At 50.6% G+C, this 138790-nt stretch overlaps 8 protein-coding genes and 2 non-coding genes across 17 annotated transcripts in view; 6 read left to right on the top strand and 4 right to left on the bottom strand.

Annotated features, from left to right (window-relative positions):
- The window catches only part of Rdh8 (retinol dehydrogenase 8), a 5460-nt gene extending 3513 nt beyond the window's left edge, over positions 1–1947 (top strand). Inside the window, exons 3-6 of the mRNA XM_026399837.2 lie at positions 226–405; positions 1204–1297; positions 1470–1653; positions 1735–1947. Coding sequence (XP_026255622.2) covers positions 226–405; positions 1204–1297; positions 1470–1653; positions 1735–1947 — 671 coding nt within the window. The remainder of the gene's footprint in view (positions 1–225; positions 406–1203; positions 1298–1469; positions 1654–1734) is intronic.
- A 41147-nt stretch (positions 1948–43094) lies between these two features.
- On the top strand, positions 43095–47282 carry Shfl (shiftless antiviral inhibitor of ribosomal frameshifting). 2 transcript variants are annotated; one of them, XM_026399699.2, is made up of 8 exons: positions 43095–43379; positions 43818–43941; positions 44097–44146; positions 45464–45502; positions 45716–45865; positions 46313–46416; positions 46648–46694; positions 47042–47282. In XM_026399699.2, the coding sequence occupies exons 1-8, from the start codon at positions 43359–43361 to the stop codon at positions 47278–47280; spliced, it is 774 nt and encodes a 257-aa protein (XP_026255484.1). In that variant the 5' UTR covers positions 43095–43358; the 3' UTR covers positions 47281–47282. The 2 variants fall into 2 exon arrangements, with proteins under 2 accessions (XP_026255484.1, XP_026255483.1); XM_026399698.2 differs by having other exon boundaries at positions 46540–46694.
- Positions 47283–47539: 257 nt separating this feature from the next.
- Positions 47540–55273, bottom strand: Angptl6 (angiopoietin like 6). The gene is made up of 8 exons (XM_026399696.2): positions 55194–55273; positions 54372–54476; positions 53191–53274; positions 50296–50878; positions 49452–49629; positions 48756–48943; positions 48404–48674; positions 47540–47743 (listed from the first exon to the last, which is right to left on the bottom strand). The coding sequence occupies exons 4-8, from the start codon at positions 50869–50871 to the stop codon at positions 47553–47555; spliced, it is 1404 nt and encodes a 467-aa protein (XP_026255481.2). The 5' UTR covers positions 50872–50878; positions 53191–53274; positions 54372–54476; positions 55194–55273; the 3' UTR covers positions 47540–47552.
- A 114-nt stretch (positions 55274–55387) lies between these two features.
- On the top strand, positions 55388–59197 carry Ppan (peter pan homolog). Its single transcript, XM_026399697.2, has 12 exons — positions 55388–55449; positions 55538–55708; positions 56082–56183; positions 56376–56426; positions 56533–56703; positions 57525–57601; positions 57802–57909; positions 58006–58129; positions 58217–58295; positions 58403–58532; positions 58602–58759; positions 58839–59197. Exons 1-12 carry the CDS (start codon positions 55432–55434, stop codon positions 59054–59056), a joined length of 1407 nt encoding a protein of 468 aa, XP_026255482.1. The 5' UTR covers positions 55388–55431; the 3' UTR covers positions 59057–59197.
- On the top strand, positions 56228–56313 carry LOC113190533 (small nucleolar RNA SNORD105). Its single transcript, XR_003301784.1, has one exon. It is a non-coding gene; the product is annotated as a small nucleolar RNA SNORD105 (small nucleolar RNA).
- On the top strand, positions 57645–57724 carry LOC113190535 (small nucleolar RNA U105B). The gene has a single exon (XR_003301786.1). It is a non-coding gene; the product is annotated as a small nucleolar RNA U105B (small nucleolar RNA).
- Positions 59198–59546: 349 nt separating the features above from the next.
- P2ry11 (purinergic receptor P2Y11) lies at positions 59547–62092 on the top strand. Its single transcript, XM_026399838.2, has 2 exons — positions 59547–59565; positions 60993–62092. The coding sequence occupies exons 1-2, from the start codon at positions 59547–59549 to the stop codon at positions 62090–62092; spliced, it is 1119 nt and encodes a 372-aa protein (XP_026255623.2).
- A 295-nt stretch (positions 62093–62387) lies between these two features.
- Positions 62388–66755, bottom strand: Eif3g (eukaryotic translation initiation factor 3 subunit G). The gene is made up of 11 exons (XM_026399705.1): positions 66674–66755; positions 66487–66533; positions 66028–66111; positions 65780–65868; positions 65582–65641; positions 64446–64550; positions 64162–64351; positions 63321–63428; positions 63062–63198; positions 62873–62979; positions 62388–62504 (listed from the first exon to the last, which is right to left on the bottom strand). Exons 1-11 carry the CDS (start codon positions 66691–66693, stop codon positions 62489–62491), a joined length of 963 nt encoding a protein of 320 aa, XP_026255490.1. The 5' UTR covers positions 66694–66755; the 3' UTR covers positions 62388–62488.
- An 8980-nt stretch (positions 66756–75735) lies between these two features.
- On the bottom strand, positions 75736–122372 carry Dnmt1 (DNA methyltransferase 1). 7 transcript variants are annotated; one of them, XM_077795780.1, is made up of 40 exons: positions 122157–122372; positions 113301–113337; positions 112429–112536; positions 112018–112234; positions 111354–111429; positions 109753–109825; positions 108145–108200; positions 107728–107806; positions 106919–106953; positions 105895–105982; positions 103108–103142; positions 102525–102603; positions 99775–99809; positions 99420–99465; positions 99248–99328; positions 99061–99170; positions 96063–96181; positions 95692–95784; positions 94509–94660; positions 94096–94283; positions 93813–94011; positions 90689–90786; positions 90352–90499; positions 89347–89462; positions 88970–89174; positions 88758–88897; positions 86397–86570; positions 83961–84182; positions 83134–83326; positions 82268–82352; positions 81893–82021; positions 81463–81745; positions 81087–81228; positions 80007–80173; positions 79413–79590; positions 78742–78937; positions 78147–78313; positions 77834–77950; positions 76575–76665; positions 75736–76067 (listed from the first exon to the last, which is right to left on the bottom strand). In XM_077795780.1, exons 1-40 carry the CDS (start codon positions 122369–122371, stop codon positions 76033–76035), a joined length of 5007 nt encoding a protein of 1668 aa, XP_077651906.1. In that variant the 5' UTR covers position 122372; the 3' UTR covers positions 75736–76032. The 7 variants fall into 7 exon arrangements, with proteins under 7 accessions (XP_077651906.1, XP_077651907.1, XP_077651909.1 ...); XM_077795781.1 differs by having other exon boundaries at positions 78147–78310; XM_077795783.1 differs by having other exon boundaries at positions 93813–93996.
- Positions 122373–138579: 16207 nt separating this feature from the next.
- S1pr2 (sphingosine-1-phosphate receptor 2) overlaps positions 138580–138790 on the bottom strand; it is a 6376-nt gene continuing 6165 nt past the window's right edge. Inside the window, exon 2 of the mRNA XM_026399745.2 lies at positions 138580–138790. This exon is cut by the window's right edge and continues 1360 nt beyond it. The gene's annotated coding sequence lies outside the window, so the exon portion shown is untranslated.

The following is a 138790-nucleotide window of genomic DNA, read 5'->3' as shown; positions in this document are numbered from 1 at the left end:
AACAATTTGGGGTCAGAGCTGAATTTCTCATGCATTACAGGCATGCTGTTCCCTGTGGCCCTTGCTCCCACCCTAGGCTAAGGTCCCCATAACAAATGCTGGACTGTGCTTAAACATCTTCTTGGAGTTGGAGTCGGGGGTAAAAGGGTGATCTGAAGAGTGACCTCAGTGACACTAGAAGAGTGGGAGGAACTCTAATGTAACACTCAACACTTCTCTCTCTAGTGAACAATGCTGGCGTGGGCCTGGTGGGGCCCTTGGAGGGGCTCAGCATAGACACCATGAAGAACATCTTTGACACCAATTTTTTGGGAGCCATCCGTCTGGTCAAAGCTGTTCTTCCGGGAATGAAGAAGCGGCGACAGGGTCATATCGTGGTGGTCAGCAGCGTCATGGGTCTGCAGGGTGAGCCCTGGAACCCAACCCTTAAGTAGTCCTCCAGTGTCTGACCCTTCCCAGGCTGAAAGGATGGCAAATAGGTTTAGCTCATTCCAAATGAGCCTGGAGAGCTGTGTTGGGAAGGATTCTGCAGCTCAGAAAGAAACGGTTCTGGGATAGATTAACATGACTGCGGTGGTGTACAGGCCTCCAAAGCCATCCGCATTCCAGAATCCACTCCACTTCTGGACATCTCCAAAGCACTCTCCCCACCATTCCCAAAACTCCAAAAGATCATCAGAACTCCTTCTCCTGAGACTCCCCAGTGCCAAACACAGCCCACCAGGTCCTAAAGATATCCCCAGGCTCAGCAGAAAATAGAGCATCCATTGATTGGTGGTGTCTGCGATGGGCCTACTCTGGAGGTCACCTACCTGCCATTCATACTGCTGGGCCTGTCCCCTCCCCAGCTTCCTCTAAGGAGTCCAGTCTACTTGACACCCGGCCAAAGAGAAGCACTGTCCAGGTCCCTAATGAATGGCGCCTGCTCCCATGGGTGCTAGGGACCCCATGCCTACATGCTCCAAGAAGGAAATAGGGACAAGGAGGAACCAGGAAGAGATGGCACCTGGCACCCCAGGAACACCTTGATCTGGCCCCACATGTCCCCATCACACAATGCCATATACCCAAAAGGTCAGCCCCCAGTTGTCCCCGGTTCTGATCCCCAGGGCCTCTTTGTTCTGTCTCCCAACCACCCCATTACTCAGGGACCCACAAAGTCCATCGCCCAGATCCTCAGAGAGCCCCCTCCAATCCCCTCAGGTGTCATATTCAACGAGGTCTATTCAGCCTCCAAGTTCGCCGTGGAGGGGTTCTTCGAGAGTCTGGCCATCCAGCTGCTCCAGTTCAACATCTTGTGAGCCGCCGGGGAGGGGGGGTGGGCAGAGGAGAGGGAAGGGCAGTGTGTGTGTGTGGGGGGGGTACGCCAGGCAGGGAGGGGAGCGAAGGAGGCAGGGGAGGGGGCTGGGGGAGCAGGACTGATGAGTGGGTGGGGGAACCGGGCCCACTAGCCCTGCTCCTGTCCCCAGCATCTCCCTGGTGGAGCCGGGCCCTGTGGTCACTGACTTCGAGGGGAAGCTCATGGCTCAGGTCGCCACGGCCGAGTTTCCAGGCACCGACCCCGAAACCCTGAGCTACTTCAGGGACTTCTACCTCCCCGCCTCCAGGGAGCTCTTCCGCTCAGTGGGACAGAACCCAAAGGACGTGGCCCAGGTGAGTGGCCAGGACAGCCGGTCAGGGACGCAGGGGCGTGGGGAGCCCCCTGGGCCCGGATCTCAGGGATCCATCTCGCAGGCCATTGCCAAGGTCATCGGCTCCACTCGGCCCCCGCTGCGCAAGCAAACCAACCTCCGCTACCTGACGCTGGCGGCGCTCAAGGCCGTGGACCCCTCGGGCAGCCTGTACGTGAGAACCGCCCACAGCCTCCTCTTCCGCTGGCCGCGCCTGCTCCACCTTAGCCTCCGCTGCCTGGCCTGCGGCTGCCTCCCGGCCCGGGTGGAGCCCTGATGAGCAGAGACTTGCCTGCGCTCCCCGCTCCCGCCCTGGACACGGCGGCACCGCCACACCCCAGACCCAGGGCCGCGCACACTCGGTTCATTCGTTCATCTCCTCCATAAATTCGTTCTGCAAACTGCTTCCATCGCTCTCGGTCTGGGCATTGCTGAAATTCCAGAAAAGGCCTCCGGTCTCCAGACCCAGAGCCCTCCCTAGTCTGGGCTGGGGCAGAGGAGAGATCCTGGGACCCCCGGGGTCTGCCCACACGGGGAGGGGGAGTCGCCTTCCTGGAGGAAGGACAAGATAGACTGTGCTTCATTCAGTCTTATGACTTCATGATCCTGGACCTGGGAATACAGGGATGACCAGAACCTCCCCCTCCACACACACTCACACACACACACACACACACACACACACCCAGAGCTGAGTGAACCAAGGAGTCTCCACTTTCCTGCCCACATTCCCCATTAGCAAAATGTGTTTGTGTGCACACAGCCATGTACTTATATTTTTTCCATTAAATGTATAAAACCACAAGCTGTCATTAATATTTAATAAAACTAAATGTTTTAAATTTTAATAAATTAAAAAGCCAATAGGGTCCCCCTGGGAGCCCCCAAGATGGTGTTCCCAAGTTTCTCTCTCCAAGAGACTTTGGAGGCAAATGGACTTTGGGTTTCTGGCTCGGTGGCTGCTCCATAAATAGGTGCCCCCTGGACATTTTCTATACCCCAGAGGTGGCAATAGCAATACTGAAGTGACAGCAAAAGTCCCCTTCCTTGGTTCCTGTCTCTTGAAGTGTCTGCTGGGCTTGGTGTCTGAGTGTCGGCCTCCCAGGGAAGCGTTTCATTACTCATTTTGTCCACCCTGTGGCCATGAGATGGAGTCACTCAACCTTGCCCAGTTCCCGGGCCAGAAACCCCGCTTGTGGGCAGCGGAAGGGTGGACCAGAATGAGCTGTCTGATTCCCAAGTCTGTGTCAGGTTCACTGTTGCTGGCCATCAGGGGCCTCTTCTAGGAAAAAGGAAACTGAGTCCCAGGCCTTAGGGAGAGGTCTCTGTGTCTCTGCAAACATCAGGAGTCACTTCTGCTCAGTTTTGTTGTTGGGTTGGTGAAGTCAACTCCTTTCCCCTCCTCCACACGGGACTTCTGAAGCAGTGTTGGAATTCAAGCAGCCCTCAGCCCCCGGGGGGAGTGGTTCCAGAACACCAGCAGACACCAAAATCCAAGAGGCTCAAGTCCCTCATGTAAAGTGGTGTGGTGTTCGCAGAAATCCTCTGAACTTAGTCCCGTATACTGTCACTCCTCAATGACTTACAATACAATACACCATAAAAACTATGGGAATGGTTGTTATAATGCATTGTTTAGGGGATAATGACAGGAAAAAAGTCCAACAATCTCCAATCTGCATTTGATTGATATGGATATAGAGGTCTAATTCTACAGGAAATGAGATGGTGGAGACGGTAGTACAACCTTGTGGACACACGAAGACACGCTGAATTGGGTGCTTTAAAAAGGCAGATTGTGTGGTGAAAATGAACAGTGAATTGTAGTTTAATAGAAATTCAATCAACTTTAAAAAAAAATTATAGGTATCCCTGTGATGGAGGGAGGTCTTCTGATTATCCCAGGAGTTCCCCCCTTGAATTGTATCCACAAGTTTCCCTGTGCTTTGGCTTCCAATTCTGTTGGGTTCTGCCAATGGGAGGCACTTGCTGGCCATCAGAGGGTGGCAGAATGTCTTAGTCCATTTTCCATTGCTATAACAAAACACCTGAAACCGGGTCATTTGTAAAGAAAAGATTAGCTCACAGTTCTGGAGGTCCCAGCATCAACTTCTGTTTGGTTCTGGTGAGGGCCTCAAGGAAAAGGGAATCACATGTGAGCCAAAGAGGTCACATGGTTGGAAGCCAGAGCCAGTAGGAGCTTTTTTTTTTTTTTTTTTTTTTTTTTTTAACAGTACTGGGGATTAAATTCACAGCCACTCTACCACTGAGCTCCATTCCCAGTCCTTTTTGCTTTTTGAGACACGGTCTCATTAAGTTGCTGAGGCAGCTTCTACCCTCTGAGTAGCTGGAATCACAGGCACGAGACACCATGCCCAGCTTCTTTTAAAACAATTCATGCTCACAGTCATTTACTCTAAGAGATGAGCATTAATCCCTTCTAAGGGGAGTACCTGCCATGACCTAACGACCTCCCACTCCCCCCAACCCCCCTCAATGATTCCATCATCTGTCAGTACCGCCACACTGGGGTCAGACCATGGTAGAGGACAAAGACCAGGGTACTTATCTTCAAAGTTCCCTTATTCCTGGTCATGGTGTATGAGCAACATCTCTCTAGCTAAGGCCCTAACTCAATTAAAATAAAAAATAAAATGAGGCGCCAACACCTGTTTCTAAGAACCACCTCCTCTCTTTGCCTCTTAAAGATGGCGGTGGGCCCGGTGCAGGGCGCACCTGGAATCCCAGCTCCATGGGAGGCTGAGGCAGGAGGATCTCAAGTCTTAGGCCAATCTGAGCAACTGAATGAGACCCTGTCTCAAAATAAATGTTAAAAAGGGGCTGGGAAGGTAGCTCAGTGGTGGAGCACTCACCTTGCATATGAGAACCCCGGGGCTCAACCCCCAGCTCTGCGGGGGGTGGGGGTGGGGAAGTGGTGGTGGTGAGACCCCACAGTTGCCAATGACAGCCTTTTCCATCCCCCTGGGCTCACCTGTCCCCTGCCTCCCCCACTCCCCAAAGTACCCACTGGAAGGACCTGATTGATATGTGTACATGGTAAAGCAGAGGAGAACAGTTCACCCCCGTCGTCCACCTGTGTCCACATTAACCCAGGACACTTCCACCAAGCATGCTCCTGATTCACTGCTGGTCTCATTCTGAACGTCTTCACCATCCTGGATTTATTTATTTATTTATCTATTTATTTGTTTATTTGAGAGAGAGAGAGAGAGAGAGAGAGAGAGAGAGAGAGAAATGCCTTTATTTATTTTTTTTTATGTGATGCTGAGAATCGAACCTGGGTCCCGTCTGTGCTAAGCGAGCGCTCTACTGCTGAGCCACAATCCCAGCCCAACCATCCTGAATTTTGTGACCAACATTTCTTTGCTTTTTCAAAAATCCCCTGAAACACATCACTTTCTTTTTACTATTTTATCTTATTTTATTTCAGGGCCTCCTGCCAGCTGAGCAAGCACTCTACCACTGAGCTATGTCCGCAGCTCTTTCTTATTTTATTTTGAGGGCAGCATTACACTAAGTTGCCCAGGCTGGCCTTGAACTTGGAATCCTCCTGTCTCAGCCTCTCACTTAGATGGAATTATAGGCATGCATCACCGTGCTGTGCCTGGCTTAAGGGGGGGAAAAATGTCTCTTTGTCATGAAAGGAAACCATCACAGCATCTTAAGCAGGGGATTAGCCAATACGTAGTTGTGGGGAGGGGCAGGGGAGCCCTGCTGGGGGTGGGGTCATGTAGGCTGAGTCCTCACAGCTGCCCTGCTTCCCTGTCCACTTCTCATCTATTTCCCAAGGCTGGTGGTGCCATGAGCCCCCAGAACCCACGCCATAAATTCCTTTGTTGCTTAAATCACCCTGAGTCAACTTCTGTTGCAAAGGAAGACTCCTTGCAGCTCCGGGTGGTAACTACGTAAACAAACACAGCGAGGAGACAAAAAGCTGTTCCTGAATTCTAGCCTGATGCTGCTGCTGACCAGGGGAGATTGGCAACCGCTCAGAAGATGCTCAAGGCAGGCCAGTTCCGGGTTCTGGACTGCCACATGCACACACCCCTCCCCCGGCCTCCCCAATCTCAGCAGAGATAAGTTGGCTCATCCTTCTGGTTGCTCGGGCCAAAAAAAAAAATCATCTCAAGTTCCTCTCTCACACACCTCGCAGCTCAGGTCCTCTCTCCCTCCCCCTCTCCCTCGCTCTCTGCTGGGGTCTGAACCCAGGCTGAGCTGTACCCCAGCACCCCTGGGCTCCCCCCCAGCCTCCTTCACTTCACAGCATCTCCATGCCCCGCCCCCACCGGGGAAGCCACCCTCCATTCTCACCTGGAGCACAGCTGGGTCTCCAAGTCCAAGGGATCTGCATCTGGGGAACAGAAGATGGGAAAGAAAAGAATAAAAACAACAACTAAAAAGCAATTCGGAATAACGACTCTTTGTTTGGCGCTTACACTCCGTTGGGTATCATAAGTCATCTAGATGATCTAAAGAATCCAGGAAGATGTGCACAAGTTCCATGTCCCTTTATTTAAGGGGCTTGAGCATCTGCAGATTTAAATATCTGTGGGGTCTTGGAACCAATCCCCCATGCATCTGAGGGACAATTTTATCTCCTCATCTCATCTCCTGCTTTCTGCATCTGCCCTCCTTTGATCCATTCCCCACACAGCAGCCCACAGGACCCTTTTTAAAAACATCACTTGAAGACTGAGAATGCAGCTCAGTGGTAGACTGCCTGCTCCCCACATCCAACATCCTGGGTTCAATCCTTAGCACATAAAAAATATCATTTAGCCAGGCGCGGTGGTGCACACCTATAATCCCAGGGGCTCAGGAGGCTGAGGCAGGAGGATCAAGAGTTCAAAGCCAGCCTCAGCAATTTAGTGAGACTCTAAGCAACTCAGCAAGAACCTGTTTCTGAATAAAATTGAAAAAATAGTCACAGAATATTTTAATGAAAAAAGAATAGTATATGCTTTTTTTTAAACTTTCACTAACAGCAGCATATGATACCCATGATTCTGAACTTTAGTCCTCCTCATGAATAATGTACCCAGGAGGGCTTTCTATACCAGCCCCAAAAGGCATCCTCAATCTTTTGTCAATCTGCAACATATTCCATGGTGTAGATAAAAAGTAATTTATGCAACTGGTTCACGACTGGTGTACCTTTGGGCTCTCTCCATGTTTGTTTGTTTGTTTGTTTTTCTTTTTGATTTTGGCTTTTGGAGTTTTTTGCTTCCTGTTTTACAAATGGCTGATGAAGAACTTCATGTGCATCCCTCATTTCACACATGTTTTCCGTCATGGGATTACTTGGCCAAAGACTCTATGCATTCATGATTGTTATAAGCATTAGTGACTCACCTCCACCCTGGAAGGCCAAGTCCATTTGTAAGCTTGCTTGCTCTCCTACAGCCTGTCACCAGTCTTCTGAACTTATACAAATCTACTGCATAAAACTTGGCGTGTCAGTGTGGTCTTGATGTGCACTTCTCCTGTTATGAGTAGGGCTGACTGTCTTTTCATATGTTGGAGAAACTTCTGTGTTTCATTTGTTGCAGACATTCTGCTCACATCTTTGCCAAATTTGTCTTTAATTGGATTTTTGGTACTTTTATTGTTAATTTTTAGAAACTCTTTATATACAGAGGATATTAGGAAGTCTGTGATATAAAGCTCAAACCTTTTTCCAGTTTGCTTTCTTTCTTTTAGCTTTTCTGTGAATTGGCTTTATTATTATTTTTTTGCAATAATTCATCTTTTTTTTTTCTTTTTGGATTTCAAGTCATACTAAGAAAGGAAATATTCCAGACTAATTCTGTCAAAATAAAAATATAATACCAATCCTCTTTTCAAAATTTTCCGGGGGCTTCTTGTCTTATTTAGATTAAAATCCACAAATACGTGATCTGATCAGGGAACATTTGCCTCAGATTACTTCCTCCTCCCAGTCCCTCCAGCAACTCTGCTAAGCTTGCTGTTTCTTAAACAGCCCGTGCACACTCCAACCGCAGGTCCTTTGCACTTGCTGTTCCCATTCTCCACATGGCCCCTTTCTTCTCCTCCTTCAAATGCTCAAAAGCCACCTCCTCAGAGAGGCCCTCCCTGGTCACACAAGAAAGCACCCTGTCAGTCTCTTTAAGCTGCTTTGTTTCCCCTCATCCCACATAGACTATAGTTAGATGCTTCTTATCTCCACCCTCTAGAATGTCAGCTCCACCGGGAGGGGATTGTGGTCTATTTGCCCACAGCCACAGGACCAGTACCTAGTGCAGGAAGTGGCACAGGGCAGGCTCACAACAAAGGTCTGACCAATGAGTGAGTGCTTCAATTAATGTGCCAAAAAGAGACTAAAATTCCACCGGGTTCCTCGGCAAACGCAATCCCAGTAACTCAGGAGTCCAAGGCAGGAGGATCTCCAGTTCAAAGCTGGCCTCAGAACTTAGCAAGGTCCCAAACGACTTGGAGAGACTCTGTCTCCAAATAAAAAATAAAAGGGGCTGGGGATGTGGCTCAGTGCTCAGTGCTTACTTCCAGGTCTTTCCACAGACTGTCCCCTCCCTCTGAGACAGAACCACATTCCATTTTCCTCTTTCCCTCCCCTCACCCTTCACCTGATTCATCTTTTTTTTTTCTTTTTTCTTCCTTTTTTTTTTTTTTTTTTTGATACCAGGGATTGAACTAGGGGGCACTCAACCTCTGAGCCACATCCCCAGCCCTATTTTGTATTTTATTTAGCGACAGGGTCTCACTGAGTTGCTTAGAGCCTCTCTTTTCCTGAGACTGGCTTTGAACTCGGGATCCTCCTGCCTCAGCCTCCCCAGCTGCTGGGATCACAGGGGGGCACCACCGCGCCAGCACAACTGATTAATCTTAACTGGCTTTCTTCCTTGTTGTTGTTGTTGTTGATGATGATTTTATTTTGTTTGTTCGGTCTCTCTAAGTTGCCGAGGCTTGGCCCCAAACTTCTGGGTTCAAGTGGTCCTCCTGCCTCAGCCTCCCCACGTAGCTACGGAGCCTCTCCGGTCTCAACCGAAATGCCTGCCGCTTCCCTGGGGTCTGAGGCCAGCGGGGCCGGCAGAGCCTGGGCCTGGCTGGTCAGGGACGGTCAGCTCTCCCGACCCAGGAGCGCTAACCCCAGGCTGAATTATTCCCCCCCTTAGAAAAAGGCTTCTCTGGAAAATTCTCACCGCCAGCAGAGACCTCTGGGGACGGGGAGGAGCGGCAAGAGATGTCCCTCTCGGGACCAGGAAGTAGGCCAGATTCTGAAATTTGGGGGGAACAAACGGGGCGCCCAGGGAGCCCAAGGGATGGCCGGGGAGCCCGGGCTGGGGCAGGGCGTGACCCACGGGGCACCTCGGGGAGGGCCCTGACCTGGCCACCTGGACAAGGCCCAGCACCCCGCGAGCTCGGTCCCCCGTCTGCGTGGTCTCGGGGGTGCTGGACACAGTCGGTGATCAATCAGCACCAGCCCGGGCTGCGGCGGGCCGCGCTCTGGGGGCCCCCCGGGTCCACCCAGCCTTTCCTGGGAAGCCCTGGGCTCTCGGCCCTGGGGGGGGAAGCCTCCTGCGAGGACACAGCCCTGCTCGGCCGCTCCCCGCCCGCGCCCCCGCGGAGCCACCCGGGTCCCAGGGAGGGGCGGCGGGCGACTCCGGCGCAGCTGCTCGGCCCCGCGCCCGCCCCCTCCCTCGCCGCCCGCATTCCTGCGGGAGGGGCCGCGCGCAGCCCGGGGCCGGCGGACGCTCGCGGGCGCCCTCTCGTGGCCAAGTGCGAGAAGCCAACTGGACGTGCACCTGAAGTGACCCACCTGGGTGCAATCCTCAGCCACTCTCCGGACCCCCCTGGAACTCCCGCCCAAGCCGGGCTCAGGAGCTCAGCTCCATCGCTACACTCGCTATATGACCCGGAGAAGACGCTCAACCTCTCTGTTCCTGGGTTCCTTAGGTGCACCGTTGGGGAGCAGGAACCTTCACCTTTTCAGTGCCGCCGTTTTTCTCATCTGCAAAATGGGCCCCTGATGATCCTCAGCTCATTAGACTGAGGAGAGGATTAGAAGGGATCAGTGGACACGTCTATGGCAAAAATAGCCACTCCTCAAGGTCAGATATTTCCGTCCTGTTCGCTGCTGTGTCCCCGACACCTACAATAAGGCTGCGCACGAATGTGTCCAATACACGTTATTGATCAAATCCTTATCAGCTATGTTGGGGGCCTGAGGTTGGGCTCGGGGACAGACGTGGGAGGTGTCGCTCTGCTCTCACAATAGCCCGGATACGGCCCGGATCCTCTGTTTTCGACGTGTCCCCCTCCTCTCCTGTGCTCACCAGGACCTCCCTTCCTGGCCAGCCCAGAGTCAAAGCAAAACCTCAGCGGAACCAGGTCTGAGCATGCGCAGAGAGGCTCAGGTGCTTCCTACCTGTCCAGAATGGGAGGGGAGGGACGCTGCTCCTCACTTCCTGACCAAGCCTCCAAGCCACAGAGGCTTTGGTACTGGGAGCCCAAACTGGAGATGAAAGTGGCAAGTGCTGAGTCCCTGGCACCCTGACCTTTGGGTCATCCCCTGTCCTGGCCCCTCCAATAAGGGGTGCACCTGATAAGGGACAAAGATGCCCAGGGAGCCTACCCCCAGGCAAGGGAGAGCTGACCAGAGCTGGTGAAGGTTCCCTGAGAGCCAGGCACTGCAAGTGGACACCAGCAACCTAGAGCCTTCAATGGGAGTGAACTGTCCCCTCTGCCAGGTCTTAATTCCTTTCTGTTGTTTCTTTCTTTCTCTGTGGCACTGGGGAGTCTTTGCTTGCTGCTCCCCCTGCCTGACATGGGGCTAGTCACTCACCTCTTGAGCCAGGCTCTCCTGTCTGTCCAGTGGGTGGGTGCTGGTTCCCACAGCCGTGGCTGCGAGACGCCCCTGTGCACAGAGCAGCGCCTGCTCACAGTAGGTGCTTCAAGGAGTCAAAGGCGACATTTTACCTGCCCTCCTGGCTTCTCACACACTGGGTTTCCAGCCCTCTAACAAAGACAGGAAAGTGGGTGCAAGCCTCTCTCTCTCCTGTCCTCTATCTAATGATTCATGGAAAGCTACAAGGTTGAAGGAGCAAATCCACCCTAGGTCTTTGGTGGGCTCGCAGTCAGGGTCCGCTGTGCGCGGGCAGGACTTTCTGTCGCATGGCAGTTGTGCACCCTGCATGCTAAGTAGGACCAGCTCGTAAATGTTTAGTGAGATAAATGGTGTTGGATAAGTGTACATTATCATTGTTCGGGGGAATGGGAGACCCTCCAAAGGCAGGACTCTGGGAGTTGGCAGAGTCAGATCGGACCGGACTGTCTGCAGCCCTGCCTGTCTCTAACAGGCCGACACGGGCAGACAGGGCTGAGTCCTTGAACAGGCTCATTAGAACTGTCAGCAAGAATTATTTGGGGACAGAGAAAGCCTTCTTCCAGGAATGCTTCAAGCATGATGTGTTTTCTTCCCTGGTTTGATTATGTATAATTTGCTTTCTGGAATAGGAGACTGGCGTGACTTAGGAACAATGGACAATGGTCACCATGTGCCCGGCGCAGGCAGCGGCTCCTGCTGTGGGGCAGGGAGACTTGAAGCCCCGCAAGCGGACTTTGATCCGTGGATTTCTCGGAAGGCTCCACGGTGGTGGGTGCCGGGCCAGACGGCAAAATGCCATCTGGTGTGCTCATGCCTGGGGCTGCGAAATGGGAGGGAAACGGCTGCTCTGCCCCATTTGACCAGCTGTCCCAGAGACGGTCACCCATTGCACAAGCACAGAAGTCATTGGGGCCCAGGGGAGGGAGGAGCTCCCAGCCAGGCCCTGAGTCCAGTGCGGGGTGGGGGGGTCTGCGTGACTCCTTGCTGGGGGAGGGGAGGCCCCCAGGATGAGGCCTGTGGCTCATGGCAGCAGCAGCCTCCTGCCACTTGGACCCCAAGGCAGGAGCTGGGACAATCTCAGGACAATTGTCCCTGGCCTGACCTGGCAGCCTGGCCGAGAGGTGAGGAGCAGCCCCACCCCAGGGAACCCCCTCCTCCAAACCCGTTTAGATATTAACTCGGCCCAAACAGGCCAAGGCCAACAGAGCAGGGCCGAGGCAGACCAGAGGACGGACCTCTGCAGCCCGCGGTCCCCCACACCCTCTGGGCCGCCACGGCTGTGCCCTGGTCCCTGGGCTTCCTCCTGATCCCCACCGCCAGCCCCCCCCCCCACCGAGCCACTGTGAGTCCAGGAACTCAGGGGACCCACGTGGCCTCCGGCACTCCTGACGTCAGTGCCACCACCCCTGCCTGTGATCCTGTCTGCCTCGGTCCCTCTGAGACCCTGTGTTTGTCACCCGGCAGGTACATCCTTGTGACGCCCCGTGTGCTACGGGTGGGGACCCCTGAGGACATCCACGTCCAGGCCCCCTCAGCCTCCTCGGAGCCCCTCAAGAGGTCCCTGGAAGTGAACATCACCGTGTGGGACTTCCCCTTGAGGCAGACGTTGGTGGCCACGAGTCAGCGCATTCTGTCACGCAAATGACTCCATGGTCCAGACTCCGGTGACGGTGGCTAACAGCCAGTTTGGGTGGCCCAAAAGGAGCTCTGGGTCAGCAGTATGGCTAGAGAGAAGCAGCCCTCAGGGGGACGGCCCACAGGGGCACTGACGAGCCATGGCAGGGTTTGGATAGACTGATTCTTTCATGCCCCGTCCATTTAGAGATGTAGGCTCCCCTAAGCCTGAGCTCCAGGAAGGACCCCTACGCCCATCTGGTGCTTCCATAGAAGTCGTAAACGGCCCCCTCTGCTGGCAGTTTGGGAATGTGGACTGGATTTCATTCCTGTCTTGACTGGGTGCCCTTGTGCAGTGGGCAACCTGCACAGCTATGCTTGGTGACCTTTCCCAAAAGAGCAAGAGGGCTCCCACTCAATTGCCTCACCCAAGATTGGGCCCAAAGTTTTGCCCTCAGGAGAACCAGAGGAATGTGAGCATCTCTCCCCAGATTCCTGAGAGACTGGTATACCCCCCCCCAAACTGGGACAGCAATATGTCGTCATCCGGGCAAACTGGGCAGCCACCTCAGACCCCTCGTTCATGGAGAAGATGGTGTTGGTGGCTCTGCATGCCGGCTCCATCTTCATCCAGACAGACAAGCCTGTCTACACCCCTGAGCCAATGGGGTGGCCTGGGGCAGGTTCTAACTCTTAGCCCCAAAGTCCCTCAATGTCTGCTGTGTTCCCATCCATAAAATCTCCTCCACCCCCCAAGGCCTCATCTCAATCCACAGTCCTAAGGACAACCCTGCAGCAAGCCTCTCTCTCCTGTCCTCTATACAACGCTCAGAATCCTCCTGTCCCCTCCTAGTTCAGTACCGAGTGTTTGCTATGAACCACAAGATGGATCCTGGGAACAAGAACCTTCACGCTGGGCATCAAGGTGGACTGGAGGGGGTGGATCTCAGACACTGGGGTCCTGTTGTGTGCAAAGGCCCTGGGGCACAAACCACCAGGGCTCTCCCATGGGATGGTGACCAGCCCCACCCCTTGCCCCTGCAGAACCCGGAGGGAGTCGGCATCTGGTGGCCAAGAAGGGGCTCTACACAAACACCTTGCCGCTGCCCAAGTTTGTCAGGTGCCCTGCAGAGAGCCGGGGCTGGTGTGGGGGGCGGCTCTCAAACTCCCTCCCTCCTAACTTGCCACGTCTCAGTTTGGGGACATGGACCATCGAAGCCAGCTACCTAAGTGGAGGCAAACAGAAGTTCCAGGTGCCTTTGAAGTGAAGGAGACGGTGAGGGGACAAGGGGACGTGGACAGGCAGGGCAAGGTGGGACCAGGCTGAGGATCCGAGGAGGCTCAGGGGGACACAGGGACTAAGGCATGTCCCCCGAGTGCCAGCGAGTAAGCTGGCCACTGGTGGGTGGGACCACGTTCCAGCCCTTGAAGTCCCCGGCCATGGAGGAAGGAGACAGCCAGGAAGGGCCTGGGGCCGGGTGCAGTGCTGAGGGCACCCGCTGTCCTGTCCACTCAGTGCTCCCACCCTTCGAGGTCCAGCTCACGCTGAACAGGACATTCTTCTACCTCTTCTACCACACCAGGCTCTCGGTGTGGACATCCAGGCCCAGTGACGTCCTAGCCCCACCCGACAGAGGGCCAGGGATGTCACGGGACATGAAGCTGTGCAGGTGATTCCGGGGTCTCTGCCCCCCAGGTACGTATTCAGGAAGCCGGTGAACGGACGCGCTCTAGCCGTCTTTGGGGTGAAGATCGATTCCCGCGGGATCCCCATCCAGAGCTCTCTGCAGAAGGTGGAGGTGAGTGAGCCCCGCCCCCTCCCAGGGTGCTTCTCCCCCCTCCTCCCTCCCTCCCCAAGAAACCGTCTCCTCCTTCTCCCCCGCCCTAAGAACAGGTCCCTGAGGGCCTGGGCCGCGTCTCCCTCCAGAAGGACAGACGACAGCCGAGTTGGAAGGCCCAGGAGAAGAGTCCATCGGGGCCTCGATCTTTGTCAACGACACCGTGTTCTCTTCAGGTGCCACCCTCACCCGGGGCCCTGTGTCTTTCCCAGCCCAGACACCCTGCCCTCGTGGCCGGGAGGAGTGGAGGCTGAGTGATCCCTTTCTCCACCTTCACCCAGAGGGGCGGCCTCGCCGGCGGCCCTGCGGGGAGGGAGACGGAGCCCCTTAGGCAGACCCCGTGGTCCCCTGCCTCCACAGGGGGCGAGATGGTCCAGACCCCCTAGGACACCAAGTTCACCAGGACGCCACAGCACTTCAAGCCGGGGATGCCCTTCCACTTTAGGATCAGGGTCCGGGCTCCCCCTGCCCAGGGTCTGGGCCTCCCTTCCCCAAAACAGACTCCCCCAGAGATAAAAGCCCTCTGTGCCCAGCTCATCTAAAATTCGAGTTGATCACATTCATCCCAAGGTCCCTCCAAATCTTAATTCAAATCTTTGAAGTGGGCATTAGGAAAGCCAGACCCACTGGGACGTCCCCTCCCCTCCCCTTCCCTCCCCTCCCCTCCCCTTCCCTCCCCTCCCCTCCCCTTCCCTTCCCTCCCCTCCCCTTCCCTCCCCTCCCCCAGCCCTCCCACGCCCAACCAGCACACAGCAACCAGAGGCCACAGACAGTGGCCCATCACCACACCCTAGGGCCACCATTCACAAAGACCCCAATAAGAGTGAATGGTGGCCCAGGTTGCTCAAGGCCCCCCTCCAAGCAGTCCCCTCCCATGGGACTCTCAGTTTGGACCCCTCAGTCCAGGCGGCCCCCAGGCCTACCCTTCACTCATGCCAAACTCCACCCCAGGTCCTGGTCTCAAATCCTGAGGGGTCTCCGGCCTCAGGAGTCCTCATCAGCTGCCAAAATCACAAAGTGTGCTCCTGGGATGACGGGGTTGGCCTCTCTGACCGTCAACACAGAAGCCAAGACGCCGCAGCTGCACATCTTGGTATCCACCAGGAGGGGAAGAGGGCGGGGCTGGGCCGGGGAGCGGGAAGGGCCGGCTCACCCCTGGCTCTGCTGTCCCAGGTGGAAACTGGTGACTCCCTCTGGCCAGAGGCCTCCGCCAAGATGACAGGGTGGCCGTACTTGACTCAGGAGGGGTCGGGAAACTTTCTGCACACTGAAGTCAAGACACCGGGCACCGAGGTTGGTAGTAGCCTCCCTCTGAGCCTCTACACGAAACACCAGGACTCCAGCGCCGAGGACAGAACCTTGCACTTCACCATTCTGGTGAGGGACTGGGCCAGGGTCCGGAGATGAAGAGTGCTTTCCTGGGACAGCCCTGGTTGGCTGGGCTGGAGAGACCACAAAGGCGTAAGGGAGGGGACAATCTGGGGCCGGGGTGGAGGGCTCAGACAAAGAGGCTGAAGCAAAGGGGCTGGAGTGGGAACTTCAGGAAAGGGTTGTCCCTCACTTCTCATGCTTGGTGCCCCTTGTCTCCAAGATCCTGAGTCAGGGTCAGATCGTGAGCGCCAAACGCCAGTTAAGGAGCCCAGGGAGCGACTACACGGCAACCATCGTTAATGTGACTGCAGAGATGCTGCCCTCCTTCCGCATCGTGGCCTTTCACTTACTGCCCAGGGGGGTGCACCAGGACCCCAAGCTCGTGGCCGATTCCATGTGGATTGGCGTGATTGACAGATGCATGGGGACGGTGAGCCAGACTCCTTATAGTTGTACATCACCATCCCAAAGTTCCAGAAGGGGTCTCTATGAGTTCAGGGTTCCCAGCCTGGGGGCAGGCTGGAAGGAGGGGAGTGTGTGTGTGTGTGTGTGAGTGTGTGTGTGTGTGTCCTTAAGACCTCCACACAGAGGACAGCAGTAGATAAGCGCTTGGGTTGGGGTTGGCCTGCGGGGCGCCCAGGTACTCCTCGGGACCAGTCAGGAGCCACACCTGAAGGGGGCGCTCAAAACATCTCTTTTTCTTTTTCAGCTGAAGGTTGGATTGAAGAATAATGAATTCATGCAGACTTTGGAGCCCAGTAGCCAAGTGCACCTAAAGGTGACAGGTGACGCAGAGGCCACAGTGGGGCTGGTGGCCGTGGACAAGGCAGTCTATGTTTTGAACAGCAAACCCAGGCTCACCCAGAAGAAGGTGAGATCACGTGGGCTTCCGGCCGAGGCGTTGCTTGCAGATTCCAGCAGGAGCTCCAGCCTCTTGGGCTTATGAGTGGGCAACTGTCGAGGTGGGGGGCCGGGGGGCGGTTCTGAGGAGGCTGAGCTCCTCTTCGCAACTGGAACGGGTAAGAGGGTAATAAACGGGAGAAGGTGTGGAAATTATTTGAACCTGCAGTTCAGGGCACCCTTGCTCCTTCCCTGAAGGCATCAGCAGGTCCCTGATCCAGGCTCCTCTCCAACCCCCAGGTCTGGGACACGGTGGAGCAGCATGACTCCGGCTGCACAGCGGACAGTGGAAGGGACAGGTTTGCCGTGTTCAAGGGCGCTGGGCTAGACCTGAAGGTCAGCACAGAGATGTACACCCCGGCAAGCTCAGGTACTGGCATGGCATGGGCAAGGGGAGGTCTGGAAGGGGCAGGGCTGCCAACTGTCATTTGGTGCCAGATGGACATGAATCACAGTCCACTGCAGTGCTTGGGAGCAAACCCAGGAGGGCCTCGTGCAGGAGAGACAACTGCACCCCCAGCCTTGCCTACCAGCAGCCAGACCCGGCCATTTACCGTGGGCCGGTAGTATGTTCTCTCTGAGTCTCAATTTCTTGGTCCATAAGGTAGGGACACAGGTGCAACAGCCCGAGTCCAGAAATCCAAACTCTGAAATGACCTGAAATCTGAAAATTCTTGAACACCAACATAATGCTCAAAAATGGTCAGGTTTTGGAGCATTTTGAGTTTAGGTTTTCAGATTATGGCTGTTCAACAGGTAACATATATGCAAATAGTCCAAAATCTTGAGTAATTCTGAAATCTGAAACATTTCTGATCCAAAGCATTTCAGATAAAGGATACTCAAGGAAACTTACAGAAGTCAGTCATTGTGTGTTGTTAAGATGTAGGTTTGAGTGGGCATAGTGGCACACACCTGTGATCCCAGCTACTAGGGAGGCTGAGGCAAGACGATCATGAGTTTGAGGCCAGCCTGGGCAACTTTACAAGTCTTTGTCTCAAAAACAAAAAGTTATAGATTTGGCCACATGTATGAGACACAAATTGACATTAGCTTGAACAAGGCACAAGTGTATTTCTCACTTGGTGAACAATTTAGAGGTCACCTGGACTCCAGAGTCTTCTGGCTTCCTGCTCTGCCCTAGTCCAAGACGGTGCCTTCCCATTCATTACTTCATGTCTGACAGCAGGATGAAAGGAACAGGGGCAGAGAGGACACTTCTTTCAGATCTTGTTGGCCAGAACTCAATCAAAAGACTCCCACCTAATTGTCAGGGGAACTGAGAGATGTAGACTGTATTCTGAGATATATATATATATAAAAAATGGAGGCTTGGTTGCCACAGATGAGTGGGGAGGAATGGATATATGTGACAACTAGGAGTGTCTTCTCTAGTTCTAAACAGATGGATCAATAGCAGTTTATTATGTGCCAGACTCTGTGTTGAGTACCTTTTTCTACGTGGTGCTGGGGATTGAACCCAGGACCTGGTGCATGCTAGTCAAGAGCTCAACCACTGGGCTAGACCCCCAGCCCACTGAGTATTTGTGTGTGTGTGGTGGTGGGGATTGAACCCAGAGCCTTGGGCATGTGAGGCAAGCACTCTACCAACTGAGCTATTGCCCCAGCCCCCACTGAGTATTTTTATAGGTATGCTCTCGTTGTCAGAACTATGAGCACGGCCATTTTACACTGCTGGAGAAATTAATTCCCAGAGAGGTTGAGAGACCTGCTGAAGATACCCAGCTCTTAGGAGGAATGTAGGAGGGATGAATGTGATGTCCATAAGGCCCTGGTGTCCAGAAGACACCTGGTAAATACCATCAAGAACGCTGATCATTCATAAGACCAAAGGGTATAAAAAGGAAATGAGTGGGGTGAGAACTAGAAGGTCCTGTGATCCATTCAGAATGCACTCTTCCGCCTTAATCGGGTCGTGTAATCCAATTTTAGCCATTTTAACTACAGTCCTTCCCTTGACCCGCCCCAATTTAAAAATTAGCCAATCGCGTAGATCGTGGCCCGGAGATCCTCCTATCAGAGCCGGGGGCGGAGCCACGTCGGGGATAAAAGCAGGCGCCCGGGGCTGGATTGCCGGATCTGGATCTGCAGCGCGCCCTTCTGCAGAGGGGAAGTTTGCCTCGCCTAATTGAAAAACAAAAAACGTTGAATCCAGGTCTTGACCTCGATTTGACCTCATTTGACCCTCTGACCCCCAGACTGTCACTGTCCCCAGAGTCCCAGCCGTCGTTCCCTGAAGAGACTGGAGACCAAGAGGAATGCAGGTGGGCGTGACTGCGGGAGGCGGCCCTCTTTGACTCTCCAGCCTGTGCGTGCCCACGAGGCTGGGAATAGAAACCTGCGGCGCTTAGCTGTTCCACGCAGGGAGGGACTTAGCTGGGAATGTGATGCGTACAGACTCACAGAAGGGATGGAGCGGTGGAGTTGGAAGGGGGCTTGCTGGTCTCCGGATCACCCTACTGCAGTCCTGGTACTTGGTGAAGGCTCGGGACACACTGCGGCCGGTGGGTAGAAGATGAAACACGGAATCGTGACCATTGCAAACACACAACTGGCAGGACCCCCCCCCCCAGCCCCTCATTAGCCACCACTGCTGCAGAAAAGAAAAAAAAAAAAAATGGTTTGTGTTTCTCTCCTACATTCCAAATCTTACACAATGGCAACCGTGACTGGATCTGATCCCGCCCAGGATCCTAGCAGCAAGGGAGGCTGGGAAATGTAGTTTAGGAGATGTCTAGCCTCTGATTTGGGAGTACCTTGGGCAATATCTATCAAACCTGCTGTCCCCGAGGCCAGGGCATGAACCCCAAGATCTGAGCCTGGAGAAGCTTGGAGTCTAGTCCCAGCTCTGTAACTTGGGAGCTGTATGACCTTGAGCTAGTGAATTCACCTCTCTGTAGCTCGGCTTTCTCATTGGAACTCACCGCATGGGCTCAGTATGAGGCTTCAGGGAGAAGAGGAGGGTGAGACCTGGGGCTCAGCAGATGCCAGAGTCCTGCCTAAGAGGCAAGAGGTGCAGGGCAGCAAGGCCTGCGGGTCCCAGCTTCCTCAGAGCCGGCCCCACCCTCCTCTCCTGGACTCACCCACAGTGAACAACTTCACCACAGAGCTGGAGAGGCGCTGCTGCCAGGCCGGACTCCGGGAGAGCCAGTGGGGCTGTCCTGCGAGAAGAGGGCCAGGCACGTCCGCCATGGGCCAGCCTCAAGGTGACCCCTGAGCTCCCCGTCAGTACACCTTCTAAAACAGGGCGGGGGGCTGGGGATACAGCTCAGATGGTAGAGATCTGGCCTGCCTGCACAAGGCATGGGTTCAATCCCCAGCACCACCACCAGAAAAAAAAAAAAAAAAAGCAGAGGGAATCCATTATCCAGTGGGTCAGTGAAGGAGGGGCCCTTTGAGAAATTGTCTAAGATATTTTCTCATTTAAACCTCACAATAACTCCACTCAATGGGTAAAATGGTGGGTCTTGGCTTAGAGACAGAAACACAGAGAGGTTAAAAGACTTGCCTGGGTCACACAGCATGTAAGTGGCAGAGGGGGACCCAGGCAGTATGCTGTTCGTCATGGACTCAGGCATCTCAGGGCCAGGGCAGGGAGGAACCACAAACCTCCCTGGCCACCTGGACCATGTCCCCGTACCTGCCCATCTTGCGGCAGGTCCGAGTGGAGTTCCCCTACAAGGAACCGCTGTGCAACTTGTCCAAGCCAGGAGCCCCACACCACCAGGGTGGTGGTGCCCCCCACTGCCTCCAACATGGTGCCTTTTGGACTTCTCCCTCTTGAGATCGGCCAGGTGGATGTGGAGGTCAAGGCCAGGGGCATGGGTTTCCAGGACCACGTCAAGAAGACGCTCTTGGTCCTGGTGATGGGCGTGCCAATGCCTTCTTGTCAACACCGACAAGTGGGGACCCCTGGGCTACGTGACCAAGGGAGGGCCAGGTGGGGCTCAGATGGGAGTCAGTCAGTGGGCTCCAGGGGTCACAAAGCCGGGACAGGGACTGGACTCAAATATCCTCTCTCCTGTGTGACCTTGCTTAACTTTTCTGAGCCTCCATCTTCTCATTTACAAGATTAAGATGATCATCATATCCACTGAGCCATCAGAGGGCTATAAAAACGACCCATGACCAATGTGTGGTCCATGGAGCTAAATTAAATTCCAAAGAAGTTTTTAAAAATTTAAAGTTTTAAAAGAATAAACAAATGATCAGCATTTAAGATATAGACACTTTAATGATATAAACTCAAAGAGCCCTCAGAACAAACTTTAGAGGCGAGGACTATTTTATGTGTGTATGTGATGAGGGGGATTGAACCCAGGGCCTAGTGCATGCAAGGCAAGCACTCTACCAACTGAGCTATATCCCCAGCCTGAGGACTATCATTATCTCTTTTACAGAAGAGAAAACTAAAGCACAGAAAGGTGAAGTAATTTGCTCATAGACACACAGCTAGGAAGTGGATGAGCTTGGATTTGATGTTGGATTCGGATCTTGGATTCAGATGTTGAGTTCCAGAGTCCGTTCTCTTATTAGCTCAGCAGTGCTCCTCTCACTGTCATTGTGATCGTCATTATTACTGCTGTTGTGACAGTCATTTTTAACTGCCTTCCCCATCCTGCAGGCAGGAGGTCAGATAGAACGAATGTTCCACAGCATCCTTCTTGACCCCCAAGGTTTTCGGGGTGGGCAACAGGGCGTGTGGGGTCCTGGGGCCACACTAGGAGGAGAAGGGACTGAAAGGAGGGGTCTGCTCAGGTGGGTGATCTGAGCCCCTGCCCAGCTCTGCACGCCTTGATGCCCCCAGTCCTGGAGCCCACGTGACACGAAGGTTGTGCCCCTGCAGGTCAGACCCAGACAGAACTCTTGCCAAGACGGGACGTCCAAGGTGGGGGGTGCAGGGGAGGGGCCTGGCTGGGGTGACAGGGGCCGCGGTGGCTTAGGCTACCCTTGAGGGGACCCCGCTCACCCCTCCCAGGTGACATCCTTGCCAAGACCATCCTGGGCAGCCTGACTCCCACGGAAGTACAGCAGCTGCTGAGGGTCCCCAGCGGCTGTCCTGAACAGACGCTGAGCAAACTGGCGCCCGCGGTCCTCCTGACGGGCTACCTGGACACCACGGGCCATGGGGCAGGGTCGGGGTGGAGCTCCGGGACCAGGTGATGAAGAACATCGTCACAGGTGAGAGAAGGCCCCTTGGGGGCCTTGGGAGGCTCTAGGGCTCTCTGGCAGGGTGGCTGGAGTACCTAGGATTAGGGGACACCCCTGGGACCCTCCGACAGAACACCCGAGGCCCTGTGGTCACAGCCCCCTGTACCCTGGGCCCTGAAGTCCTCTCCTGCACACGCCTGATGGGTCTCCTCTGCAGGACACATCTAAATGCCCGGTGGCCCACACGCCACCTCCCCACAGCCCTGCGCCATGTCCCCCCACGTTTCACCCAGATGCTCAGCCACCAGAGTAGAGACGGCACCTTCCATGTCGTCAAGGGGAGGCCCGGAAGCACCTGGTAAGATGATCCTGCTGCGCCCGCCACCACCCGCTCCAAAGTCCAGGGCTCGATGGCCCCAAGAGCATCGATGACCCAAGAGCATCGATGGCCCCACATGCTTGGCTCACTGGCCAGCGGCCCTCCACACTGGCAGACCTGAGGGGATAGGGGATGGGAGTCCACCTGGAGCGAGCCTTGGGGTGGCCTCCCCCAGGTGTAGCCGGGCCGTCCCAGAGCCCCCTGCGCTGCCCCAGCTGTCCCTCCCCAGGCTCACAAGCTCCGTGTTCCGGATCTTCAGCCTGGCCCACCCCCGATGCCAGTCAAGGTGCTCAGCCTGTCGTCTCTCTGTGACATCGCCCGCCGGATCATCACCCAGGGGCAGGCGGAGGATGGTCCCTTCCTGGAGAAGGGCCCTGTTATCATGGCGTCCATGCAGGTTCCCGCTGCCCCCTCACCTGGGCAGATGTTGCCGTGATATTGTCCTGACGTCCACCTGAATGACAAGAGAGCTGCAGCCGGGACCGAGGCCAGCAGCTCCTGGCCCGGCTCGCCTGGGCCCCGTCACAGTGTGGGCAGCCTGCACACTCCTGGGACCCATCTCTCCCTCACCCGCCCCACAAACATGACCATCCCTGGCCTTCCTCCCACAGGACCTGACTCCTCCCTGTCACCCAGGGAACACACCCATCCCCCCAGCCTTCCTCCCTACCAGCCTTGAACACAGTGTGGTGGGGCTCTCTCCTCCTCCAACACCTTCTATGGCTCACAGCTGCCCTCCTCTTCATCCCCTCTAAAGTCTCTCTTCCCATGATCCCTGCTCACCATTCACTCTTTTTTTGGGGGGGCGGTTACTGTGGCTCAGGGGCACTCGACCACTGAGCCACACCCCCAGCCCTATTTTGTATTTTATTTAGAGACAGGGCCTCACTGAGTTGCTTAGGGCCTCGCCGTTGCTGAGGCTGGCTTTGAACTTGCCATCCTCCTGCCTCAGCCTCCTGAGCCGCTGGGATGCCAGGGATGCCCCCCTGCACCCGGCCACTTGGCCATCTCTATAAACACACCAGCTGTTGAAATTAGGGCCCCCATGAATCCGGTGTGAGCTCTCCGTGACCACCTGCATCCACAAAGACCCTATTTCCAAATAAGATCACGTTCTGAGGCTCCAGATGAACATGAAACTTAGGGAACACTGTTCTGTTTAGGGGCCAGGGTGGCAGCTGCGGCTGCAGAGGGGTTGAACGCTGTGGGGCATTTCCTGGCTTCGCCCCTCTGGCCCTCAGTGTCCTCCTCAGAAAAAATGGGGCTACCACAAGGATACTCTGACATCACCCTGAGAGCCTCGCCTCCTGGGCTGCTGATGTCCCTCAGGGGGACAGACCCCGCCTGGGCGACCCCCAGGTGGCTCCTCCTCCCTCGCCCCGCCTCACCTCCAGCGGCATCCAGGCCAGAGCTGGGCACCCAGGAGCCCCCGAGGGTCTGGAAGGAAGGCTGGGGAGGGTGTCCCCAAGACGCTGAGGGGATGGCGCTGTCCCTCTGCCTCCACAGGGAGGCTACAAAGGCTCCGAAGCAGACGTGTCCCTCACGGCTCTTGTCCTGGTCGCCCTGAGGGAGGGGAAGGAGTTGTGCAGCCCAAGGGTGCCGGTAGGAAGCGGTCAGGGGGGACAGGTCTCCCCGTCCCCGTCCCTGTCCCGCACACGGGGGGTTCCCGTCCTCCAGCCCCTCTGGACTCCTCTCTCCTGACTCCCAGACCTCTCTCCGCTGACCTCCTCTCTGGCCTCCTCCCCCCAAACCTCTAGAACTTGGACGGCAGCATCAGGAAAGCCTGTGGATTTCTGGAGACAAAACATGTCCACACAACCTTCGCCATGGCCAGAGCCTCCTATGCACTGGCCCTCGCCAAGAGGCCCCTGGCCAACAGCCTCCTGGACAGCTTTGCCAGCCGTGGAGGGCGCCGGGCACCTCGTAGCCCACTGTGTGTTGCCCGCAGTCACTGGGGTGGGGAGGGAGCGTGAGGGCGAGTACAGCCATGTGTGACACATCATTTGGTGTTTGCTGAGCACCTATTTTGCACCCATACTGGGACTCATATCCTAAGAGACCCAGGTGAACAGACCCTGCCCTCCAGGGTTTCCCGTCCCTGGGGGAGGCGAGCAAAAGACAAACACGTCAATACATCATTACCCACTGAGACAAGTAGGGAGATGGGAACGTCTGGGCAGTGGGCGAGAGAGATGGCGGAGGGGAACAGACTGGAGGCTGGCGTGATTGACAGGAGCCACACCTGGGTGGAAGGCCAGGCGCCTCCAAAGCACCTGTGTGGCCAAAGGTGGGATGAGGATCATAAAATGCAGGTTATGGAGAGGGCGGCCTCCACGCCCTGGGCCGCCCCTAGGGTCCATTCCCCACCTGCATACCCCAGTCAAGGAGAGTGGAGTTAGGAAACGCACCCACAGGGGCCGGGGAGCCACAGAGGAGCTGCTCTGAACCTCGGCTTCCCCGCATCTACATAGTCAGAGTCCAGTTCCTGGGGTGACTGAAATGTCCACATGTCCTTAACCAACGGTTGCCCCAAAAGCAGGTCAAACAGCAAGTTAGAAGGGGGTCCAAGATGGCACAAGGTGTGGGCAGGTCGAGGTGGGCGGGCCCAGGGTGGGTGACCAGGAGGGTGTCCTCCTTCCAGACACAACCCACTGGCCGGTGGGCAGCCTGCCCCGGAACTCCCTGTTCACGGTGGAGGCCACGGCCTATGCGCCGATGCAGAAGCTGGAGCTGGGCCTGCACAATGACACGGACGCCATCAACAAGTGGCTGCGGGAGAAACGCGAGCTGGGCGGCGGCTTCGGGTCCACTCAGGTGACGGGCCAGGAGGCGCCCAGACACTAACCCTTGCTGCCCGACCGGAAGGAGCTGTCCGTGGTGCTGACGCCCCGGGCCGGCTCTCGGCGCTGTCTGTGGTGCTGATCTGAGGTCCCCACCCCGCCTCGCAGACCACGGTGGTGACCCTGGGAGCCCTGACCCGCTTCAGCTTAGCTGTCCCCTTCGAGGGCATCCAGAATCTCCAGGTCCACATCAGCACCCCCAGCAGGTCCCTGAACAAGCAGTGGCTCACTGACCAGATCCGCGCTCGCAGTGCGCTCCAGCACCTGCAGCTCCCGGCCGCGGCAGAGGCACCATCTCGGCAGGTGTGGGACCCACGCCTCGGCCACTCTGGCTGCCATATCCACTTCTCGCACTTCTGGAGGGGGGATCCCGAGTCCAGGCACTGGAGATCTGGTGTCTGGCGTGGCCCACCTCTGGTTGGTAAGTGGCAGCCATTTGTGGGGCCCCTCTGATGGGCCCTCTAACCCCTCCCGCTCCAACCTCCTGACACGTCACCCCTCACAGGCCCGTGTCCCCACACCCTGCTGTTGAGGATCAGGTGTCAATAAGTGAACTGGGGGAGACACAAACATTCACGCCACAGGACCCACCCTGGGGTCCCTAACTGGACAGAGCCCAAGTCCCCTCGTTGGTGGGGACAGGGACAGGTCCAATGCTCCAAGGCAAGGTCCAAACCAGCAATGATCCAAGCACCATCAGGGCACCAACATTTGCCAGGAACCAGCTGAGGACAACTCAAAGGACCAGGGAAGGAGGTGAAGGTGGGACTCCATTCAGCAGGTGGGGTGCCAGCTCCTGGTGGCCTCAGTTGTCCCAAATTAAGGGCCACAGAAGTCAGAGGCTAGGGACCCCTCTGTTCCTGCCATCCTGAGCCCCTCCTTCCTCCCCCCAGGAAAGCATGTCCCTCTAGGTGGCCTCTCCAGGCCCAGAGGTGAACTCCACCCTCCCAAAATGGGAGCCAGTGACCCCAAGCTCTGTGCCCAGGAGGACGGGCCGGTTTCCCATCAGCAGGTGCCAGGAACACAGTCACTGTTGAATTTCTGCCTCGGACGAACCACACCCTTCTTAAGCCTCAGTCAAACTTAAGTTGACATGAGTTAAAATCAAACAGGATCAAAGCTTCGGTCCCTCCATGCTAATCCCCAGGTGGCTAGCCACTGCCATCTTTGACAGGGACACAGAGACCATTTCCATCACCATAGAAAGTTCTATCACACAGTGTTCTGGCCGCTGAGCCCAGGAACCAAGGGGCAGGCCCTGAAGGGAGTTCCCCAGTGGCCAGAGGCCTGGAAACTCAGATGCCGGGGCAAGGGGGAGAGGGAACGTGGGTAAGCTCTGGAACCCCCTTTTCTGCCCCGGCAGATCCTGACCACGTACCACCGGTCCCCGGAATCCTGGGAGGACAGTTGCAACATGTACCATCTCAATGTGACACTCCAGAGTGCCCCAGAAGGCGAGCCTGGCCCCAGGGATTCCTGAGTCCCTGGAATGACAGATGTGAGCCACTGTGCCTGGTCCCTTCTTCCTTATTATTTTAACTGTCATTCGTCAGCCATGTCTGTGGCTCAGTTCAGCCACTGGACAAACCTTGGTGAGCACTGATGGCTGATGGACCATTTCTGGCCCTGGGAACAGAGGCGAGAACAAGAAAAACATCCCTTCTTTTGGAAGCCACATTCTCGTAGGGAGCAGGGAGAGAAATGATTGCACACACGCGTGCGTGCACACACACACATATTTTATACCATTTTCTACTTTATAACATAAGTAAATGTATAAGAAAATAAATATGTGGCATAATAGTAAGTGATGAAAAATGTCATACAAAATAAAGTAGGAAAAGATGATGTAGATTGTGGGGAGAAGAGGGAGGCTCTCACAGGAGGCAGTATTTGAACTGAGACATGAAGAAATTGAGGGAGCCAGCCATGAAGGCCCTGAGGAAAACGCCAGTGCAAAGGCCCTGAGGCAGGAATGGGCACACCTGTCTGAGAAGCAGTGAGACAGTGAGGCCCAGAGCAGACGGGGCAGAGCTGCGGTGAAAGGGTGGGTGGGTAATAGGAGAGGTGCCCAGGGACTTGTGGGCCACCGTGAAGACTTTGGCTTTTGCTCTGAGTGAAGTGAGAGCCGTAGACAGTTCTGAGCAGAGAGGGGACATGACCTAGCGCAGGGTTCCAGAGCCTCACTCTCAGTGCTGCACAGGAAGAGTCTCCAAGGGGGAGGGCCGGAGCTGCGAGGCCAGGGAGACCACGGGGACCGACGGGGGTCACAGCTGTGGAAATGATCAGAAAGAGTGGAACTGTACGGTTCCCAGCAGGGGTGCCAAGAGGGGAAGGAGAGCACCCCGCCACTAGGAGCTCCCTGAGAGAGGGAAGGAGGAGCCTCGCCAGGCCTAGGGATTTCAGGGACAATCAGTGGCCAGGCCTTTGGTTTTGGCCCTGTTTCTTCAGCAGCAGCATCGTCACCATCATCACCATCATCACCATCGTCACCATCATCCTCAAAGCTGAGGGCTGCAATGCACTAGGCAGGCCCTATGCTAAGTGCTGTATTTATATTAACTCATTTATTCCTCAAATAACCTCTCAAGGTGGAATATTGTAATCTGACTGAGGGAACTGAAGCTCAGAGAGGTTAAGTAGCCCAAAGTCACACAGCCACAGCAGCAGGATTTGAGTCCAGGACGCTGGCTTCAGAGGTTGTGAGCTCAACCACTGTTTGTGCAATCCAGCCTTCCAAACGCTTCTGCCTTCTCTTTGCAGAAAATAAAAAGGGGGAGGAGACCTTCCAGCTCCGAATGGAAACAAGGTCAGAGCACCAGGATTCGGGGCTGGGCAGGAGGAGGGCCCCACTCTGTAGGATCCAGATTCCTGTGCCCTGAATGGGGTGGGAACCGCTGAGCCTGCTCTCCACACCTCTCCTCATCCCACCCGCTCCTGCCCTCCCCTCTGCCACCATCCTGTGTGTCCATGTGGCCCAGGATGCCACCTCTAGTGCACCAATGTCATCTCCAGATGCCCAGAGCTGACTCCGGCCCCACGGCCCTCCCCAGGTCTTATTTTCTCCAGACACCCACCCCTCCCCCCAGTCCTGCTGTCACCCAGACTCCCTTGGCCAGGTCTTCCCCAGATACAAACATGCTGAGCACCTGCTGTGTGCCAGCCTCTGTCCTAGGATCTAGGGGGCGAGTTCTGGACAGGGCAGACCCTCCCTGCCTCGGTGGTGCTCACAGACTATCAGAGGACTTGGATGGTGAGCAAATGATCACTGGGAATCCGTATAAAATGACAACCCTGAGTAAACGTGGCAAAAGAGGCGGACGAGGGTTCCCAAACACCAGCTGAGACAGAGAAGATGACGAGAGAAGAGCAGGAGTTCCAGGCCGAGGGACCTGCGTGTGCAAAGGCCCTGGGGTCAAGAGAGGGGCTGAGGCTTAGAGCCATCGGATGGAGCTGGAGGGAAGAGGTGGAGCAGGGAAGGACGCAGAGCCCCAGAGGACATCTGGAGGCAATGACACTTCAGATTTCTGCTTCTAACCTTCCACTGCGGGCAGAGTGGAGCTGGGGAAACTCAGGAGGCTCCTGCACTAGTACAGGCAAGAGATGCCACAGTGGGGAGCATGCGGACCAAGGCAGAGGACGGCTGGAAGAGCCGAGGGCTGTGAAATTCGCAGGTTCCAGGGCAACCAGGTGGCCACCATGACCATCATGGAGATCTCAATGCTCACCGGCTTCTACCCCAACGAGGATGACCTCAAACAGGTGACACAGATCCACCCGCCCCACCCTCACTCCCCTCGTGACAGAAGTTGCACCTCCCAGTGCTGAGGCTCAGGCCAGGGCCCCCTCCGTGGTCAGATCACTGCTGCACGCCGTCCTGGACGCCTTGGCCACATCCTTGCCATCCCTGCGCCTCTGGCTGTCCCTTGGGGGGGGGGGGCAATCAGAGAAGGCTGGGAGCTGGCACTGCAGCTCCGAGGACTGGGGCTGGAGGACTCTCTGCTGACCCCCGCTGCCACCCTCTGGCCCAGCTCACCAGCGAGTGGAGATGTACGCGTTCCAGTATGAGACCAAGGCCAGTACCAGTAACAGCTCCGTCGTTCTCTGCTGGAAAAGGTGAGGCCGAAGGCAGCGACCCCACAGGGAGACTCCTGGCTGGGGTCTGCAGAGAGCCACTCCCTCTGGTCCGGTTGCCTGTAGTCAAGGCCAAGTGGTCAGAGGCTATGGGCAATGGTCGGCACCACGAGGTCAGTGCCGCGTGGTCATTCAGCTGGACTCTCCCCACCTGCCCCCACCTCCCGCCACCCGCACAGCTCTCCCACAGGGAAGGCAGGGTGCTGGGCTCCCGGGTCCACAGGATGCTGCAGACCGACCTCCTGCAGGCCGCGCTGGTCACCGGCTACAACTACTGTGAGCGGCGGTGGGCCAAGAGGCCCGCAGGGGATTGAGCCAGGGGCTGGGAGGGCGGCCTGGGCGGCCATGGGGCGTGTCCTTCTCGGGTGGCCCTAGTGGGCGGGGCCTGCGAGAGGTTGGCGGGGCAGGGCCGGCAGGGGGCGGGCCGGGAAGAGGTCAGGAAAGGCCTGGAGGGGACGGGGCGGGGCCTGCGGGCTTGGGGCGGGATCGAGGGGCGGGGTGAGGGGCGGGGCCCGGCGATCGCCCCGCCCCTAAGGGACCCGCCCGAGCCCACCCGGCCCTGCCGCCCGCAGCCCAGAGGTGCAGCGCCTTCTACCACCTGCCCTCCCACCGGCCTCCCTGCGAAGGATCTGCCACCTCGACGCCTGCAGATGTGCCGAAGGTGCGCGCGGGCGGGAGCGCTGGGCCGCGGGGCTCGGGGTCCCCGGCTCTGGGCGGGGTGCCGCACACAAGCAGGTAAAGGCCCAAGAGCCCGGGACAGGCAGAGGCCAGAGGAGACCCGAGGCCCGCCAGGGGTGGCCACAGCCCTGGGGGTGGGGGGAATAAAAGTGGCAAAGACAAACGACAAAAAGAAAGCAAGATGGACAGAGAGGGACGGAGAGAAGGAAGGAGGAGGAGGACCGATGGGGAGGCCCTGGGGCTCCCGAAGCCCAGACCCAGAGCAGCCCGCCCGGCCTTCCAGAGCAGTGCCCGCCCCCGGAGGAAGGACGAGGGAGGCTGAGGCAAGAGGCGGGCGTGGACTTCGGTAAGGTGGGGCCACCGGGTCGGGTGACAGCGGGCTGGAAGCCAGAGGCGACGCCATGCCCTCCGCCCTGCCTTCCCCAGTGTATAAGGCCAAGCTGGAGGCCGTGGAGGCCGCTGGGTCGAGCCCTTACCTCTACTACCACAAGCAGCTGCAGGCCGTCATCAAGAGCGGCGAGGCCGGCCGGGGCCCAGGCCTGGCCAAGCGGGCGGGAGGCCCTGGGCGCCATCCCCAGCCCTGAGGGATGGGGGGCTGGATGTCCCAGGTGTCGGGAAGGGGGAAAGGGCCTGTGGCTCTCTCTGGGTCCCAGCACAGGGGAGGGCCTGGTCTGCACATGCGCTCACATCAGTCTCTTCCAGGCACGGACCCTGCTCTGCCCCTCAGCGTGAAGAAATTTGTCACCCAGGCCACCTGCTATGACTCCTTGGGGTTGCCAGCACAGGAGTCTTACGTCATCATGGGCCAGACATCAGACCTGTGGAGTCTGAGGGCGTGGGAGACTCTTGGTGCCCCAGGGACTCAGGCCGAGATGCCTTGGCCCCACTCCAGCCAGCCCTGGGTTTCCCCATTTCTGCTGGATGTCAGCAGGAGGTCTGGGACCGGAGCGCCACCCTGAACCTAGTGCAGGTGGCGCACTGAGCGACTTCAGGGAAGCTCATTCACAAGAGGACCGGGTGACCATGACCTCTGTTTCCACGGGAGGGCAGAGAAGGGCCAGAGGACGGGCACTGTGTGGCCTTGTTTTCCTAATCCTCAGTCACATGGGAAAAGGCTGGAGATCCGGGGCTGAGACCCTCGAAGGCTGCCAATCATGGCAGAAGGAAAAGGGGGGGAGGTCCCCAAGCCCCAGGACACCAGACTCTCCTCACGGGTCTTGCTGTCCCCCCGACAGATGCAGCTGCGCGCTGGGCAAAAAGACGTTCCTCATGCTTTGGCCAAGCCACAGGGACAGGGGCAAGAAGGACTTGCTGGCACAGCTGGAGGGGTTCTCAGAACACCTGAGCACCCACGGCTGTGATCCTGAGACCCAAAGGCCTCTGCTGCTCTCGGGAAGGTGTCTCTAAGAAACTTTGGGTCACAGGGCTCAGCCCCAAATAAAGAGCACCAAGTTCAGTATGCAGACGGCAGACGTGTGTCCTGTTCCCCCCCGGGGCGTGGCCCTGCCCCCCACCGCTTTCCCACCTTGACCTGACCACAGGACTTTGTATTTATAATCTCCCCCCCCCCCATTTTTAAAAAATATTTTTAAACATTTATTTATTTATTTTAGGTGTAGATGGACACAACACAATGCCTTTATTTTTACGTGGAACTGAGGATCGAACCCGGGTTCTGCCTTGCTAGGCCAGCGCTCTACCGCTGAGCCACCATCCCACCCTCATTTGCCCATTTTTCATTGCGCTATTTGACCTTTGGTGTGAAGGTGTTTTGGGTTCCTTATGCAGTCTAGATGTCAACCCTCTGTGAGAAGAGCAGCTAGCCAAGACCCTCTGCCATCCTGGGACTCTTCACCTTCCCGTCTCCTTTGCTGTGCTGTCCTTATTACTTTTTAATGATATGTGAAAACATTCCAGCAAAAACCAATCCTCAGAAGGTAAACCTAGGGGCTGGGGATGTAGTCAGTTGGTAGAGTGCCTGCCTGGCATGCACAAGGCCCTGGGTTCGATCCCCAGCACCACAAAGGGAATCTTTCCCACCCTGCTCCCCCGCCCAGGAACTAGAACTTGCATCCCTCGCCCCTCATGTTTTGGGGTATCCAGTGACCACAGACAAAGATGAAAGTACCTTTTATTTCCCTGTACACCCAAGGGCTTCCTCTTTGGAGGTCACACTTTTTTATTTTTGTACCAGTATTGAACCCAGGGGTGCTTAGTCACCAAGCCACATCTGCAGCCCTTTTTTTGTATATTTATTTAGAGACAGGGCCTCCCTAAGTTGCTGAAGCTGGCTTTAAACTTGCCATCCGCCTGCCTCAGCCTCCGAGCCACTGGGATTACAGGTGTGTGCCACACCTGCTGACACCTGGCTAGGTCAGTCTTAACATTTAGGTGTTTTTTTTTTTTTAAGAACAAGCCTGATTTATTTGTTCCATAAGAAAAGGGCAGGGAGGGCCGGGGTGTATGCAGCTCAGTGGTGGAGCAGGTGCCTAGCTTGTGTGAGACTCAGCACCACAAAAAAAAGAAAAAGAAAGGCCAGGATGGTCCATGTAGGGGAAGGGATAATGCTGGATAATACATGAGATGTAAACTACCAAGACGCCACCGCCATCGCGGTCCTAGAGCCGAGAGTATTCTGTTGAGCTGGCCACACTGTTCCAGCTCTCCTCCTCCGAGCCTTTCACCCTTGGTCTTCCTTGGGAATGTGGGTTCAACGGTGAACTCTCTACTTCCAGGTGCAAAGACCAGGCCACCAGGCCTGGGATGGTGTGAAGGATGTTTCCCCTCATGCCACACCTTAGAAAAAGCAGTGCAAGGGCTGGGGATGAGGGGCTGGGGATATGGCTCAAGCGGTAGCGCGCTCGCCTGGCATGCGTGCGGCCCGGGTTCGATCCTCAGCACCACATACCAACAAAGATGTTGTGTCCGCCGAAAAACTAAGAAATAAATATTAAAATTCTCTCTCTCTCTCTCTCCCTCTCTCACTCTCTCTTTAAAAAAAATTATCTCTCTCTTTAAATAAGAGAGAGAGACACACACATTAAAAAAAGGGGGGGCTGGGATTAAAAAAAAAGGCTAAGGTAAATGGGACAATGACCCCTAAGCCAGAACATACCAAGGCCAGGACACGCCAGGACACACAGACAGCCCCACAGACAGCCTGGTACTGGGTGGACTGTGATAGATGGTGCTTTAGACGCTGCCCACCTAACTCATCTGAGCAGAGGCTCCAAACAGGTTGCTCAACTTGTGCACAAAAGGCATTCCTGGAAAAGGGCGGCGAGGCTGGTCCCCAGACTCAACCAAAGACCTCTGTGCTGTAAGGACACTCCACTGATTCTGTGCTCTGGGGACATTCTACGCACTGAGGACAGCACAAATTATAAAATCCCAAATTACTCCTCACATCCTACATTTTATCATCAGAACTATATTTCCAGGGCTACTTTTTTAAATAATTAGATTTATCTCATTTTTAATTTGTTTAAATTAGTTAGACATGACGGTAGAATGCATCTATGCACTTTGATAGATCATACATAGACGGGGTATAATTTATTTTCGGAGTGTACATGTTGCAGAATCACATTGGTCACGCAGTCACATATATACATACAGTGATAATGTCTGTTTCATTCTGCTGTCTTTCCTATCCCCACATTCTTTCCCCTCCCCTCCCCTCACTTCCCTCTACCTAATCTAAGGTGACACTATTCTTCCCTAGTGCCCCTCACCTTATTGTGAATTAACATCCACATATTAGAGAAAACATTCGGCCTTTGGTTTTGTGGGATTGACTTATTTTGCTTAGCATGACATTCTCCAACTCCAACCATTTACTAGCAAATGTCATAATTTCTATGCTGTAAAGGACATTCTACTGATTTCTGTGCTCTGGGGCATTCTATGTACTGATGACAGCACAAATTATAAAATCCCAAATTACTCCTCACCTCTTATGTGTCATCATCAGAACTATATTTCCAGGGCTACTTTTTAAAATAATTGGATTTATCTCATTGGGTATTTTTTAAAATTTAAATACTACTCAGCAAAGTAATATTTTGTTGAGTATATACACCACATTTTCTTTATCCATTCATTGTTGAAAGGCACCTAGGTTGGTTCCAAAGTTTTGCTATTGTGAATTGAGCTGCTATAAACATTGATGTGGCTGCATTACTGTAGTATGCTGATTTTAAGTCCTTTGGGTATAAACCGAGGAGTGGGATAACTGGGTCAAATGGTGGTGCCATTCCAAGTTGTTCTGAGGAATCTCCATACTGCTTTCCATATTGGGTGCACCAATTTTCAATCCCACCAGCAATGTATGAGTGTGCCTTTTTCCCCACATCCTCGCCAACATTTAGTGTTACCTGTATTCTTTTTAAAAAATATTTTTTTAGTTATACATGGGCACAATATCTTTATTTTGCTTATTTATTTTTATGTGGTGCTGAGGATCGAACCCAGGGTCTCACATGTGACAGGTGAGTGCTCTACCGCTGAGCCACCAACCCCAGCCCCTGTTACCTGTACTCTTGATGATTGCCATTGTGACAGGAGTGAGATGAAATCTTATAGTAGTTTTGATTTGCACTTCTCTAATTGCTAGAGATGTTGAACACGTTTTCATAAATTTGTTGAGCGATTGTATTTCTTCTTCTGTGAAGTGTCTGTTCAGTTCTTTGACCCATTTATTGACTTTTTTTTTTTGTGTGTGTGTGTGTGTGTGTAACTTTTTGAGTTCTTTATATATCCTAGAGATTAATGCTTTATCGGAAGTGCATGTGGTAAAGATTTTCTCCCAGTCTGCAGGCTCTCTCCTCACATTATTGATTGTATCCTTTGTTGAGAAGAAGCTTTTTAATTTGAATCCATCCCATTTATTGATCCTTGATTTTACTTCTTACACTTTAGGAGTCTTGTTAAGGAAGTCAGATTCTAGGCCACATGGTAAAGATTCAGGCCTATTTTTTCTTCTATTAGGCTCAAGGTCTCTGTTCTAGTGCCTAAGTCTTTGACCCAGTTTGAGTTGATTTTTGTGCAGGGTGAGAGAGAGGGGTTTGATTTTATTTTGCTATATATAGGTTTCCAGTTTTGCCAGCATCATTTGTTAAATACGCTGTCTTTTCTCCAGTGAATGTTTTTTGGCACCTTTGTCTAGTATGACATAACCATATTTATTTGGGTTTGTCTCTGTGTCCTCTATTCTGTACCATTGGGCTACAAGTCTATTTTGGTGCCAATACCATGCCATTTTTGTTACTATAGCTCTGTAGTATAGTTTAAGGTCTGGTATTGTGATGCCTCCTGCTTCACTTTTCTTACTAAGGATTGCTTTAGCTATTCTGGGTCTCTTATTTTTCCAAATAAATTTCAGGCTAGGGATATGGCTCAAGTGGTAGCATGCTTGCCTAGCATGCGTGAGGCACTGGGTTCGATTCTCAGCACCACATAAAAATAAAATAAATATATCATGTCCACCTAAAACCAACTAACTAAATAAATATTTTTTTAAAAAAATTCATGACTGCCTTTTCTATTTCTATGAAGAATGTCATTGGGATTTTAACAGGAATTGTATTAATTCTGTTTAATGCTTTTGGTAAGTAATATAGCCATTTTGACAATATTAATCCTGCCTATCCAGGAACATGGGAGATCTTTCCATCTTCAACTTCTTTCTTTAGTGTTCTGTAGTTTTCACTGTAGAGGTCTTTCATTTCTTTTGTTAGTTTGATTCCCAGGTTTTTTTTTTTTTTTTTTTTTTTTTTAGGCCATTGTGAATAGGTTAGTTTTCCTAATTTCTCTTTCAGTGGATTCATTGCTAATGTATAGGAATACATTTGATTTATGGGCATTGATTTTATATCCTGATACTTTGCTGAATTCATTTAGAAGTTGTCTGGTGGGTTTTTTTTTTTTTTTTGATCTTCTAGATATAGAATCATGTCATTAGCAAATAGTGATAGTTTGAGTTCTTCCTTACCTATTTGTATCCCTTTAATTTCTTTCTTTTAATTGCTCTGGCTAGAGTTTCAAGGATGATGTTGAATAGAAGTGGTGCAAGAGAACATCCTTGTCTTGTTCCAGTTTTTAAAGGGAATGCTTTCAATTTTTATCCATTTAGAATGATGCTGGCCTTGGGTTTAGCATGGATAGCTTTTACAATGCTGACGTATGTTCCTACTATCCCTAGGTTTTCTAGTGTTCTTTTTTAAAATATTGTCTAGTTGTCAATGAATCTTTATTTTATTTATTTATATGTGGTGCTAAGAATCGAACCCAGTGCCTCACACATGCTAGGCAAGCACTCTACCTCTGAGCCACGACCCCAGGCACCCCCTTTTTTTTCTAGTGTTTTGAACAGGAAGGTGTGCTGTGTTTTGTCAAAAGCTTTTTCTGCATCTATTGAGATGATCCTATGATTCTTGTTTTTAAGTCTATTAATATGATGAGTTACATTTATTGATTTCCGTATGTTGAACCAACCCTGCATCCCTGGGATGACTCCACTTGATCGTGGTGCACTATCTTTTTAATGTTTTTGTATGTGATTTGCCAGAATTTTATTGAGAATTTTTGCATCTATGTTCATCAGGGATATTGGTCTGAAGTTTTCTTTCCTTGATGGGTCTTTGCCTGCTTTTGCTATCAGAGTGATATCAGCCTCGTAGAATGAGTTTGGAAGGGTTCCCTCCTTTTCTATTTCACGGGGGTATCTTCCTTTGATTACAGAAATGCTGAATGCTCATTGCAAAAGAAATCCAGCTGTTAGAGAAATAGGCCATAAGGAAATAAGGTGGTGTGGAGCTCTACCTATGGAGACGCACACCAATGTTTCTGCAGAATTTTTCTTATGTCCATACCAGTCTCTGTGTCTCTTCTGTTTTGTTTTTTATGAGTCCTGGGGGTTGAACCCAGGGGTGCTATACCACTGAGCTAAATCCCCAGCCCTTTTTTATTTTTTTGTTTTGAGGCAGGGTCTCTAAGCTGCGGAGGCTGACCTCAAACTTGTGATCCTCCTGTCTCAGCCTCCTGAGTTGCTGGGATGACAGGCGTGGGCAACTGCGCCCAGCTGATTTTTCATTTTTTAACAGAAGGATCATACTCATTGGAGACTAGCCTTTTTTTGCTTCATGTGTAAGTGGCCATCTTCCTACACTGGCCCTAAGAAACCTCATTCTGTTGAAGAGCCAGATGATAGCATCCCACTGCAGGGTACCCTGGTTTATCCACACAGTTCCTTTTACATGGCTGATTCTTGATTTTAGCCATGAGGTGACAATACAGTGGTTTTGGTTTGGCTTCTGGCTTGGGGTTTGGTGCTGGGGGTGCAGCCAGTGCCCTGTGTGTGCCAGGCTGAGCTCTGCTGCCCAGCTCCGCCTGAGTCCCTGCAGATTCTTCTCCATGCAGCTTTGTGCTGGAGACTGAATGGCTCCGTGGGGAGGGACCTCCAGGTCAGAGGGTAGGTGTGTGTTTCCAGGTCCCCCAGGATTGACGCGGAAATGACCATCATGAAGGAAGAAGTCCAGCCCCGCAGGCCCCGGCAGGAGGCAGGTGTGCTGTGCAGCCCACGTGAGGAGGCGCAGGCTGGCCAGGGAACAGAGGAGCAGGAGGAAGGTGGGGGCAAGACCATCCTGAGGTCTCCAGGACGGAATGGGTGAGGCTGCAGGTTCAGGATGGGGCAGCGGGAATCACTTCAGTGGGCTCTGGGGTGTCGGGCTGTTCCTAATGGACTATGCCTGGCTCTGGGGTGAAGAGGGCCGGTGGTCAGATCCCCAGAGTGTGACAGCCCCTTAGAGGAGGGGGTGGGAATGCGGGCCCTGGGTTCTCCTTTCTCACGGATCCTTCACTTCCTCTTTTCTTGATATCTATACAAGTATAATTAAATGATTACTTGTGAGATCATCGTGCTCACGTTTCTCATCCCCATTAAGACTCTGAGCTTTGGCGCACACCTGTAATCCCAGTGGCTCAGGAGACTGAGGCAGGAGGACCGCAAGTTCAAAGCCAGCCTCAGCAGCTTCGTGAGGTTCTAAGCAACTCAGCGAGACCCTGTCCCTAAATAAAATACAAAAAAGGGCCAGGGACCTGGCTCAGAGGTTAAGCGCCCCTGGGTTGGTTGGTTGGTTTTACTGAAAACAAAACATGAGCTTCGGAAGGGCAGACAGTGCCTTGTTCTTGGATGCACCTAGCACCCACTGCCACACGGGCAGCACTAGATGCGCATCTCACAAATTAATAAACGGATGGATCCCATGGGTTTCATCTTTGACTCAATTCCACTAATGTGTCAATGGCTGCCTTTCTTCTCAGTGTCTCAGCACTTCCTCCTTTCCCACACCTTTTATAAAAACCAAGGGTAAGCTGGGGATGTAGCCCAGCTTGTCCAGCATGTGTGAGGCCCGGGGTTCCATTCTCAGCCCTGCCCCCCAAAATAAAAGAAAGAAAGAAAAATAAAGGATAAAGCTGGGGTTGTAGGTCAGTATTAGAGCATTTGCCTAGCATGTATGAGGCACTGGGTTCGATCTTCAGCACCACAAGAAAGCAAATAAGTAAAAAAAGGTTAAATTCTTTAAAAATAAAAAGAAGAAGAGAAAAAGAAAGAGAAGGCAGTCACGCTCACACTAACGCTCACTCTAACGCTCACACTAACGCTCACACCACTGCACAAACCAGCCCAGGTCAAGGGGATCAGGAAACTCAAACCCAACTCTCAGTGGGTAGGCAGCGCCCCCGTGTGGCCGATGGGAATATTTCAGGTTGGGGTTCATCTACAAATGCCCGAATTCAATGCCTGGTTATGTCTCTGTTTGTCCTTCAGAATCGACTTTCCCCTTTCTCCTTCCTGCCCCAACTCATGGGCTATCTCCCCTCCTTGCCTCTTGAGCACAGCCAACAGGAGATGGGAGGGTGGGAGGGAGAGAGATCGGGGTCTCCAGGCCAGCCCCCTGAGGTGGGCTGCTCTTCTGCCCCACTGGGAAGGCACAATGTGGTGGAAGAGCCGCTCCCTGACTTTCAAGGCGTGGCCAGGAAAAGAGGCAACTTTCTGGCTGGGGGTGTGGCTCAGGGGGACAGTGCTTGCCTAACATGTGCAAGGCCCTGGGTTCAAGCCCCCGCACGGGGGCATGGGAGGATGGGAGATTCAGTTTCCAGGAGGCTCTCCCCTTCTTGAACAGAATGCTCTGGGGAGGACAGCTGCCATGTTGGGAGGCCACTCAGGCAGTTCCGTGGGGCGCAACTGAAGAGTGGCCTTACCAGTCAGCACCCACCAGCCAGCTACAGTGTGAGCCATCTTGGAAACAGGTCTGCCAGCCTCAGTCAAACCCTCTTGGAACTGAAGCTCCAGCCAATGTCTAGACTGTAGCCTTGTGAGAGACCCTGAACCCCAACAGCAGAGCCATTCATGGAATCCTGGTCCGGAAATACTGGATGAAATAATAAGTGTCTAGTATTCTAAGCTGCTACACTTGGGGCAATTTGTAACACTGCAATAAAAAAATTAATACAATCGGTAACAAATGTCCCATGCTTCCACCCCAGGACCCTTGCACATGCTGTTCCCTCTGCCTGGAACTCTTTCCCCAGATATCCACTTAGTTCCCTTCCTTAGCTCCTACAGGTCTCTCCTCAGATGTCACTTCCTGTGCCTTCCCTGATCCTTTTTACCCATCTTCTTACCCCAGCTCATTTCTCATCATGTCATTTATATACCCTGTTCTATTAGATCGTTATGGGAGCGGGGATATTGGGGATTGAATGCAGGGGTGATCTGCTGAGCTACATCCCTGGCAATATTTATTTTTTATTCGGAAATAGCATCTCACTAAGTTGCCAAAGGTAGCCTCAAACTTGCAATCCTCCTGCCTCAGCCTCCTAAGTAGCTGGGATTACAGGCATGTGCCACAGTACCTGGCACATATTCATTTCTTTTCTGTCTCCCCCACTTCAGCGCCAGTTCCACAAGGACAGGGGTCTTTGTGTCTGCAGTGCCTGGAACAGTGCCTGACACACAGTAAGCACTCTATATGGGGGCCACCATTATTAGAATCTTGCAGAACTGAAGTGCGTTGGGACTGGAGCAGCTTCCACTAAGTAGACTTAATGCCTACCACAGCGGGGACTCGGCAGAGCTGTGAGCTCCCCAGGCAAACAGACCAGACACTGGCAACTCTAATGGGACAGCCCCTTCAGACTTCCCCATGCTGCCACAGAAATCTCAGTTCCTTGATACAGTCTCTAACCCCTGTCCTGCCTGAACTTCCACCATCCAGCTACAAAGAACCAAGAACTGTTTGCGGTTCAGTAATATCACCTTCTCCGGAGTGGAGACACACAGCCCCCACTTAGGGGGTTCAACTAAAAAACATATGAACATCTGGATTTTTATTTTATTTCTTTATTGTTACTGGGAATTAAAGCCAGGGGTGTTTATCCACTTGGCCACATCCCCACCCCTCTTTATTTTGTATTTTGAGTAAGGGTCTCACTAAATTGCTTAGAGTCTAAGTTGCTGAGGCTGGCCTTGAACTTGCAATCCTCCTGCCTCGGCCTCTCCACTTGCTGGGATTACAGGTGTGCACCATCACACCTGGCAACATTGTATTTTTAATGGCTATTTTCATTTTTTAAAGAATATATCTTGGGATTGGGGTCGTGGCTCAGTGGTAGAGCAATTGCCTCGCACATGTGGGGCCCTTGGTTCGATCCTCAGCCCCACATATAAATAAACAATTTTTTAAAAAAGGTATTGTGCCCATCTACAACTACAAAAAACATTAAAAGAAAAAATATATATATCTTTAATCAGGTGCAGTGACGCATGCCTGTGAGGTGGCACATGCCTGTAATCCCAACACCCAGGAGGCTGGGGCACAAGGTTCACATGTTCTGTGAACCCAGGCTGGCCTGGGCAGCTTAGTGAGACCCTGTCTCAAAGTAAAAAAAGAATTTTTAAAAAAGGGCTGAGGGGGGCTGGGGTTGTGGCTCGCCTAGCATGCACGAGGCACTGGGTTCAATCCTTGGCACCACATAAATGTACAATAAAGATGTTGTATCCACCTAAAACTTAAGAATAAATATTAAAAAATTAAAAATTAAAAAGGGCTAAGGGGATATCTCAGTGGTAGAGCACCCCTGGGTTCATTCTTCAGTTCAGTAAAAAAAATAAAAGTATTGATGTGATAAATATATGATAAATATATTATTATACAATAATAATCTATAAAATTTATTAGTATAATTACATTTTTTTTTGTACTGGGGATTGAACCCAAAAGTACTTAAAGCTAGAGGTACTTAATTACATTCTGGTCCTTTTTATTTTTTTGAGACAGAGTCTCAGGGCTTCTTCACTAAGTTGCTGAGGCTGGCTTTGAACTTGAGATTCTCCTGCCTCAGCCTCCCAAGCCACTGGGATTACAGGAGAGCACCACTGTGTCTGGCTACTTTCTCATTTTTGCAGCGCTGGGGATCAAACCCTGGGCTTCAGACACACCAGGCAAGCACCCTTACACTGAGCTAGATCCCCAACCCACTAGTACAACTCTATTTGTATTTAATTTGTTCATTCAGTTTTAAATGGGTTTTTGTTTTATTTTTATTTATTTTTATTTTTTAATATTTACTTATTTATGTATTTTTCTTTTTTAGTTTTTTAGGTGGACACATTATTTTTGTTTTTATGTGGTGCTGAGGATCAAACCCAGTGCCTCATGCATGCTAGGCGAGAGTTCTACCACTGAGCCACAACTCCAGCCCTTTATTTTCATTTTTGATTGACATAATTATACATATTTGTGGGCTACAATGTAATGTTTTGACACATGGATACATTGTATAAAGATCACAGGTCATATGAGAAAAATTAGCCTATCCATACTTACCATTTCTTTGCAGTAAGACTGTTCTTTTTTTTTTTTTTTGTACTGGGGATTGAACCCAGGGGTGCTTTACTATTGAGCCACATACCAGCCCTTTTTTATTTTGAGACAGGTTCTCCCTGAGTTGCTTAGAGCCTCACTAAGTTGCTGAGGCTGTTCTCAAATTTGCAATCCTCCTGCCTCAGCCTCCTAAACTGCTGGGATTACAGACAAGGGCCACTGTGCCTGGCTCCTTCTAGCTATTTTTCAGTGTACACAGTGGCCCTACTGGCAACAGAACTTCGGTGTTCCTTTCTAAATATAACGTTGCACTCTGACCGGCCTCTCCCCAGAATGTGGAAACCACTGTTCTACTCTCAACTTCTATGAAATCGACTTTTTAAAGTTCCACCCATGAGAGGGATCACCTGGTATTTGTCTTCGGACCAGGCTTATTTCACTGAACGCGCTGACCTCTGGCCTCCTCCCTGTAGTTGCAGATGACAGGATTTTCTTCTTCCCTGGCTCAGTGGTATCGGCTGTGTGCGCGCTAGGTTTCCTTGTCCACCCATCTGTTGCTTCCACACCTTGTGATTGTGCACGGCTCTGCGGTAAATACCAGAGTAAAGCGGTCTCTTCAACTCGCTGCTTTTCTTTCCTTTAGATACAAATACCCAGCAGCGCGATTGATGGATCCTAGGATAGTTTTTTTTTTTTAAATTTTTTCTACCCCATTGTCCATATTGACTGTAGTATCTGAACATAATTCACAAATGAATGTCCATCTTGGGATGAGGCTTCAACCTCTGTACGAAAGGGCCGGAAAACTGAAAAAGCATTTTAGGATTGGTTTTCCCAAGGCATCTTTGCCTCCCAGGGACCGTGGCAATGTCTGGAGTCCAGTTTGATTGCGCGACTGGGGAGGGCTGTCCCTGGCACCTCGTGGGTGGAGGCCAGGGATGCTGCCCCGCACCCTACAGAGCCCAGGACAGCCCACAAGGCGGTCCCCCCTCGACAGCACATGCCAGCTGAGACCCTGCCCCAAACACCATGTCTTGCTTCCTTCTCCCCTCTATTCTTCGCCTAGCTAAAACCTTAAACTTCAGGGCTTCTGTACAAATTGTCCCCTTCTCCATGAAGCCATGGCTGGTGTCCTCAGGCTTGACAAGAGCCCATCTAAGGGCTCCCCAGCCCACTCGTTCGAATGGTCCTGGACCACGGGATTGTCAACCTCCCGACTTACAGTGCGGATTCCCTGGCGCCTTGAGGCAGCGGATTCTGCCCGGCTGTTAGGGGCCAGGAATCTGTATTCTTCTTAACCACCCTCATCGTCTGCCCCTACCGCGGTCCCACCGTGGGTGGCCCAGTGACCAGGGGAGTGTCTACGGTGTGGCAGGCGCCATGAAGTTTCCTGCCGGGGAATCCTGGCACACACTCTGCTCCAGGAGGTAGGCTTTCCTGCCGTGCCCATTTTACAGAGAAGTAAACTGAGCTTCAATGAGATGATGGTGGCCAGGTGAAAGACTCAGAGCAAGGGGCCAGGTGCCTGATTCCCGGGAGAGCGAGAGCGCGAGCGCGGGGCGCAGGGTGACGAACTGGGGAGCGCGCTCGGAGGTGGGGGCCGCGGGGACCAGCCGCGGCCTTCGGATGCGGCCCCGCCCCCACGAGGGACGTGAAGACGCGGACCCCGCGCAGCGTGGGGACATGTGACCGACTGCAGAGGCCGCGCCGCCTCCCCCGCCCGAGGGGTGCGCGCTCCGCCGCAGGGCGCAGACCCCGGGCGCTAGGCTGGGTTCGGGGTGCCAGAGCAGAGGCGGAGCCGAGGCGGAGCCAGCGCGCCCCGTCCCCCAAGAATCGAAAGCGAAAGAGGGGCCAGGGAGGAAGGGCGGAGCCGCCGCGAGGCACCGCCCCCTGCCCTGCGCGGCGGCCGGACCGACGGGCGCGCCCAGGTAGGGGGCGGCCGCGCCGCGCAGTGCGGACCCTCGCGGAGACCTGCGCTGCCGCCGCCACCATGTCTCAGGAAGGGGTGGAGGTAGGAGATGGCTTCGGCTGGGCCGGGGGCCGCGACCGACGCCGAGGGGGCTTCGCAGTTCCGGGGGACTCCATCCGGAGCCAGCCTCCCCTCGGTGACGTTAGGCCCCCTTGGAGCAGAGAGCGACTCCCACGTCCCCCAGAGCGAAGCGCGGCCTCCCCGAGGGAAAGCGGGGGCTGCAGGGTCAGGGGTCAGGGACCAGGGCTTGTCTGGCCGTCCCCCGCCCCGTCCCCTAGGCCGGGCCGCGCGCTCCAGCCCGCACCCTCCCCCAGCGCCCCGCGAGGACTTTGGCTTTTTCCAGGAAATGCCTTAAAGGGATGCGGGGGGAGCGGAGGCCAAAACCCAGGGTCAAGCTCAGGCCGAAGAAAGATACCCAGAGATGGGGGAGGGCCGTCGCTCCTCTCCTTCCCCTACTCGAGGCCCCTGTCCCCATCACAGCTGGAGAAGAGCGTCCGGCGCCTCCGGGAGAAGTTTCATGGGAAGGTGTCCAACAAGAAGGCAGGGGTGCTTATGAGGAAATTCGGCAGCGACCACACCGGAGTGGGACGCTCCATCGTGTACGGTGAGCGGCCGGGCCCTGGAGTTGGGCTGGGACCACGTGGTCTAGGGAGAGGTGTGGAGACCCTCTCCCCGGAGGTCCCAGCCTTGGGGAGACCGCGGGACCTGGAACTGCAACAGACCCCTCAAGGGCCTTTCCTTCACTGACTCTCCCATCAGGGGTAAAGCAGAGAGATGGACAGGAACTGAGTAACGACCTGGATGCCCAGGTAACCTGCCCCCTCGCCCCAAGGACTGGGTAACCGGAAGGAGAGAGAGGGGACCCGACCCGACCGTGGTGACCCACTCTGGAGCAAGAGGGCCTGGCCACAGATGGTCCTCCACTCATCAACCGACCTCACACACTTTTTCCTCTCAATCCGTTTCTGGCCGGGGCTTGAAACAGGCAGTGCAACAAGCCAGGCGGGAGAGGCCTCCAGAGGTCAGGGAAGGCTGCCTGGGGCTGGGGCTGCCAAGACTTCACGATGGGGAGAAGGAAGCCCCGGAAAAGGAAGTGGAGGGAAGAGGGAAGACAAAGATCTTCCAGGAAGAGGGAAGTCAGAAAGGGAACTGGCCCCAGAAGAAGGAGGGTTAGGAGCTGGGGAGGAGGGAGGAGGGAACCCCTGTGTGAAAGGGAGGAGTGAATGGCTTTGATGCACAGGTGCAAGATGGCCATCTGCCTCGTAAGACAGCTTTGGTGGCTGATAATCTGAATGTCCCTGATGGAAAGGCCAATCAGAGTTATTAAAGAGCATAATAAAGTATGTTGTCTCTTTATATACATAGAGCAGAGGGTTACAAAAATAATAGCAATACATTGACTGAGCATTTCCCTTGTGGCAGGACTCCAGGAACTGACTTTTTTGTGGCAACAGTGACCCCATTAGACAGGTCCTAATATGCATCACCCCATTTTACAGACAAGGAAAGTAAGGCCCAGCATGATGACATCATTGTCCAGGTTCATGCAGCAAGCAGGTGCTAGCTGGGATTTGAACCCTGGCCACCTGGAATCAGAGCCTGGCTCTGAGGTGCCCCTCAATAACAACCCCAGGGACAAGTACCTTGCCCTACTTTCCACAGTTGGAAGTGACAGAGCTGGGATTCCAACTTGCCTCTGTCTGAATCCACGTCCCAAACACTTAGCCTAAGGCAGTGTGGCCTCAAGGAAGCAATATGTCAGTGTCAATAGCCTGTGGTGAGTCTTCAGGCAGGAAGAGGGTATGGGGTCCAGGCTCTGCCAGCCATGCTCACTTGGGGTACTCTCAGGCTCTGGGCCTCAGTTTCCCTATCTGAGCAATGGGAACACCGGGCACGCCCTCCTCCCAGGGCTGTTATTTGGATACCTGAGGCCACACTGGTGGTTCTCAGTAAGTGAGGCACGGCTCAGTCAGCTCCTGGGACTTAGGGGCACCCTATTCTCAAAGGGAGCCAGGGCCACCTCTCCCCATCCAGGAGCCACAATGCAGGGACCCCTCCCCCAGCAAACAAGGGTACAAAGAGGCCCGAGAGCCTGGCCCAGTTTCTGCCCCAGTGTCTCCATCCAGGACCCACCAGAGGACATGAAGCAGGATCGGGATATCCAGGTGCGTTGGTGGCTGGGACAAGGCCAGGGTGTGGGATGAGGGAGGAAAGGCAGAGTGGACATCTGTCTGTCTGTTCGTCCGTCCATCCATCCATCCATGGCAGACAGCACAGGGGCAGGACAGGGACACATTTGTAGGGAGAAGAGGGCTGACATTTATGTTTGTGGAGGAGGGTGACCCCCCCTTCTCGTCCCCACCAACCCCATTCCACAGGCGGTGGCCACCTCCCTCATGCCATTGACGCAAGCCAACCTGCGCATGTTCCAGCGTGCCCAGGACGACCTGATCCCTGCCGTGGACCGCCAGTTTGCCTGTTCCTCCTGTGATCACGTCTGGTGGCGCCGTGTGCCCCAGCGCAAAGAGGTGATGCTCCCAAGCTCGACCTTGATTGTGTCCCATACTTCACTCCTAAGCCCCATCCTCAGCAGCCACCCCTCTGACCAAAGGACATGAGCCTCTGAGAGCTCGGTGACACTTCCAACCTTGGAGCCCGACTGTGAGCTCTGGTCTCAACCCGTGGCACCGAGGTGGGCTCCTGACCTTGGATTTGAGAAGCCAAACCCCTGCCCAAGAGCCTGACCCTGTGCAGTTCGGCACCTACGGAGTCAACCCCGAGCCCCGACACACCACGGCTGGCTTCTGCCCGGGGCCTGTGGGGCCCGCTGTGTGCCCACTGCCCTGGTGTCCATGTTGCCGCAGTGGCCATCACAGGCGGCCAGTGTGACCTGCTGGACGTACAGTCCAGCAGCTCCAGCAGCCGCAGCGGTGCCACTGCACTGGCGACAACCCAGTGCCCTCTCCACACCCCAGGTGTCTCGGTGCCGGAAATGCCGCAAGCGTTACGACCCAGTGCCCTGTGACAAGATGTGGGGCGTGGCCGAGTTCCACTGCCCGAAGTGTCGGCATAACTTCCGGTGAGGGCACTGACCCCCACCCCACCCTCACTCCTGCCCCTTCCCAGTCCTGTCCCACCCTGTCCTGGCCCCAACCCCGGCCCAGCCTCGCCCTCGGACCCTCACAGCCCTGCCCGCCCCCAGGGGCTGGGCACAAATGGGGTCCCCGTCCCCCTGCTACGGGTGCGGCTTCCCCGTGTATCCAACACGGATCCTCCCCCCGCGCTGGGACCGGGACATGGACCGCCGCAGCACACACACCCACTCCTGCTCGGCCGCCGACTGCTACAACCGGCGAGGTGAGCCCCACCACTGACCGCTCGGGCGGCCTGTGTCCCCCGTGCGGCCACAGACCCACCTGCAATCACCTTCCAGGCTCCCCTTTCCTTGGCCCGAGTCTTGCCCATGGGGTTCTGAGGTCTCGTGGCCTCTGTTCTGAGCTCCTGTCTTATCCCTGCAGTCCCAGCTGACCCCGTGTCCCTGGCTCTCTGTAGTCCCCATGTGCTCGGTTTCCTGCAGCTCTGTCCCCATAATCTGTGGACTCGGTCCCTTCCTGGCCTCCACAGAGCCCCACATGGCCCCTGCTGCCTCATCCCGAGTCTCCCGGGGCCTTGGGCCCGTGACCTCAGCTCCTCTCCCTCCCCAGAGCCCCATGTGCCTGGCACGTCCTGTGCACACCCCAAGAGCCGCAAACAGAACCATCTGCCCAAAGTCCTCCACCCCAGCAACCCCCACATCAGCAGCGGCTCCACGGTGGCCACTTGCCTGAGCCAGGGCGGCCTCCTGGAGGACCTGGACAACCTCATCTTGGAGGACCTGAAGGAGGAGGAGGAGGAGGAAGAGGAGGAGGAGGAGGAGGAGGAGGAGGGCAGGCCCAGGGAGTGACCCCGAGGGCGCACACACCAGACGCGGGCTCTGGCTGCTCTGTGTTGTTATAAATGTGAGCTCAAAGCCGAGACAAGTGCCCTTGGGGAGCTGTCTGGGCCCGCGACACGGGTGGGGGACTCCTGGGTCCCGTTCTGGGGCTCTGGGGAGCAAATCCACAGTGGGAAAGTCCGGGACGGGCTCAGCACTGAGCCACAGAGAAGGTGCGGCCAGGACAATTTAGTCTTCTGCTGGGAAAGGCCCCGGGGCCAGGCGGGCAGAGGCACGGGCAGTCAGGGCCTGGCGGGTCGGATCAGCATGGCGGCCTTCTTGAGGGAGTACGCCCCGCCACGGAACTCAGCCCAGTAGACACCATCCTGGTAGCGGTTTCGGTAGTGGCCACCACGGTGCCACACACCGTTGAGGTTGGAGTGGGCACAGGCATGGTACCACCAGCCCCCGCGCTGGTACAAGGCGCAGTTACCTGAGGGGAAAAGAGTGGGTGTCCTCACCAGATTGAACAAGCCTCCCCTGCACGCCATGTGCAAGGCATCTGCCAACCATCCCCTGGTCCTCCCCAGTCTTACTGAATAGAAGCCCTGATCCTCCATTTCCTCTCCAAAATAAAAACCCTGGCCTCCCACTTTGTTTTTCAGAGTAATAGTCTTAATGCCTTCCCTGTCTCCTTACCAAAGTACAAGACACACCTTTCCCACTTTTAAAATTAGTCATCATCACTCATTCCTTTATCAGGAAAAAAAAATTCCTGCCTCCTTTCTAGAATAAGAGACTGGGCTGGGGTGGGTGCAGCTCGGTGGTAAAGAGCTTTCTTAGCCTGTGTGAGATCCAAGATTTGATCCCCAGCGGACGTGCATGCACACACACACAAAAAGAGCAAGAGTGAGAGAATATCCTGGTTCTCACCCTATGCCCTCCAGAAGAGAACAGAATCCTAATTCTTGCCTCTAATTAGAGAGCTAATCTAGGCTCCCCATCCCCTCATCAGAATAAAAGTCCTAGCCTTGTTCTCTTGCTTTCCTATTCCAATACTTATCAGAGGGGAATCCTGTCCACTGCTTTTCATTCCCTACCCAGAACAGGAGTCCCACCTGCCCTACCCTCCCTCCAGAATAAGAACTCCTACCGGAATAGGAGTCTCGATCTCTATCCAAAGTGCTGAAGGGTTTGTCGTTGTGCCAAGAAAGAGAATCTCCAGCGTCACCGTGGTACTGGCCAAGCCGCAGGCGATAGTGGTCACTCTCGGGTTCCAGAGAGAAGCTATCATAGTGGGCACGTGCCCCACGGCCCCCCCAGTCCTCCAGGAGCACCAGCAGCTCGTGGTCTCCCCGGCTGGTCAGCTGATGCACAGGTTCGAGGCCCAGCCAGTATTCCCCGTCAGGCCGCCCAAAGCCCACCTGGCGAGACGGGAGAGTCGGGAGGTCAGGGACTGTGCCCTGCGCCCCCCCCACCAGCCTGCGCCGCCCGGGCCTGCCCACCTTGTAGTGCTGCCAGGTGGTGAAGAAGTTGACGGAGCCGTCCTGGCGCCGCTGGATCACCGTCCACCCTCCGCCCTCCAGCTGCTGCTCGCACCACACGGACACCTGGAGCCGGCCGAGTCGCAGCTCGTAGACCCCACTCTGGCTGTGGCCTGCCTGGTGGGCCTCCGCACAGTCCTGCCACGGGCCTAAGGGCACAGGGATGGAGGCACAGCCGGGCCAACCAACTCCTCAGCAGAACAAGAGTCCTCCTCCTCACTGGTCCCCTCACAAAACACATTCTGCCCTCCCTTTCCCTCATCCAAGTAACACCAGCAGCCACTTCCTCACCTCACCTCGAAAGTCCTTCTCTCATAAGAGCAAACTTGGAGCCCAGGGCTCTTAGTTCTGTCATCTCCTCACCAGAATATATGTCCTAAACTTAGACTCTGAACCAACTCCACTCACCCAAGTAGCAGTCCTCCACCTGCTGTCCCCTCATCAAAATGAGAGTCCCTCCCCTCATATTTTCTCTCCTATTTTCACACCATAGTAAGAAATTTTGTCTTTATATAAGCGTTTCATTATAAGATAAAAGCAGCCTTTCCTCCAGTCTTCACTATGAGAAGACTCTCCCATGAAAATCTTGACTCTTCCATTTCCTTCCACCCACACTGCAATGGAGATCCCCTGGCTCCTCAGACCCCCTCATTTTACCTGATGGCTTGGTAGGGATCACAGGGGCCCCTGCAGGCATAGGAGAGGCCAAGGGGCCCTGTTGTCTCTGGGTCTGGTCTCTCTGGGGCTCTGGGGCTGGGTCCAGCCTCCTGCTGGTGTTATTGGTGCTGCCCACCAGACTCAAGGGCACCACAGGCACCAGGGGCGGGGGCAGGACCTGGGGCGATGGAAAAAGTCAAGTGCAACTGCATCAATGCCTAGCTCAGGAGGCATGGTCTCTCAGGGCCAGAGAGGATGTAGACTCTCCCAGTGCCCCAACAGGAACTTGGTGGGGGACACGTCCCAGCCCTAAATCCCCCCCTGGAGATTCTCTCTTGGTCATCAAGCACAGATAGAGCTGGGCTAAAATTCTCTTTGGTGCTGAGAGCTTAACTCAACTGCACCTCACTCTCCTCTGTGAAGCTGGAATAACAGGAGCATGTCCTACCTGCTATTTAACAGATTCTCCCATCAACACCGTAAGATAGGGACTATCAGAGAAACTATATTTTATGCAAAATCCAGGGCCAGTATGTTCTAGAATTCAGAATGGCATGGAAAAATTCTGAATGACAGGGATACCCGGTCACTGGTCCTTGTACACGGTAATAATATGCTTGAGTGGAGGAGCGTATGAATATTCACATTAAATGGATAAGTAAAGGCTATAAATAGCCCCAACTATATTTTGACCCAAATAAGTAATGAAAGGAACAGATAGGAATCTCGTTTCCAGGTTTTTCGGATTTCGGAACTGCGGATAACATCCTGGGGTTGCAGAAGGCCCATTTCACAGACGATGTGCACAGCAAACAGATGCTACTGAGAAAGGCTTTCTGGTTACCTGCTGTTGCCCGCCGGCGCCCCCCGGGCACAGGCGCTCCAGGCGGGCGATGAGGTCGCTCTGCTGGCTGACCAGCTGTGCCAGCTCTCGAAACTTGACGTCCAGCTGGTGGAAGCGGGCGGCGGCCTGCTGAGCCTCGGCCGACGCATTGAGCACGCGTTCCCCGAGCAGCGCCAGAGCAGCGGCAGGCTCCGCCCCCTGGCTCGGCCCCGCCCCCGTGCCGGCCTCATGCTGCAGCTGCGCGCGCAGCTGGCCCAGGCGCGCGCTCAGGCCGCGGCTCTCCTTGCGCAGCGCGCGCACCTCGCCGGCCACTGCGCCGTCGGCGGCGGCCAGTCTCTGCAGCTCGCGCAGCAGCTCCTCGTGGCGGCCGACGCGCATGCGCAGCGCCGCCACCTCGCTGGCGTTCACGGCCTCGGAAGTGGGTCGTGCGGCAGCCGCTCCGCTCCAGCACACGGCGCCGGTGAACTTCTGCTGGGGCAGTACGAAGGTGTAGGTGCAGCGCGGGGCGCCCGCCCGCGCCCACGACGCGCCCAGCAGGAGCAGCAGCGGCAGCGCGCGCAACCGGGGCACCGACATGACGTTCCTGCAAGCAGGGGAGGACAGGAGGCGGTTGCACCGGGAGCCCACGTCCGGCCCCCCATTCTCAGGCCGGGCGACGCACGCGGGCATGCGTGTGTCCACTCCTGCTTGGCCGCGGGTCCGGGATCCGTCTCCGTCTCTTTCTCCGAGACGCCCCAGGGCGATCCCGCTCCCGATCCAGGCGCCCTGCGGTTAAAATGCCTCCTGCATTCATTCATCAAATGCTTATTGAGCGCCGACTGTGTGCCAGACTCTTTTCTAGTCGTGAGCAAAGCACAAAAGTCCCCGCCCTAGTGGGCAAGAAACAAATATAGGATTCGTAGAGTATATTAGTCAGCCGGTGCTAAGTGCTAAAAATAACGGTAGCGCGGAGCGGGAGGGATGTGAAGAGTCCACACGGGCTGTTTGAGAGGAGGTGGATGTGGACAGGGGAAGGCTTCCAGGAGGAGGTGACGGCAGGAAGTCGTGGGAAAGTCTGGAGAGAAGCAACCCAGGCAAGGGTAACGCAAGTGCAAAGGCCCGAGTCGCCCACGCCGGCGGTACTAAGGAAAATGTAAGGAGCTGGAGCAAAAGCGGAGGGAGGACGCTTGCTTAGCATGTGCAAGGCCGGGGGTGCCTTCCCAGCACCTCAAAAAAAAAAAAAAAAAAAAGCAGAGGAAAGCGGGTGGTGAGATGGGGGAGGCGCAAGTCTGGTAACAAAGCCCTTCCCCTCCAACCCAGAGTGAGCACATCTGCTTCCCTTCATAACAGACCCAGGCCTCCGCCAAGCCTGTGCGCCTCTGTTTAGATCCTGAATTCCTCCAGCCCCCTGCCCCCCCCCAGGGTCCCAGCTCATGACACCACCTGCCCCCCCCTTTCCAGCACTCTGCCCTCAGCAGCCAGTGGACACCTTGACCTCAGGAATCTGTTCCTATCATTCCTCTACTCAACCTTCAGTAGTTCCCACCTCACTTAGCGTGAAAGCCCTAGTCCTCCCAGTGACACACTCTACCTCGTCCCCTCCCTGCCCTCACCTCCTCCAAAGCACCCAGGAACAGCACTTGGCCAGATCCTGCCTCAGGGCCTGGCATTTGCAGTCAGCTCCACATGCAACATTCTTTGGATTTTAACGTGCCCCCCCCATCCTGGTTCAGGTCCCACTAGATCTGGGCTGCACTTCCTGTCACTGTGTTTTTCAGTTTTATGCCCCACTCCTTGCTACTTATTTGCATACCCCCACTGCATTCCCCGGGGGGTTTCTGGGGTTTCCTTGGCTGCCTTATCCTGTGCCTAAAATAGTGCCTAGTACTCCTCCCCAGGCCCCAGCCCCCCCAGGTCAGGTGTGCCCCAGCCCCAGGTGTTCCAAGTGCTCCTGCAGGTGAGCTCAGACAGAATCTTTACTGGCAAATGGATACTTGTGGCCACCACCCTGGCCCTGCCAAAGCCACACCTATGCCCTCCTCACCTTCATCTCCAGGCCCACCAGGGTTCACACCTTTGCAGTCTCAGAAGGGGACATGCATGCCTGTGTGTGCTTACTGACCCTTGGAACCTGTATGCCTAGTCCACCCCAACTGCCTAAGTGCCTGTTTGTGTGGCAACAGGGACACAGCCTCAACCAAAACACAGAACCTCTGCCCTCCTGGATCTAATAGTTTCCTTGGGAAAACTATGGAATACCCCGCAGGGAAGTCAGAGCAATGGAGTTTAGGAGGAAAATCAGATAGGAAGAGGGAGAGTCTGGAGCTGGGGAGAAGGGACGTAAAGAGAGAGATCAGGAAAAGTCTCACTGAAAGGGTAACACTTGCGCAAAACCTGAAGGAAGAGAGAATGGGAACAGCGTTCTAAGCAGAGGAAACAGTAAGTGCAAAGACCCTGAGGTTGGACCTTGCTTTGGATATGCCCAGGGAACAGCAGGGGAAGCCCTGTGTGGAACAGAGTGAGCAAGAGGGAGAGCAGGAAATGAAGGCAGAGAGGTAGCAGGACATAGGGTGCTCAGTATTTGGGGCCTTGAGGAGGACTTGGGGTTCTACTCAGTCAGAGGGGGCCAGGAAGGGTTTTGAGTGGTGGAAGGGCCCATTTGCTATTGTACTGACACACCAAGAAAGAGCTGTCAGGGTCGGGAGGGTCTTCTCTTGCGCTTTCCAACACTCAGTCTCCCACAACAGGAATGGACCAAATCCCCTGGAGCTGGAATGTGTGTAAAACCCAGCGCCTTTCATGTTGTCAGCCTGGGGTGGTGAGCAGGAGGCCTGGGAGCCTCCTCCGCCCAGCCAAGCAGAGGCCAGGGTCTCCTGACAAAGAGAATCAGCATCCACCTGCACTCCCACCTCTTACCTCTCACGACCAAGACCCTGAATCCAGCGAAGCTCACAGCAGGCACAAGAAGTCAGAGGAAAAGCCGAGGGTCCGGGAGGGCCTCTGAGCTAAGGAAGGGGAGAGGCTGGTGAGAAAGGAGAGAGAAGACTTGGTAACCACCCCCGGCCCCCAGAATCTGGGAGTGGAGCAACTGTAAATATTTAGCCTTTCCCACGTGAGAACTGAGGCAGAATTGCCAGACCCCCCTGCCCAGGCCACCAGAGCCTGATAACACAGGTCAGTGCCCTGGACGTCCTTTCTCTTCCTCCCAGTGGAGCGCGTGGGAGGCTGCAGGCCCTGGTAGGACCTGCAGGATCCCAGCCCCAGACACATAGAAGGATAATGTTGGAGAGCATCAGTGGGCACCTACTGTGTGTCCGACGCACCTCTGAACTCTACACCTTTTATCTCATTTAATCCTAGAAGCCCACTCCAGATTCTCTGTGTAGCAACATTTTAGAAAAGGGAAAAAGTTCAGAGAGGGTGAGCCACTTGCCTGCACTCACACGGCCAGAAAGAGATACAGGGGGATTCAGTCCAGATAGCTTGGCTCCTGAACTCACACACAACACAACAGTCACACACATGTATGTGCATAACAAAATAAAGACACACACACTCGTGCTGTTACCCAACAAAACTGACAAAGTACTGCACAAAGCAGCAAAGATAGACAAATGAAGTTCATGTACACATGACCACTAGTTCATCTGGCACACCCACAAAGACAACGAGGGCTAGGGACATTGCTCAGTGGATTCCATCCCCAGCACCACAAAAAAAGAACAAAAGACACAAGAAACACAACGAAGATCTAGGCAACAATTGTATGTTCAAAATATGGCCACACAGGCACACATCCAGTGAAACTCAAAGGGAAATATCCACGGGTTGTAGGTCCGGGTCTGCCCCTCAGACATGAACACGCCAGGTACATGTGGCCACACACAGGCAGCACAGAGACACCAAGCCGGCACACAGCAACGCCCAGATGCCCATCTGCCAAACCATGAATGTTTGTCCCTCATTCACTGGGTCACATTTTCACAAAAGTCAAATCACACAGGGACAGAACAGGAGGAAATAACCATGCAGTCATTTCTCAGAGGTAGAAAGAGATTCATGCAGAGCCCCCCCGGAAGCCGGCCGGGGCCCCTGACCTGTATGAAGGCCCTGCCGGCCAGCAGCCCAGCACCGGGGGAGCAGCCTCCTTCCCCACTTCCAACCGTCCTGAACTCCTGGAGTAACCCGAGTGGACTCCGGGGCTGCAAGAGGAAATGGTTGTCCCAGATCTGAGCGAGGCTGCCAGGCTGGGCTCTGGGCCGGGGCTGGGCCCCCCACCCTCAGCCCCCGCCGGCGTCCCCATTGGCAGCAGAGAGAGGAGAAACCTCCTAAGTCACAGACAGACTGAGGGAGGGAGAGAGGCCACCGAGTGGAGAGACCTGGGGAGAAGGGAGAGACAGGGAAACGATGGAGAGGAGAGGGGAAGGCTGGAAACCGACTGATGATGGAGACGACAGATGTTGGAGGAAAGGGAGGCCGAGATGGGAGGACAAAGGATGGGGAGGGGGCAGGGGCTGGGGGAGCCGTGAGAGGGCCTGGGCGGGTGGCCTCCCCTCCCAGGCGAGGTTTTGAGGGAAAGCCAGAGGCTGAGGCCAAGACCCGGGCTCTGGGTGGAAGAGGGCGGGGTGGACTATTCTCGAAGCGCCCGCCATGCCCAAAGTCTCCGGAAGTTGAGGTGGAGTTTCCATCCTCAGCCCATCGGCCGACAGGACGAGAATGAAAAACCGCCATGGCCCGATTCCCTCTCTGGCTGCTCCCAAGTGCCTGGTACCAAGGTGTCAAGCACTGTGTGCACATTCCGTCTCTTGGCTCGCAGCCCACGGCAGACAGTTCCACCCTCACTTTGGGGTACTGTAGGATCCTCGAAGTGGAGACGTAATGGCGCCGCTGGACGAAATGGGCCCGGGCGGGATTCGAACCTGTGGATAGGCTTCTCCGCCGCCCGGAGCTGTTCGACCCCGCCCTGGTTTCCGTAGAAACAGGCACCGGTGTCTCCATAGCAACCCCTCCAAAGATTTCCTACTCCCCGCCCCCGCTCCCCTCGAGGCCACTTAGTGCGCAGGCCCGCCCGATGACGCCATCGGCTCCGGCGCCGGAAGTGAGCAGCGCGGCGCCGGAAGTGGCCGGGAGAGGCGGCCTCGTGGAATAGACGGCAGCATGGGGCAATCGGGGAGGGTATGGCGCGGCGGCCGAGGGAGCGGGGAGTACAGGCGGGGTCCCGGCGGAGGCCGCGGCGCTCACCATTCGTCTGTCGCCCCCTCAGTCCCGGCACCAGAAGCGCGCGCGCGCCCAGGCGCGGCTCCGCAACCTCGAGGCTTACGCCGCGCAACCGCACTCGTTCGTGTTCACGCGGGGCAGTGCGGGTCGCAGCGTCCGGCAGCTCAGCCTGGACGTGCGTCGGGTCATGGAGCCGCTCACCGCCACCCGTCTGCAGGTCTGCCCAGCCAGCCCGCCTCTACCCACCCTGGGCCGTCATCGCGGCTGAGGGCCGGCTCTGTGAAACCTCGGGAGGCCTCTGTGTCCCGACTGGAGAACGGGACCTACCTGAGGACAGGGTCTCTGCATCTAGCTTGGGGCTTAGTTGGGCAGTGGGGACAGCAAACCGTAGCTTCTCTGAAAGACCTGGGGCAAGGCTTCACTGGGCTTCTGATTGCTCATCTGTTAATGAAAGGTGCATAGGAGGCAAGGGGCAGAGATGGCACTTAACTAAACCCTGGTTCTAGCGATCGGGACCCTCAGCTGAAGGTCACTGTCGTGGTCAGTGAGGAATATCGCTATTCTTTTCTTTTCCTTTTTGTAATTTCTAGATCCGTAAGAAGAACTCGCTGAAGGACTGTGTGGCAGTGGCTGGGCCCCTTGGGGTCACACACTTCCTGATCCTAAGCAAAACAGAGACCAGTGTCTACTTTGTGAGTGGGCATCCACACCTTTCATCTCCCCCAAGCCCTCTCCTTCCTTGTCTCTCATGATGAAACCCTGTGCCTCTGAGCTGCCATGATTCTGGCTTCAAAGTAAACGCTCTGAAGAGACAGGCAGAGGTTCCCACTTGCCCTGCCCCTGCTGAATACCTGCATCCGCACTGATCCTCTTTTCTCCTGCAGAAACTGATGCGGCTCCCAGGAGGCCCCACTTTGACCTTCCAGATCAACAAGGTGAGGGGTGGAGGTGGTACAGGGGCCGTGTTAGGTAGGAGCTGGGCTTGGGGATGGCCCCTGCCACATGTGAGTGATAATCATCCACTCCCATCCTGCCTTGCAGTACACACTGGTGCGCGATGTGGTCTCCTCGCTGCGCAGGCACCGCATGCATGAGCAGCAGTTTGCCCACCCTCCCCTCCTGGTACTCAACAACTTTGGACCTCACGGCATGCATGTGAAGCTTATGGCCACCATGTTCCAGAACCTGTTCCCCTCCATCAACGTGCACAAGGTAGGCTGGGCCTCTTGACTTGGCAGGTGTAGGTGGATAGGTCATGGAATGGGTACCACCAGCCCTTTATTAATGACCTTATTTGATAGAGGGGAAACAGGTTTACAGAGATGTCAGTGGCCTGAGGTTAGAATCAAGAGTGTGCGACTAGTTGGGCACAGTAGTGCGTGTCTGTAATCTCAGCACCTCAGAGGGCTGAAGCAGAATTGCAAGTTCAAAGCCAGCCTCAGCAACTTAGTAAGGCCCCGAACAACTTAGACCCTGTCTGAAAATAAAAAGGTGAGGGGGGTTGAAAGAGTGCAGGACTGGAGTTTTGTTTGGGGCTCATCATCCCCACTCCGCCACCTTCAGAGTTGGGGATTAAACCCAGGCCCTTGGGCATGCTAGGCCAAGGACTATAGGGTTTGGTTTGGTTTGGCACCAGGGATTGAACCACCCAGGGGCACTTAACCACAGAGCCACATTCCCAGCCCTTTTTTATTTTGATGCAGGGCCTTGCTAAATTGCTGAGGCTGGCTTTGAATTTGGGATTCTCTTGCCTCAGTCTCCTGAGCTGCTGGGATTACAGTCGTATGCCACCGTGCCCAGTAGGACTGTAGTTTTTTTTCAGAGCCCCAGCCCCTAGTCCATGTTGGCAGCAGTTCTCCTGCTCAATAGGGAATCTGATGTGGGCACCACTTGCAGCACCAGCAGCTGCATGGCATCACCAGTGCTCCCCACCCAAACATGAGGTTCCTGGAGCATGACCAGTGGCGTGGGGCCTGCTTGGCCAGGGTTGTGCAGGCTACAGGCAGCTCACTGGGTCCCTTCTCTTCCTTTAGGTGAACCTGAACACCATCAAGCGCTGCCTTCTCATCAATTACAATGCTGACTCCCAGGAGCTGGACTTCCGCCATTAGTGAGTGCTCTGAGAGGGAGTGAGGGGGTGCAGGGCCAGGCCTCCTTGTGCGACTGATGACAGCACAGCTGCTGAGACTCCGTGATTGCTCAGTCTCAAAGTAAACGCTCTGACGCACTGCCCAGAGGCAAGGGGCGCAGAGTGGGTTCTGACGCTGTGACCTAACGTCACCCCTACCCCATCCCACTTCTGCCGTGCAGTAGCATCAAAGTGGTTCCCGTGGGTGCAAGTCGGGGGATGAAGAAGCTCCTGCAGGAAAAGTTCCCCAACATGAGTCGCCTGCAGGACATCAGTGAGCTGCTGGCCACGTGAGGAGGGCTCAGGGTGGGAGGTCACTGCAATCCAAGGGCCCTAGAACTGTCCCTGGAGTCTGATCACCTGCTGAGTCCCATGTGTCCCCACAGAGGTGCAGGGCTTTCAGAAAGTGAGGCGGAGCCTGATGGCGAACACAACATTACTGAGCTACCCCAGGCCATTGCAGGACGGGGCAACATGCGGGCCCAGCAGAGCGCAGTGCGGCTCACAGAGGTGATGCTCGGTGGCAGGGGTGACCTTCTCTGGCAGCCCCCAGCCCCAAAGAAGAACTGACTCTTCCTCTATCCCCCATCCCCCCAGATTGGTCCCCGGATGACGCTGCAGCTCATTAAGATCCAAGAGGGCGTCGGGGAGGGCAACGTGCTGTTCCACAGTTTCGGTGAGGCTAGGGGTGGCCAGGCTCGGGTTCAGGGATACGAGGCCAGCCAGGGTAGGTTGTGGTGCTGTAGCACACAGGACCTTGGTGACCTGTGTCCTCTTGTTCAGTGCACAAGACGGAGGAGGAGCTGCAGGCCATCCTGGCAGCCAAGGAGGAGAAGCTGCGGCTCAAGGCCCAGAGGCAGGATCAGCAGAACCAGAATGTCCAGCGCAAGCGGGAGCAGCGGGAGGCCCACAGGTCTGTGTGGACAGCTGGGCGGGCTGGATGGCCCTCCACCAGGTGGCTGGCTGACGCCATCTCCTGCAGGAAGAAGAGCCTGGCGGGCATGAAGAGAGCTCGTGCTGATGGGGACAGTGATGCTGAGGACCCAGGGGTGCCCCCAGAGGCCGAGGGGGCTGGCCAGCAGGAGGAAGAAGATGAAGCGGAATATTTCCGCCAGGCAGTGGGCGAGGAGCCTGATGAGGGTGCGTGGCAGGGTCCTGCAGCTGGGCACCCAGGACATGTTTTTGGTCCTTGGGGGCCCTGACGACTGTCTTCCCACAGACATGTTCCCCAGGGTGACCAAGCGGAGACTGCACACCGGGCCTCCAGGCAAGAAGCAGCGGGTGAAGGAGCGGAGGCCTAACCGAGACAGGGGTCAGGACGGTGGCCGGAGGCCTCTGAAGCCCAAGAGTAGACCCACGGGAGTCCAGGGCAAGCAGGGGCACAGAGGGGCTGCCCGAGAGCGCAGCCGGGGAAGGCCACTGAAGAGAAGGGCTTGAGTCTGAGCCCAGTGATGCATGGAATGCCCCAGATTGGGGCCCAAAAGAGCTGCCCCTGTGCAGCCCTCGGTTTCCTTTCATAAAGGAGTGGTAGCCCAACCCCCACCCCCACCCTCGCACGTCAATAAAGACTGAACTTGGCGGGTGTCTGAAGTCTGCTTTCTGGATGGATCAGGGGCACCTGGTGCCCAACATGACAGCCTAGGAACCAGGGCCAACCTGGTTTCTGCCCCAGGTCCTGGTGCATGTACCCCCTCGGGCAGTGAGGGGACCGGTGGTTGACCATGGTGTCCTGTGCTGAGGCACTGGGCCCTTCTTGGTCTCCCCTCCCCCAGGTCCCTGAGCAGACTACCTTCTGCTGTGGTGCAATGAGGAAGGAAGCTGGGCGTCTGACCAGCTCTGCAGGCTGAGGGAGGGGCTGCTGGTAACTCGGGTGGAGCCTCAGCAGGGCTTGGCGTGGGTGGCGGGCCACAGGCTGGCTGATCAGGCCATGGCGGCCACCATCTCAGGTAAGGAGCAAGTGCTGGACTAATTAAGGGTCAAGTGGAGACATGGCAGGAGTTAGGCTGCTCAACCCAGGTGGTGACAGAGGGGCTGGCCAAGGATCTTTAGGAAGAGGGGAGAGGATTAAAAGGTGCTTGGCAGGAGGCTTCAGAGCCTTCTGAGGGGCAGGCTGGGCTGGAGCGGGGCTTGTGCATCCCCAAGAGCTAGGGGCCAGCCTGCCACACAGAACAGGCCAAGTTTTCAGATCACAAAGCTAAGGCTGAGGGAGGAGCACACAAGGGGATCGGAACCAGCTCTGCGGCATGTGGTCCCCACGCTGTATTGGGGACAATGACACAGTGGCGCTTCCTGCCCTCCTGGAGGAGATTCTGGTGGAAATGTTCATTATGATCAAAAGAAGATAACCTGGCTATGGAAAAGAGCAGGGAAAGAGGGCCGGAGGACATGAGCGATGCACGTCCGACGTGAGGGAGATCAGTCCTCCTCCAGACATGGTCAGATTCCAGGGGTAGCAGGGAGGGTGACTTGCATGACTGGCTGGTGACTCAGTAACTGGGCAAGAAGAACATCCAGTGCAAAGGCCCACGGGCTGGACATGTCTTAAGGATCAGCCAGGAAGCTGGTGGTTTGGGGGTTGCTGTAGGGAGTCATGGCTGCAGAGTACACGAGGGAGGGAGAGTGGGAGGGATGGTTCCTTCAGGGCTTTGTGGGATGGAACTTTATTTTTGGAGGGGAGGGGGGATGTTTGGGGTCAACCCCAGGCCCTTGTACAAGCCAAGAACATGCTCTTCTGCTGAGTTCTAACCCCTGCAGAACTGACCTTTCTGAAGCAGGAGCCATGGAGGCCTGTGCGGGTGAGGGGTGAGACCTCCCTCTGGTGCTCACAGGCACCCTCTGGGTTGTAGGGAGGACACGGAAGGTGGAGCAGGAAGCTGGAGGTCCAGGGCTCACAGGGCTGGTATAGGTGGGAGATGATGGGGGCTGGCCCAGGAAGGGGCTAGGGAGGGACAGATTCTGATGTAGCACTGCTGGGACTTGCTGATAGATTCGACTTCAAGAAGGACTAGTGTAAGTTTGGGGACTCCCTGAGGTTCCTGCTCCTCTGCCCTGGGGCCCACGGCTCTGCTCTGGGTAGTCATTGCTGACCTACATGCAGACCACCATGAGAGCACTGGCCCTCTGCTAGTGCTCAGCCGGTCCTCCGTGACCCAGTGAATTCATCAGCTAAGTAATAGAATCTCTTGACTCTGGGCCAGATTCCATTGCAAGCAGGAGCCGAGGCTGGTGTCCCTTGCAGGACATGAGGACCTCGGGAGATGGTGCACACAGGCCCCAGCAGGAAGAATCAACCTCACTGCAGATGTGGGCTGAGGGCAGCAGGAACCATGCTGAGGAAGGACAGAGCTCAGCTGTTCACATCCCCCACCCACAGGTGACAAGTCCTGCCCTGAGAAGTTCACAGCAGCTGCTGACCGTGTGCTTAGTAGCTACCAGCAGGACTTCCTCTGGCCCGTTCTGGTGGCTGAGTTCCTGGTGGCCATGGCTGGCAATGGCCTGGCCCTGTACCGCTTTGGCAGTCGGGAGCAGCGGCCCTGGAACCCAGCTGTGGTCTTCTCTGCCCAGCTGGCCATCAGCAACCTGCTCTATGCCCTGACGCTGCCCCCGCTGGCCGCCTACTTCTACCCACCCAAGAACTGGCGCTATGGGGACATAGCCTGCCGCCTGGAGCGCTTCCTCTTCACCTGCAACCTGCTGGGGGGTGTCATCTTCATCACTTGTATCAGCCTCAACCGATACCTGGGCGTTGTCCACCCCTTCTTCACCCGCAGCCACCTGCGGCCCAAGCATGCCTGGGCCATCAGTGCCACTGGCTGGGCCCTGGCAGCCCTGCTGGCCGCCCCCATGCTCAGCTTCTCCCGCCTAAAGAGGCCTCAGCAGGGAGCAGGTCCATGCAGCACAGACAGGCCTGAGGCCTGCATCAAGTGCCTGGGGACAGCAGATGACCAACAGCTTGCAGCCTACAAAGCCTACAGCCTGGTACTGGCAGGGCTGGGTGGTGGCATGCCACTACTGCTCTCCCTGGTGGCCTATAGTGCCCTGGGGTGGGCCGTTTTTCGCAGCCATGGTATGACAGCAGGCGAGAAGCTACGTGTGGCAGTGCTGGTGGCCAGCGGTGTAGTCCTCTACGCCAGCTCCTACATGCCCTATCACATCACACGGGTGCTCAACGTGGATGCCCGGCAGCGCTGGTACACCCGCTGCCCAGGCTTTGCAAATGAGACCCAGGCTAGGGGGGCGCTGGAGCTGGGGCCCTATCTGGGCTTCCAGGTGATGCGGGGCCTTGTGCCCCTGGCCATCTGCATACATCCCCTGCTCTACATGGCTGTGGTGCCCAGCCTGAGCTGTTGTCGCCAAAACTGCCCACAGTGTGTCGGAGGCCACCCAGAAAGCAAGACTCCTGGCCAAGACCTGCCTCTTGATAATGACAATCTCCGAACCCCAGAACCCCAGGCCTCTGAGCTGAGCCTGTGACCCGCCTGCTCTCGCCACCAGGCACTGGGACAGGACTAGAGTGAGAACCAGAGCACAGCAGGCATCGGCCCTGACGCACCAAGAGGCCTCCGAGCTGCCACTGCCTCCCTAGAGAAAGGCCTGTGCCCCTGGCCAGGGTGGGACAGCTGAAGCCCAGGCCAGCACACGATGGATTCCTCACCCACAGCACCCACCCAAGAAGGCCCCGCGGGTTTAGGGGGCCAACACCAGCCTGGAAAGCCGGTGCCATCACCCCAGGGAGGAGGCACGCGAGAATGAGGAGGACACACGTGGGTGCTTTGAGCCTTTTAATGCCCTTGGAGTCCCCTGCTCTTGGAGGCTCCTTTCCGTCACAGAGGTCTAGGCTGGACAGCAGTGGCAGTGGTGACAGGCGGCTCAGTTGGTTGATGGCCTAGAGAGGGAGGAAGTGGTGAGGACAACAAAATACGGGACGTGATGGCACCCCAAGACCCCCCCCCACCACAAACAGCAGGGCTCTGGGGGAGGGGGGAGGCCAGGCAGTGTGGTGGCAGGGCACAGGAGGAGTCAGGCTATGGGTCACACGCTGGGCCCTGCCTGCCAGACTGGTGGTGGGTCCCAGGCAAGGCAGCTGTCTGTCACTAATGTCTGATGGCCTCTCTGCCAGGTTTTTTAGAAAAATGACAATAAAGGAAGGCCAGTTCAAAATAGCCTTGACGATTCAGTTGGGGTGGGACCCATGTCAGCCTCAGTGTGATCTGTGTCAGGGAGGGGGCGGGTCTGGGGCAGCAGGGGTCTTACTTGGCCCATTCCACATTGAGGATGAGGTGGTCGTAGCCGAAGCCAGACACCCCGGCGATGGCACGTGCGGCGTCCTCCCGGCGGTGGAAGCTTATGAAGGCAAAGCCCTGGAGGAAGGCGAGGCTCAGTGGCCAGAGCCAGGACAGCGCCCGTCCACCTGCCTGCCCACCCCCGCCACTGCCCACCCACCTTGGACTGGCCAGTGGTCTTGTCCTTAGCCAGGTAGATGCGAGAGATGGAGCCAAAGGGCCTAAAAAGCTCCTGCAGGTCTGTCTCACGCGTGTCCTCGGATAGGTTGGTGACACGAATGGTGGCGTTGTCATCAGCTGTGCGGGTAGGGAACAGGTGATTATGAGAGGAAGGCCCCACCCTACAACCACAACGCAGGGGTAATTACAGGGTGCTGGGAGGCGTCTACCAGCCAGCCTGGCACCCAAACGCCCCTCACCTCTGCGGTTGGGCTGCATGGACTCCCCACGGCGACTGGCCCCATCCCGCAAGCTCGGTGGCACGTACTTCCCAGTCTTGTTCTGTGCGGCCTGCACGGGCTCCAGTTCTGCAAACCCAAAGTACGGTCCCAGTGAAGCCTTGCCACGTGCCAACAGAGTGACAGATCTGCCTGACCACCCAGATCCAACCATGCCTAGACGCAGGTACCATCTGCCAAGCCACAGACATCAGGCCGGTCACTTTGAGGCCTCTCAGAGCCTCAGTGTCCACAATGACACCATGATCACTTCCAGGAAGAGGATACTCTTTGAGCACCCTGCCAGTAACACCAGCAGAGCAAGGGCTCACAGGGCAAATGCAGTCCCAGGCACCCACAGCCCAAGGTCACATGGAAAGGGACAGTTCCCAAGGGCTCCACACATGGCAAGTGACAAGTGCAACTGCATACAAGCCCCCAGAGGACATCCAGACTCGCTCGCTCCCAGTGGGCTGGAGGGCCGAGACCTCAGACAGGCACTTGAGTCCCACAGACACACACACTCAAGTCACGATGGTGAGGAGAATCACAGTCAGGGAGTCACATACAGGGGACAGCCACATCCCAATCACAGTCAGTGCAGTTACACACACAGGTGTGGACATGAGTACCACCACTGAGAGTGTCTGAGCACACACAGGGCCCCAACAAGGAGACAGGCCCAATGGAGCACAGCCACGGATGCTGTTAAGTGGGAGACGACAGCTACAAAAGGGACAGCACCTGTACACACAAAGCCAGGACAGCCCAGGACTCTCCAGGTGCCCAATCCCACCCCGCGCCACCCCAGGCCATGCCGTACCTCCCGGCAGCTTCTCCTTCTCGCCCGTGGACAGGCCTAGCTGCTCTGCCAACTCCTTCTGCATGGGCCCAAGTGTGTCCTTGTACGGGCAGCGGGTGGTCCAGTGGTCACCCTTGCAGATGCGACAGGACACTATCTTCTGGCCCTTGAGCTTGTTCATCGGATCCTCCTCCTCCTGGCAGTTCAGGTCCTGGCAGGGAAGCAGGTGGCAGCAGCTCAGAGGGGGCTGCTTCACCCCTGCTACCACCACCCCGGGCACCAGCCCCACCCTCAGCCCCACCTACCTCTTTGCTGGTGATGAATGTCATGGAGACATCATCACTGACTGTGGTGGTGGCCACATTGGGGCCTGGTGGGTCAAACTCTGAGTTCCCGAATTTCTTCCAGTTCTAGGCTCAGAGAGGGATGGGTCAGGATAGAGACTGGGGTCCCACCCTGGGGCACCCCAGGCCTACCACTACCTAGAGTACCCCATTTTTACTCTCTCCAAACACCTCCCCATCATGGGAACAGTGACTGTTCCCATTTCTGAGGAAGCAGGAACAGCTCTCAATCAACACAAGAGTTCCAGGTGACAGAGACTCAGGGCGAGGTGGGAGCCAACTACATAGTTAACAATTCCCAGGGCAGCTTGCTGGGCCAGCTCCCGCCAGGAGGCAATGCTCAGGAATGTGGGGGGTCACTCAGAATGAGGAACCTTGAGAGACTTTAAACAGTGAGCCTCAACTTACCCCCTATAGAATGGGGACCACAAATGCTCCCTGGGCTGCTGTGGAGATCAGTGCCTGGCATGGTGTCTGGCACAAAGTGCAGAGCAAAGTGTATTAAATGTACTTAATGCTGTTACTTCTTCCAGAAGCCCTGAATCCTGGGTAAATGAAAGCTGCTATGCCACCCCAAGGGAGGGCTAGTTCCTCCAGGTAGACAGTCCAAGAGGAATAAGAATAGCCCCAGGATAGGTGTGGTGGCACACACCTATAAGTACAGCTACTCAGAAGGCTGAAGCAGGAGGATCTCAAGTTTGAAGTCAGCCTGGACAACTCAGCAAAATCCTATCTCAAAAAACATTCTTTAAAAAAAAAAAAAATGAGTTAATGTGCTGGGGGTGCAACTCAACTGTAAAGCACCCCTAGGCTCAATTCCTAATAACATATACCAAAAAAAAAAAGTTGGGGATGTATCTCAGAGGTAGAGTGATTGGCTAGCATATGCAACGACCTTAGTTTAATCCTTGGTACGAGAGGTTAAAAAAAAAAAAAAAGAATCTAATACTGTCTACTTCTTTTCAAGGCCCCAGAAGAATGCGAAAATACTCAGAGCTCAATTCTGCTTTGACAACACAGGTGCAAACAGTTAAACCCTTCCTCCAACAGTGAAAATTCCTGGGTCAGTTCCTAAAACAGGGGAAGGAGGGTCTCACCTTCCTCCTTGCAACAGCCTTAGAGGCCTTTCGGGTCTCAATCCTGAAGGTGCGGACAATCTGTGGATGAAAGGGGAGAGTGTCAGGCTTCCTGCATTCCAAAGTTCCTGGGACCAGGGGATCTTCATCATCAACCCACCCAATCTATGTGCCCCCAAGCACCTGGGGACTCACCCTCCGTCACCACTCTAGCCTCACCTTGAATTTCTTGCCGTCTTCATCTATCTTGTACTCAGTCACTGTCTTTATGTTTCCATTGATAACCTCCTTAGGAGGTGGCAGTGGAGCTGGGAGAAGGGAAAAGTTGAGGGAGACTGCCCTGGGTAATGGAGACCCAGGTGGGAATGTGGCTGGGGAAACACAAGAGTTCCAGGTGACAGAGAGAGACCGGGGTGAGGGGGGAGACAACTACATAGCCCAGCGGTAGAGAGGAAGAGGTCACTTACCTCCTGGAAGTAGCTCAGGTTCTGGGCTGGTATCGCCAGTGGCCAGAGGGATGCCCTTGAGGAGCTCGCTGGTGACACATTTGTCTGTCAGAGGGAGTGTGGGAAGAAAGGTCTAAGCTAAGATGAAAGGACCTCTGGGACAACTCCACACCAGGAGCTGATGAAGGCGGGACCAAGGGCAAAGGGCTGGCCAGGCATCCGGCTGGGTGGTGACCCTAAGCAGTGGCAAGGGTAAGGATCCCGGCCATGAAAGTGGGGGGCGGGCCATAAAGTCACCCAGGCGCTAGTACAAAGGCAGGCTTTCCAACTTCCTCCCTGGAGTAGGGAGCAGCTGTGAAGACTGTGGCAGTGACATGGGAGTTGGCAACAGGCAGGACCCGAGGAGGACGGCGCGGGGAGGGAGCGGGAGCACCAAAACAGGCGGCAGTGCGGTGACCCAGGGCGACCCGCTACACTCACCGTCCTCTCCCTCCTCTTCCACCTGGTCGGCCCAGCTGGGCTTCGAACTGCGGGGACAAGTTTGCGGAGAATGGCGGTTGGGTCAGTGAGGGCCACCCTCCGCGGCCTTGGCACATCTCGGCCCCATAACACTCCCCAGAATCCCCCCGATCGCCTCCAGAGAGCTCCTCCGCGACCCCGTACTCACTCAAAGTCTCCGGTCGGCATCGCCAAGTCTTCCCCACGCAGCTTAAGCCCGGGCCAGAGGGCGGAAGTGCGGGGGAACGAAACTTCTGGTTCCGCCGCCGGCTAGAGTAGCCCGGTCTTCACGTCCACAGCGCCCCCTGCGGACGGAGGTGGACACGCCAGGGGCAGACGCCCCAGGTCGCTGGTAAGTAAAGTTAGCGGAGCTGATGCCATCTCAGGACTTAAGAAAGAAAGAAAAAGAGAGGGCGGGGGAGGGGAGAGGGAGGGAAGGCAGGAAGGCAGAAAAAGAAAAAAACAGGGTGAAAAAAAACAGGAGAGGAGAGGATAGCGAGTCTTTTTTTTTTTTTTCTGTACTCAGGAGTAACCTACCCCAGAGTTACAATTGCCCAGTCTTTTTTTTTTTTTTTTTTTAAGGTCTCACTGAATTGCCCAGGCTGACCTTGAATTTGCAATCCTACCTCAGCCTCCGCTGAGTCCCCGCCACCGCTTCCAGATCTAAAGTTCACTTTTTTTTTTTTTTTAAGAGATGGGATCTTGCTATGTTGCCCAGGGTGGCCGGGAACTCCTGGGCTCAAATGATGCTCTTGCTTCAGCCTCCTTCAGCAGTTGGGACTACAGGTGCTCGCCACTACATCTGGCTAAAAACCTCACTAATTGTACTAGGAAGTGGCCCCAAGGCCCACTTGCCTAGCCTGCTCAAGACCTTGAGTTTGATCCCCAGCATTGCACATAATAATAATAATAATTAACAATAATAAGAATGCTCACATATGCAACGATTATTGTATTCCAGCTACTGATAAGGCAGGAAAAGGGATAAAATTAGTAAAAAGGAAATTCGAGCCCCTTCCAGGTCAGGTCTCTGTGTAACAGGGCTGAGAAACTGCAAGCAGGCCTCATTAAGGTCACACCAATTCCTGTGGAAGCAGAAAAACTGATAGACATCTGTTGCCCCGTACCCAGACCCCCACCAAATAAAGGCACAGTAACCCGACTGGACAACCAGAGGGTGTGAGAGGAGCTTGTGGACTCTGAGTGCCTTACCCGGGATTAGGTCAGGGACTGGCTTCCTTAACCCTGTAGTTCACATTAACCCCTGGACAGCAGCCACTCTCTGTGTCCCTCTCTTGGGACCCTTCCCACTTCAGCAGCTCTGCTTTCTATTACTCTAATAAATCCAGTTATTTTGGTTATTTTGCCCTCACCCTGTGTCTGTGGGTTTCATTCTTCAAATTTGCAAGACATTCAACCCCCAGTGCCACCAAAACAAAAACAACAAAAAAATTGTTTTTTGCAAGACAAAGAACGCAACCCTACACTCTGTGCTGCACTGTAAGGAGGAAATTATCCCTTTGCCTGGGCTGTTTCTCCTTATCTGGGGAGGAATTCCCTTATCTGAGGAAGAAGTTACTTTTTTTTTTTTTTTTTTTGTAGTGCTGGGGGTTGAACCCAGGGCCTTGTGCATGTGAGGCAAGCCTAGCCTGCTATAGCCCCAGCCTATGGAATACCGTTATCTGAATGACAAAATGTCAAGTGGCCCCTTTGCAGCCTCTCTCTCTTCTTTCTTTGTAGCATTGTTACCTCGCTGATAACATTTTCTGGGGGGGCAGGGAAGGGGATTGAATTCAGGGGCACTTGACCACTCAGCCACATCCTCAGCTCTATTTTGTATTTTATTTAAAGACGGGGAGTCTCACTGAATTGCTTAGTGTCTCTCAGTTGCTGAGGCTGGCTTTGAACTTGTGATCCTCCTATCTCAGCCTCCTGAGCCACTGGGATTACAGGCGTGCGCCACCACACCCTGGTCTCTGATACCTTTTTTTTTTTAATGTTGTGCTGGGATGGAACCCAGGGACTTATGCCTTCTCAGCACACACTCTCCCTGAGATTCAGCCACAGCCCTCTGACGGAATTGTGTTCATTAACTCATTGTCAGTTTTCCCTCTAAGAACACACATTCTCAGTGTAAGCATTAGGACACCCCAGGAGGCCAAAATTGGTTCTTGGATGGAGAAGGAAAAAAATCTTAAATATATTTGGACCTCCAAAGTCAACCCTAACAGAAAAAAAAATCAGAAAAAAACAACCCTCAGGATTTAATATCTATTGTCAGGAAGAAATTGAATGTAATTAGATTAAAACGAATTTACTGATTTAGATTCAATTAGAAAATAATTCCATTTATTTTTCCTTAGGAAAGCAGTAATGAAGGAAAAAGTCATGAAACACTGCGCTAGAATGCTAGCTAGAGAAAGCAAATATTTGCCTGCTTTGTTTCATCCTGAATCATTAACACACACATTGACTGCTCCACACATAGTAAGTGCTCAACTAATACACTTTTGGAGAGAGGTGAGAACCAAATCAGAGGGCTTTTTTATTTTTTAGGTACCAACGATTGCACTCAGGGGTGCCTAACCACTGAGCCACATCCCCAGCCCTTTTATTTTTTATTTCGAGACAAGGTCTCGCTGTTGCTTAGGGCCTCATTAAGTTGCTGAGGCTGGCCCCAAACTTGCAATCCTCCTGCCTCAACCTCTTGAGTTGCTGAGATTACAGATGTGGGCCACTGTTCTTCATCCTTGCAGGCATAAAGTCACTGAAGTGTTTTGAGAGGCGCCCTGTGGTAACCATAGGTTCTTTTTTAAAAAAAATATTTATTTTTTTGTTTTAGGTGGACACAATATCTTTATTTTTATGTGGTGCTGAGGATCAAACCCAGTGCCTTGCACATACCAGGCCAGTGCGCTACCACTTGAGCCACGTCCCCAGCCCCACCATAGGTTCTTGTGAGAAAAATGATTTGGGTAGCCAGTAGGGGGCAATGTGGAAGGGGAAATTAGCAGAACAGGAAGGAGGCTGGGAAGCGGTCTAAGAAAGAGGGGGAACCTCAGTCGTCTTTTAGGAGGGTGGTGTGTGGCAATATGAATGAAAATATAAAGTTTACACAAATTCCCAGTAAAAATTTGTGCAAGCAGCCAGGGGCAGGATAGAGTGACCCTGGGTTCAATTCCTAGCACTGAAAAACAAAACAAAACAAAACAAAACTGTATAGGCTTACTCAAATTTACTCCAAGAAATGCAAAATCCAAACAAACTAGCCAATGGACAAAACTTAAAGTTTTGTGTTATCCATGTGTAGTAAGAATGTAGAGATATAACACCAACACACAACGTTAGTGTCTAAAATTATGTAAACACAGTCTGGGGGTGTAGCAGCCACCAAGCCCTGGGCTCCATCTTCAGCTCCACCAAAAAAAAAAAAAAAAAAAAAAAAAAAAATTATGATAGTTCTTCTGATGGAAATTAGGCAATACTTTCAAAAACATATAATGCCCTAGGAATTTTGCTTTGAGTCAGCTAATAACTTAACCTGCAAGCTTGTAAATGTGCGTGCCCTGTGGCTCATAGTACCACCCCTGGGAGCCCCTGTCTGCTTGTCCACAAGGGTTGCTTGAATTAGATTATGGTGAGCAAAGTCATCCCCTGGGAAATGCTGGGCGGCCTTGAAGAAGGTAGATCTATTTGTGTTTATGTAAAAGAAAATTTAAAAAGTCAAGGTAAGGGTTAGGAATTAAGGTAGCTGGGCGCGGTGGTGCATGCCTAAAATCCCAGCAGCTCAGGCGGCTGAGGCAGGAGGATCGTGAGTTCAAAGCCAGCCTCAGCAATGGCGAGGCGCCAAGCAACTCAGTGAGACCCTGTCTCTAAATAACATACAAAATAGGGCTGGGGGTTGGCCCAGTGGGGATTGGCTTAGTGGTCGAGGGTCCCTGAGTTTGTACCAGAAAAAAAATTAAGATAACATTCAGAGGATAGAGATGATCCTTTTCTTCCTCCTAAGTGTAGGAAGAAAGCTGTAAAATGTTACAAGAACCAATTTGTGCAAATCCTCTCTCTCTTTTTTTTTTTTTTTCTTTTCTTTTGGTAGCATTGGGGATGGAACCCAGGGCTCCATACATGCAAGGCACAGACTCTATCATTGAACTCCACGCAACGCTTAGTTTCTGAAAACCTTTTCTTTGGGGGGAGTGCTGGGGATGAAACCCAGGGGTGCTTCACTGATGAGCTATACCCACCCCCATCCCTTTTTATTTTTTTTTATTTTGAGACAGGGTCTCACTAAGTTGTTTAGAGCCTTGCTAAATTGCCAAGGCTGGTCTGGAACTTGCCATCCTCTTGCCCCAGCCTCTTGAGTTGCTGGGATTACAGGCATGCACCATGACACCAGCCTGTGAAAATCTTTAATAGCACATAGACGTGAAGTTACATGCAAGTCATTTACTAGAAAGAACTATCAGAAACAGCTAGACGAGGCCAGGTGTGGTGGCACACCTGTAATCCCAGCCATTTGGGAGACTGAAGCAAGAGGATCACAAATTCAAGGCCAACCTGAGAAACTTAGTGAGGTCCTCAGCAATTTAGCAAGATCCTGTCTTTGTTTGTGGTGCTGGAGACTGAACCCAGGGCCTTGTGCCTGCGAAACAAGCATCTACCATCTGAGTTGTATCCCCAGCCCAGGACCCAGTCTTGATTGATTGATTGTTACTGGGAATTGAACCCAGAAGCACTTAACCACTGAGCCTCATCCCCAGCCCTTTCTATTTGTTTCATTTTGAGACAGGGCCTCACTAAGTTGCTGAGGTTGGCCTTGAACTTGAGATCCTCCTGTCTCAGCCTCCCAAGTCCCTGTAATTACAGGTGTGCAGCCCTGTGCCCGACTTGACCCACAGTTGTTTTTTTTTTTGCCTTTAACTTCTTTATTATGAAATATGACAAATATACAGAAAAGTGAAACTCCATAAATCATTTTAAAATAAGCCTTCCATATAACCACCACCCCAGGTCAAATATGAAATGTTTCCAACACTCAAGACTTTTCCATGCCTCTTCCCATTATAAGTCCCTACGACAACCCACCTCCACAGGTCACTGCTGCCTGTTTTATGGTATTTGTTTCCACACTTTCATGGTTTTAGCATATCAGACATCATGGATTAGTTTTGCATGCTTTTGAAAGTTATTTTTTACTTGTCATTGGTTGTTTATTTTATTTACTTATATGTGGTGCTGAGAATCAAACCCAGTGCCTCACACATGTTAGGCAAGCACTCTACTGCTGAGCCCCTAGTTTTGCATGTTTTTTGAGCTTTGTGGGCTTAAAAAATTTGTATTCTTTGTGCCTGGATTTTTTCTCTTAATAATATGATTGCAATATTTATTCATGTTCTTTACATAGCTGTGGCTCAATCATTTTATGATAAAATTCATTCAACAGTGACCCACAGTTATAAAGTCAGTGTGTGGGTGGTTGGCCTCACTGCTCAAGGGCAAGGGGATGTGGGATGGGTGGGGGGCACATGATGCAGTATGTGCCAGAAAGCAAGAGAAAAGAAGACTAGGAGCAGGGGTCCGTCTACCCCCTCAGAATCACGCTCCAATGATACAAAGACCTCGCAGGCCCCACGTCCTTAGTTTCTCCAGCCTCCCAATAGTGCCATCCTGTGGACCATGCCTCCGATAGAACTTTGGGGACACTTAAGGACATATTTTAGCAAGAGGTTCCTCATGGGGAAAAAAAGAAAGAAAAAAGATACAAATGCTGATCATCCATGTGGTTGCTGTAGAATTTAAGATATTTTCTAGTTTGTTTCCTTAGAAACTCCAAACACTGCTGGGAGAAAAGGATGTGGCAGAGAGGTAAGGTAGAATAACATGCACCTGATTTCTTTTTCTTATTGATATGGAGGATTGAGCCCAGAGGCACTTTGTCACTGCTGAGATACATTCCCAACCCTTTTCATTTTTAATTTTATTTTTCATTTATTGGATACTGGGGATCGAACTCAGGGGCACTCAACCACTGAGCCACATCTCCAGCTCTATATTGTATTTTATTTAGAGACAGGGTCTCGCTGAGTTGCTTAGAGCCTCACTTTTGCTGAGGCTGTCTTTGAACTCCCAATCCTCCTGCCTCAGCCTCCTAAGCCACTGGGATTACAGGCGTGTACCACAGCACCCAGCCCTTTTTTATTTTTTGAGACAGGGTCTCACTAAATTGCTGAGAGCTTCAAACTTCCAATCCTCCTGTTTTCAGCCTCCAGCGTTGTTGGAATTACAGGTATGCTCCATGGCACTCAGTTTACCTAATATTTTTCAAGATACAGGAAATACTAAGCTGATGATGCACAGATGTGGTCACTGGAAAACTATGGATAGAAAGGAGATAGGGCATAGAAGGGAGATCAGTACAGAGAGGAAGGGGACAAGTGGGAAGGAGAGGAGGGAAAGGGTCCTGGGGAGTTCAATGGACCAAACTGTGTTGTGTGCATGTATGAATATGTAACGATGGATCCCACTAATGGGCATAATTATAACCCACCAGTCAAGGCCAGCCTCAGTAATTCAGCAAAGGCCCGTCTCAAAATAAAAGGAGGGCTGGGGTTGTGGCTCCGTGGTAGAGCGCTTGCCTGGCATGCGTGAGGCAGGGGGTCTGATCCCCGACACCACATAAACAAACCAAATAAACAAAATTAGGGTATTGTGTCCATCTACAACTAAAAACCTATTTAAAAAAAATCAAAAAGGGCTGGATATGTGGCTTAGTGGCAGAATGCCCCTGGGTCAATCCCCAGTACTGTAAAAAGCTAAGTTTTTTTTTTAAAGCCCTAACATATGAGAGAGAGAGAGAGAGAGAGCGCACAACATCCTGATTGTGGTTGATTAGGGAAATAGACAGGGACCTGTATTTTTCATTAAAAACAACCTGCTGCTATGGAAAATAATGTGGTAATTCCTCAAATAGTAAAGTTAGACTCACCATATGGGGGCTGGGGCTGGGGTTCAGTAGCAGAGAGCTTGACTTGCACGTGTGAGGCACCGAGTTTGATCCTCAGCCTCACATAAAAATAAAGGTATTGTACCCATCCACCACTAAAAAATATTTTAGAAATAAAATAAAAAGAAAAGAATCACCATATGGTCCAACAATTCCATTCTGGTTTTTACACAAAAGGATCAAAACTGGGATCTTGGACACATTTATGTTCATGCCGCCACGATTCACATAGTAAAAAGATGGAAGCAACCCAGGTGGCCATCAGTGATGAATGGGTAACAAAAATGTGGTCCATTCATACAATGGGACATGGCTGCACTCAAAAGGGAATGATCCTAACCATAGGAAGTGAAAGAAGACAGGCACAGAGGGACAGTGCTTATGACTCCATCTCCATGAGGTACCCTGAACAGTCAGATTCCTAGAGGAAGAAGGGTGGTTGTCAGGGCCGGGGGAAGGGGAAAAGGGAGTTAATGTTTAGCCTCAACAACTAAGCAAAATCCAGTCTCAAAACTAAAAATTAAGGGCTGGGGATGTGGCTCAAGTGGTAGCTCGCTCGCCTGGCATGTGTGCGGCCCGGGTTCAATCCTCAGTACCACATACAAAAAAAGAGGTTGTGTCCACCGAAAACTAAAAAACAAATAAGTATTTAAAAAAATAAAATTAAAAACTGGGTGAAGCTCAGTGGAAGAGCATCCCTGGGTTCAACCTCCAGTATCACAAAAATAAAAAGTAAAATAAAAAGGACTGGGGTACAGGTGAGCGGTAAATACCCAGGGGTTTAATCCCCAGTACTGCAAGAGAAGCAATTTAGTGAGTCCCTGTCTCAAAACAAAACAAAACAAAAAAGGACAGGGAATGTGGCTCAATGTTACCTCTGGGTTCAATCCCTGGTACCTAAAAAAAAAAAAAAAAGGGAGGGAGGTGGTGCAGGGGTTGGGAATAGAGCTCAGTGGCAGAGAACTTGCTTAGCGCACACAAGGCCCTGGGTTTAATGCCCACCTCTGGGGAAATTTAAGTCAACTACAGTGGTGTGCACCTGTGGGACCACCTTAGGAGGATCACTGGAGCTCAGAGCTCCAGAGCAACATAGCAAGACCAAATTAAAAAAAAAAAAAAAGCCACTCTATCCAGTTGGCAATATTAGAGCAAAAGAAAAGGTGGGTTGAGGAGTCTGCACTGTTGGGGGAGGTGTTAAAGTCTTCCCAGAGGTAGTTAAGTCACCTGTGCTGAAGTAAAAATATTGACACACTTATATCCAGTGACCCAGGAATCCTTTCTAGATATTTCCCTGGAGACGAGGGAAGAGAATGTACTAGAATGTCAAGTATGGTGAAGTTTTTAGGAGCAGAGAGGGGGAAAGCACGCAATTACTGAAGGAATTTAGTAAGCTTTGCATTCCATCATATTTAGTCCTTTAGTCTTATGATCAGGACATCTGTGACTCATTGAGAGAAAAGCTAGTTGAAGTGTCCCCATGTGGGCCACTTAGAGAAGTAGAGAGATGGTGGGGCCCTTGTTACAACACCCTAGTGGCTCTCGGTTACACGTAGGCAGTGGACACTTCTTGTCTGCATTTAGAATCATTACACAGTGATCACTAAAGGTTTGTTCATCTTAGAATTCAGTAGGATTAAGTTAGCTGGGCTTCCTGAATTTTCAGCCAAACAGTTTTAAGCAAACAAGGTTTTTCTGGTTTTGTTTTTTGATACTGGGGATTTAACCCAGGGGCACTTTACCACTAAGCTACATCCTGCACCACCACCTTTGAGACAGCCTCAGCAATTTAGCGAGACCGAGTTCAAGCCTTCAATCCTCCTGCCTCGGCCTCCCAAGAACCAAGGGGCTTTTGTCTGGGGTAGGCAGATTAGGGTTTTGAGAGTGGCTCCAGGGTGATTTCTTGCTGCACTGTTCACTGCATGGGGTTTTGTGTCTTCATGGTCGCAAAGTGGCTGGGGATCAACAGGCATCAGTCTGCTCCAGACCGAAGGAGGGCCAAGGAGAAAGTCAGATCTCTTAGAAGCCTTTTATGAAAGTCACACTAGCAAGTTCCTTTTGCATCTCATTGGCCAGAAGTGAGCCACAGTCAACTCCACCCCCAGAACACTTGGAGACATGGTGTCACCTTCAGTGCTGAGGAGCCTTTTCCTGTCCAACCTGGGCCAAAAGGCAGCCAGAGCCCCGCATCAATCAGTCACTACCCCAGGTGATTTATAGGAGAGATTTATTTGAAGAAATATTACAACATATAAAAACTACATAAAGTCTTAATTTCCACTTGTACAGTGGTAATTTGATATAATGCATAATAAAAAACTTTTAAAATCCAGAATGCACAAAGAACTGCACAGTTTGATCACTAAGTCATTAGTTCAGCAAACCTCACAGAACAGCTTCATGTCAGCCAAGGCCACAAACACTGTGTACAACACATCTGAACTGACAGATTTAAACATGTTAAAAATACAACATCAGTGCATGTTGGGGATTCCTGGTGCCAGAAACAAGAGTGATGGAGGGTGAAGCTAGTCCTTAGCAGCCACCTCTTCCTTTACTTTAGCTGAAGGGAAACAAAAGGAAGAATTACCTTGGGAACAGTGTCACACTAAGCCATAGGCAAGCATAAGAATATACTTAGGGCTGAGGGTGCAGCTTCATGGTAGCACACTTGCCCAGCATGCTTGAGGCCTGGGTTCCACCCCAGCCCCATACACACACAAAAAAACCCCATCAAGTTGGGAAGAATTAACACCCCGGATGCTAATGGTGGACCCAATGAAGACCTGTCAGTTACAAAGGAAAATTTGGAGGTCATGCTCCCTAGAGTCTGCTCCACTGCTTGGGTTAGCCTAGGAGGGAGGGACCTGGCAGTATGCCTACCATGTCAGCTCCTGTTCTAAGCCCTGGATGTGAGATCACCAGTCCTCAGAGCACCCCTCTGCTGGGTGGACAGGGCTGGTGAATCTCATGAATCCTGGAGCAGAGCTGTATCTAGCTGCCCTCAGACACAGCCAGAGGGAAGGCAGGCTCAGGAGGAAAGCCATCCACCAGCCCCAACCCCGCATACCTGAGGCACTCTCTCGAGCTTTGGCCAACATACAGAGCTTGATCTCCAAGCCAATGGCTTTGGCCAGGGGAGGTGGCACAGCGTTACCCACCTGCAGGAAGAAAGAAGGGTGCTGCTTGCTTGGCAGAGCTGGACCAATGCCCTGGAACAGCCTCTACTCAGAACAAGGCATGATGTGGGGAATGGGACCCTGAGGGCTGGGGCTGGCCTCCTGCCCATGTCCCACATGGGCCCCCAAGGCCTTTCTATCACAATGGCCCTTGGCCTTCCAGTTGGCCCATCCCCCCAACACCCATGTGTCGTTAAAAAAAAAAAAAACTTTTAAAGAATTCTGGTTTTTTTTGTTTGTTTGTTTAGTACCAGGGATTGAACTTGGGGCACTCAACCATATCCCCAGTCCTACTTTGTATTTTATTTAGAGACAGGGTCTCATCGAGTTGCTTAGCACCTTGCTTTTGCTGAGGCTGGCTTTGAACTTGTGATCCTCCTGCTTCAGGCTCCCCAGCCCCAGGGATTACAGGCCTGTATCACTGAGCCCGGCCCTTTAAAGGGCTTTAGAAGACTCAAAGCTAGAGAAAGGGAAGCTGCCAAGACATGCTGTGCTCCCAGTCAAGAGCCTTTGCTTCTGGGAAGCAGATCTGGGGTAAAAGGTGGCTTTTGCTAGGATCCCAGGCCTTAATGGGAGACTTTGGTACTGGGGATTAAACCTAGGGGCGCTTTACTACTGAGCTACAGCTCTGCCCCACCCCCCCCCTTTTTTTCATTTTGAGACAGGGTCTCACTATATTGCTTAGATCCTTGAACTTGTGATCATCTCCCAAGTCACTGAGATTGCAGGTATGTCACCTCAGCTCTGCTGGATGAGTCACTACATTGATGGCAATACATCTAAAAGTCACACTACCACACCAAGAATCCGGTCCATTTGAATCCTTAGTAATGGTAAGTTTGCCACTGTGTGTTTAACCTTTTCCGTTGGGGTCTCTGAACTTTCCTTTGGGCCGAATCTCGGCCTCAGAGCTACAGATCACATGCACTTAGCGACATAGCCCAATTCGTAAGCTCTCAGTGCCAGCAACAGGGTGACTTGGTTCCATGGTCCCCCTGGGCACTGAGCGCTGAGAACATGTGGCTGACAAGCTCTGGTGCTCAGCCCGTCTTTCGAGGCTGTACAGGGCTCACTCTGGACAGAGGGACAGAGGTTCCTTTCCATCTAGGTGGGGCTGCAGCAGTGATGTGCGACCAGCCTGTTCACTGACCTGTCGGTGCCTGTCCAGGATGTTGCCAAACAGCCGGTAGGTGTCGGGGAAGCCCTGGGAGCGGGCGCACTCCCGCACACTCACCACGCGGTGTTGCTCGGGGTGAAGCACACGTCCCTGGGGGCAGACAGGCAGGGTGCACGGTGGGAAAGGGGGCAAGTCCAGGGCTGGCTCACCAATGGGGGAGGGGGTGTCCAGTCAGGGCCAGCACACCCACCTCCACCAGTACAGGGTGTGGGAGGCAGGCTAGACCGACATGCGCCCCACCCCTCCCAGTGCAAGGCCTGGCTGGATGTCCCTGCCCAGGACCCACCTGCTTGCCCATAGGCTCGGGGTTGGTGACGGTTGTGCTGAAGAAGCCATCCCACTCAAGCCGTCCATACAGGCCAGCCCAGTGGTTGTGCCTGTTTCCGGTGTGGGGCAGGCACCAGGGGATGAGGGTGTTAAACTGTCTGGCGGAGGGGTCACAGGCTTTGCCTGCTGGAAGAGAAGACTGCAATAAGGACGCAGCGGCCGGAGGGGCAGGAGGGAGGCCCAAGGGGGTGCAGAGAAGCTTTGGGTACACGGCTAGCCCCCACTGTGCATAGCACTCACCCACTGAGCAGCTGGCAGTCCCACTTGGTGGGCAGAGCCACTCTTTAAAAAAATTTATCTATTTATTTATTTATATGTGGTGGCCGGATCGAACCCAGTGCCTCACGCATGCTAGGCCAGCGCTCTGCCACCAAGCCCCAGCCCCAGAGCCACTTTGACTTAACACTCCTGGAAACTAATTTTTTGGGGATTCCGACTTGGCGAGGGCCTCCAGCTTAAGGAGGCAATGCCCAAGTATGGGCTTCTGGGGAAGCCTAGCAGCAGTCCCCTCCCCAGCCCCTACTGCAGGGGAGCCATGATCTTTGGGTCCTAACCTTCCACACAGGAGCAGACTCCACGGAGGGCGCCGGAGCTGCTGCGGCCATTCTTTTTGTCGTGGTAGGTGTAGCGCAGTTTCTTGGCCAGGGTGCCGTCAGTGAGTTGCACCTCAATGTTGGGCAGATCGCGCCAGTCTGAGCCCGGGGCCAGGGGGATGTGACGCATACGGGCGGCCACCAATGCGCTCATGTCCTGAAAGTGCATAAGGAGCCCTGGCTGTCACCTGGCGTAAGGGGAACCTGAGTATACACTGTGGCTGGGCATCGCTCTGGGCACTGGGAACACCAGTGTGACTCGGAATCTTAGGGGCTCAGGTCATGGGGAGGGGCCAAAAAGTTAACCTAACCCCAGCTCAGGGATGACCACATGACACTAGGGCCTTAAGAGATGCGGAATAGTGTTTGGGGAGGGCTAGGGAAAGAGTAAGTGAAGGGATAGAGGCAAGCATGACATTGAGTGGATGATACAAGCTTTGATTAGGGGCCAAGAGTGGAGAGGCAGTGGCTATGCATTGGCTGCGAGGACCCCAAGAGGAGGAGAGGGCCTAGGAATAGTCTGCGCTGCCTGGCCAGAGCTCAGCCCACAAGCTGGCTCCTGGAAAGTGACTGTCCGGGATGCGGGGGAGCCAGGCTGTGGCCGATGAGGCACCATCCTGAAAAGCCACTACCTTACAGATGTGGTCCCTAAGGATGGGCTGGTAGTGCGAGCCCCGAAGCTGCCTCTGGAACCAGGACTGAGGCTCCCCGTTATAGGAGATCTCCTGCGCCGAGGCCCCGTTCCGGATCTCAGGGAGGTCCGACATCGTGTCCCGCACTGTGATGGTTCGGAACGGACCTGAGCTCAACCTGCAGCAGAGCAGAGTCGATACTGTTGGGATCACACACTGCTGTCCCCTCGTCATAGCTGCCACCCCTGGTTATTAGCACTGCCCTCTCCAGAGCAGACTGCCCAGCTCAGGTCATTGCTGTCTGGCGCAAGTGCAGCCTTCTTTAGCAGGTTGAAGCAGAGAACAGCTGTGGTGTGGCCTCTGCAAGGGGCTTTGCTTGTGACCGAAGCTAGGCATGTGGCTATCTGCTACACAAGGGGTCAAACCCAAGACTGGAGGTGGCACAGAGCAACCTCATGGCAGGCTGTCCATATACTACCATCTGCTCCTTGGCTCAGGCCTCTAGACAGACCCAGCAGCCAACCTCTCCAGGTGAAGCCCATAAGCTCATGACAGCCGCCAGCTCTGAGTGGCACAGGGGTGAGAGGCCCCTACCTGGTGATGTTGCTGACAAACTTCTTATCATCCACCACGACACTCAGCTGGCAGGCACGGGGTGCAAAGACGTGCAGGGGCTCTGGGAACAGGGGGAGTTTCTCTCCAGGGGCCGCAGCCAGGATGATGGCCCGCCTCCGGGTCTGGGCCACACCATACTGACCAGCCTGTGAGTAGGGTCAGACATGCATGTGGTCAGTGGGGCATCTGACCATGTGGACTCAGGACTGGGGCCCACAGCACCTAACTTTCAGAGGACATAGGACAAACTCGCCTATAAGATTCCTAATTGACCCTGTGGGTTCCTTTCTAGTAAGAGGCCACTGGAGAGGATGAGAAGAAGCTGGTGACTTCAGCCAACTCTGTGGAAAACTGCACGGAACCTCAAAAATAGGTGAGCGCTTTGCCACTTACCTGATGGTGATGGTCACAGGGACAGACTGCTGACCAGGCTTCACTGGTCCCCCTGGTGCTCACTTACTCAGGGGACTGGGGCCCAGTGTCCTCCCACTTTGATAGCTGCTTCATGTTAAGTTACACTCTGAGCAGAGGTCCATGGAACAGAGGATTTTCAGCTAAGCCCTGGCCCCTGACTATTCCTATCCCTGCTGACAGGCCATTGGGAGCTTCCTGGAGTGTGCTTCCTGGAGGTTCTGCACACACACACACACACACACACACACACACACACACACACACGTATAGAAGGAAAAGCACATGCTAAGGGGAACTCAGCTGGTTCAGGGCTCTACTGTTCTCACATCTCCCTGAAGAAAGGGTGAAGCAGCGTATTCCGGCACTCTATGCTGGCTCGCGCCCTCCCTAGGCACTGAGGGGATGCAGCTCTCAAGAGGATACCAAAAGGTGGCCTTGCTAGGGGCTGGCCATTTTTATATCCAAGTCCTGAGAATGCCATCCAGGGGAGTGCAGGCACAGGTGTCCACCTCCCTAACCCTAGCCATCACTGCAGGGGACTATGCTGCCATCTGTGGCTTGGACAGTGAGCCTATGTACCCTCTTTTCAGACAGCAACAGTAACCGAGGGACCACTGCCCAGCCGGCTTGTGTCCAGGAGCCCACCTGCAGCACGCCAAAGGTACACTGGTAGCCCATGCAGACGAGGCAGCGGAGGGTGAGCTTCAGCACCATAGAGCGTTTGAAGGAGACGAAGTTCCTGACGTTCTCCAAAAGGAAGAACCGGGGCCGGTAGTAGTCACAGTAGCTGTGGGGGGCAGGAGAGACCACGGGAGTCACCCATACAGGGACTGGGGAGAGCGCCATCCTACCCGAAGCTGCTTGGGAGTCTTACTGAAGCTGTGCCTCTTAATGTGCTGGCTCCAGCACTGCCTAGGGATTTCCTGGGTGCACAGCCTAGCGTGGGGCACATCTGGCACTCCCGTCCAGGTAATGTCTTTGTCCTCAGGGAGTAGGTGACAAAGACTTCCATCTCACTTACCTGAGGAAGGAGACCACTAAGGAGTTTTTGAACTTTGAGTAGGTACGAGAGTTGAAGCGGTTCATGCCGCTAAAGCCTTGGCAGGGGGGCCCGCCACACAGCATCTCCACGTCGCCCTTCTGGGGCAGCCTCTGGCCACGGCTGTTGGTCTTCTCCCCGGCCATAACCAGCTTGAGCAGGACATTGCAGTCCTCCGTGAACACCGTGGAGCGGGGGTTGTTCAGCCGGAATGCCTGCGCCGCGGGATCCCACATTTCAATGGCCCACAGAGTCTCGGAGACGCCTGGTGCACACAAGGACAAAAGGCATGCTCTGAAGCCTCCCATAAGAGGCCAGAGCCAGGATGGTGACCAGGGCCAGCAGGGCTTCAGGCTAAAGCTGCTGGATCCAGTCTGACTAGTTCAGAGAAAAAAACAGCCAGAATCCTTACCTGCTTGGTGGAACCCTTCCGACAACCCCCCACAGCCAGAAAACACGTCCAGGGTCCGCAGCTTGGGCAGTTTTATTGCTGTCTCTGGTTCACTCGGCTCAGAGGCCTGAGACTTCGTCTTGCCTTTCCCTAGGGGGAACATGCCACAAATTAAAGCCAACTGACAGAGTCCTACCAGGCTCAACACTTCATCAAAGAGCCTCATTTTGAGTCGTTAACAGCACAGTGTGAGGGAAAGGCAGTGGTTCCGAGTCCGTAAGCGAAACCTACAGTTGGTGCAGCTTAGGGGCAGAGTGCGTGCCCAGCATGCATGAGGCATTGGGGTTTCATTTTTAGTACTGAAGAGAGAAATAAACCCTGCAGATAATGACATACCTTTCCCCTTCCCTTTTCCTTTATTCCCCGGGCTACGGGCATGATTTGGAGGATCTTCAAAGCTTTTGGTCTTTGCATTATAGGCCTGAAAAGGAGAGAACCACAACAGTCAGAAGGAAATGACTTAATCCCTTCCCTGATAGGATACGTAAGTCAGTCTGGCAAAGAGTCACTTAATGTCTCCCCTAAACAGACCCACAGCTAATTAGCCACCAGTATGAGCAGTCTGATTTTTATTTTAGAAACTTTAAAATATATACTTTATCTGGCCAGTGTTAAAACTTTGGCTGTGAACATTTGGACTATTCACTCTGAACAGGGAACTGTTACACAAAGGGTCCACCTTCCAATTAGGCCAACAATGCAGGAACCTGGGGAAATGCTGACGTGTGCTGTTTTAAGATAACCCAACATGGAAAAGCCAAGCTTCAATGATGTAAAAGCAAGTAGCTTTATCAGGCTCCTGGATCCTTCCATGACCACAACTGTCTGTAAGGTAATGTGGGTCTGGCCTGGGCACAGGCACCTGGCTGAAGGGACCAGGTGAGGGACAGCACTGTCTCCTGGGAAAGAGGCACCTTTTTCCAACCCACAAAGGCACTGGTCGGGCTACTGAAGGCCACCTAGCAGGCTTGGCTCATAGACCAGTGTTACAGATAGTGCTGTGGAGAATAAAGCTTTGCAAGTAACACCCAAAAACTCCTGATGAATAGGACTCATGGCACCCAACTACCTGGTTTCTTTCAAAAGTCAAAACCCTACTGCCAGTACTTTTTACGTATAACCTCACAATCAACTGCCTTCCTGAACACATTGCTTTCTCCTAAGTCTGACTCTGATGCCCCTCCAGCGAGCCTGGCCACCACCTCCAAGAAGTAGAAGCGGTCAGGGCCGCCTTCTGAGTACTCCTGTAGGCACTCCGGCAGGTCCTCCCCGTACTCCACGGTGCAGCGGCCCTGCACAGCCTGGAAGTCCACTACGGCCTCCTCGTCACTCCAGTAGAGCAGGTTGATGTCCGCATGGTAGCTCGCCGAGGTGGACTTGTGGGTGTTCTCGGGCCTGTGAGCAGAAGGTGCTTTGTGAGGGATTCTTTTGCTGCAAACTTACAATGAATCAGATGAAAATTCCTCATCTTAAACACCTGAGACCAGAAATGTTTTGGATTTTTTTTTTTAAAGTTTTGAAATAGTTTCCATATGTAATGGAATCTTGGGACTGGTACCTAAGACTAAAATTCATTTGTCTCACTGGGCATGGAGGTGCATGCCTGTAATTTTAGCTTTCAGGAGGCTGAGGCAGGAGGATCTCAAGTTACAGCTAGCCTAAGCAATTTGGCCAAGTTGTCTCAAAGGGAAGAGGATGCAGCTCAGTGCAACCCAGATGCCCTTAGGTTCAATCCCCAGGACAAGGGAAGAAACTTTGTCTCACCGCACCTTATACACAAAACCTGAGGATTTTTTTTTTTTGAGGGGTATGTCGGGGGGGTCTTACTATGTTGCCCAAGCTGGCCTTGAACTTACAATCCTCCTGCCTCAGCCTCTCAAGTAGATGGGATTAAGGTGTGTGCCAGCATGCCCAGCTTCTACCCAATTCTAACATGGTTTGACTGTACTATGTCAAGCATGACCTGGCTCCAGGTAGCATCTTCTAGAAGAGCCTGCAGCCTCTTGTAGAGGCAAAGACCTCCACTGACCTGTAGAACTTGTTCAGCCTGATCTTGATTTCTGACCCATTGGGCTTGCCATTGGTTTTCTTGGCACAGAAGATCTCTTTTATCCGGCCGATCCGGTAGGGCTCGGGGGCATCCAGGTTGCTGCCTTTGATGTAGTCAGAGTACTTTCGGTAGTGCTCTGGGTATAGATCCTCATCCACAGGCTCCTTCTTTGGGCGTTTCACAGGGCTAGACAGCTTGATGCTGCAGAGAATCAACAATCAGGGACAAATGAGTGTTTAAGCCAAGCAGTGATCAGTTTGGCAGGACTAAGCAGGAACCACCACCATTTCAGGTCCACAGCTTCCTGGCTACTGCAGTAAGGTACCCTCGGGTCTGCATCAAGACAGACTCTCGTTCAGTTTTAACCACTACACAAAAATTGCTAACTCCCTTCCTGCCTCCCAGGCATGGGGTATTTTGTACTTCTTGGTAAGTGATAAGCTCCAATTAATGAGCACAAGCAGAAGTGACACAGGAGCACTAAGCTACCGTGGCATGTCCAGCATGCTTCTCGGGAAGAGACTAGCAACTTCAAGGAGATGGCTCTGACAGCCCAGGGACTGAGTGATCCAACAGCCAAGCCCCTTGGGACAAACATCCCCACCTCCTAAGAGCTCAGAGAAAGTGTTGTGGTGTGCCGATTTGTGGGTGGTCACTATGGCATGACCTATGCCATCCCAAATGAAACACGTGACCTAGGAGCAGTGTTGGAGGCCCAAGGAAGGCACAGGACCTGGTCAACTCCAGTTTGGTCCAACACCCATGGTAAAACCAGCTGCTATTGCTCTGGACAGCAGCTGCCTCGCCTTCCCCACTAGGTCCCTCTGTCTGCTGGGCTCCCAGGGAGCCTCAGTGCTGTGCTTGGCCTATCTGATGCGTCAGGAGCACCGGGCAGAAAGCACAACAGGGAGGCCACCCCTCCACCCCAGGACAACCAGTGCCTGAGGGGTGACACAGCCGAAAGACACCAAAGCTGGAGGCACCCTGCTTCCTGTATCCCTTAGCTCAGTGACTGAACTAAGGCTGGGGAGCAGGTTCCCAGTAGAACTCTAGGGAAATGAAACTAGAAATCCAGGAATTGAACCAAGTTCAGAAAGTGTTGGTTTTAATTCCAATCATGGGACTCTTGAGACAAGGAAAGGATCACATGTGGGAATTACCTATGGCTTTGACTTCTTCCCTGGAGAGTCTCAACCCTCCTATAGACGAGAGATCTTCTGAAGCAAGGAACTCATGCACACCACACCAGTACCATAAACCAGGCCCTGGGCAAAGCCCCAAACTCAATCCCCAGAGACCTTGCAGGAGAGGTGCACTCTGCCATCATGCAGTGGCAAACAAGAAGAGGCCTTAGGGCTGGTCAGAGCTGGAGAGGGACCCCAGGTGAGTGCAGCACTCTCAGCCTCTTACAAAGTCACAGCTTCACTCTGGTAATTCAGATGTTAAGGTCCCCCAGAGGCTTCTATGTCAAAGGCTTGGTCCCTGGGGGCACTCTTTAGAGATCCTTAGGTCACTGGGCTTGTGCCCTTGAAGGGAATTGTGAGACCCAGCTTCTTTCTCTTTTCCTTTTCTGCTTCCTGCCCGTGGAGAGAAGTTGGTTTCACCATGTGCTCCCTACCACTGATGGCCATCCAGCACCCTCAGAGGTCCAAAGCAATGGGCTCTCTGGGTCTTGTACTAGAACCTCCACAGCTGAGGCAAAACACACCTTCTCTGTGTGAGTTACCGTATTTCATCACAGTTGTTGCCACCATATTAAAGTATATCCACAGACACGCTGCATCCTAATCTTGCTCTAAGGACAGTTTAGTAATGAATGACTTAAGTCATAGTGACAATGTTAAAATCTTCACCCCACTTTCTTGTAAGAATATTTGGCATAAAATCTGCAATGAGTGCTGGGATTGTAGCTCAGGGTAGAGCACTTGGCTAGCATGTGTGAGGCACTGGGTATGATTCTCAGATCACGTATAAACAAATAGTAATAAATAGTAAAGTGGCAACCAAGAAGAGGCCTCAGGGATAGTCAGAGCTGGAGAGGGACCCCAAGAGAGTGCATTTGTGATCTTCCTGCCTCAGCCTCCTGAGTAGATGGGATTATGGACATGCACCATCACACCTAGTCCAACATTATTCTTAAATAAGTCCTTAAAGAGCTGGAGACAGCCTTAAAAATAAACATTGACAACTAGAAGATATTAAAAAAATCTGATGACTGTAGAGTGAAACACGGAGGTTACCTTGGGCATTTTATTACAGTAATGAAAACTCAACTGCTCAGGGGAACTGCAACCCTTCTAATGGACAGCGATGACCACAGATGCTAATAGGAGTAGTGGGGTAGTGTCTAATACTGAGGGATGGGGGGGACAGCTATGAGGGATCCGTGCCTGGCAAAGATGGGTACTCACTCACTTGAATGTGAAGGCCTCAGGAAGCAGGTACACGCCGTCGCCCACCCTATACAGGATGCCATTCTTGGTGGCAGAGCTGTAGATAATTTTGCTGTCCAGGTCAACAAGCTGCTCCAGAGCCCTGGGAATTTCTTTCTGCCTCATTTCGGCCAGTCGGGCACAGCTTGCACAGAACCTGCAGTGAAGGCAGAAATGTGGCCGTGGACTGGCAGAGACTGTGCAGCCACCACACCCAGTCTAATCCAGAGACTGGTAACCATGGGGGGAAATCAAAGATGGGGACGTCTAAAGGAACTGCTTTCTCATACTTATGGTCACACTTTGAAGGTATGTATTTGGGATCAGATCCCAGAGAGGTACCTTGAGAAAATGACAAGCCAATCCCACTTTTGGGCCATCAATACAGAAACTGGAATATAGTTAACACCACCCGAGTAAGCATGTAAAAGTGGCTCAGTGAGGCACTCAAACCAGAGGTGCCTCATCCTGCTCTCCCCATAAAGGCTGAAAGGGTGAGAAAAATCCAACAATTTTTTTGATACTGGGCCTCACATGTTAGGCAAGTGCTCTATCACTAAGCTACGTTCTCAGCCCTTTCATTTTATTTGTTTCTTTAAATTTGTGATCTTCCTGCCTCAGCATCCCGAGTAGATGGGATTATGGACATGCACCATCACACCTAGTCCAACACTAAGGACTTATTTAAGAATAAAGAGCTGGACACAGCCTTAAAAATAAACATCAAGGGGCCAGGTGGGTGGTGTGCGTCTGTAATCCCTATGGCTGGGGAAGCTGATGAAGGAGGATCTCAAGTTTGAGGCCAGTCTCAGCAACTTAGGGTCTCATTAAATTGCTTAGAGCCTCCTTATCAATAAGAAATAAAAGGGCTGGGGAATGGAGCTCAATGGTAGAACACCCCTGGGTTCAATGCCTAGTACAAAAAAAAAAAAAAAAAAAAAAAAAAAAAAAAAAAAAAAAAAAAAAAAAAAAAAAAACAACCACCTACTCCCAAAGGACTGGAGGTATAGCTGGGTGGCAGGGCACGTGCTTCCCAAATGCAAAGCCCTGGGTTCTATCTCCAGCACCACATACAGAATTTTTTTTTTTTTTTTAATATTTATTTTATTTAGTTCTCGGCGGACACAACATCTTTGTTGGTATGTGGTGCTGAGGATCGAACCCGGGCCGCACGCATGCCAGGCGAGCGCGCTACCGCTTGAGCCACATCCCCAGCCCCCTACACATACAGAATTTGAAATAAGCCAAAAAGCCAGCAAACTGATGAGAACGCAGAAAGCTCTAAGCGAGCTCTTCTTGCCTTTGCCCCATCACCTGTACTGCAGTATATGAATGGTCCAACTCCAGACGGTTCAGCTTTGCGATGGTGAAACAATGTGTGTTCAGTAGAAACTGCACTTCAGATTTTTAACTTTGATCCCTCCCTGCGTTAGCCACAGGCAGCATGATCCTCTTGTGATCTGAGAGCCACGTGGTTCTCAGACAACATGACCACAATGGGAAATAACCAATATTTTACAGAGTGCTCTGTTGTGGCAATTCTGGTAGATATAAAAGCAAGCTGCCCAAGATAGTCAACAGTTGAGGCACAGCAGCAGCTTTTTGTTCATGTGTGAGAAAAATTAGAAGAAAAGCCCAGGGCACTTTTTTTTTTTTTAAAATACCCGGCCAAGTGTGGTGGCACACACCCTTAATCCTAGCAACTTGGGAGGCTGAGGCGAAATAGCCAAGTTTGAGGCCAGCCTCAGCAACTCAGCAAGACCCGTCTCAAAATAAGTATGGAAACGTAGCTCAGTGGTTGAACACAGGGCGCTCTTATCTCCAGAAACAGAAAAAAAAAAAATCCCCAGATAGCTACCCACTAGTTAGTATAAAATGGTATAAAAGATTTTTTTTAAAACTTTAATATTTATTTATTAGTTTTCGGTGGATACAACATCTTTGTATGTGGTGCTGAGGATCGAACCCGGGCCGCACGCATGCCAGGCGAGCGCGCTACCGCTTGAGCCATATCCCCAGCCCCAAAAGATCTTGTTTACAGGAGAAAAACACCCAAGTCACACAAGCTTTATACCACACTGAGCAACGCATGACTAGGAGGACACATAGGGCTCCTGGGAGGAAAACAAGGTAGCTAGCTGTAGGTCGCCATAAATGTCAAACCTTTCTGGTTGTCAGAAAGGTTTGGTCAGCAAGGAACCCAATGGAGAGGGAGCAAGCCCACCAGACAGGAGCACCTGGGATACTGGAGGGACTGGCATGGAGTAGGGGGGCAGATATTGTCCTCAAGTAGCAGGACAAGGCCATGGGGGAGGGAACCACCAAACCCACTCCTAACACTCACTTGAACTTGTTGTCCTCTGTTGGCTGGGTCTTGGGAGGGGACTCAAATCTTGCATAGTCTTGATCGTACCAGAACTGGTAGAAATAGGTCTTTCCATCATCATGGTCCCCTGGCAGCATGGACTCCGGATCCATACCTCCCTTTGGGGATAGGAATGTGTGTCAGCAACAACCTCCACAGAAAGAAAGGGGTGCAGGGGCAGGGGCACTCACCTCCATCGCCCAGTTTTCCGAGGGAGCTTTATGAATGACCTTGACTTTGCTGTGGATGTAGGAAAGCTGCATGTCCTCACACTCATCCACCAGGAACAGCTCCAGGGGGTCTGATGTGGCCCCAAGGACCGTGTCTGTCCCAGCACAAAACCAGTGAGCGTGGAACATCTGCCCATTGCCGTTATCCTCCCACAGTGCCGTGACCCTGGAGTCAGAAGACAGGATATGGAGAAAGATCTGACCTACAATCAGAAGCTTGACGGAGTCCCCTGCAGGAACGGTGGGGGGGGGGGGGAGGGCTTTGGGTTTTACTCTGGCTCAACAGGTACCTCCTACTTGTTTGTGAGTATGCTAAAGACAAGCAGAAGGATACACACCTTGCTAGATACAGAGGTTTTGAGGAGTCATCTGGAATGACAGAGACACAGTCCCCCACCTCCAGGGTTTCCGCGTCAATGCACACCTGACGATAGTAACTCTTCTTCCCATCAGTCTGGAACAAGATGAAGTTCAAATAAGGGTCATCTCCAGGGTCCTTGCTAGGCCTCACCTCTGTGTTCCTCTGGAAATCTTAGACTAAAACATGACTCGGGGCAGGGGATGTGGCTCAGTGACAGAGCACATGCTTAGCATGTGCAAGGCCCTTGGTTCAACCAACACCCCTCAAAAAAAGTTAAAAACATAGGCTAGGGATACAGCTCAGTTGCAGTTGGTAGAGTGCTCACCAAGCATGCAAAGGCCCTGGATTCAATCTCCTAATCCTAGTGGCTCACGAGGCTGTCAGGAGGATTGAGTTCAAAGCCAGCCTCAGCAACTTAGTGAGGCACTAAGTTACTCAGAGAGACCCTGTCTGTAAATAAAATACAAAAAAAGGGCTGGGGATGTAATTCAGTGGTTAATGCTCCTGGGTTGAATCCCTAGCACAACAACAAACTAAAACATACTCAATCCCCAGCACCAACACCAAAAAAAAAAAAAGCTAAAAATACAACTCATGGGCTGGGGCTGTAGCTCAGTGGCCTTGCACATGTGAAGCACTGGGTTCAATCCTTAGCATCAAGTAAAAATAAAGGCATGCTGTCCATATACAACTACAAAAAGAAAAAAAAACTGAACTCCTCACAATTTCATTCATTGGACTGGGGGTGCAGCTCATAGAACACTTGCCTAAAATACATGAAGCCCTGGGTTGAATTCCTAGTACCAGGAGGTTGAGGGTGGAGGGTGGAGACAAAGCCCCTCTGGAGCTAGGCTACTCCAGCTCCTTATGGAGCATACAGGTTCTTGGCCCCAGGGTCCAGGCTACCACGAGGGAAATTATCAGACCACTTGCTCCTCAGGAGCCCGCGATAAATCAAAGGAGAGTCTGATCTGAGGATTACCTTGACGGCCTCCCCAACCCAAGAGATCCGATCTTTGTTCTGTTTCTTTTTCTTCCCTTGATGCATTTTTTTGGGTGATGGCACCTCTGGGATGTCGTCGTCAACTTCTTCATCATCATCTGCCTCCTTCATTGCCATATTGGGACACCTGCAAAGTCACTTGTTGTAAGGACCGCTCTATGAGGAGAGTCAAACCAACAGAGGCTGTTGTACTCTGGGAGCAGGGACCAGTCTGGGATGACCCTAGACATAGGACACCTGCCTGCTCTACACCAGGCAGGCCCTTCTGCACAGCACACCTGCACCAGCTGCCATGAGAACAGGTGGCCCAACCTACCTCCTCTTTAGACAAGCTTGCTTGCTCCGTCCACTGCCACCAAATTTAACCATGTCCTTACAGGCTTTGCACTTTCCACACTCAGGCTGTTGGCAAACCTGAAAAATATCATTAAAAAGGCAAATGAAGGGCTGGGGATGTGGCTCAAGCGGTAGCGCGCTCGCCTGGCATGCGTGCGGCCCGGGTTCGATCCTCAGCACCACATACCAAAGATGTTATGTCCGCCGAGAACTAAAAAATAAATATTAAAAATTCTCTCTCACTCTCTCTCCTCTCTCTTTAAAAAAAAAGGCAAATGAAGAGCTGGGGCTGGAGCTCAGAGGCAGAGCGCTCTCCTGGCATGCGTGAGGCGCTGGGTTCGATCCTCAGCACCACATAAGTTATTGTGTCCACCTATAATTTAAAAAAAAAAAAAAAAAAAAAAAAAGCAAATGAAGCCAGGCGCCATGGCGCACACCTGTGATCCCAGAGGCTTGGGAGGCTGAGGCAGGAGGATTGCGAGTCCAAAGCCAGCCTCAGCAACAGTGAGGTGCTAAGCAACTCAGTGAGACCCCATCTAATACATAAAAGGGCTGAGGGTGTGGCCTAGTGGTCAAGCACTCCACCCCGCCCCCACACAAAAAAAAAGGCATATCAACTGGCCATAAGGAACCAATCATTTCTGGTGAGTTTGTTTTAAAAAATACATTTAACATTATAGGAGGAATGACAAAAGTTTGTTTTAAAAAATACATTTAAGGGCTGGGGATGTGGCTCAAGCGGTAGCGCGCTCGCCTGGTGTGCATGCGGCCCGGGTTCCATCCTCAGCACCACATACAAAGATGTTGTGTCCGCCGATAACTGAAAAATAAATATTGAAATTCTCTCTCTCCTCTCTCTCCCTCTCTCACTCTCTTTAAAAAAAAAAAAGAAAAAAATACATTTAACATTATAGGAGGAATGACAAGATAGCATTCCAGATTAGCAAGCATTATTAAGCAGCCAGACAGGTGGCATGGGAAAGGCACCACTCAGAAGACAAATTGGTAAAACCACCTTGGAGAACAATTTCCAGGTAAGTGCACACCACACCCTGGCCACTCCACCTCCAAGATGACACTCACAGGAGCCTTGCTCAAGGATGTCATTTGTAATACTGAGAAGCTGCCCATCATGAGGAATAAGTTGGGATGTTCATAAATGAACTGCAGTGGGCTCTCTACATCTGTGAGTTCCACATCATGGTCCAATCAGCCACAGATTAAAATATTTGAAAAACAAAAAAACAAAAAAAACCACTACAGGGACTTTTTCTTGCCATTACTCCCTAAACAATACAATATAAAAAAACATTTCCAGGTGGGCATAGTGGTACATGTCTGTAATCCCAACTGCTCAGGAGGCTGAGGCAGGAGGATGGCAAGTTCAAACCCAGCCTCAGTAACCTAGGGAGATGCCATCTCAAAAGGGCCAGGCACATAGCACAGCAGGAGAGGCTTGTTGAACAAGCCTGTATACCATTCCCAGCAGTGCATTTCCATAGTGTTTACATGATATCTGGTACTATAAGTGACCTAGAGTTGATTTAAAGTCCCCACAAAGAGGGACTGGGTTTGTACCTCAGTGGTGCTTGCCTTACACATGTTGAGGCACTGTGTTCAATCCTCAGCACCAAGCTAAAAAAAAGTATTGTGTCCATCTACAACTAAGTTAAAAATAAAGTGTACAGAGGATATTTGGAGTCTACGTGCATATACTATGCTATCATATAGGAGACTAAAACATAAGGATTTGTGTTCAAGGGTGTCTTAGAACCAATACCCCACAGTTAGAGATAGCTGTATGCACACCTGTATCCCAGCAACTCTGCTTCTAAGAGAAACTCAAGAATTTTTGCTCCAGGATATTGCTGCAGCATTACAACATTAATGTCATGGAGGAGTCCGTTGAAAACAGTTATGATGAGTTAACTATCTCTCTGTTAACACATATCAGTTGCATACAACTGCAGTTATATTACAAGACTTCACAAGTAATAATCATTGGAATCATGCATGCTAAATAAATAAAAACAAAACAAGAATGGTGAAGATGTGCAAACCCCTGCCGAGGGCTGCTGCTGAGGAAGACAGGCAGAGCTGCGAGCCAGCGTGAAGCATAAGCGGCAGCTCTTTAAAGGCAGAGGTGCAGTAGCTGCCTCAAAGAAACTAAAAAACATGGGCTGGGGATGTGGCTCAAGCGGTAGCGCGCTCGCCTGGCATGCGTGCGGCCCGGGTTCGATCCTCATCACCACATACCAAAGATGTTGTGTCTACCAAGAACTAAAAAAAAAATAATTAAAAAAAAAAAAGAAACTAAAAAACATTCCAAAATATGTGCTCTCTGGGCCGTAGAATTTGGGGGTTAATTTCTCTACAGTAAATAGTTGTCTCTTGGTATCTGCAGAATCTGGGACTTGCCCCAAACAGACAAAAACAAAGATGCTCAAGTCCCTTATACAAAATGGGTATTTACTTGGAATAAATGTGCATCCTTCCACTTTAAATCATCTCTAGGTGTAGAATCCCTAACACAATGGAAGTGCTATGTACAGAATTGTCACCATAATCGCTTAGGGAAAAGCCTGTTTGCATTCAGCTCAGATGCAATCTTTCTGAATACTTTTGATCAGCGATTAGCTCACTACAAGATGTGGAACCCATGAATACAGAGAGATAACTACATATGTTTAAAAAAAAAAAAAAAAAATCAAAAGAGGTCTCTTATGACCTCCAATTAAGTTGAATCAAGCACCTACTTTGGCAGGAAGTTTGAGACAGGTGGCTCCTGGGAATGGCCTCTCGTATGTGGGTGGTAGCTGCTACTTCAGTGACCACAGGGAGCCTATAGACTCATATGAGGAAGTGCAGGAAGACCGAAGGCCCCCAGGAGGCCAGGCTCTCCAGTGACAGTGGCTTACTGTCATGCTTCAGACTGTTCTATGCAACATGCAGGTTCTCCCCCCAGACCACTCTTTCCCCACAATTCTACTGTAGGGACCACATTTGAGCAGTAAGTCTTGAGGCACAAAGACAGGAGCTGCACAGGGATGTGGCTGGGACCTGGGCCAGCTCAGGGGGACCAGAATGCAGCTCAGGTGGATTACCTCGCAGACGCCACACCGCCGGCGTTTAAAGGCGTTCTCTTTGTCCTCCCTGTCATCCTTTTCAATCTGCTCTGCGAAGAAAGTGTCAAAGATCTGGTAGACTAGTTTGGTGGTGGTGGCTTTTGTGGGTCCTTTATCCTTCTCCTTGGCAGGATGCCTGATGGTCTGACGTCTTTCGGCTCGCCTAAGGGAGAAGCGTCTACCATTTTATGTGACCGGGACACTGGACACAGGAAACTGTCTCAGTCTCAGCTTCTCACTTCAATTCCCGCTACACCCTTACCTTTGTCCCAGGGTGACCCCTGCCAACTTGATGAGGTCTCTCATACAGGGAGTCAGGAAGATGGGCTGCTCGTCACTGTCCTTGGCGTCATCATAACTCTCTACCTGGCTCACCACAAACTGGGCGTGTCGAAGGAGAGAATCCTCTGTGAACCGATTCAAGTTGATTGTAGAAGGGGGAACCGTGGTCTTGGAAAAAGATAAGAAAGGCGGATGTTTCCAACTTTTTTTGTGGTGCAGGGGATGGAAGCCAGGTCCCTGCACACACTAGGTCAGACTCTAGCCCCAGCTCTGGTATCCTCATAGAACAGGCAGCTTCTGCTGATTCTGGAAGTTGATGCGAGTGTTCAAGCAACGACCACAGTGGGTGCCAACTGGACTGAACCCAGATGATGCAGACCACAACCCTCTTACCTCAATCTTGTTGATCAGGTCTTCATAGGTCGCATCAGGGTTGCCCTGGAGGAATTCCACTACTATCTTGCTGATGTAGATTTTCTCCTGCATCAGCCCAAATATTGGGGCATACTCTGGGCTGGGTTCCATCAGAATGTATTCGGCAAATGCTGGCAGGAACACATGATTTTGTTAAAAAACAAAATGGAATGATCAAATTGAGGTAATTATCAGCACCTCCATCTCAAACACTTATTATTTCTTTGCAAAGATGTTCTTTTTATCTCATTTGGTTTTCAAGAGATGGGAACCTCGCAATGTTGCCCAAGCTTGGTCTCACTGACCCTTCCTGCTTCAGTCTCCCATGTAGCTCAAACTGTGTGTGCCATCATACCTGGAATGTGACATTTTAAAAAGCAGTTTAAACCTGATGGCACTTACACTGGGAAAAGGGCAGTAATACAGTTTAAAAGTCATTCCACATCCAAATAAAAAGTATAGCACATCAGCTCATCCTAAAGAGGCTTGTCTGGGCTGGCTAGAGAATGAAGATGAGCTAAGCTGGTGTTCAGTGAGCTTGTTCCTGGTTTCTGGAGTGTGGTCTGGGTTTGAGTTGCCAGAGTAAGACTTGTATTCGGGCACAGTGACAATGCTTGTAATCCCAGCAACCTGGGAGGCTAAGGTCCTATGCAACTTAGCACGAACCTGTCTTAAAACAAAGGGCTAGGGATGTGATTCGGAGTAGAGCCCCTCTGGTTTCAGTCCCCACTAAGAAAAAAAGAATAAGACCTGCCTTTAAAACTAGAGGGGCAAGCCAGATGCAGTGGTGCATGTCTAATCCCAGCGGCTAGGGAGGTTGAGACAGGAGGATTGAGATTGCAACTTAGCAAGGCCCTAAGCAAGTCAGTGAGACCCTGTCTCTAAATGAAATACAAAATAGGGCTGGAGATATGGCTCAGTGGTCGAGTGATCCTGGGTTCAATCTCCGGTTCCAAAAACCCCAAAAACTAGAGGGTCAGTTCCAAGGCCAGAGATTAACATGAGAGGCCAGAGATAACATGACGCACATAAACGAGCCATGGTTGAGCAGGGCTCTCCAAGCCTGCCAAGACTTTCTACTAGAGTAGAATCAACCCCCAGGAAGGGCAAGAGCCAAGGCCCCTTCAGATTCAGAACATCCTGAGATTGGTCCGACACTTACAGGTACTGAAGCCGATGAGTGCCTTTTCACCTCCATCAAAGCCAGTGATCCACCATTCATTAATGGGGCCAAGATTCTTGCCATTAACACCACCTGTGAGAGGAAGAAGTTTTCCAATAAGAAACTAAATAAGCACACTGACTCATAGGACCCAAGAAAGCTATGTGAGGCTCTAAGGACCCAGCTCAGTTGATGTTTCTTATTAGCTGGGGGCATAGGCCTCATCAGGGTGACTTTGCTTTCACTGGGCAAGGCAGAGATCCAAACTCTAACTGTAAGGGGCAGCAGTTCAGTGGACTATTGCTTTGAAGTGTTTTGCATTTGGTTTTAAACCATCACACCCAAACACAACCCTGAATCATAACACCTACCTTCAAGAGACGGATTATCATCATAGATTGGTTTTGCTGTACCAGAAAAGAGAAGCTCCACGTTCTTCTCGATGAGGCCAGTGTCAATCGGGCACAGGTGACCTCGCTTACAGTACACACTATGGGCAATAAAGGGAGGCTCAACAGATGACCAGGGAAGGCAGGTCATCACTTATGATTAGAATCGGGCATAAAGCAATGGACAAGCACTAGACTTGGTTATCTTTTCGGCTGCCAGAACTTAAGATTAGTACCATGTTCTATCACCCATGGCATCTATCCAATCCCCTGACCTATGTCAAAGTGACACTGAGGTGAGACAGTGGGAAACTGGGTGTGGTGTGCATGCCTCTAATTCCAGCAACTCAAGAGGCTGAAGGAGGACAATTGCAAGTTTAAGTCCACCCTCAGCAACTTCATGAGGCTTGGCTCAAAATGAATAAAGGACTGGGGATGTAGCTCAGTGGTTAAGTTCCCTGGGTTCCATCCCTAGTACAAAAAAAAAAAAAAAAGACTGACAGTGGGAGAAACACTGGCTTCTAGAACAGACTACTTGCTCGCCACACTGCACAATGACCCGTCTAGCTCTAAAACATTTCCATTACCCAAAATAAAACCTTGTACCCATTAAGTTGTCGCTCTCTATTCCCTCAAATCCTTAGGAATTGCAATTTACTTTATTCCTATAGATTTACCTATTCAGGATGTTTTGTACTATATATAGTTAATTTGGGTTATGTGAATCACTTCAAGAAAATTAAGCTGGGCATGATGGTCAGGCATGTAATCCCAGCCTCTTGGGAGACTGAGGCAGGAGGATCACAAGTACAAGGTCAGCCTAAGCAACTTAGAGACACCCTATCTCAAAATAATAGAAAATACTGGGGATATAGCTCAGCAGTATAGTACACCCAGGTTCAAATCCTGCTACCAAAAACAAAAATTCCACAACTTAAAGCAGGTTATAGAACAGATGAAAAGGGAGAATGTGTCATGTAGGGAATGCCTTGTGCCTCTTGTTGGGGGTTCAATCTCAACCATAAAATGGGCATCCACATTTCTGCTCAGACACCCCTTGACATTTAGGGGCAAGTTCTTCCGTAAGTGAGGAATCAGAAGAGGGCAAACTTCAAAACTTTATTTGCAGCACTGGGACTTCAACAGAGCATCTGCCTGGCATGCTGGATCCTATAACACTGAGCTCCGCCTCGGCCTCTCGCAATATTTCTGCAGTCCTAGAGACTGGCCCCGCCTTGCATATGCCAGGGCTCTACCACTGAGCTACGCCCCAGTCAGAACTTTAAGTAATAAAAAACTAAACACCCAGAATTGAGCCTGGCACCATGGACAGACTCCACAATCCCGCCCTCAGGACTTAAGATCCAGTGGAAAGACATGGACAGAATGTATCAAAGGAGGGCCACAGGAGGGAAAGATCAGTCCCCGGCCTGACAGGGTCTCTCTCCATAGAGGCAACACTGGAGAGGACTTCGTCTCCAGGCAGGGATAAAACCCAGACTCCCAGGCTGGACCCTGCCTGTGACTTGTTTCCATCACATGCAGAGTCCCTGAACAACCCAGACAGTCTGGTTCCAGGGAAGCATGTCCTCAGTACCACCCCCCCAACAAAAACAGGTTGACAGAAACCCCTGACTGCAGCAGACAGCAGTGGCATTCAAGCCTGCACTAGCCCCCATCCTAGCTCAGACGGACAGTTTGTCATCTGTCAACATCTGGGGCTCTTCCAGCTGAGGGACATGGGACCAATAAGTAGAAGCACATGAGGTGCGAGAGAAAAAGATGACAACAGTGCTGGAACTCACCGCATCAGGGGGTGCTGCTCATACTTGAGGTCAACATAAGGAGGCCCTCAGGCCTGACCCTATGCTGTGTCTGCCCCAGCAGGCTTCACTCAAGCCCACCAGAGATCTGGTACCCTACTTTTGGCCTGGCCCTGAGGCTTGCTGGAAGCCAGACAGCCTCCTGACGTGGATCAGGATCACAGTGGTAGGGAAGGAGAAGGGGAGGAGGCATGTCAACCACAGAAGGCATATGGAGTGAGGTTGCACATAAATGGATCTTGTCCAAGCCAGCAGGAGAATCCCAGCCTGGGAAGGGGTGTGGTTCCAGGAGCTATGTCCACCTGAGACTTCTAATGGGTACTCCTGAGGGGCTCCCCACCACCAGAAATAGTCTCCAAGGCCTGGGCCCCATTGCCATGTAGGCCATACCAGACTAACACCCTCCACAGCCAGCACAGGCCCACCCGAGCCCTTAGGCACGCCACCTCCACCCCAGCTCTCCCCAGAGTTCTCTTGTGACCAAGGAACTTATTCAAGGTATCACCCTCTAAACAGAGGATCTTTCTTCCACCTGTGTTCATCAGGCTTTGAAATTTGTCATAGTTGTTACAGTTTGAGAGAGCATCACTAATCCAAAATCCCAAAACACTGAGCATCAACACAACACAAGTGGAAATGTGCACCCCTGACCCTGTGTAAAGCAGATGCACTGAAATGCCTGCCATATAAAACATGTGAAACAAGTGAATGTCATGTTTAAGTTTGGGCCCCATCCAAGAAATCTCATGTACATGTAAATATTCTAAATAAATAAAATAGAAATCTAACACTTCTGACCAAGTGTTTCAGATAGGGAATGTTCAACCTATACCCAGCAGGTGTCACTGATATTGTCTCATGAAGACTAGGACTTGATAGGACCTAGATCAGCACCCAGCACAGAGCTGACCTTCAAGATGGATACAGACTGCAGACTTAATATGTACAGATGTTAAGAACCAAAATACATAACTGATATACCTGGGCAAGGTCTACTATACCTCCACCAGCTTTGTGCTCTTACCCACAAATGGTTAGCAGCTTGAGAAACGTTGCAGGTTAGGTGTTAAGGACTTCTCCAGGATAGCAAGAACTTGATTTCAGAGACATGACTTAATATAATGAGGCAAACACCCACATGCAAGCACATCAGTTACCTGAAGTATGTCAGTTTGTGTTGGGGAAGATCTTCGTAACTCCCAAAGCCAGATCCATTTTCATCAAAGATGGACAGTTTCTCATTTGTCAACATTTGGGGCTCTTCCAGCTGAGGGACATGGGACCAATAAGCAGAAGCACACAGGAGGTGTGAGAGAAAAGGGTGACAAAAGTGCTGGAACTTACCGCATCAGAGGGGTGCTGCTCATACTTGAGGTCAACATCATCCAGGAACTGCCCGCATTCGTTGCACTTGGGTGGCTGAACCTGTGGGAACAGAACAGAAATGGCCTCAGAGGCAGAGGGAGCAACCCTCACGGCACCACAGCACCTGCCTCATTCCCACGTGTATGTTTACCTTGGGGTTCAAAAGGGTTTTGTTCCGAGTCATTTTTTTCTCAGCTCTGGGAATAAAGCACAAAACTGATTGCACTTTAATCAATTCAGACTATATCAAAATCCACCCTGTCAGACTGAAGCCTAATCCACCCCCCAACCACAGACACCAGCTGCCACAGTAACTGACGAGGCACCAGGTCACAAGTGGTTCTTTACTGCCTAGAGGAATCCTGCTCCAGGCTGCAGAACTGGAGTATCCTGGTCCCCAACCCAACTCAATGGCTAAGGTTGCTCCAGCACCTCAAAGCTACTTCCTTCTAGAAGACCTGTCTTTAACATTATGATCTGCTTCATATAAACAAAAAAATTCTTACGGTTCTTTGGGTGTAGTTTTTCGTCTTTTTTCCTCCTAAATACAAGAGACAAAAGCAGAATAAGAGTAAGAAAGAAAAAAAAAATAGAGTAAGAAAGAATTCTACATCTGGATGGGGCTTCCGAGTTGAGAATTCCATATATAATTATCAAAAAACTTATGCAATGGGGAATAAAGTAATGAGAGGAACAGGAGATAAGACCCGACTCATCCCAGTGCCCAAATCTTACAAAAGTCTTATAACCAAAGACTTCCTCAGGAGTCCCAAGGAGCCAACTTAAAACAAACCCTAGCTTTCTTGTACAAGTGGTATCTAGGAAAGTAGCTGAACTGTGTCCCCTCCAAATTCTAACGTTAACCCATTCAGCCTCAAGTTATTAATTCTGTGAATAATTCAGTAAAATTGACACAAGTATATTAAAATAGATTTAAAAGTCATAACCTAGAGCTTATATACCCTGTATTTTTTCCCATGTGTGAAATAAAGAGTATTATATTCATATGCTCTTACCAGTCACCTATTACTCAAAATAGTAAAAAATAGTCCCTTAAAACATTTCAAAATTAGCATAACTAGACTATTTGTTGCATAATTTAAATTTTCCTAGGTGTTCTACTTCTGGGACTATGGGACGAAACAAGTTAAAACCCAATAAGGTGCCAACTATATTCAGGTTTTTTTGGGGGGCAGCAGGGATTGAACTCAGGGGTACTTGATCACTGAGCCACAACCCCAGCCTTATTTTGTTTAGACACAGGATTTCACCGAGTTGCTTAGAGCCTTACTATTGCTGAGGCTGGCTTTGAGCTCACAATCCTCCTGCCTTGGCCTTTGAGCTGCTGGGATTACAGGTGGGCACGACCATGCCTGGCCAGAGACATGGCTTTTAAGGAGGCAACTGAGGTTAAAGGTATGAGTGATGTCCTTATAAAGGGAAAGGGACACCAGAGCCCGCTCTTTAGGTGCCAGTCCAGAGGAAATCCACATGAACACAGTGAGGGGGCAGCTGTATGAACCAGAGAAGCCTCACTAGAGACTATCCCTAATACCACCACCTTAACTTTTTACTTCTAGCCTCCAAACATGGAGCAAATATATGTCAGGTTTTTTTTTAATTGATTTTTTTAGTTATAGGTGGACACAATCTATTTTTATGTGGTGCTGAGGATCAAACCCAGTGCCTCATGCATGCTAGGCGAGTGCTCTACCTCTGAGCCACAGCCCAAAGTCAGTCATGTGAGCTGCACAATGTGTTATGGCAGCCTGAGCAAACTCATCGTAGGGAAATTTTTAGAGTGGGTTCAGGTAAGCCAGGTGTAGTAGCACACACCTTTGATCCCAGCAGGAAGCTGAAGCAAGAGAATCACAAGTTCAAGTCCAGCCTGGGTAATAATGTAGCAAGAGAGCCTAAAGATAAAATTTTTGAAAGGGCCAGCTATGTAGCTAAGAGGTAGAACTCCTGCCTAGCATGTGCAAGGTTCTGGGTTTAATCCCCAGTGCTGCCAAAAATAAGGCAAGCAAAGGACTTAGATTACTGCCACTTTGCAACTTTTGGCAAAAATCATGGTTGCAATGACAGTTCAAAACAGTGAAGACAGGGCTGGGTTTGTGGCTCAGTGGTAGAACACTTGCCTAGCATGTGAGCACTGGGTTTGATCCTCAGCACCACATAATAAAGGTCCATCAACTAAAACAACAACAACAAAAAAAAACAAGCACACCCACTGAGGACTTGGCAGGTAGCTCAGTGATAGAAGGCCCTGTGTTTGATCTTCAATAGGGAAAAAAAAAAAAAGGTCAAAAGGTGAAGGGTCTTTATAATGGATGGATCAGGCTGATGCCATCTGAGCCCAGGATCAATCTCATCCTTGAGACACCACTGTGCTTACCAAGGTGATACTGCAAGAAGCATATAGCACCACCTCCTAATAAGTTCTCTAAAGTTAACAACCTGCATCTAGCCAAGCAGCCTGAAGTAGATAGGGTTGAAGAAGATAAAAACTGGTAAAATCTAGAACCTAGGACACTATAGATAAGAAATTTGTTCAATTTCTTAGTTAAGAAATTTGCAGACCAGGAAAACTAGAGGTTTAGGACAAATCTCAACCAAATACAATCCTGTATTGCATAACACCTTGACTGATGGACCCATGAGACCACCGTCTGTCACCTGCTGATGTCACATAGCCATCTTAGTTTGTGTATGTACACTCGTGTTCACACCATGACAAAATCATGTAAGGAATCATTTCCCAGAATATATCCCTGTCATTAAGCAATACATGATTGTACATTGTCTAGATCTTTGGGCCTATGATTCAAACTCTGAAAATAAGAGACAACCAGGGAAATTCGAACACAGACTAGATATATTACCTGATGTATGATAACACCCTATGATCATGTTTAAAATGAGTTCTTCCTTTGAGATTTCTCCTGTACTATGTCTAACTTATGCAACATCACGTAGGACAAGGTTTGGGTAAACTTGCATGGCCTTAGCTGCTATCTGCTAAAGACTGAGAATGAGTATGTAGAGATTTACTACCTTTGGTCTACTGGGTATGTTTGAATATTTTCATAATAAATGCAAGTTAAAAATTTTTTTGCAAAGTGCTAGGAATTATATCCAGGACCTGGTACATGCTAGGTGAGTGCTTCCCCCCCAATACCTAAATAAAATCCCATTTTTTAAACATTTAGTCAATGGACTTTATGAAATACAATGAGATTGAAAGCATGACCTTTACCTTTTCATCCTCATCTCTCTCAGACATTTGTGGAGTTACTTGTTCAGGTTCTTTTTCGTCAGGTCTCCGTTTGGCAGCTCTGTTGGGTGGAAAAATATGTATCAAATATTAGCTCAGAAAAACTTGTGCCGAATGACAAAATAAGGCCTCCCTATTGAAAAGCAAATGTTCATGGGGCTCTGAAGCAGACTGCTAACTTGTCACCATAAAACAAGGCCCACAGAAGCCCCCACAGATGTGGCCCTGAAGGAAGTACTGGAAGTTGAGACACAACTGTGCCAGATTCAGGAAAGGGCGGGCACAGGATGACTTGGCACCCAGCCCTGCGCATCGGCACTTTCCTTCCAAAATCAACCATTCCCCATGACTCCTGTATCATCCCAGGTTCTAGAACAGAGGTTTTAATAATTGGGATGACAGGGCTGGGGTTGTGGCTCAGTGGTAGAGCACTTGCCTAGCATGTGTGAAGCCCTGGGTTAGAGTCTCAGCACCACATATAAATAAAATAAAGGTCCATTTACAACTAAAATATATATATTTAAAAAAAAAATTGGGATGACAAACAAGCATTTTAGTTACTTACAGGTCTTTGGACTGACTTCTAGACCTCCTTTCATCCTAACAAGGAAAGGGGAGAGAGAAATAAAGGGAAAAATTAGTTTGAGACAGATAGCAAGATGAAATTCGATACCAGAAAACAGGCTAAAGCCTTCTGCACTACAGAGCCAGAGAACAGGAACAGCACGGGCAGGACTACAGGGTGAAGATGAAGCTTTAAATATTTACTCCCCAGTTTCCCCAACCTACCAATAAGCAGGTACTAAAGAATCTTCTATAACAACCAACACATACCCCTGCAAACAAATTGCCTAGACCAGGGGTTGATGACCTGCTTCTGTTAAGGGTCAGGTATTTTCAGTTTTGTAAGCCATGGGGTTTGTGTCACGACTATCCTTCCTGCCAATGTACCACAAGAGCAGCCGCAGAAAGTATGAATAGAGATGTGGCTGCATTCTAAGAAAAGTTTACAAAAAACAGGCAGTGGGCTGGATTTGGCCTGCTAGCCATACCCTGCCAACTTCTGTCCTAGGAGAGTTGAGTGTAATGGGGAATTTGTGGACATTTTGCTGATGTTGTCCAGAAAGGCTAAAGTCCCACCAGTCCTCTGGTAAGTGGTTAAGACTTTTACAGACATTGGGATAATAATAAAAGGAATGGGGTTTCAGAAAAGATTGAGAAAAAGCAGAAATTCCAGGCCAGTGCAATGGAACACTACTAATTCTGGCAACGCAGGAGGCAGAAGCAAGTGGATCACAAATTCAAGGCTGGCCTGGGCAACTTAGCAAGACCCTGTCTCAAAACAATAAAAAAGGCTGGGGATGTAGCTCATTGATAAACTGCCTTGGATTCAATCCCTACTGCTAACAAAAAAAAGCAGAATTTCCCAACTCTGTTATTAACTTACATGGACAATCTAGTATTTTGTGAGGCTGTGTATAATAAAATACCTTACTAGGGGGCTGGGGTTGTGGCTCAGTGGAGCGCACTTGCCTACCAAGTGTGAGGCACTGGGTTCGATCCTCAGCACTACATAAAACATAAGATAAAGGTGTAGTGTCCTTCTACAACTAAAAGTTTAAAAAGCCACATGTTTGATCCTGACATCCCTTTCTACCAAGGGACAAAAAGTCCAACTGAGGATAGAGTGTTTATACTTCTATTGTCTCTCCCTTCTGAAGGGATTTCAGGCAAACACTGATGGAAATGCAACCCATATCTGGACAGGAAAGGAGAGAGGCAGTGAGACATCACAGCCCACTGGCGGCCATACCTACCGGCTCATGTGCCACGGGACAAAAATAGGGAACCATTGCCAACCAGCTCATGACCCAGTAAGGCTGTGACTTTGGGCTTCACTCTAGATCTCAACAGGCAGAAAAACCACATGGGTAGCCCTGAGACTACCCAAGTTTGTGATTCCCTATTAGAGGGGCAGAGGCCTGCAGCCCCCAGCACACAGCCTGTCCCTCTTGCTTAAAGCTCAGGTAGAGGATAGTACTGTCAGCCTACACTTTCAGAGGTCAAGCCCCAAGAACTAGGGGCCCTCCTTATCATCTGATCCATCCAACTGGGGACGGAAGATGCTCAGGATTTTCCTATCCTTAACATGAACACACTGTTCTTGTCATTTCCTAAATACAGTGTAACAGCCAGTCGGGCACAGTCACGTATGCCTGTAATCTCAGCAACTCGGGAGGCTGAGACAGGAGGATCGCAAGTTCAAAGCCAGCCTTAGCATCTTAGTGAGGCGCTAATCAACTCAGTGAGACCCTGTCTCTAAATTGGTCAAGTGCCCCAAGTTCAATCCTTGGTACAAAAAAAAGTACAGTATAACAACTATTTACATAGCATTTATGTTGTATTAGGCAGCATACATAATCTAGAAATGATTTAAAGCATACGGGAGGATGTGTGTAGTTTGCAAATATGTCATTTTGTGTAAAGGACTTGAGCAGACTTTGGTATCAGAGGGTTCTGGCACCAATCCTCAGAAAAAACTAGGGAACAACTATTTGTGTGTGTGTGTGTGTGGTTTTTTTTTGGTGTGTGTGTGTGTGTGTGTGTGTCTGATTCTAGGCATTGAACCCTAGGTCACTCCACCAGAGAGACATCCCCAGCACCCCCTCCCTTATTTTTATTTATTTATTTATTTTTACTTTGAGACAGGATCTCACCAAGTTGCCCAGGCTGGCCTAGAATCTGCAATCCTCCTGCCTCAGCCCCTGTAGGGGCTAGGTTTCAGGCATGTGCCACCACACCCAGCTTGTTCTAGGTTTTAAAAATGCTTCTTTGGCCGAGTAGGAGGCAGGGAGGCTGGCTGGGGAGCAAGAAGAGAACTAGGCTCAGAAGGATTTAACAGGCAGGCTGGTAAAGGAGAACTTGCCGAACTGAGCTGAGCACAGATCAAGACTTTTGGGTGGAAAAGGCCTCAAGAGAAGCAGGTTGCACACCAGTCTCAGTCTAGAAACACAGGCTCTCCAACATGGTGCAGAGACAGAACAGCAATGCTCACTATGTATCAGTGCAGACATGTGACACTGATCCGACAGATTAAGTTGCCCAGAGTCATCCCACAGTATGTGGGGCTGGGTTTGAATCCCAGAGCCATGCCCTGTACTGTTTCCACCAAACAAACAGGAACATGAGAATAGATAATAAAGATTTTGCCTTGGGCTGGGGTTGTGGCTCAGTGGTAGAACACTCGCCTAGCACTTGCGAGGCCCTGGATTCAATCCTCAGCATCACATAAATAAAGGTACTGTGCCCATCTACCACAAAAAATATTATTTAAAACAGAAAAAAAATTTGCCTTTACTCGCTTATCTCCTTCCGCTTCATTGCGAGTCCCTGGTCTGGCTTCTCCATCCAGCTCCTCCTCCAGTTTCGGTATAGGTGTTCTGTCACATAAAACAAAAGATTTGTCAGTCAGCTGGGGAGCTAGGGCTACTTCAGGCAGCCCCACGGAAGGCTTACAGTGGTCTCCTTCCTAGATTCAGGGCACAAGCCACCTCTTATCTGCACTGTGGGAAATCCAAAAGGCACCAGTTACTTTGGAACTTAAGATCTTCAAAAATACTGCTTCATGAGTTTTTTGGTGTTAGGAACTGAGCCCAGAGCCTCCACCACAGAGCTCTAGCCCAGCCCTGCACAGAATATTGATCAGAGATGGCAGTGAACAACAGACAGGGGGCCTCCACTACCTAGACCCCATGGGAGCTCTGCCTGTGGTGGAAGAAGGTGGGCATCTAGCCTTTGGAGCTAGGCTGAGTATGGTATGCACCAGCAACTATAGTAAACTGGCTATGTAAGGGATCAGAGTCTCTCCACCAGGGACCTGCACTTGGATGGGGTACTCAACCCACCTCTGGACTCAGGTCCTTCATATGGGACATCAGAAACTTGAGAAAGTGCTACAATTCTCACTGTACCATCATGCTCTACCCCTGTCATGAGAGTGTGCCCAGGTTGGCCTATTCATGGGGCAGCTGGGGCAGCCCCATCAGTCCCGGTAAACCTCAGCCACCTAACAGCTGTTGAGCTGGATAAGTGCCGTTTTAAGCAGCTGAGCTTCTGGGAGGGTTGTCACTAAGCACTATCAGAGCAAGATAATCAACACAGCCTCTGAGGCCTCTGGCACCACATGACAGCCTGTTTAGGACCACCCTGAGGGCAGGCCAGGGTCAGAAAACATCCCAGGTGACTTTAGCCTTCCCTGCAGTGATCTGAACTTCACAGGCTGGAAGTCCTGCACCAGCGTTCAGCACTCTAGTCATCGCACTGAAACCCTCACGTTAACAGGTGTCAAAGCACAAAGGCAAGTTAACTATACTTACGGTTCTTTGGTTTGACTTCTGAGTCTCCTCTCTTCCTAAGGGGGAATAAAAAGAGTAATTTTTCCATGTGGTCCTGATCTTTATGTTCTATGGAAACAGCCTACCTAAACTGGTCCTATCATCTATTTGGTAGGAGTAAAAACTATCTGCCTTTAAGACAATTTTTCTTGCCCCTTCTTTTTGATAGGGCAAATGGCAGGACAATAAGGAAATTTTTACAGACTAGATCCTGTAACACTGTAGTTTAAGCCAAGAGTCCCAGCTACTTGGGAGGCTGAGATAGGAGGATCATTTGAGCTCAGGAGTTTGAGACCAGCCAAGTCAACAAAGAAACACCATCTCAAAAGAAAATTAAGAATTTTTTTCTTTTTGGTAGTACTATAGATGAACCCAGAGCCTCACCCATGCTAGGAAGGCATCAGCCTCTGAGTTACATCTCTAGTCCAAGAAGGCAACTTTGTATCAGGATGATGCTATAGAATGTAAGGACCTCCCATGTTTAAAACGTCTTCACAAAGACTGAAGGCAGGCAAGTAAGGAGACAGATAAGCTCTGTGACCAAGTAACCAAGGTCCAGCTGGCCCCCTAGGTCTGCCACTGAGGTTTTACCATCACAACTTATGACATACTTTCCTTATGGACAGTTGGGGAGTGTTGAGTGTCTTGACCAAATTAAGGCTATTAGATTATTCATGACACTCGCTCTGTATTCGTACATTGCCCATTCCCTGCCCTCATGCCTGGAACCAGGGGGGACTTGAGATCACAGTAGAATTAAAAAAAAAAAAAAAAGGGTAACAAGGTATTACTCCTCTTTCTTCCTCTTCAGTGTCAGCATGTGTTCCTGGTGTCGCCGTTTCCGGTTCTGTTGCACTAGGTTCAGCAACTCTGTTAAGCAAAATAAAATACAGCAACTGGGACTTATACAGGTTCATTTCCCTGAAGTTATTTCATAAAATCTCCAAGCCCCAAAGGGTAATATTCATTTTACATGTATTATTTGGTATTACCTTTAAATCCAGCTCTGATAAGGAAAACTGGTATTTTTCTTAATTTATTCTTTTCAATGGAGAATTTTACCTCAAATGGTTACTTATCTGACCCAAAATTTAGCATCCTTAACAGGTCTATTGTTGCTAGGGAAACTCACTATAAACTCCACTTTTCAAACTTTCTGGGAGGTGAAACAACACAAACAAAAAGAAAGGTATAATAATTATTCTTACGATTCAGTGGCTGTAACTCTACGTCTCTTCTCTTCCTGTAAACGTCTCTTCTCTTCCTATGGGGAGGGAAGGAGGGAGAACAAAAAGACAAGAATATGGGATTCAAAGGAATATCAACACCAAAATCATGAGTCAAATTATCAAATAAACACACGTGATGTAGTTAAAAGCAGGGTGGAGCCGGGTGGCTCAGTGGTGGATGCTTGCCTAGCACGCGCTGGGTTCCATTCCTAATGGTGCAAAATAAAAGATAAAAACGGGTGGGAAAAGAGGGATGTCTAGGTTAGGGGCTATCTGGGAAACTGTCAGTCTTACTTCAATGCCCCATAGCTCCCCAAACCAAGTCAAGGCCAGGAGTTAGGCCAATACATGTCTGATTCCTAGAGACTGCCTAGGGATGCTATAGGAGTCAGATTCTCTCAGGTCAGCAATTCTTCAGTACTGGGATAAAACAAAGTGGAAGTTTGGGATTCATATCAGGAAGCAACTGTGACTGCCCAGCTAGGACATTAGTTCCTTTCTCAGGTAGATGCACTAGTGTACTGTTTCCCTAAGGTCATGAGATTTTCCATCTCTAGGTTAACTGTTCATTTAACTTAAAAAGGGATAAAAATAGTGATGAGGAGGCTGGGAATGTAGTAATGGCATAGTGTTTGCTAGCATGAAGCCCTAGGTTCCATCTTCAGCATCAAAGAAAAGTTACAATAAAAACAAATCTAAACCCTATTTGACAACTAAAGAGTTTGGAGTATATGCCAGCAGTACAGCACTTGCCATGTGTGCATAGACTCTGGGTTGAATCCCATAAACACCAAAATTATATATATATATATATATATATATATATATATATATATGCCTGTGATAAAGCTGCATGTAATGATACATGTTTCCATACAAGTATGAAAACTGATACCATCTGAATAGTCTGTACCCTGTACCAATGTTAATTTCCTGAGGGTTTGTTGCCATTTGTACCTAACAGTCTGAGATGTTATCATTGGTGAAAAGTGGAACATAGGGTATACGAAACATCCGTGTACTATCACAAGGAACATTTATATGAAACATCTGATTAGGAGTACACATAAAATTCTGGGGATGGGATGTAATTCAATGGTAAAGTACTTGCCTAGCATGTGTGAGGCCCTCACTTCGACCAACACCAAAATTAAGTTTTTGCCTCCAGATGCTTTTAGACTCAAACTGCAACATCAATTCTTCCTGGGTCCTCCAGCCTACCAGCCTATCCTACAGACACCAGCCTGTCCTTTCAGTTTCCACCATTTTTTTTGTGTGTGTGTGTGTGTGTAGATGGACAAAATCTTTATTTTTATGTGGTGCCGAGTTTCAAACCTTGATTCACTCATGCAAGGCAATCACTCTACCACCAAGCCACAATCCTGGTCCCAGCTTCCAACCATCTTTGAGCCAAAGAATCACATAACTTTCTGACATTTTATATGTCCATATATCATATGTATCAAAACACACACACACAGCTGTTGCTTCTCTGGAGAACCCCAGCTTGACAGTATGAACCACATGCTAGGTTATCTAAGCATATATCGATTCTGAACTCTAATTTTTGTGTGATGCCTGTATTACCTGGTCTTTGTCTTCCTCAGAGTCACCTGAATTTGTTCTTTCAGGTTCTTCCTCAGGTTTCCGTTTAGCAGGGCTGTCACACAGAATCAGGCAACTGTTAGTTCAGAGAGACCCTTGCCCTCCAGTGGGCCCAGAATAACTTGTGGCCCTCCTTCCCAAAAGGACTAAGCCTAATGCAGGACCTAGATGCCTTCTTTCCTCCCAGGAGAGATCCTTATTGGCAGGATGTTGAAAGAGGCTTAAATTTAATATTTCTTTGACAGATTTAGGATAATTCCATTTTGCATGTAAGAAATCATGCCATCTAAATACTGAACAATGGCTGCTAATGTCACAAAGAGAAGAGACACACACACCTGATACACAGTACCATCTATAGAGAAATCAGCCTCGAGGCTGGGGCTGTAGCTCAGTGGTAGAGCTGGGTTCGATCCTCAGCACCACATAAATAAAAATAAGTATATTGTGTCCATCTAAAACTAAAAATATTAAAAAAAGAAACCAGCCGCAAAGAATAAAAAGTAGCTGGGCACGGCAATATACACCATAATCCCAGCAACTTAGGAGGCTGAGACAGAAGGATTCCAAGTTCAAGGTCAGCCTCAGCAACTTAGTGAGACCCCCATCTCAAAATAAAAAGGGCTGGGGTGGATCTCAGTGGTAAAACATCCCTGGTTTAAGTCTTCAGTTAAAAAAAAAAGTTATGCTAGGTATATAGCTCAGCAGTAGCATACTTGCCTAGCATCCCTACAGGCCCTGAGCTTAATCCTCAGCAGAGGGAAAAAAAAATTGTAAAAGGCATGAAACAGTATATTGTTTTTATGTTGGATGACATGTTTGGGATTTGTTTCAAAGTGATAGTTAGGTTATGAAACAATAGCCATTTGTAACTGGATGAATGAGTATTCAGGAGTTCACTGTACTATACTCTAATTTTGTGTATATTGAAATTTTCTGTAAAAACAAAAGTAGATGAATTCTTCAGAAATGTTGTTCATGCCAGGCGTGGTGGCACATGCCAGTAATCCTAGCAGCTCAGGAATATGAGGCAGGAGGATCACAGGTTCAAATCCAGCCTCAGCAGTGGCAAGGTGCTAAGCAACTCAGTGAGACCCCATCTCTAAATAAAATACAAAAACGGTTGGGGATGTGGCTCAGTGGTCGAGTGCCCCCGAGTTCAATCCCCAGTATCCGCCCCCCAGAAAAAAGCTGTTATTAGGGCTGGGGTTTTTTGTTTTGTTTTGTTTGTGGCTCAGTGGTAGAGTCCTTGCCCAACATGTGTGAGGCACTGGGTTTGATTCTCAGCACCACATAAATAAAAAGTGTATCGATAACTAAAAAATACCTTTAAAAATGCTGTTTATGAATGTCAACAAAAACTGCAAGATGAAAACCTATGCAGGGGCTGTAGCTCAGGAGGAGAGCACTTGCCTAGCATATACCAGACCCTGGATTCCATCTCAGCACAGTGCAAAAAAATGGGGGGGAAAAAATCTATGCAACATAAAAGTTGGCACTGATAAATTATAAACTATTCCATTCATGTTTTACCAAAAGCCGTGCACCAAGAAAAAGTAGCAATCCATTCATTATATACTGACCCTTTTGTAAAATGAGATGTGATGGTGGTTTGCCTGGTTGTTCTCCTCGTAACCATGGGACTAGATGAAGCTTCAGCTGTTTGAGGGAAAAGAAAAAGTCACTATGAAAAGATAAGTCCACACATGGCCCTAGCTATTACAGAAAGTCAGGTATTGAGGCTTAAGCATCCTGAGGTTTTAGATCCTAGTCAATAACCAGTGGGAGGACTGCAAATTCAAGGCTAGCCTCAGTAACTTAGAGACCATTTCAAAATAAAAAAAAGGACTGGGGATGCAGCTCCATGTAAAAGGCATCTAGGTTTAATCCCTAGTACCAAAAATAATTCAAAATATGTTTTTCAGCGAGTATGGACATTATAAAGTTGAAAAAGCCTGGAACCGTTGGAACTCGGGAAACATCTACCCAAGTCTAAGTTAGTTAGGAAGTACACACACACACACACACACACACACACACACACACACAAAAAAAAAACAACCCAGAAGTATTGGGGAGTAGCTCAGTGGTAGAGAGTGCACTTAGCATGTAGGAGGCCCTGGGTTCCACCCCCAACACGAAAAAAGAAAACAAGACGACGCTGCCCAGGGGTGCATGAGTCAAAGTCTGTGCCCTCGTGTGTATCATAACCTCCTCCAAGGTTGGAAATGAGCCAAGGGTTCTTACCCTTAGTCTCGCTATCAGACTTGCTTCTTCTGGGTCCACGAGGTTTGGAACCGGATTTGGGGGTGTTTGGTTCTGACATTTTCACTCTCCTGTCTGCACGGCTTGCTTGGCTCCCGTTTTCTAGATGGCCGTTCGTTTCTCGACTGACAGTGTGAGCTCCGTTCTCCAAGGACAAATCTTTATTTAAAAGGGATTTGACTTTAGCCAGGTAGCCCTCCTACAGCAGGAAAGGATAATTTAAGTAGCAGTGAATGTAAATAAATGGCAATAAGAACAAGGGAACAAATACATGTGTTTCCTTTACAATCATCAGGCAACAAGGAGCGGGGGTTTCTCCGACTCCTTGGTGACACACAAGTTACAGGGAGGAGATGTTTCTTCTGGTAGCCAAGAGGCTGGGAACTGACTTACCTCAGATAATTCTTCTTTATGTAATTTGGTTTCCAAATCACATAACTGATTCTTTATTTCTGTTTGCAGAAATTCATGCAAGAGATTCAATTTCTCCTTCACACACTCCTAAGGGAAGAATATATGTTCATCAGTCCCCAAACTCCCAAGATATTAACTAATGGGCTAATACACAAGTAACTGAACCACCTGGTCACATCACAATGACTGAACGGCAGGCAGCACTGTCTCAGCCAACACACTAAAAAAAACAAAACGGTCAGTTCTCCATATCCACAGGTTCTGCATCTAAGTATTCAACCATCCTCAGATGGAAAATATTCTTAAAAGAATTTCATCTGGGTTCGATGGAGTGGCACATGCCTGTAATCCCAGCAAGTCAGGATGCTAAGGCAGGACGACTGCAAGTATGAGATCAGCCTCAGCAACTAAACAAGACCCTGTCTCAAAAAAAAGGGGGGTGGTAGAAGGAAAGGAGAGGGAAAGTGCTAGGGAGTGTTGTTAGTGGCCAAATATTGTTATATTGTGTGCATGTACGAATATGTAACAAATCCCACCATTCTATAAAACTAATGTACCAATAAAAAATGTGAAAAAAAAAAGTGAACTGGAGATATTAGTGATAAAGCTCCCTGGGTTCAATCTCTAGTACCAACCCCCCCCCCCCGCCGCCAAAAAAAGATTTTCTTGTCTTTATTCCCTAAACAATATAGCACAACAACTATGTACATAGCAGAGCATTAACATGACATTTGTCATCTCTAGATGACTTAAAAGTCATTTGAGCCCAGGAATTCAACAGTCTGGGCAAGCTAGTAAGACTATCTAAAACACAAAAAACAAAACAAAAAACCCCGCACTCTGGAGATTACCTTTTCCGTTAAGCTGTCTCTTTCCAAGTCTTTGAGCCTGGTGGAATAAAATAAGGGAGAATGAAAGACTCATGTAAAAACTTCATTTAGCTGTAAGAATACCACAATTTTAATGAATTTTGGAATTAAGCTTAAAATGATAGAACACAAATAAGGTGGCTTTCCCCCGTCCCCCACGATGTGTAGTGTGTGCTTCCACGATGCCTACACAAGAAGTCATTTGTGAACTGAGCAAAGCTGCCTTTTTTTTTTTTTTAAAGAGTGAGAGAGGAGAGAGAGAATTTTTAATATTTATTTTTTTAGTTCTCAGAGGACACAACATCTTTGTTGTTATGCGGTGCTGAGGATTGAACCCGGGCCGCACGCATGCCAGGCGAGCGCGCTACCGCTTGAGCCACATCCCCAGCCCCCAAAGCTGCCTTTTTGAGGTTGGTTTTCTGGAGATAATGAGGACAACACAGGAACTCTAGAACAGAACAGATGTTATTTAAAAAGGTATCAGGCCAGGCATGAGACCAGCCTCAGCAACTTAGCAAGGCTCTAGGAATGGAGTAACACCCCGTCTCAACAAAGGCTGGGGATGTGGCCAGTGGCAGAGTGCCTCTGGGTTCAATCCCCAGTGTGCATACACGGTATTGGCAGCCAGGTTCCTTCTGTAAATTAGAAGACAGCTGGTCTGATCTTTCTCCAGAGCCCTTAAGGGTGTGCCAAAGTGGCCAGTGCTACAATGAGTGGACTAGGGTCACACTAAGGAACAGGCAGCGAATGTTCCATAGGCCAGAGAAGGTGGAACATTCTCATTGAGGAGCTAAATTGGAGGTCAAGGCATCTGAGCAGCGGAGTGCCCCACCCTGCCCACGGGAATTAGAGACCAAGTTAGGAGAGCGGGCTGGCTCCCCAAAAAGCTCATCCTTCAGAATACATGCACCTCATCCATATTTATCCCCGTTGTTCAGAAGAGCAGAACTGTCGAGTTTTGGTGGAAAATCTGATTATTGAAGACAGTGGCTTGCCATTGCTGTAGGGGATGGAGAAACTGAAGGAATGAAGACACCAAGGAGAGCGAGATGAGTGGAAAGGCTGTTGTCCCCAGCCAGTGCTGACTGCAGAGAGTGAGGTAAGAACAGGTCTAACCAGTTGGGTGGGTGACTGTCCATGGAGGGCACCCTGTGGCGGCACCAGGCCTCTGCCATCTCTGGATTCTCCCACCCAGCGCCACAAAGACTAGGTGCTCAGTTATCACTAGCCAAGGGGCAGAAATAGCTCTCCCTGCTGGCCTCCGCAGAGGCCTAGAACAAACAGCAAAGCCAGGAATTCGAGTGATGTGTCTGGCCTGACCACTGCCACACACTGGCTGCTGTGGGAGCAGTGTACTCACTTTCTTCAAGTGCCACTCATGTCTGTAGGCACCAACTGTATACCAGGCCCCAATTCCAGGCTGGGTGGCTGGATGGGTGCCACCAAGCAGGGACTTTCTGACTTGCTGGGTGGTCAGGAAAAAGACGCTTGGCTCACTGTGGGCACAGTGGTGATATACACTGTATGTTATATGGACTGTAACTTGGGCTTGGGAACCTTTGGAATAAAGACCTTCAGGAGCAAGGGCTGGGGTATGGCTCAGTGGTAGAGCACTTGCCTAGCATGCACAAGGCCCTGGACTCCACCCTCAGCACTGCAGGAAGAAGTGGGAGAATTCCAGAAACACGTGAAGCCCCTTGCAGGCAAAAATGTCTTCCTATTCCCATAGTGACTGTCCAGTGAGAGCCCGCGATAAGGACAGCTGTAGAAGTGGGCATTACCAGCCAGAGGGACACACGCTACTGCAGCAGCATTACTTTTGCCTTCTCGGTCACTTGGTTTCTTGTTTTGTTTGGGGCAGTGCTAGGGATCAAATCCAGGGACTCATGCATGGCGAAGTAGTACTCTACCACTAAGCTTCACTCCCGGCACTGGTCACTGTTTTCAAAGTGGCAGGACACAGCTTCTACCCTGACTAGCTGAACGGTGCCTGAATCCCGAGGTTATCCCAGGTATTAGGGACATGGCTCAAGTGACTGTACAGCCCACCAAGGTGCCCTTTTCAGCCATCTCTTGCACCTGGGCATTAAACAGACCTGCAGGTCTGAATTCTTTCAATCTTGCTATACACTGGGATATTTAGCCTGGCAAAGAGCAACACATCTTCACAGGGCGAGATGTTTTAAGGCATCTGAAGACTGCATTTATCCTTCCTGTCCCCAAAGTGAACCACAGCAGGATCCCAGGAGTTGGTGGGAAGGAAGCTGGCCGCTGGGTTCGGCTTTCCTCCCTGCCACCAGGCCTTTGCTTGAGTTGGTCCCTCCCCTAGTGACATTTATGCCATCCCATGCCCACTTGACAGTTATAACTAGGAGGATTAGAAATGGAGCAAGACTTAGCAGAGGACTCAACTCTATATAACCTTAGCTCTCTGCCCACCTGAGATCTCATGATTCATTCCCAATTGTATTCCTCAGAGATCAGTCATAAGAAATATAGAAAAAAATATGAAGTAAGGCAATACCCCACAGTCAACATCTGAGCACTTTCCCAGAGAAAGGGCAGTCAGGCCACCAAGGAGGGACTCAGGGCAACCAAGAGCTCTTTTTGACCTGGGCAGAGGGAGCTGCCCAAGCTAGAGCACCAGGGTACTGAATGTCACTCAGGAGACACCCAAGAAACAGACAAGCATACCAGGTCAGAAAGGCAAGACCAGGGAGTGAAGGCTGGTGACAGCCTGAAGGAGGTCAGGGATGTCAGGCTAAAAATCATGAGTTCTGTTCCCCAGTCAACAAACCAGAGGAATCACAAGGGAGGGAGAAACCATGATACCAGAGTCATGCTTTAGAAAAATTGATCTGGCAGAGGCACACTATAACCAGGTACAGGTGGAAAATGCCTATAATCCCAGCTACTCAAGGGAGTGAGACAGGAGGATCACAAGTTTGACAGTCTAGGGAACTTAGGGAGGCCCTGTCTCAATAAAAAGGGTGGGGATGTAGCGAGTGGTAGAATACCTCTGGGTTTGATCACTAGCACCCAAAAACCTGGACAAGGCAAAATTACAAAATGTTAAATTACTCTAACATCTAAGCCAGATATGTTGGTGAGAAACATGGGTTAGGCAACAGGAGTGGGCTATGTAAGAGAAGTTCTAAGACTCAGCCCTGCTTAAGAACACCACAGGCAGGAGGGAACTAGCCAATGGTATTTGCAGAAGGCAACCAGTAAATACCCCAAAGATATTCATACCTCAAAATACGGAATCCATGAATATTCTTTTATGTGGCAAAAAGGACCCTGCAGATGTGATTGTTCAACAGCCCTTGAGATGAAGAGATTATCCTGCATGATCTGTGGGCCTGATCTAATCTCTAATCTAGCCCTTAGCAGCACAGAACCTTCCAGCTGCATTTCAAAAGAAATATGACTATGGAAGAAGGGTCAGAGAGATGTGAGGATGCAACCTGCAGTTGCTGGCTTTAAAGATAAAGGAGACCATGAGCCAAAAGATGAGACAGCCTTTCAAAGGCTGGGAACAGCCTTCAGCTCAGACAACAAGAAAATGGAGGTCCGAGTCCTACAACTGCAAGGAACTGAATTCAGCCAACGCCCGGGACAGCAGGAAACATTCTCCCCCAGAGCTTCCAAAAAGGAATGCAGCCTGCGGACACGGTGATTTTTCATCCAGTGAGACCGGTTTCAGGCCTGCACAACCTATGATAATAAACATCTGATGTTTAAACCACTGAGTCTGTCAATTTGTTATGGCAGCAACTAAAAACTACCAAATTCTAAACTTCTTGGTGGAGAGATAGGAGAGTACACAGGCTGTAAATTTTTTTAATTTTTTTTTTTTTGAGAGAGAGAGGAGAGAAAGAGAGAGAGAGAGAATTTTTAATATTTATTTTCTAGTTCTCGGCAGACACAACATCTTTGTTGGTATGTGGTGCTGAGGATCGAACCCGGGCCGCACGCATGCCAGGGAGCGCGCTACGGCTTGAGCCACCTCCCCAGCCCCGGCTGTAACTTTTAGTAGTGAACAGCGGCTATGTATTTGTTGTTGCCTGCAGTGTGAAAGATCAGATGCAGGACCTCAGATGCTAGGCGAGCCCTCTACCACAGCTCCAGCCCAGCCCCGCAGCAGCTAAGGAGACGATTATTCAGCAACTAGAAATTAGAACTGGCACTCAAGATAGGCATTAAAATTGGCATCTCCAGCTGGTACCCCAACTGCTAAAAGTAGTTGTAGGACTGGAACGGAAGAAAATGGAAGTCGGGGAAGAGAGGGTCCCTGGTGGTATAAACCTCAAGAAATCCAAAGTTAAGAATTGAGAAGCAAGATATTGAGGGCTGGGGATGTGGCTCAGCGGTAGCGCGCTCGCCTGGCATGCGTGCGGCCCGGGTTCGATCCTCAGCACCACATACCAACAAAGATGTGTCCGCCGAAAACTGAAAAATAAAATATTAAAATTCTCTCTCTCTCCCCCTCTCTCTTTAAAAAAAAGAAAAAAAAAGATATTGAGATAAAGGAAGACAAAGCCACCACATCTCTTAAGAGAAAAGGATCTCCAGGAGTGGTGGTGCACATCTGTAATCCCAGCGACCTGGGAGGCTGAGGCAAGAGGATCACAAGTTCGAGGCCAGCCTCAGCAATTTAGCAAGTCCCTAAGAACTTAGGGAGAGCTTGACTCAAGATTTAAAAAAAGACTGGGGATGTGGCTCAGTGACAAAGCTCCCTGGGTTCAATGCCTAGGGGAAAAAAAAAAAAAAAAGGTCTTTAAGAATAGGACTGGAGGGCTGGGGTCATGGCTCAATGGTAGAGCACTTGCCTAGCAAGTGTGAGGCACTGGGTTCGATTCTCAGCACCACATATAAATAGATAAAATAAAGCTCCATTAACATCAAAAAAATATATTAAAAAAAAAAATAGGACTGGAACTGAGTGTGGTGGCACTTGCCTATAAACCCAGCAACTTTAGAGGCTGGGGCAGGAAGATAAAGTTTGAGGCCACCCTGGACAACTCAGCAAGACCTTCTCAAAATTTAAAAAAGGCTGCAGAGGCCAGGCACAGTGGTGATGCCTGTAATCCCAGTGGCTCAGGAGGCTGAGACGGAGGATCGTGGGTTCAAAGCCAGCCTCAGCGAGACCCTGTCTCTAAATAAAATAGAAAAGAGGACTGGGGATGTGGCTCAGAGTCCCGAGTTCAATCCCTAGTACCAAAATAAAGTTAAAAAAAAAATAAGAAGGGCTGAAGATATAGCTCAGTAGTAGTAACCTGCCACTCAGGTGTAAAGCCATGGGTTTAATCCCCAGCAAAGCAAAAAGAAAAATAAAATAGAACTAGACACCTGGCACAAAAGCTAAAGAAGCAAAAGAGAACAAGCCCAGGGCTGGAAATGTAGCTCAGTGATACAGCACTTGCCTAGCTAACATGTGGGGCCCTGGATTCCACCCCCAGCACCACTTAAAAAAAAAAAAAAGAGCCCAGATGATTCCAAAAAAAGCCAGCCAACAAATAAGGTTGGAATAAGAAGTAAACCTATCCCTGTATCCCTCATCTCCTGCAGACTACATGGCCACACTAACATCTGCCAGGGTATCAGATCTGTATATACAATATAAATTATGCTTCCCTGATAGAAGTGAAATACAAGGTTGAACACTCGATAACAAGCGATAATGACCTCCAGGCAGGCGCTTCAACACACCTACACCTTGTACTAAATCTGTAACACCATAAAGGGGCAGCCTCACCCCCATTTTATAGATGGGGCACCAGCACCAAGAGGTTAGATGACTTTGCCACAAAGATGGTACAGGATTTGAACCCCTGTAGTTCGCATCCCTAAAATCCTACTGTAGGGAAGAACTAGAAAAGATAAGTCATTTTTGCTCTATTCAACATCTGCTTAGTAGCTGCCATGAAATTAAGAGGTAAGGTTCAAAACCCAGTTTAATCTAATCACAGAATGACTAGCAGATAAGAAAGCTGTAGTAATTACAAAGGCTAATCAGCAGGGCTGGGTGTGTAGCTCAATGGCACAGTGCTTATTCAGCATGCATGAGGCAGAGCTCAATCCCCAGCATGGGCAAAAAAAGAAAAATGATAATCAGCCATGCAGAGGCTGCTGCTAGAATCGTAAATCTAGGCTTCCTTACAGGGAAAATCTGACTGCAAACTCTTAAAGAGTCTCATGTGTATGTGCACCAAGCTGCAGATACAATGAACAAGGCAAACATGGTCTAACGCTACTTGAAATAATGCAACTCAAGTAGCAAAGGCCACAAGCAGAGTAAACCGAGATCAACACCCTTCTAGGCCAGGGGTGCATATCAGAAGTAGAGCTGTGTCCTAGCACGCCGCGCAAGGCCCTGGGTTCAATCTCTAGACAACAAAGTAATGGTTATTTTTAAAATGAATTCAAGGCTCTTATTGCAGGGAAGCCAGACTATCTTTAAGGGGAAGGGTTAAGAACGAATGGATAAGGCTATGGGGTGCAGATCAGTGGTAGAGCACATGCTTAGTAAGTGAGGGACCCTTGGGTACGATGGTGGGGGAGGGAATGGACAGAAATCAACTTGGGGAAGGGATTGGTGGCATCCGGCCTCACGCTGGTTGCTCTGTATGGACCTGAGAGTCACCAGGGAACCTGAGAGAAGGCATGTGCGGTTTATGAGAAGAGCACAAGATGAGGTGGGGAGGTCAATGGGAATTCTGGCCAAGTGTGCAAGGAAGCATATGGAGCAGGGAAACTACTGGCTCCAACCGGTCTTTTAATAGGATCACAGTTTCTACTTTGTAGAAGACATAACTGAAAGCTAGGAATATAGATCAGTGGTAGAGCACTTACCTAGCAAGCAAAAGGCCCCGAGTTCCACCCATAGAACCACACCAAAAAAAAAAAAGCAAACCAAAAAAACACCAGAAGACAAAGGGGAGATCACACTTATGGAGCAAATGATGGCAGCGTCAACTGGGTAAGAACAACCAGGCTGAAGAAAATGTGGCTTGCCCTGAAAGATGACTATTTTTGGTACTTGAGACTAACAAGAAGGGGGGGTGCAAACTTCTCAACTGTTAATATCATGAAGCCAGGTACTCTGATTACTCCATCTGAAATCAAGTTCTATTTTGTGGGTAGGGGGCATGTGGGGAATACAGACTCAAAAAGATGTAAACTTTCTAACTGTGGGTTCAGAAGTACTGTGAAAGGCTAGGGTTGTGGCTCAGTGGTAGGGCACTTGCCTGGATTCTCAGCACTGCATATAAATAAATAAAGTCCACCAACAACTAAAATATATGTTTTAAAAAAGTGTGAAGCCGGGCACAGTGGTGCACGCCTGTAATCCCAGCAACCCAGTAGGCTGAGCTAGAGGATTCTGAATTCAAAGCCAACCTCAGCAATTTAGCCAGACCCTTTCTCTAAAATTAAAAAATTTTTGAAATGGGGGTGGGGGGCATTGAGGATGTGGCTCAGTGGTTAAGTGCCCCTGGCTTCAATCCCTAGTACCAAAAAATAGGGTGAATCAGGCTGGGTGTGGGAGCCCATGCCTGTAATCCCAGCAATTTGGGACGTTGAGGCAGGAGGATCTCAAGTTTCAGATCAGTCTCAAGCAACTGGGAGGCTCTAAGTAACTTAGTGAGACCCTGTCTCAAAATAAAGGGCTGGGAAGTGGCTCAATGGGAAAGTACCTCTGGCCTCAATCCCCCATACCAAAAAAAAAAAAAAAAAAAAAAAAGTGTTAAAGGGAAGTAGTTGTGCATCAAATAGCCCCCTTCCTACTTCATTCTCCAAACCCAAATCAAAACTCGCCTGGCACCATCACAGGGTACAAGCCGGTGGAAATAAAAGATGGTGAAATTAATTTCACAAATCTAGATGAAGTGTCCAGATCTAGCCAGGGTTCCCGTGACTAATGCACACCTCCTTTGGAACAAGTTTTTCAGGAATGAATGGATGTCCTTCAGCAAGAGGCCAGGCCATCTTCCCGCCAATCCCTGTGCACAGAAGCCCTACGAGGGCAAGCACTGCTGGGGGGGGGTCCCCTCCATCAGCCGTCATCCCTCACTTATTCCTAGGTGCACACTGGACACTGACCAGTCCTCGCTGTGAAGGCTTCCTTGAGGCCCAAGGCTTAGGGCGCAGATTTACTATCAGAGAGACCAGCTTGCATGCTGCCCAGGCCTGACATGCACTCTAAGCGCTCCTTCTGAAACACAAGTTCCCCCGCGGGGCAAGGACCTTGTAGTCCCAGGTGAGGGACGGAGCCCGGGTGGAAGACCGAGCTCGCGAGCCTGAGCTGGCAGCGCCGGGGTAACGTCCGTCTCTGGAAGCCTCCATCAGGATGCACAGCTCAGGGAGAGGAGGAAGCATCAAAGGGGATGCCCAAGGGTCCCCAAGCACCCGAGGGGAGCCAGCTGGGCACCGGAAGTGGAGGCCGGAGTACCAGGACTGAGGGGTGTCTGGAGGCCCTGGGCTGCCCACTTCCTGAGCGACTAGGCTGGCGGCGAGAGCGCGGCCCATAGCAGCTCAGGTAGGGGAGCTGCCTAAACGAACCCAAAGCTTGTTCTATTTGGGGATCAGAAAAAAAACAAGTTTTTAGTCACCAGGGAGTTTAGAGGGACCTCGGCCCATTTTGGCGCCAAACAGCAAGGGGAGCGCGCAACCGGAAGTGCCACCCTGCCCGCGCCAACAGCGGCGCGCCGCCTCATCCCTACGCATGCGTGCCCGGCTGTCAGCAGCGGCTTCGGGCCACCTGGAGGGAAAGCGACCCCCCACTCTAATGCTTTGCCTCTCCCCCTCCCTGGGCCGACTGTCCCCCACAATACGTACCGCCTGCGGACATCGTCAGGCAGGGAAATGGCCGGGATGGCCAGCGCGGGCACCCGGGCAGGGGCGGTGCGAGCCGGCATCTCCGAGACTGCAGCAGACGCGGCAGCAAAGCAGACAGCCCCAGCTTTTCGCGCGGAAACTGACGGGGAGGGGCGGCGAGCGGAGGCAGCGTGTACCACCCTTGCTCGGGCACGGGGGAAGGAAGGACGTACCATGTGCGGGCAGACAGAGCGGAGCGGGCTGTGCTCCGAGGCTGCGCATGCGCGAGGCGGGCATGCACCCCCCCACACAGAGCAGTGGGTTCGTCCAAGCTCCTCTAACATTTGCAGTCTAGGGGGCGCAGTGCCTGAGACATTCATTCATTCTTGCGGGCCTGCGGGCATGCGGGCATGCGGGCATGAGGGCAGTGGAGCCTCCAGCAGTTTGGGGGAGTTAAAAAGCCCGCATTTGAGCTCTTGAGTTACAGCCCTCAGTTCCAATCCAACCTCCATTTGTTCAGTGTGACCTTGGGCTGAACACTTGGATTCAGCCTCAGTGTTCTCTTTATAGATCGGGCTAATAGCACTTATTCCAGAAAATCTTGAGGATACCCAGAATTTGTAGCCAACACCAAGGATCTCACACTGTAGGGAGGCGAGGGACCACCTCCACGGCCTGTCTATTTGATACAGCACCAAATCATAAGAAAAAGATGGGCTGTGGAATATCTGGTTCTGGGAAAACTTTTACAAAAGAAAGAAGTTAGGGCTGGGGTAGGTAGAGTGCTTACCTCCATGCACAAGGCCCTGGGTTCAATCCCCAGCACCACAAAAAAAAAAGAAAAAAGTTAGATCCCAACTTCTCAAAATGGATTAAAGAACTAAATGTAAGGGCTGGGGATGTGGCTCAAGCGGTAGCGCGCTCGCCTGGCATGCGGGTGGCCCGGGTTCGATCCTCAGCGCCACATACCAACAAAGATGTTGTGTCCGCCGAGAACTAAAAAATATTAAAAATTCTCTCTCTCTCTCCCCCCTCTCTCACTCTCAAAAAAAAAAAAGATTAATAATAAAAAAATAAAGAACTAAATGTAAGACCTGAAACCATAGACTATGTAAGAAAACATGGAACTAGAGAGGAAACCATGAGGGAAAGCTTCATGATGTTGAATTTGACAATACTTGAATATAACAAAATCTAAAATACACAAATGAGTCTACATCAAACTTGAAAACATCTGCACAGCAAATGAATCAACCAACAGTGGAACAGAAACAAGCAACTGAAATGGGAGAAAAATGGTTCAGCCACTATAGAAAACAGTATGAAATTTCCTCAAAGTTAAAAATAGAATTTTGTGATCCCACAGTCCCACTTCTGCCTGGCACCATCACAGGGTATAAGCCCATGGATTGTGTGTTTTAGCTTCCAGGCATGTATTCACAGAATTAAAAAACAGGATCTTGTGGTATTTGCACAACCATCTTCATTGAAATCAAAATGTCCATCTACAGATGAGTGGGTAAAGAAAATGTGTCATATAGGGGCTGGGGGTATAGATCAGTTGGTAGAGTGCTTGTCTTGCAAGCCCAAGGCCCTGGGTTCAATCCCCAGCACCCAAAAAAAAAAAAAAAAAAGAAAATGTGGCACATACACAGTGAAATATTATTCAGCCTTAAAAAATAAATCTCATCTCAGGCTGGGGTTGTGGCTCAAAGGAAAAGTGCTCATCCAGCATGTGTGAGGCACCGAGTTCAATCCTCAGCACCACATAAAAACTAAAGTATTGTGTCCACCTACAACTAAAGAATATTAAAAAAAAAAAAAACTTATTCCCATCTCATGCTTCAACATGACTGAACCTGGAGAACACGTGAAATAAGACAGTCATGAAAAGATAGATACAGGATTCCATTTCTGTGAGATATCTAAAGTCAAAATCTTAGAAACAGAAAACAGAATAGCAGCTACCAAGGATGAAAAGGAGTGGAAAAAGGGGAATTGTTCACTGCATGTAGAGTTTCAGTTTCATGAAATGAAAAGTTTCCAGAAATCTGTTGCACAATATGCATATACTTAACACTACTGAACTGTACCCTGAAAAATGGTGAAGATGGTAGCTAAGGTACAACACTGAGCCTGTAGTCCCAGCATTAGGGAGACTGAAGCAGAGGATCACTTGAGCTCAGGGCCAGCCTGAAGCAAGATCCTAAAGTCTCTAAAGAAAAGGTAAATTTTGGAGTTGGGATATACCTCTTTGATAGAGCACTTGCCTAGCATGTGTAAGGCCCTGGATTCAATCCCTAGAAACACACAATCTTTTTTTTTTTTTTTCTTTTTGGTGGCTTTTTATTGCAATAAAAAAAGAAACTAGGGATGGGGATATAGCTCAGTGGAAGAGCACTTACCTAGTAACAGCCAAGCAATGGGTTCAATCCCCAGTACCACAAAAACTTAGGCCAGGTACAGTGGTGCACATCTATAATCACAAGAGGAGGCCAAGGCAGAAGGATTTTAAATTTGAGGCTAGCCAAAGCAACTTAATGAGGCTATGTCCCAAAATAAAAAGAGCTGGGGATGTAGTTCAGTAATAAAGCATCCCTGTTTCAATCCCTAGTACCAAAAACATTATTAAGATTTTTTAAATGTGGTATTTTATCTATGACAAAGTACTAGTATGGCATGTTAACTTGGACATATTTTTATATTTTTGTACCAAAGTATTTGTATCCCAAAATGTCCAACCTTGCTATGCATCAATCACATAAGGCAGGTTGCTGGAACACTGAAAAATCTTTGGTTAAAGTAATTTTAATGTTTTCTGTTAATTTTAGAATTGATAAATATAAATCTTATTGTGCTACTGGGGATTAAACCCAGAGGCACCAAGCCACATCCCCAGCCCTTATTTATTTTGAGACAGGGTCTTGCTAATTATTGAGAGTGTCACTGGGTTGCTGAGGCTGGCCTCAAACTTGCAATACTCTTGCCTCAGCCCAGGTAGCTGGAATTACAGGCATGCACTGCTATGCCTGGCCCAAAATAAATACATATTAATTTAACATCTAGTAGAACTTATAAATGTTTTTTAGAGTTATTTAATTTGGTGCTTAACAACCCTAAGAGAAGCACAGGTTTATTTTCCCTCCCCTGAAATGCTTGGGACCAGAAGTATCTTGGATTTCAAAGATTTTTTTTTTAAGTTGGGGATATTTGCATATATACAACAATATCTTAGGGAGGGGATGCAAGTCTAAACATGAAATTATGTTTCATATATAAGTCTCATACACATCCTGAATATAGTTTTTCAATATTTTTTTAGCTTTTCTCCTAATGTTGATGTACCTTTAGTTTATTCATTTATTTATATGCAGTGCTGAGGATCAAACCCAGGGCCTCACACGTGCTAGACAAGTGCTCTACCTAGGCAAGTGCTCTACCACTGAGCCATAACCCCAGCCCCTATTTTTTAATATTTATTTTTTAGAAGTAGCTGGACACAATACCTTTAATTCATTATTTATATGTGGTGCTGAGGATCAAACCCAGGGCCTTGCACATGCTATGTGAGCAATCTACCACCGAGCCACAACCCCAGCCCCTAGAATATAATTTTGTACAAGTTTTTTTTTTTTTTTTTTTTTTAACAATTTGGGGCAAGAAAGTTTCATGGCATAGAATTTTCCATTAGTGACAACATATTCATACTCAGTTTTGGATTTTGGAATCAGGTTTAGGGATTTTTACTTATGTGTACTTGCTGGGAATTAAGTAGAAGCCTCCATTTCCTATGGCCTAGGAGATTAGTTACATGGGACTCTGACTCCAAAGCTACTTGTTTATACAAGATCATAGATTCAATCAGCAACCAGATGTCTAGTCCAGAGCCCGAATACAAAATGGTGACCCCAGTGTTGGCCACTTGGCCATCCCACAGATGGCCAAAAGAGACAGGACTGGGAAACTTGACAAAGTCATCAACAGGGTAACAGTCACAAGAAAGTTTCAACAGAGTGCAACTCGGGCTCATAGAACTGTCAGCACCTAGCACGTGGGCCTCATATACCTTGGGGAAAGAGGTGCTCCAGGGCAAAAGGAGATTCAATACAAGGGAGAGGAGCTGGGCTTTTGTTTTTCTAGAGCTGGGGAATCAGACCCAGGGCCTTGTACTGCTAGGCAAGTGCTCTACCACCGGGCTACATCCCTGGCCACAGCAGCTGTATTTACTGGGGACTTCCACACAGGCAGATTCTTTAATACTTGTGTCAACCTTGCTAGGAAGGAATGAGTCTGGTCATTTTATGGATGGGGCCAAGGCTCAGACAAAGTTTGCCTACAGGCTTCCCACAAGTTGAATACAACCTCTTGGTTGTTCTTTGGAACTACAATCCGAATTTTTCTACAACTCAAATTCTATCTGCTGCAGAGAGTTCTTTCCCCTCCACACTGTAGCTAAGAAAAAAAAAATTATTCCATCTTCAGCACCCAGCCTAGATTCATCTGATTCTGCTCCACCTCGTTGATCACCAACTTAACTGACCCATTTTTACCCTTTCAGGCTCATGTGCCCCAGGGCCTTTGTTTTTACTGTAATTTCTGTGCAGACCATTCTTCTGGAAAATTTGCACAGCTCACAGTTTGCTTGTGCTTAGAGGCTTTCTCCAGACCTCCTGTAAGCAATAGTTTGCCCTCTACTCACGCCATCTTATTACACAGTTTCTTCATAATAAAAAAAAAATCTGACCATGGTAAATACTATCTATCCCAACTAGAGCAGAGGTTGGAAACCTTTCTGTAAAAGACCAGATAATATTTTTGGTTTTGTGAGTCACACATTCCCTGATCAAATTGCTCAAGTCTGCTGTGATAGTCCAAGAACAGCCTTAGCAACTTAGCAAGGCCCCATCTCAAAATTAAAAAAAAAAAGGCATATAGCTCAGGAATAAAGTACTCCTGGGTTCAATCCGGTTCAATCCCCAGTATGGGGTGGGTGGGGGCCACAAACATGGTGGGCCAGATTTGGCTCTCAGGCGTCATGTGTGGAATCCTACATAGACTACATTCTCCGAAGAAATGCAGTTATCAGTTGAATTAATATATACGACATGGAAGGTACCCGAAAGAGACAAGACTATACGGGAGTGTAATGAAGCAGTTTTCTGTCCCACAACGTTGTAACTTCCATTTCACAAGGGGAAACTGAGGCCCAAACTGGACCAGACTGCAAATCTACTCCATCTCCAGGCCCTACCTTGTTGGCTCTCTCCATCATTTGGCCAGTAGAAATGCCATACAAAGCCATGGGGGTGGTGGGAGAAGATATTGAGGGATTTCCAGAATCCCCTGGAATGAGTAGTTGGACCAACAGAGAGATCCCCCACCCACAGCCTAGAAGACAGGCCTCCTTTGAGAGAAGCTACTGAAACCACCAGAAAAAAACAGGACTAGCTTGTGGGTATTCTGTCTGCCTCATCTCTACAACTCTGAAGTCCTGTTCACAAACCACAGCACCCACAAAAGGCTTCCCAGGCCCAAGCCCCTGCTTCCCAGTCATATTCCAGCTCCACCTGAAGGGCTACGCTCCGCAGAGGCCCAGATATCAGCCTGGCCAGGGGCCAGGCTGCCCAAATTTAGCAAGGCTGGTGGAGGAATAGCCACGTGTCCCAAGCCCCAGTCAGAAGGCCAAAGCTGAGTCACCGCAGATGCCAGGGAAATTGTCACAGCAACTGAGCGCGTGCTCAGCACCAGGCCCCCACAGAGGCCCTCAGCGGCAGCTGTAGCACTCAATGACTCAACAGGGACACTTCACCAGTCTCAACCCCATGGTCCTCAAAAACTCTCCAGACTTGAGTGACTTGCCCAAGCCAGGAATCAAATCCAGGAAAACCCATGGCCTTTGGAGTGTGCTGGACACAGCTGCCTCCTCCTTGTGAGGCCCCTTGAGCAAACTGATGGATGACTGTTGGGGGATCACAGGAGGCCAGCTGCCACCCCCTGCAAGCTTTGCCTCACAGAACCCTCGAGTCACTTAACCTATCTTCCCCTCCTGGCTCAAAGCTCCCTCAGCTTTCTCCTAGATGCCAGCCCAGGTTGCCCTCTGCCCCCTCCCCAAGTGTTCAGGAGAAACTTATTAGAAGCCAAATCTGATTAGGACACTTCCTTCCTACCTCACCGAGCACACTGAAAGACTTCGGAGTCCTCAGGGGAACGCAGCCCTTCGCAGGCTCCACTGGCAAAGCCTGACAAAACGCCAATCTATCACACATGGTGCGCCTTCAAATTAGTAAGAGACCATCCCTTTTTTATTAAGTGAACAAAAGCATCTGAACAGGCACTTTACAAAAGAGGATATCCAAGTGGACAAGGCTCATCTGGAAAGCTGCTCAAGTTCATTAGTCATCAGGGAAATGTAAAATAAAACCTCAATACCATATCTTACACACACACACCCCAGGACGGCTGAAATGAAAGCGTTAGCCAGAGAGAGCAGAACTCTTTGATGCTGTTGGGGTGAGTCCAGAAATGGTACAGCCACTTTGGAAACTGGTTTGGGAACACCTGCTGAGGCGAGATGTATTCTTGCCCCAGGACCCAGCAATCCAATGACAAGAACAAAATTGTTGAGTTTATTCTCAATAGCCCCAAACTGAAGACAGCATAAGCCACAAGGGACAGATAGAGAATACTAAACCTGGGGGGGTCAGAAGCTTTTTCTATAAAGGGTCACATAGGGAATTTTTTTTAGGATTTGTGGGCTCTACAGTCTGCCACAACTACCAACTCTGCCCTTGTGGCCTCAAAGCAGTCACGGACAATACGTAAGTGAGTCAGCATTGTGGTGAGCCGGGAAGACCACGTACAGCCACCGAAAATCAATTTCCACACCATTCTCGCGTGTCACAAAAGGTTATTTTTCTTTCTTTTTTTCCTTTCACCTCAACCCTTTAAAAGTGGAAAAGACACCCGTAGTCTGCATGAAAACTGGCTGTGGTTACATTCGGCCCACTAGCCTTACGGGTAGATTTTGCCAAATCCTGCCACAAAGTTTCGAGAACCAGGACTTGGCAATCCCATTGAGAACGACAATGGCATCTCAAACGTGGTGGTGCCTCAGAGAAGCCAGCCGGGACCTACCTGCTGACGGTTCCTCTTCTCTCCACAGTTCCCACCCACTCCTCCCACTCTGGCCGTGGCTTTCTCCCCTCCAGGCCACTTACACCGTGTCCCCCTCCTTTAGCTCTGCTCAGGCCTCTCTGGCCAGCCTGGGTCCCACAGCCTCTGCCCTTCACAGCCCTGGAGAAGAACAGTGGGCAGAGCCGAGAGGTGCCTACCTTCTGGAGAATAATGTGAAAACGCAGCGTCCGCTCTCCAAGCGCAAAGAAAGTCTCCCTCTCCCGGCGACGGGGGTAGAAATAAAGGCTGGGCCTGCCCACACCAATAAACCAGACGAGTTTCACCTGAGGAGCTTCCGTCCCCAAAATGACCATCAATTAACCACAACTGATTCTCCAAAGGCAATTGCCAAGTTATTAAAACTACCTGGCAAAGAGAGGGAGTTAAGCTCTCCGGTCAGAGTATTGGGGATGTTTCTAGAAGTTTCCCAGCCTCAGACTAAGGAGCCACAACTCATCTGAGCAAATAGAGGGAATGAGAAAGGCACACATGGGGCTGGGGTCGGGGCTCAGCGGTAGAGGCTCGCCTAGCACATGTGAGGCCCTGGGTTCGAGCCTCAGCACCATATAAGAATAAATAAATAAAATAAAGGTATTGTGTCAACTACAACTAAAAAAAAAAGAAGAAGAAGAAGAAAAGAAAGGCACACACAATTCCTTTAGCCCAGGATTCCACAACCTGGGCACTGTGGAATAAATAATAAATAGAAAAATAAATAGTAAAGGGAAAGGAGACCTATATGTTAAACAATATTTCAGAGATTCCTTAACAACACCTTCCCTTAATTAAGGGGCTGAATTATCCTTTGTCACATAGGCTGTGTCCTAGGCATGTAAGACAATGAGCCACATCCCTGATCCCTGCTCACAAAGTGCCATAGCAGCACCCTCCTTGCTGACCTGCCTCCAGCCAGGCAGAACCACCAAACGCCTCCATAAATGGTCAGATGTCTCCTGTTGGGGGAGAATCACTCCTAGTGACAACCACTGATTTAACCATGTAGAAAAGACATTATAGGGCTGGGGATGTGGCTCAAGCGGTAGCGCGCTTGCCTGGTAGCGTGCGGCCCGGGTTCGATCCTCAGCATCACATACAAACAAAGATGTTGTGTCTGCCGAAAACTAAAGAATAAATATTAAAAAAATAAAAGAAAAGAAAAAAGAAATGACATTATATAAAGCACCGAGATTGTCCTAACCATTTGCCTTCTGGACACCTCTTGGATGCCTAAGCCTAAAATCAGCCCCAAAACAGCCTTTGGGAAAATTACAAGTCATGGATGGTTCATATCAGGAACAGGGCAATGTAACCAGGAGGAGTCCTGGGCCCTGGAATCAGACTCTTCAGGCCCTGGTAGAGCCCAGGAACCTGTATTTTTTTTTTTTCACAAGCTGCCTGATTCTGGACGACATTTTAAAATCATGTTGGGAAGTTTCATTACAAGGAGGTTATTGTGTGTGTCAGTATTCTGTCCCCTTTTATTGCTGAATGTTATTCCACTGTAGGGATGTACTGTAACTTGTTTATCCATTCACCAATTGATGGACATTTGGGTTGTTTCCACTTTCAGGCCATTAAAAATGCTGCTATGAATGTTCACATACAGTCTCTGGAAGACATGTGTTCTCATTTCTCTTGGGGAGGTGGATACCTGGAGTCAGGTTGCTGGGTCTTGTGTGAGTTTGTTTGCCTTTGTACAAAGCTGCTAAACCAACTTCCAAAGCGGCTATACCATTTTGCATTGGAGGTGGGGATTATTAACATGCCCATTTTTACAGATGATGAAACCAGGTGAGAGTTGTCAGGTGCCCTGCCCAAAGTCTACTTGAGCTGTCAAGGGTTGCATCTGAAATTCAAATCTAGTTTTTCTAACTTCATGGTAGGCACTGTTAACACTTACACCACAATGGCCACTAAAAATGAATCACATCTGACCAGTATCATTTCCCTCTCCTGTAGAGGCAACTATTCCAGGATAAGACATTTAGGGAAAGGTAATAGATGTTGGCGGTCTGAATTCGAGGAAAGTATGTCAGTTTTGTAGACAAATGGGGAAAATGACCAGGATATGAGGTTAGGGAGATGCGTTAGAAACCCTTTGAAGACTGCTAACAAAACGATGTGTTGCCCATAGATAAACCATTAGGGAATTCGAGGAATTGACAAAGGGAGGACCAGTTGACGGCATCTGAAACCACAGATCAGTCTTAGTTATCAGTAAAAAGGAGAGATAACCCGACTTTGGCCTTCGGATAGACATTTTCTCCACCATTTATAAAGAACTGAAGCCCCAGACTCCCAAAATATTTGTGCATCCTGAGTCTGATTTAGGGCAAAGGAGCACATTAAATAACATCAATCAATGTTATTGTGGGAAGCTCTCCAAGGGAAATCACCTGGTTTCTTCAACAAATGATTTACAAAAAGTAAGTAAATAGGAAAGGAAAATAAAATCTATATGTTAAACAATATTTCAGGGGCTCAGTGATAGAGCACTTGCTTTGCATGTGTGAGACACTGGGTTCGATTCTCAGCCCTACATATAAATAAATGAATAAAATAAAGGTCCATCAACAACTAAAAGTTTCAAAATACAATATTTCAGAGATTCCATGCAACACCTTTCCTTAATTAAATTCCATAAATAAATCTTTTTTTTGTTCCTCAAAGTCATATTTTATTAGTTGTGTAACGTTCTACCAAGTGACACACAGAATTTATTAACCTTTTTGATAAGAGTATTCAAGTTTACATTGTTTGGGTGTTTTTGATACCGAAAGGAGTATTTACTTCTGCAAACAAGTTCTGGAAATGAAATTGCTGAGGCAGTGGTAAATACAGGCATAAATAAATCTTATTTGGATTCTAATTCAAATGCATTATATGCTAAAGAATAAAACCAGCTGGGCATGGGGGTGCAAGCCTTAATCCCAGAGGCTCTGGAGGCTGAGGCCTAAGGATCACAAATTCAAAGCCAGCCTCAGCAAAAGCAAGGTGCTAAGCAACTCAGTGAGACCCCATCTCTAAATAAAATACAAAATTGGGCTTGGGATGTGGCTCAGTGGTCAAGTGCCCCTGAGTTCAATCCTCAGAAATACCCCCCCATATAAAACTGATAAATGGGGAACTTTATTATTTTGGTACCCACAGCCCTTTTAATTATTATTTTTTTTTTAAGATAGGGCCTCCCTAAGTTGTTGAGGCTGGCCTTAAACTTGTGATTCTCCTGCTTCAGCCTTCTGAGTCACTAGGATTACAGGTGTTCGCCACTGCACTTGGCTTCTTTTCTTTTAATATTTTTAGTTGTAGATGGACACAGTACATTTTACTTATTTATTTATTTTTATGTCCTGCTGAGAATTGAACCCAGTGCCTCACGTGCTAGGTGAGTGCTCTATCGCTGAACCATAACCCCAGCCCTGCACCTAACTTCTAATTGATACTTTTAACAAGTATAATGATGGTATTGTGGTTAAGTTTTTTTAAAAATGTTTTCCTTTAGTTGTAGATGGACACAATGATTTTATTTTATTTATTTATTTTTATGTGGTGTTAAGGATCGAACCCAGGGCCTCACACATGCTAGTCGAGCGCTCTACCACTGAGCCACAAACCCAAACCTGTGGTTAAGTTTTTTAAGTATTGCTATCTTTTAAAGATAAAAAAGAAGAGTATTTACAAATGAAAAGATTTGACCTCTCAGATTTGCTTCAGAATATCCGGTGAGTAATAACTGATTCAAGCAAAACTAGATGGAAGTGAAAGCCTAATGAATAAGAGCATAGTTAACAGTTTCCAAGTATCTTCCCATAAGATACTTAATAATTGTAAAAAGGAAAATAGTAAATTTAAAGCAGAGAAATCTGGAGGATATTGCTTTAGCCAAGTGATCAAACAAATTTTTTTTTCCTGATGCTGAGGATTGCAAGTGATCAATATTAACATTACCACTGATGGGACTAATCAGCATCGGTAATGATCCCTATCAGCAGTTCCTCCTGATAGGATGCAGGGAGAGGGATACAGCCTCACTTCTTCTGAGGTCTTCCTGCCAGACATTCATAGTCTTTATCTAGAGGTAAGGAAATATCAGAAGAAGGGCATTATCCTGACTTCTATTTCTCAAATGTCAAGATCATGAAAGACATGATCAAAAAGTGTCCCAGTTGAAAGAGACGAAGAGACAACTGAGTGCAATGAGTGATCTAGGATTTTTTTCTGCTGTTCAGGTCGATAATGAGACAACTGGTGAAATCTGATTAAGGTTTGCTGATTTCCTGCTTTTGAGGCTTTTTGAGGTTATGTAAAAGAATGCTTTGTTCTTAGGAAACTTGGTGAAGTATTTAGATGGATGGATGGATGGATGGATACATGAACGGATAGACAATGGGAGCCTAAGCTACTAGTAAGTGGCCATCCCTCCTTCTTGACCTGGACCTATTTCCTCTGAAGCTCTTTCACATGAGAGAAATCAATTTCTTTCTCATTTAAGTCACTAATATTTTGTTAATCATTTGCAACTGAGTCTCATCTTGACATCATTGTTAAAAGAAATATATGGAAGTTACCATGTCGTTCATAATAGTGGTACGCCCTGTGGGTTTTTGTTATGATGCTGAAAGAGTCTAGAATTGTGATTTCTAATACTGTAACCAATGACCATGCATGGGTATTAAAATTTAGAATTCAGTCTCTGCTTTATGTTAACCACATTTCAAGTGTCCATAGATGCCAGGTTTCTGTTCTCGAGACTAAAAGGCTCAGGGGTCACTCTAGTTAAACTGGGCTAACTGGGCTGCACGAAATAACCACACAAGAGACACAAATACCTTTTTCTTTGGGGTCGCTGTGACAGCCGGCCCCTCTGACCTTAAGGGTCTGCAGAAAGAGAGAGCGAGAGCACATGCTGATCCCTTTTATTGAGGAGAAGCTATTCAAATGAGGCAAGGGGTCAGGTTTCAGGGGGCTGAGTCTGTCTTCATGATGTCCACTGTCAGCAGGTTGACTGACACCTGGGTAGGCCACACCCAAGGGCACAGTAAGAGAAGGGGACACACACAAGGCACTTCCATGGAAGATTCTATCCTAAACAGGGCAAGGGGTTATATTACAAAGCAACAGGTGAGCATAGCTGTACCCATGGGGCTGTAGGAAGATACACCCATTTCTGTGACTGAGGGCCTCAGCACCCAGCTGGGGAGTGTAACTCAGTCACCCATAAGGTTGGCTTCCCACACATAGATCTGCCAGATATGGGTGACACACACCTGTAATCCTAGTGACTCAAAAAGCTGAGATAGGAAAGTCTGAGTTCAGCCTCAGCAATATAGCGAGACCCTCAGCAACTTATTGAGACCCTGTCACAAAATAAAAAATAAAAAGGTGGCTATAATCACAGTGGCTCAGGAGGCTGAGGCAGGAGGATGGCAGGTTCAAAGCCAGCCTCAGCAAAAGCGAGGTATACCAAGCAACTTAGTGAGACCCTGTCTCTAAATAAACAAATACAAAATAGGACTAGGAATATGGCTCTGTGGTCAAGTGCCCCTGAGTTCAATCCCTGGTATCCCCCCCAAAAAAATTAAAAGGGCTCGGGATGTAGCTCCGTGGCAAAGCACTCCGGTACCAACAACAGAAAAAATGTACCCATGGATGTGGATTATGTTCATGTTCTGGATTATGGGGTCTAGAATGTTTCTCAGAGTATGGTTTAAGAATCACTTTTGTGGGGCTGGGGATGTGGCTCAAGCGGTAGCGCGCTCGCCTGGCATGCGTGTGGCCCGGGTTCTATCCTCAGCACCACATACCAACAAAGATGTTGTGTCCGCCTAGAACTAAAAAATAAATATTAAAAATTCTCTCTCTCCTCTCTCACTCTCTCTTTAAAAAAAAAAAAAAAAAAAAAGAATCACTTCTGTTCCCCTCATAGTGCTGTGGTTGGAACTCAGGGCCTTATGCATGCTAGACAAGTGCTCTACCACAGAGCTACAAGCCCCAGTCTAAGATGAGTTGCAATAATGACAATAATAATCAAAACTTTTTTTTTTCCTGACCAGACATTTTTCAATTATCAGGGTTGCTTGGTGAAAAATGCACATTCCTGGCATCAGGTAAGACCTATTAGATCTAAATTTCTGCCTGTGGAGCCTGAGGATCTGCATTTTAACAAGTTCTTTCAGGAGATTCTAATGTTCCCTGATAGCTACCAGCCTCCCTAGCAAAAAAGAAAATGGAAATCATCTTGCATTTCCTGCAACTTGGTCCGTTTCATTCTAGGCTCCAAAGTTTGGGAGCTATCAGTAAATCAGATCTTGAGACCAGAATATTGAGAAGGACCAGATGTGATCGCAGTGGAGGGGTCTCACTTCACTCCTCACTTTGACCTCTCTGTTCCCCAGTTTCTTTACCTGTCTAAGAGCAGGCACTAATACTACTCTAAAGGGCTATTTTGAGGATTTCATGAGTTTGCAGATGTCAAGTACTCCCAACACCTCCTAGCACTGACGGTTTTCCTATTATGATTAGCCTTATCTCCAAAGGGCTATCCAACCAGTGTGGGGTTTGACTCTGGGTTTGCCATCTAAAATATCACCTGTGGCCAGGCATGATGGTACCCACCTGTAATCCCAGTGACTCTAGAGACTGAGGCAGGTGCATCACAAGTTCAAGGCCAGCTTGGGCAATTTAGTGAGACCCTGCCTCAAGATAAAATAGAAAGGGTGGGGATGTAGCTCAGAGATGGAGCACCCCTGGATTTGATCTCCAGTGCCAAAAAAAAAACTATACCCCCAAAGTGACACTTTATTGTATTTTCTTCATAGCTAATACTTTTGTTTTTTCAATGTTGAGGATTGAATCCAGCTCCCCATAAGCTAAGCATGCTCTCTGCCACTGGGCTAGCCTACCCTAGCCTCCACTCATCCTACAAACACTAATGAGGCTGGCTGGGGTGGTGGCTCAGTGGCAGAGTGCTCGCCTGGCATATGTGAGGCCCTGGGTTTGATCCTCCTCACCACATAAAAGTAAATAAATAAAATAAAGGTATTGTGTCCATCTACAACTAAAAAAGAAAGGGGGGGAAAAAAAAACACTAAATGAGCACATACTCCAGGATGGGAGGATGAGAGGATGGGAAGTACAAAGGTCTTAGAGTCAGAACATGCCAAGTACTTTTTAATATTTATTTTTTAATATTTATTTTTATTTGTAGTTGGACTCAATAGCTTTATTTATTTATTTATTTTTATGTGGTGCTAAGGATCGAACCCAGGGCCTCACACGTGCTAGGTGAGCACTCTACCACTGAGCCACGACCCCAGCCCCCCAAGTACTTTTTTTGTTTTGTATTTTGTGGTGCTAGGAATCAAACCAAGGGCTTCATGCATGCTAAGCAAATGCTCTACCGCTGAGCTACACCCCAGTCCCCTAAGTACTATTTAAGATGCTAGAGACACACTGGTGAATAACACAGTCCTGTCTTTAAGGTGCTCACATTTTAATGGGACAGACACATAATTGATATAATTTACTGCCAGGTGGTAAGCAGATAAGGGGCTAAAGAGGGAATGAGATGTGTGGAGAAGGACTCTCTGAGGAGGTGGCATTTGACCCAGGACTAAAGGAGGAGCTGGAGGAAGCATAGATATTTGGAGAAAACTCATTGACTCTGGGCTGGCTTCTGGCACTTCTGCAACCCCACCACCTCCTACCCCGAGTCCCAGCTAGGGTTCAGGTTTCTAAATAAAGAGGGGAATTCCTATGGGGGTTGCTTCTGTCTGTTGTCCTGGGCAGCTGGTATCACTGGGTGAGGCTCTAGCTTGGGGGCCTGGAATCCCCCATCAAAACTCTAGACCTGTCTTCAAAAGGGCTGCTGGGCTCCCTGCCTCCAGACAATGGAGAAGAGCCCAGTTAGGGGCCTCTCAACCCCCACAGCTGCAAGACCATTTGGGTTTCTTCTGGTCCTGGGAAAGGCTTGTAGCCTCCCCTTCCATATCAAAGAGCAGGTTTCGGTGCCTTTCTCCAGCCCAGTGTTGAAGCCAGAATCAGCCCCCTTGGTTCAAATCCAGCCAGGAATTCCCGGATGAGTGCTGTGTGACCCTCAGTTTGCTTAACCTCTCTGAATCCACATGTCCTTAAGATCTTGACACCTCCCTCACAGGAAGGCAAACGGACTTGGGATGGAGGAGGGGGCCCCCATCACCAGCCAGGCTGTCTCTTAGAAAAAAGGCAAGGAGGCCCCAGCCTTCATGAATCACTGGGAGTGGCAGGACAGCGTCTTCTCAGAAGCCACTGCTCTCACAGCTTGGCGGGGTTGGGGGGGGGGCAGTAAGAAAGAAAAGGGAAGGTAGGTTGGCAAAGGAAAGGATGGGCAGCCACCCTTCCCTGACTCAACTGGCCCAGCCAAGGGGTGCTCATGAGGGAATGGTCACCAAAGACACAACAGTACCCGAAAGAAAAATTGAACCGTTTATTGGCCCAGATCTGGGTGTCTGGCATGGGGGGGCATCTGGGGAGCTATATAAAGGGAGACAAGCCCCCAACTGGCTCCTTGCCTCCCAAAGCCCCCCTCCCCCAGCCTTTGCATTCACAAAGACATTAATTTGAGGTTTTCCTCCTGTAGACAGATAAGCCAGCAATTCCAAAGAGGTTCTGGGCAGGACCAGAACCCTCTTTAGCAGTTTCAACATGGACATGAACGTTAAGACAGAACAGCATCCATTCTGGGGGAAACAGGGCAGGGATGAGGACACAGACACCACACACGTGCACACAGACACACATAAATATAGTTCGTACCGCAACAGCTCTTCCATCTATCCACAGGAATTAGCAAAGTCCTTCTGGGGCAGGGGAAGGGAGAATGTCCCCAGGAAATGGCCTGGGCCACCCCACCCCCATGCTCCATTCAAGACATCTTGCAAGGAGGCACAGCGGGCTCAAGGCTGCCCTGCCTTTGGGGCCCTGGGCCCTGGGCTGGGGAGGACCTGTGAAGGTGGGAAGAGCTGGGGGGAGTGGTTTTGGGGATAGGAGTGGGGGAAATGGGCAAACGTCTCCCCCAGAATTTTCTCAAGTTCTACCCTGTCCCACAGGGAGGCCCAGAGCCCTCCTCAGCCCCCCAAACCGGTTTTTCCAGCCCTCAGTGATTCTTCTGTGCCCCAAATAGTGCAATTGGCCAATGAGGTCTGAGAGTGAGGAATGGGGCTCGGCCCCCTCCCCGCCCCATCTCTAACCCCGTGGTTTCCTTTCTGGGCATGTGAAAGGAAAGAGAAGTCAAAGTGGCAGCTGATGAAATTTAGGGAAGCTGTGGAGTTGGGTCTGGGAGGGTTGGGGCTGAGATTTCCAACCAACTGGAGACAGTGGTTCCAAAGAAGGGCCTGAGGTTGTCCGGAAAAGGTGGCAAGAGAGAGAAATTCAGAGACAAGAGCTGGGTGCAGGTTGGGGGGTCGGAAAGGAAAATGTTGAATCCTTTGTACTGGATGGTAAAC

This window comes from Urocitellus parryii, chromosome 3, assembly GCF_045843805.1.
Source record: "Urocitellus parryii isolate mUroPar1 chromosome 3, mUroPar1.hap1, whole genome shotgun sequence".
Classification (NCBI taxonomy): Eukaryota; Metazoa; Chordata; class Mammalia; order Rodentia; family Sciuridae; genus Urocitellus; species Urocitellus parryii.
The sequence above is the reverse complement of the archived record's forward strand: the minus strand, read 5'-3'. Positions and strand labels throughout refer to the sequence as shown.

Excerpts from the sequence above, each read along its gene's own strand:
- Angptl6 (XM_026399696.2), bottom strand. The coding sequence starts at position 50,871 with ATGTCGGTGCCCCGGTTGCGCGCGCTGCCGCTGCTGCTCCTGCTGGGC. Across the intron at positions 49,630-50,295 it reads GCGCCGGCGGGCAACAGCAG|GTCCTGCCCCCGCCCCTGGT; the intron begins GTAACCAGAAAG and ends CCATCGCCCCAG. Across the intron at positions 47,744-48,403 it reads AGATCGAGACTCCTATTCCG|GTAACTGCGCCTTGTACCAG; the intron begins GTAGGAGTTCTT and ends TTTTCCCCTCAG.
- Shfl (XM_026399698.2), top strand. The coding sequence starts at position 43,359 with ATGTCTCAGGAAGGGGTGGAG. Across the intron at positions 44,147-45,463 it reads GTAACGACCTGGATGCCCAG|GACCCACCAGAGGACATGAA; the intron begins GTAACCTGCCCC and ends GTCTCCATCCAG. Across the intron at positions 45,866-46,312 it reads GTGTGCCCCAGCGCAAAGAG|GTGTCTCGGTGCCGGAAATG; the intron begins GTGATGCTCCCA and ends TCCACACCCCAG.
- Ppan (XM_026399697.2), top strand. Across the intron at positions 57,602-57,801 it reads GAGCTGGACTTCCGCCATTA|TAGCATCAAAGTGGTTCCCG; the intron begins GTGAGTGCTCTG and ends TCTGCCGTGCAG. Across the intron at positions 57,910-58,005 it reads ATCAGTGAGCTGCTGGCCAC|AGGTGCAGGGCTTTCAGAAA; the intron begins GTGAGGAGGGCT and ends GTGTCCCCACAG.
- Eif3g (XM_026399705.1), bottom strand. The coding sequence starts at position 66,693 with ATGCCGACCGGAGACTTTGA. Across the intron at positions 65,642-65,779 it reads AAGACGGCAAGAAATTCAAG|ATTGTCCGCACCTTCAGGAT; the intron begins GTGAGGCTAGAG and ends TTTCATCCACAG. Across the intron at positions 63,429-64,161 it reads GAAGGAGAAGCTGCCGGGAG|AACTGGAGCCCGTGCAGGCC; the intron begins GTACGGCATGGC and ends TTGGGTTTGCAG.
- Dnmt1 (XM_077795780.1), bottom strand. The coding sequence starts at position 122,371 with ATGGTACGTCCTTCCTTCCCCCGTGCCCGAGCAAGGGTGGTACACGCT. Across the intron at positions 90,500-90,688 it reads CAAGCTTGTCTAAAGAGGAG|GTGTCCCAATATGGCAATGA; the intron begins GTAGGTTGGGCC and ends GTGACTTTGCAG. Across the intron at positions 76,068-76,574 it reads AGCTCGAGAGAGTGCCTCAG|CTAAAGTAAAGGAAGAGGTG; the intron begins GTATGCGGGGTT and ends GTTTCCCTTCAG.